We start from the raw sequence: 144,179 nt of genomic DNA on the forward strand, positions 1-144,179 counted from the left end.
CTATTTTCTCACTTTTTTCAACATACTATACTATCATTTTATTATCACTTTTTCGACATGCTATACTATGACTCTTTTATCACTTTGTTGGACATACTATACTATGACTATTTTATCACTTTTTCGACATACTATACTATGACTCTTATCACTTTTTTCGACATGCTATACTTTGAATCTTTATCACTTTTTTCGACATACTATACTATGACTCTTATCACTTTGTTGGACATACTATACTATGACTTTATCACTTTTTTGACATACTATACTATGTCTTTTTTATCACTTTTTCGACATGCTATTCTATGACTCTTTTATCCCTTTTTTCGAAATACTACACTATGACTCTTTTATCACTTTTTTCGACATACTATACTATGACTTTTTAATCACTTTTTTCTACATAGTATACTATGACTCTTTTATCACTTTGTTGGACATGCTATACTATGACTCTTTATCACTTTTTTCAACATGCTATACTATGACTTTATTATCACTTTTTCGACATGCTATACTATGAGTATTTTATCCCTTTTTTCGAAATACTATACTATGACTTTTTAATCACTTTTTCTACATGCCATACTATACCTCTGTCGACATGCTATACTATGACTTTTTTATCAATTTTTTCGACATACTGTACTATGACTCTTTTATCACTTTTTTCGACATACTATACTATGACTCTTTTATCACTTTGTCAGACATACTATACTATGACTTTTTTATCACTTTTTCGACATGCTATACTATGAATATTTTCTCACTTTTTTCAACATACTATACTATGACTTTATTATCACTTTTTCTACATGCTATACTAAGACTTTATCACTTTTTTCAACATGCTATACTATGACTATTTTCTCACTTTTTTCAACATACTATACTATGACTTTATTATCACTTTTTCGACATACTATACTATGACTATTTTTTCACTTTTTTGACATACTATACTATTACTATTTTCTCACTTTTTTCAACATACTATACTATGACTTTATTATCACTTTTTCGATATACTATACTATGACTATTTTTTCACATTTTCGACATACTATACTATGACTATTTTTTCACTTTTTCGACATACTATACTATGACTATTTTCTCACTTTTTTCAACATACTATACTATGACTTTATTATCACTTTTTCGACATACTATACTATGACTCTTAGATCACTTTTTTCGACATGCTATACTATGACTCTTTATCACTTTTTTCAACATGCTATACTGTGACTATTTTCTCACTTTTTTCGACATACTATACTATGACTTTTTAATCACTTTTTTCAGCATACTATATTATGCCTTTTCCGACATGCTATACTATGACTCTTTTATCACTTTGTTGGACATACTATACTATGACTATTTTATCACTTTTTCGACATACTATACTATGACTCTTATCACTTTTTTCGACATGCAATACTTTGAATCTTTATCACTTTTTTCAACATGCTATACTATGACTATTTTCTCACTTTTTTCGACATACTATACTATGACTTTATCACTTTTTCGACATGCTATACTATGACTCTTTTATCACTTTTTTCGACATACTATACTATGACTTTTTAATCACTTTTTTCAAAATACTATATTATGCCTTTTCCGACAAGCTATACTATGACTCATTTATCAATTTGTTGGACATACTTTACTATGACTATTTTTTCACTTTTTCTACATAGTATACTATGACTCTTTTATCACTTTTTTTGACATACTATACTATGACTCTTTTTTCGACATACTATACTATGACTTTTTTATCACTTTTTTCGACATACTATACTATGACTCTTTTATAACTTTGTTGGAGATACAATACTATGACTATTTTATCACTTTTTCGACATACTATACTATGACTTTTTATCACTTTTTCCACATGCTATACTATGACTCTATCACTTTTTCAACATGCTATACTATGACTATTTTCTCACTTTTTTCGACGTACTATACTATGACTCTTTTATCACTTTTTTCAACATTCTATACTGTGACTATTTTCTCACTTTTTTTCGACATACTATACTATGACTTTATTATCACTTTTTCGACATGCTATACTATGACTCTTTATCACTTTTTTCAACATGTTATACTATGACTATTTTCACACTTTTTCCGACATACTATGCTATGACTTTATTATCACTTTTTCGACATGCTATACTATGACTCTTTATCACTTTTTTCGACATACTATACTATGACTTTATTAACACTTTTTCGACATGCTATACTATGACTCTTTTATCCCTTTTTTTGACATACTATACTATGACTTCATTATCACTTTTTCGACATACTATACTATGACTCTTACATCACTTTTTTCTACATGCTATACTATGACTCTTTATCACTTTTTTCAACATGCTATACTGTGACTATTTTCTCACTTTTTTCGACATACTATACTATGACTATTTTCTCACTTTTTTCAACATACTATACTATCATTTTATTATCACTTTTTCGACATGCTATACTATGACTCTTTTATCACTTTGTTGGACATACTATACTATGACTATTTTATCACTTTTTCGACATACTATACTATGACTCTTTTATCACTTTTTTCCACATGCTATACTATGACTCTATCACTTTTTTCAACATGCTATACTATGACTATTTTCTCACTTTTTTCGACGTACTATACTATGACTCTTTATCACTTTTTTCAACATTCTATACTGTGACTATTTTCTCACTTTTTTTCGACATACTATACTATGACTTCATTATCACTTTTTCGACATGCTATACTATGACTCTTTATCACTTTTTTCAACATGTTATACTATGACTATTTTCACACTTTTTCCGACATACTATGCTATGACTTTATTATCACTTTTTCGACATGCTATACTATGACTCTTTATCACTTTTTTCGACATACTATACTATGACTTTATTAACACTTTTTCGACATGCTATACTATGACTCTTACATCACTTTTTTCTACATGCTATACTATGACTCTTTATCACTTTTTTCAACATGCTATACTGTGACTATTTTCTCACTTTTTTCGACATACTATACTATGACTATTTTCTCACTTTTTTCAACATACTATACTATCATTTTATTATCACTTTTTCGACATGCTATACTATGACTCTTTTATCACTTTGTTGGACATACTATACTATGACTATTTTATCACTTTTTCGACATACTATACTATGACTCTTTTATCACTTTTTTCCACATGCTATACTATGACTCTATCACTTTTTTCAACATGCTATACTATGACTATTTTCTCACTTTTTTCGACGTACTATACTATGACTCTTTATAACTTTTTTCAACATTCTATACTGTGACTATTTTCTCACTTTTTTTCGACATACTATACTATGACTTTATTATCACTTTTTCGACATGCTATACTATGACTCTTTTATCCCTTTTTTCGACATACTATACTATGACTATTTTCTCACTTTTTTCAACATACTATACTATCATTTTATAATCACTTTTTCGACATGCTATACTATGACTCTTTTATCACTTTGTTGGACATACTATACTATGACTATTTTATCATTTTTTCGACATACTATACTATGACTTTTTTATCACTTTTTTCGACATACTATACTATGACTCTTTTATAACTAGGTTGGACATACTATACTATGACTATTTTATCACTTTTTCGACATACTATACTATGACTCTTATCACTTTTTTCGACATGCTATACTTTGAATCTTTATCACTTTTTTCAACTTGCTATACTATTACTATTTTCTCACTTTTTTCGACATACTATACTATGACTTTATTATCACTTTTTCGACATGCTATACTATGACTCTTTATCACTTTTTTCAACATGCTATACTATGACTATTTTCTCACTTTTTTCGACATACTATACTATGACTTCATTAGCACTTTTTCGACATACTATACTATGACTCTTACATCACTTTTTTCGACATGCTATACTATGACTCTTTATCACTTTTTTCAACATGCTATACTATGACTATTTTCTCACTTTTTTCGACATGCTATACTATGACTCTTTATCACTTTTTTCAACATGCTATACTATGACTATTTTCTCACTTTTTTCGACGTACTATACTATGACTCTTTATCACTTTTTTCAACATTCTATACTGTGACTATTTTCTCACTTTTTTTCGACATACTATACTATGACTTTATTATCACTTTTTCGACATGCTATACTATGACTCTTTTATCCCTTTTTTCGACATACTATACTATGACTTCATTATCACTTTTTCGACATGCTATACTATGACTCTTTATCACTTTTTTCAACATGTTATACTATGACTATTTTCACACTTTTTCCGACATACTATACTATGACTTTATTATCACTTTTTCGACATGCTATACTATGACTCTTTATCACTTTTTTCGACATACTATACTATGACTTTATTAACACTTTTTCGACATGCTATACTATGACTCTTTTATCCCTTTTTTTGACATACTATACTATGACTTCATTATCACTTTTTTGACATACTATACTATGACTCTTACATCACTTTTTTCTACATGCTATACTATGACTCTTTATCACTTTTTTCAACATGCTATACTGTTACTATTTTCTCACTTTTTTCGACATACTATACTATGACTATTTTCTCACTTTTTTCAACATACTATACTATCATTTTATTATCACTTTTTCGACATGCTATACTATGACTCTTTTATCACTTTGTTGGACATACTATACTATGACTATTTATCATTTTTTCGACATACTATACTATGACTTTTTTATCACTTTTTTCGACATACTGTACTATGACTCTTTTATAACTAGGTTGGACATACTATACTATGACTATTTTATCACTTTTTCGACATACTATACTATGACTCTTATCACTTTTTTCGACATGCTATACTTTGAATCTTTATCACTTTTTTCAACTTGCTATACTATTACTATTTTCTCACTTTTTTCGACATACTATACTATGACTTTATTATCACTTTTTCGACATGCTATACTATGACTCTTTATCACTTTTTTCAACATGCTATACTATGACTATTTTCTCACTTTTTTCGACATACTATACTATGACTTCATTAGCACTTTTTCGACATACTATACTATGACTCTTACATCACTTTTTTCGACATGCTATACTATGACTCTTTATCACTTTTTTCAACATGCTATACTATGACTATTTTCTCACTTTTTTCGACATGCTATACTATGACTCTTTATCACTTTTTTCAACATGCTATACTATGACTATTTTCTCACTTTTTTCGACATAATATACTATGACTTCATTATCACTTATTCGACATGCTATACTATGACTTTATTATCACTTTTTCGACATGCTATACTATGACTCTTTATCACTTTTTTCAACATGCTATACTATGACTATTTTCTCACTTTTTTCGACATACTATACTATGACTTCATTAGCACTTTTTCGACATACTATACTATGACTCTTACATCACTTTTTTCGACATGCTATACTATGACTCTTTATCACTTTTTTCAACATGCTATACTATGACTATTTTCTCACTTTTTCGACATGCTATACTATGACTCTTTATCACTTTTTTCAACATGCTATACTATGACTATTTTCTCACTTTTTTCGACGTACTATACTATGACTCTTTATCACTTTTTTCAACATTCTATACTGTGACTATTTTCTCACTTTTTTTCGACATACTATACTATGACTTTATTATCACTTTTTCGACATGCTATACTATGACTCTTTTATCCCTTTTTTCGACATACTATACTATGACTTCATTATCACTTTTTCGACATGCTATACTATGACTCTTTATCACTTTTTTCAACATGTTATACTATGACTATTTTCACACTTTTTCCGACATACTATACTATGACTTTATTATCACTTTTTCGACATGCTATACTATGACTCTTTATCACTTTTTTCGACATACTATACTATGACTTTATTAACACTTTTTCGACATGCTATACTATGACTCTTTTATCCCTTTTTTTGACATACTATACTATGACTTCATTATCACTTTTTTGACATACTATACTATGACTCTTACATCACTTTTTTCTACATGCTATACTATGACTCTTTATCACTTTTTTCAACATGCTATACTGTGACTATTTTCTCACTTTTTTCGACATACTATACTATGACTATTTTCTCACTTTTTTCAACATACTATACTATCATTTTATTATCACTTTTTCGACATGCTATACTATGACTCTTTTATCACTTTGTTGGACATACTATACTATGACTATTTTATCATTTTTTCGACATACTATACTATGACTTTTTTATCACTTTTTTCGACATACTGTACTATGACTCTTTTATAACTAGGTTGGACATACTATACTATGACTATTTTATCACTTTTTCGACATACTATACTATGACTCTTATCACTTTTTTCGACATGCTATACTTTGAATCTTTATCACTTTTTTCAACTTGCTATACTATTACTATTTTCTCACTTTTTTCGACATACTATACTATGACTTTATTATCACTTTTTCGACATGCTATACTATGACTCTTTATCACTTTTTTCAACATGCTATACTATGACTATTTTCTCACTTTTTTCGACATACTATACTATGACTTCATTAGCACTTTTTCGACATACTATACTATGACTCTTACATCACTTTTTTCGACATGCTATACTATGACTCTTTATCACTTTTTTCAACATGCTATACTATGACTATTTTCTCACTTTTTTCGACATGCTATACTATGACTCTTTATCACTTTTTTCAACATGCTATACTATGACTATTTTCTCACTTTTTTCGACATATTATACTATGACTTCATTATCACTTATTCGACATGCTATACTATGAGTCTTTTATCCCTTTTTCGATATACTATACTATGACTCTTTTATCACTTTTTTCGACATACTATACTATGACTTTTTAATCACTTTTTTCAGCATACTATATTATGCCTTTTACGACAAGCTATACTATGACTCTTTTATCACTTTGTTGGACATACTATACTATGACTATTTTTTCACTTTTTCTACATACTATACTATGACTCTTTTATCACTTTTTTCAACATACTATACTATGACTCGTTTTTCGACATACTATACTATGACTTTCTTATCACTTTTTTCGACATACTATATTATGACTCTTTTTTTGACATACTATACTATGACTTTTTCATCACTTTTTCGACATACTATACTATAGCTCTGTCGACATACTATACTATGACTTTTTGATCACTTTTTTGACATACTATACTATTACTCTTTTATCACTTTTTTCGACATACTATACTATGACTTTATTATCACTTTTTCTACAGCTATACTATACTTTGACTTTTTCTACTTTTTTCAACATACTATACTATGCCTCTTTCGACATGCTATACATTGACTATTTTATCACTTTTTTCGACATACTATACTATGACTTTTTAATCACTTCTTTCTAAATACTATACTATGCCTCTTTCGACATGCTAAACTATGACTTTTTAATCACTTTTTTCGACATACTATATTATGGTTTTTCCGACATGCTATATTATGACTCTTTACCACTTTTTTCGACGTACTATACTATGACTTTTTTATCACTTTTTCGACATACTATACTATGACTCTTTCGACATCCTATACATTGACTATTTTATCACTTTTTTCGACATACTATACTATGACTTTTTAATCACTTCTTTCTACATACTATACTATCCCTCTTTCGACATGCTAAACTATGACTTTTTAATCACTTTTTTCGACATACTATATTATGGCTTTTCCGACATGCTATATTATGACTCTTTTATCACTTTTTTGACATACTATACTATGACTCTTTTATCACTTTTTTCGACATGCTATCCTATGACTCTTTACCACTTTTTTCGACGTACTATACTATGACTTTTTTATCACTTTTTCGACATACTATACTATGACTCTTTCGACATCCTATACTATGATTTTTTTATCACTTTTTCTACATGCTATACTATACTTTGACTTTTTTCTACTTTTTTCTACATACTATATTATGCCTTTTCCGATATGCTATACTATGACTCTTTTATCACTTTTTTCGACATTTTATACTATGACTTTTTTGACGTACTATAGTATGACTTTTTTATCACTTTTTCGACATACTATACTATGACTCTTTCGACATCCTATACTATGATTTTTTTATCACTTTTTCTGCATGCTTTACTATACTTTGACTTTTTTCTACTTTTTTCTACATACTATATTATGCCTTTTCCAATATGCTATACTATGACTCTTTTATCACTTTTTTCGACATTTTATACTATGACTTTTTTGACATACTATACTATGACTCTTTTATCCCTTTTTTTCGACATACTATACTATGACTTTTTTTTATCACTGTTTTGACATACTATACTATGCCTCTTTCGACATGCTATACTGTGACTTTTCTATCACTTTTTTCAACATTTTATTCTATGCCCTTTTCGACATGCTATACCATGACATTTTTATCACTTTTTTCTACATACTATACTATGACTGTTTTGTCAATTTTGCGACATACTATACTATGCCTCTTTCGACATGCTATACAATGACTTTTTTATCACTTTTTTCGACATACTATACTATGACTTTTTTGTCAATTTTTTTTCAACATACTATAAAATACCTTTTTTGACATGCTATACTATGAATTTTCTATCACTTTTTTTCAACTTACTATACTATGAATTTTATCACTTTTTTTGACATACTATACTGTGACTTTTTAATCTCTTTTTTGACATACTATACTAAGACTCTTTTATCACTTTTTTCGACATACTATATTATGACTTTTTTATCACTTTTTCGACATACTATACTATGACTTTTTTATCACTTTTTTCGACATACTTTACTATGCCTTTTTCCACATGCTATATACTATGACTTTTTTTTACTTTTCTCGACATACTATACTATGCCTCTTTCGACATGCTATACTGTGACTTTTCTATCACTTTTTTCAACATTTTATTCTATGCCTTTTTCGACATGCTATAGCATGTCGAAAAAAGTGATGAAAATGTCATGGTATACCATGACATTTTTATCACTTTTTTCGACATACTATACTATGACTTTTTTTATCACCTTTTCTACAGCTATACTATACTTTGACTTTTTCTACTTTTTTCAACATACTATACTATGCCTCTTTCGACATGCTATACATTGACTATTTTATCACTTTTTTCGACATACTATACTATGACTTTTTAATCACTTCTTTCTACATACTATACTATGCCTCTTTCGACATGCTAAACTATGACTTTTTAATCACTTTTTTCGACATACTATATTATGGCTTTTCCGACATGCTATATTATGACTCTTTACCACTTTTTTCGACGTACTATACTATGACTTTTTTATCACTTTTTCGACATACTATACTATGACTCTTTCGACATCCTATACATTGACTATTTTATCACTTTTTTCGACATACTATACTATGACTTTTTAATCACTTCTTTCTACATACTATACTATGCCTCTTTCGACATGCTAAACTATGACTTTTTAATCACTTTTTTCGACATACTATATTATGGCTTTTCCGACATGCTATATTATGACTCTTTTATCACTTTTTTGACATACTATACTATGACTCTTTTATCACTTTTTTCGACATGCTATCCTATGACTCTTTACCACTTTTTTCGACGTACTATACTATGACTTTTTTATCACTTTTTCGACATACTATACTATGACTCTTTCGACATCCTATACTATGATTTTTTTATCACTTTTTCTACATGCTATACTATACTTTGACTTTTTTCTACTTTTTTCTACATACTATATTATGCCTTTTCCGATATGCTATACTATGACTCTTTTATCACTTTTTTCGACATTTTATACTATGACTTTTTTGACATACTATACTATGACTCTTTTATCCCTTTTTTTCGACATACTATACTATGACTTTTTTTTATCACTGTTTTGACATACTATACTATGCCTCTTTCGACATGCTATACTGTGACTTTTCTATCACTTTTTTCAACATTTTATTCTATGCCTTTTTCGACATGCTATACCATGACATTTTTATCACTTTTTTCTACATACTATACTATGCCTCTTTCGCCATGCTATACTGTGACTTTTCTATCACTTTTTTCAACATTTTATTCTATGCCTTTTTCGACATGCTATACCATGACATTTTTATCACTTTTTTCAACATACTATACTATGACTGTTTTGTCAATTTTTCGACCTACTATACTATGACTTTTTTTTATCAATTTTGCGACATACTATACTATGCCTCTTTCGACATGCTATACAATGACTTTTTTATCACTTTTTTCGACATACTATACTATGACTTTTTTGTCAATTTTTTTTCAACATACTATAAAATACCTTTTTTGACATGCTATACTATGAATTTTCTATCACTTTTTTCAACTTACTATACTATGAATTTTATCACTTTTTTTGACATACTATACTGTGACTTTTTAATCTCTTTTTTGACATACTATACTATGACTCTTTTATCACTTTTTTCGACATACTATATTATGACTTTTTTATCACTTTTTCGACATACTATACTATGACTTTTTTATCACTTTTTTCGACATACTTTACTATGCCTTTTTCCACATGCTATATACTGACTTTTTTTTACTTTTCTCGACATACTATACTATGCCTCTTTCGACATGCTATACTGTGACTTTTCTATCACTTTTTTCAACATTTTATTCCATGCCTTTTTTGACATGCTATACCATATTTTTATCACTTTTTTCGACCTACTATACTATGACTTTTTTTTATCAATTTTGCGACATACTATACTATGCCTCTTTCGACATGCTATCCTATGACTTTTTTTTCACTTTTTTCGACATACTATACTAAGACTTTTTTTTATCACTTTTTTGACATACTATACCATGACTTTTCATCACAGCATGTCGAAAAAAGTGACAAAAAAGTCATTGTATAGCATGTCGAAACAAGCAGAAAAAAGTGATAAAAAGTCATATTATAGTTTATTATAAAGTCATAGTAAAGTATGTGAAAAAAAGTCATTAAAGTCATAGTGTAGTATCTCAAAAAATGTCAAAAAAAGGTTGTAAGGTTGTATGTTGAACAAAGTCATAGTATGGAGAAAAAAGTCATACTAGTATGTCAAAGTCATTAAAAAGTCATAGAATGGTATGTTGATTATAGTTATAGTATAGTTTGTCTAAAAACCTACCATGAATAACAGGCTGTGCTCCTGCGAACAGCTGTGAAAGAGGTAATTTGGCATGCAGATTGAAACACTTCCAAAACGTTTTGCCATTGTGCCATTGGTTGAGTTCAGCATGCCAATGATGGCACGCGTGGCTAGGTTTGCTGACTTCTGGTATAGCATATCGATGAAAGTCATAGTATACTATGTCATAGCATAGCATGTCGATAAATTGTCATAAAAAAAAGTCACATCATACTATGTCGAAAAAAAGTCATAGTATGTTATAAAAATCATAAACGGTCCTCCTGCACTGTCATTAGAATGTCATAAAAAAATCATAGTGAAGTATGTCATAATAACGTCATAGTATGAAAAATGTATAATATTTGCATAGTATGCCATAAAAAACATAATTTAATATCTCATCAAAAATGACATTCAAAACGTCATAGTATAGTCCTTAATAAAAATGTCATAAAAAGTAGTGTGTAATAATAAAATAGTCAAATATAAAATATATCCCAACATGACATTATAAAAGTCAAAATAGTCTGTATATTATGTCATACAAAATATAGTACAGTATGTCTAAAATGCATCAAAAACTCATAATATAGAATGTGTTGTGTAAACTTTCTTCTTAACAGATATGAATTCACAAAGAGCAATCTGAGATTTATTGCAATAAATTAACTAGATTTGCAAATGCAGATTCCCCAGCTTGTAAGGCTGGAAAGAGATGACTGTACGAGTATTCCATTTTTATTTGTACATTAAGTTACATGGGTCATAACTCATCCCTTATTCTCATCTTTAGCAGGTATCTTTTAATAAACAGTGTTTCGTCTGTAGATTCACAACCGTATGTCTCGAGAATATCTCTCTGCCTGTCACCTGAGAAAGAATCAGGAGTTGAAGGCTCAATCCAAGAACCTTGCTTCACATAACACTTGCTGGCAAGCAGCAGTTAAACACTTTCACACAGAAGCAGAGGTTGAATAACATCAGTGGGTAAGGTAAAACCTGCCAATACACTACCCACTTACTAGCATTTCATGCTAGTTTTGGGACCTTCAATTTTCTACCCTGTGTCCTGTGGGCTCTGTCCAACCCTACAATTGGTCAGGTTTAAAGGATCCTCGGAAGAAGGGAAGTCTCCTGACAAAGTCCTGACAGACATCACAGGTTCATGGGCCAAACCTTCCTTCTCCCAACTGACAAGAGGGTGAAAGACCACAGAGTCTAACTACTCTATCAGTGCCACAAGAGGAAAAACCCTCAAAGGCTGGAGATGGAAAAAAAATCTCCTGAGATACTCTGACTTCTATTTAAAGCATGAATAAACAAAGCAAGGTGACCAATATTGTATGTTACATACATGGTTACAAATAATAAAATTGATCCATAAAAAAATAGTATTTACAATCCGTGTCAATAAATCACAATATCTGAATTAATTTCCATTCACTTGAAACACAGTAATGTAGAATAGTCTTTAAAAAAAACATCACATCTTATCAAAGAATGTATAGTAAAATGAAAACACCTTTATGCATAGTTCAAACCAAAACATCATCATTTTCATTATGTTCTGTTCTCAAAAGTTATATTGCAAAATGCTGTCTTTGGTGGCATGGAGTCCATGTTTTGATTTTCCAGTGATCGGGGATAATGTCTCTTATGATTGTTGATTGGGATGTGATTGGGATGTGTGCCTTTTGTGAATGCGTGGGCTTTTATGTTCAACCATGGTATGTTCTAAATTAACCCTCTTAGCAGAAATAGTGTGTTGGTAGCACTGCATATTACAGTACGGTAATAAGATGGTAATAGTGGGGTAACATTGTGATAATAAAGAGGTAATATATAGGTAATAACATGTAATTTCCAAAGTAATAACTGGGTAATACATTACAGTAATAAGATGTAATACTGGGGTAATAAGGTGATAAGAAGGTAACAGATGTAATAACATGCAATTACCAATGTAATAAGTAGGAAAGGGTTCAATAAAAAACATATGTATATCTGGTTAATGGTAATATAGTTATATTAATATTGTAATAACATGGTAATAATGGGGTAATATATGTTTTCACAGTATTATAGGCTACTATCAGCATAATACCTTCCAAATTAGATAAAACTTCTTGGAATTTCAAATTGGTAATTACGTAATTCATCCAACCTTTATATTCTAAACGTTTCGCTTTTGTTTCAAGGTAATACTTTACAAATTATATGTTTAATCTTGTGACTTCTTACCTGGAAAAACATCTGGTAGTTTCTGTGTAGTAACCATGAATCAGTGCTGCAAAATGCAAAACTGCCTGTTTCTATTGTATTACATGGTAATATTAGAATAACAGATGTGTAGAGATTACCTGGAAATGCTTATGGTAGTTTCTGTGTAATTTCCATGAATCAGTGCCGCAAAATGCAAAACTGCCTGTTTCTGTTTTATTACATGGTAATATTAGAATAACAGAGGTGTAGACATTACCTGGAAATGATTTTGGTAGTTTCTGTGTATTAACCATGAATCAGTGGTGCATCATGCAAACCTGCCTGTTTCTATTGTATTACATGGTAATATTAGAATAACAGAGGTGTAGAGATTACCTGGAAATGCTTCTGGTAGTTTCTGTGTAATTTCCATGAATCAGTGCCGCAAAATGCAAAACTGCCTGTTTCTGTTGTATTACATGGTAATATTAGAATAACAGAGGTGTAGAGATTACCTGGAAATGATTTTGGTAGTTTCTATGTATTAACCATGAATCAGTGGTGCATCATGCAAACCTGCCTGTTTCTATTGTATTACATGGTAATATTAGAATAACAGAGGTGTAGAGATTACCTGGAAATGCTTTTGGTAGTTTCTGTGTAACAACCATGAATCAGTGGTGCATCATGCAAACCTGCCTGTTTCTATTTTATTACATGGTAATATTAGATTAAACAAATCATCCAAATGTGCAGAGATTACCTGGAAATGCTTCTGGTAGTTTCTGTGTAACAACCATGAATCATGGATGATTTGTTTATTCTAATATTACCATGTAATACAATAGAAACAGGCAGTTTTGCATTTTGCGGCACTGATTCATGGAAATTACACAGAAACTACCAGAAGCATTTCCAGGTAATCTCTACACCTCTTTTATTCTAATATTACCATGTAATACAATAGAAACAAGCAGTTTTGCATTTTGCGGCACTGATTCATGGTTATTATGCAGAAACTACCAGATGTGTTTCCAGGTAAGAAGTCACAAGATTAAACATATCATTTGTAAAGTATTACCTTGAAAGAAAAGTGAAATGTTTGGAAAATGAAGGGTGGATGAATTTCAGCATTATAATATAATATTACCAATTTTAAATTCCAAGAAGTTTTATCTAATTTGGAAGGTAATGCGCAGATAGTAGCTTATAATACTGTGAAAACATCAACATATATTACCCCATTATTACCATGTTATTACAATATTAATATAACTATATTACCATTATCCAGATATACATATGTTTTTTATTGAACCCTTTCCTACTTATTACATTGGTAATTGCATGTTATTACATGTTACCTTCTTATCACCTTATTACCCCAGTATTACATCTTATTACTGTGATGTATTACCCAGTTATTACTTTGGAAATTACATGTTATTACCTATATATTTCCTCTTTATTATCACATTGTTACCCCACTATTACCATCTTATTACCGTACCGTAATATGCAGTGCTATCAGTGTTTTTTATTTTTTAAATACACTCTAAATTTTCCTTGTTCACTGTCACAGAGTTCTCGAATCACCAGTTTCACAAGGAACTTTGCAGAGATTGCATACCGTCTTTTGAGCATGTCACATTCAAGTCTATTCAAAGATAGTCTTCTGAAATCTTTCTCAAATCGTTCCTGTGAAAACTGTCCCAAAAGATTGGATTTCTCCTGTCCTACTTGTCTGAGACAATCAGTTCTAGTAGGAGACAATGCAGGCTCTTTTTTAGAGTTGTCTTTGTCACAAATGACCTGCAGGTGAGAAGTTGTCATTTCTCTGACATTTGGCCTCCGTTGGCTCTGATAGGTGTCCTTAACCTCACACAGCACTGTCTTCGTCTGTGTGCAGTGTGGGACTCTCTCTGGGCCTCCATCTCAAGTGCCGTCGCATTTTTGCAGTGGCTGACGTGCATCCACATGGCTCCCTCTATGACTCTCCCTCTTAATTTTTGGACATTGTGATATGACACCAGTGTTGTCTTTTCCTGGTAATAAAGGCTGATTATGAAATGATGCAACTTTCTGAAATTACCAGACTTAATAGTTGTTCTATTATTTGCCTTTACCGACTTAGTCATTGTATCAACATTATTGGTAATTATTTATCAAAACTCTCATTGTGTTAATTTTTTTGTGAAAGCACCAATACTCAACCTTATGCAATCGCGCAGTATCGACATAGATGTATTTGGTCGAAAATATTGTGATATTTGATTTTCTCCATATCGCCCAGCTCTAGGTCCTTGCAACCTTGTCTGGTTTCAACGCTTTCTCCTGAAGTCCTTTATCACCACTCAGTCCCCTGGTTGGAGGTTGCCTGGCAAGTTGCACAATATCTCAACATTTCATCAGTACATTCCTCTGGGCCAGGGAGCTGTCTTTTAGCTGGTCCAACAACACCTGTGTTCATAGGTCTGCCAAATAGAATTTAAAAAAGCCATTAGATTATTTCTGGATCTGATGTGTGCTCTCTTTTGTGCAAACACTTGGGGGAGAGCCTTTGTCCAGCTCAGTCCTGTATCAGCACATTTGGTCAGTTTGTTTTGTTTTTGATTTTCTCTCTCTACCGCCCTTCCACTCTGTAGGTGTGTGTGGTTGTGTAATATTCAAAAATGAATGCTTTGTTTTAAATCAAATGTATGCTCTTATCACTACCATTTTTTTCTAGAATTCCAATTCTGGAAATGATTATCTTGTCAACACCTTTGCTACAGCAATAGCAACCATTTTGGTGTTGGGAAGGCTTTGACCCATAAAACAGTATTTTATTTCCTCGCTACTGCTAACATTGCAACATGATTTTGCACAGATTACTTTTACAACAATATTTCTTTTGAAAATTGAGAAGCCTTTAGTGTATTCTGGTTTCCTTTTCTCAACATGCCAACAACCCCCCCCCCCCCCCACCTCCCTTTTGACAGGTGTGTCAACATAGAAGGGAAGCAGATCATTTGAGCCTGTGAAATACCATCCTGTTTTTTTCTGGCTTTTCCCACAGATGTTTTATTTTGGTATTGCTTAGTCTCACATTGCCAGACCTTCCTCCACTGCGCTGCGGAGGAGGGTCTGGCTAGTCCACACAGCAAAGTAAAATTCCATCACAAAAAAAGCAGAAGGTAACGGACATCCGGCGGAAAATCCGGCGGCAACGGAGCAATCCCGTAAGTGGAACTTCGTGGATATAGACTAGGTTTGAAATCAGCAGTTGCAAGAGCAGTAGTGTCTGTGCTCAGCATCTGGGAAGAGGAGGTGGTGTACAGCACTGACATCGTCCCTCCCCTTTCTATCTTTTATGCAAGGGCACCATCTCTGCATCCGGGGCTTAGCTCTGCAGCAGGTCAGTTATTAATTTTTTAAAGAAATACAAACAAGTATGCCATAAATGTCATAAAAAAGTCAGTGTTTGCACTTTTGCTGTGCAGCCCGCAATCATATGCTGGCTACCTAAAATAGCACTCAGTCATAAACATTTTTGAGAACCATTGATCTAGGATTTTTGTTTCAAAATGCTTTCAAATGTTCTTACAGTTTAGCTGTTCAGTTTCAAAATATTTCTCCTTGGAGGAATACTCCTCAGACCACCCGTAAGGGTTGGGTCGCAGAAGGCATACATTGAAAATGGTCCACCCCGGAGTCAAATAGGTGACAGCGCTGATAGCAAATGATAAAAGAAACATTGAAAATCTTAGAAAACCGTTTATTTGTGTGTAGTTAAAACAGAAAATAAGAACTTCCAGAAAAAAAGTCTTATTTGTCTACATTTATACATTTTTAAGATTGTTTAAAGACAGTGACATTCACGTTTATCGGTGTTTTAAGCCCCCAACGTCTCCTTCCAGGCAGCGCTGCCTGGAAGGCACTAGGATTAGGCAATGGTTAGGGTTAGGTGCCTTGAAGTCAACGGTCGCAGCACTGCCTGGAAGGAGACGTTGGGGGCTTAAAACACCATCGAGCAACATTCACCTGCATGTTGAATGACATGCTAATGCTACATTATCTTGTTGACTAAGAAGTTATTAACATGAAAAATGTTTTAAAAAATCATCACATGGCACAGCTATGAATTCATTAGACTCTATTCAAGACTCCTGCTGCTCCAGATTTTAAGTTTCAAGTGTCTGATCTGCCCTGAAGCGTCTTTTGAAACATTACAATGAAAGCAAAATCATTCTCAGTTCAGCGCTGCTGTTGATCGTCACACTGCATATCCGTACTTGCTATCATATTCGACTGCTGTGTATTTGGCCGCTGTGTGTCCATGGCTGTTGCTGGAGGGAATGTATGTGCGTCCGTCTTTCAAAAAGCTTATGTCGGTCCTGCCAACCTGGCAGTAAGTAACCTGTGGGTGCTGACTGGCGCTCCGGCTCGTACCGCGACTGACTGGGCGGCTCTCAGGAGGCGGAGCGTCCTCCCTGTTTAATATCAGAGCAGAACAGAGGGAGAGAATAAACAAAGTTGAATGATTTCACTACAGAGGACATTATTTCAGTTCAGTCATTTGAATTCAGAGAATCACTGCTCGACTTGTTTCATGGCAAAATGGCTGAGAAGGAAACTGTAGAAGCAAAGTTTCATAGCATGAAATCTGTGGGAACTGTAAGAACTGTAAAGCTCATTTATGGAGCTTTGGTGTAGAGCTGCATTGACAGTCAAGAACACAGGACTTTCATTGGAATTGGTTCAGTTTATGCTAAATAAAAGGTGCTGTAGGTAGGATTGGGAAGATCCAGGACTTAGCCAAAACGTTTGAACATCAACAACTTCTCAGTCCCTCTCTCCTTCTGCTAAAGCCCAAAACATTATCCTAAGCCCCTCCCCCCACAAGGGAGAATGAATGCGTGTGCATGAGCAGTGATTGACACACAGTTAGACACCCCCCGGCCCTGATTGGTGCATCTGAACAGGGAGTGGTGGATTTTTGCAAATCGCACTACAGGCTGTAGGTAGTGCCAGAGGAGTCAGATTTCTTTTTTTAATTACCTGCTTCATGTAGTTCTACTGGAACACAGGGTCAGTTTCAGCAAATATGACAGGAAGTTAGTTTTATAAGTCTTACCTACTGCACCTTTAATAGGGTGTTATTTTTGTTAAAACTGTAAAATGTCACAAAAGTGAGATTTACAAAAGTGAGATTTACAAGGGGAGAAAGTTTTCTTAGAGAAAGTCTAAGAAAAACGATTAACTGATACATTGACTAATCCTGGTATCACTGCATATTACGGTACGGTAATAAGATGGTAATAGTGGGGTAACAATGTGATAATAAAGAGGTAATATATAGGTAATAACATGTAATTAACAAAGTAATAACTGGGTAATACATCACAGTAATAAGATGTAATACTGGGGTAATAAGGTGATAAGAAGGTAACATGTAATAACATGCAATTACCAATGTAATAAGTAGGAAAGGGTTCGATAATAACCATATGTATATCTGGGTAATGGCAATATAGTTCTATTAATATTGTAATAACATGGTAATAATGCGGTAATATATGTTGATGTTTTCACAGTATTTTAGGCTACTACCAGCGCAATACCTTCCAAATTAGATAAAACTTCTTGGAGTTTAAAATTGGTAATTACCATATTATAATACTGAAATTCATCCACCCTTCATGTTCCAAACATTTCACTTTTGTTTCAAGGTAATACTTTACAAATGATATGTTTAATCTTTTGACTTCTTACCTGGAAACACATCTGGTAGTTTCTGCGTAAAAACTATGAATCAGTGCCGCAAAATGCAAAACTGCTTGTTTCTATTGTATTACATGGTAATATTAGAATAACAGAGGTGCAGAGATTACCTGGAAACTACCAGAAGTATTTCAAGGTAATCTCTGCACCTCTGTTATTCTAATATTACCATGTAATAAAATAGAAAAAGGCAGTTTTAGATTTTGTGGCACTGATTCATGGTTATTACACAGAAACTACCAGAAGCATTTCCAGGTAATCTCTACACCTCTGTTATTCTAATATTACCATGTAATAAAATAGAAAAAGGCAGTTTTGGATTTTGTGGCACTGATTCATGGTTTTTACACAGAAACTACCAGAAGCATTTCCATGTAATCTCTACACCTCTGTTATTCTAATATTACCATGTAATACAACAGAAACAGGCAGTTTTGCATTTTGCGGTACTGATTCATGGTTGTTACACAGAAACTACCAGAAGCATTTCCAGGTAATCGCTACACCTCTGTTATTCTAATATTACCATGTAATACAATAGAAACAGGCAGTTTTGCATTTTGCGGCACTGATTCATGGTTATTACGCAGAAACTACCAGATGTGTTTCCAGGTAAGAAGTCAAAAGATTAAACATATCATTTGTAAAGTATTACCTTGAAACAAAAGTGAAATGTTTGGAACATGAAGGATGGATGAATTTCAGCATTATAATATGGTAATTACCAATTTTAAACTCCAAGAAGTTTTATCTAATTTGGAAGGTATTGCGCTGATAGTAGCCTATAATACTGTGAAAACATCAACATATATTACCGCATTATTACCATGTTATTACAATATTAATAGAACTATATTAACCAGATATACATATGGTTATTATCGAACCCTTTCCTACTTATTACATTGGTAATTGCATGTTATTACATGTTACCTTCTTATCACCTTATTACCCCAGTATTACTAAATACTAAATCTTATTACTGTGATGTATTACCCAGTTATTACTTTGGTAATTACATGTTATTACCTATATATTTCCTCTTTATTATCACATTGTTACCCCACTATTACCATCTTATTACCGTACCGTAATATGCAGTGCTACCCTAATCCTTTTAACACAACTTAATATACACTAATGCTGATGTTATTTCTGATAACCAGATGCCTTCTGGGTGCTTGTGTCCATATCCCACACCACAGTGGATGCACAGTATTTATTAAGTGAAAAAATGCCGCCTTGTAGGCAAAGAGCATACATCTTGTTATAAATCTGTTATCTTTGTCTATTAAGAGGCTATTCTCAAGTGTGGCTTCTCTGACTGAAACTGATTTCACAGATTCTCTTCTACTTAAGGAGAAAATTCACTCTGGTGCTGGTTTCAACCGACAAACACTGACAATATGCATACAGTACAATCTTTCCCCGTCAACAGCGCTGCCAACATTCAAGCTTAGGAGCTACTTTGCATTCAGCATTTATGTAACTTTGCAGTACCAGCTGGGATCTGCTTCTCTGTCAAAGGAAAAAAAAAAAAAAAACACAACTGATGGACTCTGGGATTTTCTGCTCTTGTGGAGGCCAACGACTTAGATTTACATTTGCTTTTGTTAAGTCGAAATGGGAAATAATATTGTTCCAAGTCTTTGGGGCTGTGATTCTTGGGTGTGTATGCGTTGCCATGCAACAAGACAGGGCTGTTGTTAACAAGAATGTGTAAAAACCAAATACAGGAAATGAAATAAAAACACCAATTAGGTATCTCATTTTAGGGTATTTCCACGGTTGTTTTGCTCTGCCAGTGAAATTATTTGTCTTTTCTTTTTACAGAGTTTGTGAAAAGGCTTCCTTTCTCCCTTTTCACTAGGCCCTGTTCCCAAAATGATTGTGATGTTTGGTGTCTGCTTAATCCTTAATTTCAGTGTAATGTTGTAGGTTATTGTTTGTTTGTTACTTTATTATTTGACATAGGCCTGTTCAGCAGGTTTTATGGGTTCATGGTGTTTTGCTATGGTTCTGCCTGTGATGTGGGGGATAGATCAGCTGCTCACCAGCTTCATCAGGGAGAGTGTATACAGGTTTGCCTCATTAGGTCCTTTCTGTAGGGAGGGGCTGGGCAATCCTAAGGTGTAGAACAATAGGTACGATAGTTCTGCAGTAAATTACATTTTTATAATATTTGGGGTGCCTATTGTTTTGGGTGCACATATGTATAAATAGTAGGGCTGTCAGCATTAACGCGTTAATCGCAATGCAATTAAGGGCCGAGCATAATGCGTTAATTTTTTTTTTTATTGTATTAATCGCATGCCGCCATTTATTAATTTATTTTCACTTCACTCGGCTTTGCGCCGTGCCTAACAGGCTATTATTTTGCCGTACTTCCTCGTAACACATCCTGCTGCTGCAGGAATAGCATTGCGGATTTCGATGCCTCATTCTGGTACCACTGATATGCCTGCACTTCTCTCTGATGCTCTGAAACACACGTTACAGGTACAGCTGCACGTGGCGCTAGTTAACACTATACTCAACAGCAGCTAACGTTAGCCTACCGCTAGCTAGTAGCTGGATTAAACACGGTTACAATGCTGACAGCTAACGCTAAACGGTGTAAAGTGTGACTGTATTTCACTGTAGAGGATTCCAACACCGGGACGTAACAATCTGCAGTCAGCAGTAACTGATCTATCTAATTGTAATGATGTTTTGAGAAACTAAGTGTTAATGTTGCCTGCTCAGGTTAGCTCACCCTATAACCACTTATGCAGGTAGGGTCCAATAAGGGGAGGCTGAGTTAAACAAGGCCTCAGGAGAAGAAAGAAGAGATTTGGCAGCTAGCTGTGAGGTTGCCGTTTTGTTTGTTTGCTGTTATTTTGCCTCAGTTTAATATTTTTTTTTTTGTATTTTGGTTTGAGTACGTTTTGGTGTCGTTTTGTTAATAAATACACAAATTGTGCACTTTAAAAGCCTCCTCTCCAGTCTTCAATCGTGACACAGTTGTTCGGAAAACAATTAACATGCAAAGAAATGAATTGGACGTCTTTTACTATGAAATGAGTAACCATTTGCATCCTGACAGGCAGTTTGATATTATTAACCCTTGTGTTGTCTTCCCTTCAACCTTGAAAAAAACACTTTTTTTCTGACATTTGTGACGCCTTTTTTTCACAATTTGTTTTTGCTTTTTCCAACGTTTTAAATTTTTCTTCTACACATTTTCAGCGCTTATTTCTACGTCCAATATTTTCTGATATGAAACAAAAATTTAAAACGCGGGTTTAAAAACACAAGGGTTAAGATGTTGTGGAATAACTACATTTATAACATTTACTCCACTGCACTAGGAACAACTATAAAATCCATCCACTATCGCTGAGGTTTGCACTTACTTGTAGAGAAGTACATCTTTAATGCTGCTATAATTCATATATTAATTATCAAGGCTGCTATATAATGAGTTTTTTATGTTAACAATGGATGAAATTATTATGTGTAATGTGAAAGTTGAAGCACATAGAAACCCACTGATAGAGAGTAGCTCATTTTTTTGGTTTTATGGCCTACAGTTTTACTGTCTTGGTTCAGTCTCACAGCTCTAATGAGCAGAGCATAGGAAGGAAAGAAAAGGGATTTATTCGTCAGGTGGACAGAAACATGACATGATTAAATGCTAATGTTGCTTCATATCTGCTACTGTAGATAAATAAGTAGTTCTTTGTTAACAAGCTCACCATTTTAACTGTTAATATGTAGTGCTGTCAAACAATTAAAATATTTAATCGCAATTAATCGCATTAATGTCATAGTTAACTCGCAATTAATTGCACATTTGTATCTATTCTAAACGTCCCTTGATTTTTTTTTTGTCCCATTATTTTTTCTCATTTTAATGCTCTTATCAACATGGAAAAGTGGATTGGCTTGCTTTGTGCTTTTGTCGCCTGGCTTAGATGAGGGAGCGGAGAATTCGCATCAGCTGTGTGCTTGGCCATCAAGTGGTATTTCAGACTGGACGTGCTGCGATGATAGCTCAGTTCACAACGACAAAACACACAGATCACTTTGGTCTTGTCAATGGAACAATTTGGCAACTTTTTAAAAGTAAACTTTCCATTCAGAATCTTATTGGCATCCATTTCGGCGTCCAGCACTCGCCATCCACTCAAAACGTAACGTTAGCCTGTTGCCACTTGTTTGGCCAGCTTGCAAGCCCAAACAAGTGTGTGCGGCGTGCCTGTTGTTTTGTTTCCGGTCTAGCTAGATCCGGTGTGGTGTTGCAGTTTTTCTAACGTTACTAGTTGTTGCAACAGCATGTGAAAAAAACTACAAAGTTTGCTAGGCCAAAAAGAATATTAATCTTGCGATAAAAAAAATTGATTGATGGGTTTGCGTTAACGCCGTTAATACCGCGTTTAACTTACAGCGCTATTAATATGTTAGTCTGTGGTCAGAGTTAGTGTGGATTGAGACATTTGTATATAATAGACTACTATATAGAAGCGGTTGATAATGATACTGAATTGATCGGGTTGTCCATATGTCTGCCTCGCAGTGTACAGGTTTGTTTTTATTAGGGTTGTCAGCATTAACGCGTTAATCGCGATGCGATAACGCGTACATTTTTTTTTTTTTTTTTTTAAATCGCATTAATCACATGGCGCCATTTATTAATTTAGTTTATTAATAAAGCATCGTAGAAGACTCGGGTCTTACAAACGTACTACGGTTGGCATGTTCTGACCCGTCTCATTGCCGTTGAGGGGGACAGTAGTTTCACGCATACACAGCCTGTACGACACGGAGAAAGCAGCCCAACTGGAACTGCTGCAAAGTGCAAACTCTGTCTCTAACCGGTGATCACTGGACGTCAGTGAGTAATCAAAATAATTTAGAAGTTACTGCACACTATATTCACTCTGGTAAGGATAGGTATTTTTAGTTTTTTAGTTAGGTACTTGGAGGAATTGTACAATAATGACAGATTCATTTGATACTCTTCATGACTCATCTCTGAAGATTTTTCCCCCCACTTAATCAGCAATGTTTTTATTTTTTACCTTGAACACTGACAGATGGAAAAAAGAAACTATTATTGTCATGGCTCAAATGATTACGGCTTTGATGTCTCTCTTCTATGAGCTTTTCACTACAATGCTATGTTTGTGTGAAGAGAGTTGAACTGCAGCTCCGCATTCTGCATACTGCTCACTGATTTATGTCATCAGAGGACAAAAAAGAGCCTGAACCAGGAACTTCTTTTTGAGAGTGTCCCACTCTGCCCTTTTCAACTAGTTACACAGTTTGCATTGTTCTAGCGCAGGAGAGAGATCGCGACCAAAATAATATCAACTCAAAAAACTACATGTAAAAATGTGGAAATTGGATACTTGCACATGAGGATGGTGGAGTTTTGTCCCAAAATTAGATGTCCATTTGAAAACAATGAGAATATTATTACAAAATGATTTGAGGCAATAACAAAAAAATATAATTTACCACTGGTAAAGCAATTGAAATATTTAGCTATGATGCTGCACACAGATGGAACAAGATGGACTGATGATCTCATCTGAGCCAAAACTTTAGCCTCTTTTAAATTTAAAATTACCAAGAGTCTGTGAGGCTGTATATAGGCACAGCAGTGCTTTGAGCTAAATGCTAATGTCAGCTTGCAATGACAATGCTAACTTGCTGATGTTTAGCATGCAATGTTTACAGTGTTCACAGCAAATGTCAGCATATAAACATGCTGAACTGTGGTTTGCATAATAACATTCGCTCAGTTATCTAGGGGACACAGATGTCTGTACTAGATTTCACGACAATCCCTTTGATATTCAAGATATTTCAGTCTGGACCAAAGTGGTAAACCAAATTACTGACATTGCCATCCAGCTGGTCTAAAAAGTAGTTTTTCCTGTTCCTTTGATTGATTAATTTTCTCCTTTCATTTCTTTTAGTTTAGTTTATCTGCCATTATGATGGGGAAGATATTAAATCAAATAAATAAATGTTGCATTTTTTTTTTTAAACCAATTACAATCGTCTTGGGCGGTGCTAAGCGCCGAGCGGAGCCACTGTGCTGCTGCAAAATAGCTTCGAGAAGGAACTTGTTTTGGTGGAACATGTATACGTTCAAAAGTTGTTTTATTTGTGCAACAGAAAACTCAGATTGGATAGATCATTAAAGAAAAGAAATGCCAATAAACCAGAGCACATTTTTCTCCCATCCCGGAATGGTGTGTGGACCAGCCAGACCCTGCAGAGATCTGAGGAGCAGTTAACCATAGTCCTCATAAATCGACCGGAGTTTAAAATTACAACACAAAGAAAGCATAAGTTAACAGGGCATCTGAAAACGGACATCCAAAAAGAGTGACATCCGGCGGAATGTCCGGCAGAACGAGAGCAATCCTGGAAGTGGAACGTCATGGATATAGACTACCCTTACTGTAGCTAAGGGGGGCTGACCTGAAGGTTGTAGGGCCTGCTACTCAAGGCACTGTGATTATTATTATTATGTACCGCACTGAATTGATGTTATATGGCTCCATCCTTCAAGGGCAACCATCTGAGCTGTTGTAATTGCTCTTTGTTGCATGTATCCTACACAACACAAACATAGCTGTAGTTTGTCTTTAAGTGGTTTTGCCAGACCTTCAAACCATAAACCCATTGAGAAGTCTAAGCAGCAACGTATCACTGAATTAAAACTATATTATCCATCTTATTTTGGCTAATGTATTGTATTTCATTATATAAATGTTTTTTTAAATGTTGTCCTAATGCATTGCTTTGCCTTACGTGAAGCACATTGAATAGTCTGCGTGCTTTAAGACTAAACATGCATTAATTTGCCATAAAGGTAAGTTTAACAGAATACTGTTTCTTGACCTTAACCAACCTTTCTTTAAAGCGACAAGAAATTGTGGTCTATATCTAGGCATGAGATGTGTTGATCTCTAATATTTTGTTCTAAGTGTTTTTTTACATTTGGAGCTGGCCCTGGCTGACATTCATATCCATGTTTTTATTAAATAAAAGCCTGTATAAATTCACAGGGCAGAGGGCAAACTGTGTTGCCTGCCTCAAATGAAAATAATAATTACTGTGCTAGATTTTTCTCTTGCCTCATAAATATACTGTATGCATGGTTGCAGAGCAGTGGTGTTTAGCCTATACTGTTTAGGGATGTAAACATTACATTTGAATAGGGAAATTGGGCCAGTAAACAGACACAAAAACAAACAGAATCAAAAACATTACCTCCATGTCGGAGGTGACAACATAACCATAAACAAAATTCTTAAAGATTCTACCGCCGTTATTTTTTCTGTGGTTTAAACTCCAAGGCTTTTTGTTAATGTTAGGCTATTTATTTATGTATACATGTATACAATGCAATTTCATGTGCAGCTGTGTGCATTTGGTAAGTTTCAATGTGTCATTTTCAACACATACACCTACATTCAAAGATGTAGTCAAAGAGTCACCTCCACTGACACTGAAGCCACATGGGTGTCTCTGCAGCCTGTCTCCGTCATTCGTTTTTGGAATTTTTTTTTTTTATATTAGTGTTTCTGGGTGACAATCACTCAACATGTATCAGGAAGATATTGGACTACACTTTAGCATCTAAGGCAAACCCTTCACATTCAGCTAAAGGAAAGAAAGTTTGATATGTTGACATATTTTCCAAGTGTGCAGGATGGGAGAGCAGGCATGGCACAGAGAGGAAACGTATGCAGTCATTGAAGAAAAGTGCATAGTTGTTACTTGTCATGTTTTCTTCTGTTGCAACAAGATCACCTCTCAAAGAAATAGCTCAACATTGATACAATTCTTTCCGGCAAATATAAGGCTATAGCCAGCAGCTTAGCACAAAGACTCGAAACGGGGCGAAACATCTAAAAATGCACCTACCAGCACCTCTTAAGCACACTAATCAACACCTAATATCTCATTTGTTAATTTCGTACAAAAAATGAACCTGTTTCACAGGTATTAAGTGTCAGACTATTACTTTGCCAGGGATAGCAACTTCTGGAGTCTCTGCAGGTTGCCTGGCACCAGCGCAAAGCCAAAAGGTTGTCCAGCACATAACCCCAGTAAAAGCTCAAGTTGTTGTTACACCTGTTTTTTTATGCAGATTATGGTACCAATTTTTTTTATCTAATTCTAATGTGCAGAATGAATATTAAATTAAATAGACATACAGTAGTTGAACCCAGGAAAGTATTTTTAACATCATAAAGAGGAATTCTGAAATGTCACTTTCCATTGTTGTTCCAAGATTTAATAAACCATATATAATGCTGCAAATCTAAGACAAAAAGACCCAAGAGTGTCTGTTGACACTATGAGAGCCTCTCATGTTTCCAACTCTAAAGAAAGATGGGGAAGCGCAACAATAACAAAGAGTTGTTAACTTTTAATGAATCCTACTTAGACTTTCAGATGAAGCATAAAGCTGAACTGATGTTATTTATAATGCCGGCAATTACATATATTTGCATCAATATACCTGAAGAAAAAATGGATTTCATAAAAATGTTCTGCACAATGTGAGGCTTCATATGCATAATCAAGTGTATAGGTGTATAACACGGAGAAATCAAATGCTAACACTGGAACAACTCTGAGTAGCCTAGAGTTTTGCTATCTCAAAGAGACATCTGGATTCTTGTTGTATTTACAGGTTTTTCTTCCTTGGTTTTAATTTTAGTCTGGGATTTTGTTTCTATTCTTATCTGAAAGGCTTTGATGTGTGTTGTCTTCTATCTTGTAATACACATTTCCAATTGCATCTGTCTGTTCTCACTTGCACCATGAAGCCAAAACATCTTATCCTAAAGTTATGCAAATGTAAAAATCTGTGCAAGTGCACACAATAATGTTTTATCCATATGTTCGTACCGTTTAATAGAAACTGGCAAGCTGACAAAACTACTCAACACTAACAGAGGCAGAAGTTTCTTACTCATGGGACTTTTTGGTGATAAATGAACACTAGCACAAACTTGCCAGACTGTGTGTGTGTGTGTGTGTGTGTGTGTGTTCCCTCCTTGCAGCAGCTCAGCTATCTAACCTGCCAACACCTACCTCTACCTTACCTCTGCACTGCTGTCTCTGCAGTGCTGTACTGTACCTGATGTCATTAGAGAACTCCTTCTCAAAGCGATGTCTGATGCTCAACTTCCAGTATAGAAGCCCAGTGAAGACCAGCAGGATGAAGATGAGGAGCAGAGAACCCACAACGGTGCCGACTATCACCCCTGCTCTGTTCGGAGCTGTAAAATCAGCACAAGGAATTATTCTCTCAGCTGCTCTGTGGCAGAAAAGAACAACGTGTGAGTTCAATTTAATTCAATTTTATAGAGTCAAATCAGAACAGACTTTACCTCAAGACACTTTACAGATAGAGTAGGTCTAGACCACACTCTGTAATTCACAGAGAACCCAACAATTCCTCTAAGAGCAATTGCACACAGCGGTGAGGAAACCTCACTTCTCGTGGTGGGCAGCCATCAGCCTCGACCAGTTGGTGAAGAATCCATTAAATTGGTGGTTACTGGCTTTTTTGGCATGTGAGTGACCCTTTAAAGTTAAATAATGTCTTCTCACAACACCTCAATACAGACTATATTGTCACTGTCCAAAGAAAATAATGTATTGCCAAAATGTCTTGTGTTTATGGGTTTATGGGTGTGCTTACTGCTTCTGGCTTTTATTTGTGGTTATGAGTTTTGTCAGTGCTATTGTGCTTATATGCTTTTGTCTGTGTTCATGTGCTTTTTTCTTTCCTTTTCTTTTAATGTCAACCTGCCAGGGACTGCAGATGTAAATTAGCCCATATGGCTAAATCTGACACATTTACATGTTGGACTGTGCCCATGTTAATTAATGTGCATTGTCCCTTTCTGAAATAAATAAACAAACATTCACACACAATGGTTCCCTTACCGTTCAACATTTTAGGAAATATGCTCATTTGTTGTCTTGCCGAGAGTTAGATAAGATGATAAATGCCACTGTCATCTGTATGCTAGTTATGAGGCTACTGTCTGCAACCAGGTAGCTTAGTTTGTTACTAAGACTGGAAACAGGGGAAATACCTCATCAAGTAACAAGGCTAAAACCTCCTAAGCTCTCATTATATCCATGCGAGGGCCCGTTCATCGCTGCCTGCAGCTTTAATAATATCTTGTTTGTTTAATCCGTACAAAGTTGTGGTTTTACATCAGTGTTCTGTGCCAAATTATTTTCTGGCTAGGCACATTAACTCTGAGTCTCTGCTGGTTGCCTGGCAACCTCAAAGTGATGACAGGACTTCAGACACATAACTGGACTATTTCTTGGTCGGGCGCAGTATTGACTCTATTATCAAACTCTTGGTAAGAAAGTCAATGTATTTTCCAAAATGTCACTGTTCCTTTAAGGCTTCATGAAAGTGTATCTTTGTGTCTTCATATAATTCCATAACTATTCTAGGTTTTTCTCATGCCCAAGATATATATATGAATTGTTTGAAAACTCAGCATGTTTATAAGCCTTAAGGGGATTTCACAGCGCCATGGAGTAACTTGCTGCTTCCAGTGATTCCAATGAGGGGAAGGCGGCAGAGAGGAAACAGGTTTGATCACGGCAGTAGAGGTATGAAACAGTTACCGCCCACGTGAATGCGCACAGATTTTTTAAATATAGGAAGCACTTTCAAAAACGCGTAGCTTTTTTTGTCAGGGCGGTTGCTGCGCAGCGGTGTGAAGAACCAGCTTAAGACAAAGAGTGATGTTCTCTTCTCAGATTCAAACTCAGTTTTTCAAACTGTTAACAATGCAAAAGTACTGTGGGATCCTGGTGCTAAACCTAAAGGTCTGCTTGGGGGGCACCTGAATATTCGCAGCATTATCCTAAAAAGTGATCAAATTAAACATCTTCTTGCAGGTTCTAACCTAGTTTGTCGGAGACATGGCTTCATAAAAACTCCTCATCTTCTGCCCTGTCTATCCACGGCTATAATACCTTTAGGAAAGATAGAGTAGGGGGAAGAAGTGGAGGTTTGTTGTTTTATATTAAAGATCAGATATATTGTAAAGAGATTCAATATTTGGTTGAGAATGACGTAGAATGTATTTGTTTAAACGTAACACTGTCACCGCAAATGTGTTTTATTTTCATTGGTGTATATAGACCACCCTCTGCAAAATCTGTATTCTTTGAAAATTAAAGATCTAAAAATCTACGAGAATGCAGCTCAGAGAAGGTAGTAATTCTAATGGGTAATTTTAATATAAACTGGGATGATAAGTCAGGTAAAAAGGCACTGAAACAAATCACAAATAAATTTGATCTCAGGCAGTTAGTGAAGGGACCGACAAGGACAACTCCATCATCCAGAACACAAATTGATTTAATTTTCAGCAACAAACCAGTAGTAGAGTAATTAAAATCCTTCAACATGCTCACAGGTCTGTCAGATCATAATCTAATCCTTTTAGCTAGAAAACCCAACAAAAAAAAACAGGAATACGTGTCATCTAACGCAAAGTGCAGCCAATTTAGATTACCTAGGAGTGAATTATGTAATTATGAAAATGCAATTCAGAATATTAGTTGGAATGAACTACTGTCTGGCACAAATGTGGATGCTGACACCCATGTGTTTTTATCCTCAATACAACAGAACAATTAAAGAAAAGTAAAGTTAAAGGTGACTTTAAAGTAAATATACTCTGCCATGGATAAATACTGATATATGGAAACTAATGAAGAAGAAAGACCTTGCCCTGTGAACCTCTCTTAAGACAAAACTATTGAATGACACATCTTCACCTCACTTAGAAATAAGGTAACATAGGACATCCGAGCGGCTAAAGCTAATTTCTTTGTTAGTCTGATAGGGGAAGCTAAGGGAAATCCCAAACAAATCTGGGACAATTTAAAAAAAGCTAACTGAAAACTGCCTAACGGCATAGCAAAACAACTCTGAACTCTCTTAAAAAAATTGTTTTTGGACAGGACGCCATGCTTTTAAAAAGCCATGCAGATACCTTAATTGAGCCAATAACAAAGTTAATAAATGCTTCAACTAGAGAAGGGAAGTTTCCGAAAGATTGGAAGTCAGCCATAGTTGTTCCAGTCTATAAATCAGGGGAGCAATTACAGGCCTATTAGCATTTTACCTGTGTGTATCAAAAATCGCAGAGAAATGTGTTGTTGAACAAATGACCATTCATTTCAACACTAGCCCTTACAAACTGCATCCAATGCAATTTGGTTTTACAGTAAACCATCCCACTGAGACGGCAAATTGCTTCCTCTTGGAGAACATCAAACTTAAACTGGATAAAGGAGGTGTCGTTCGGGCTATATTCCTGGATTTAAAAAAGGCATTTTATACTGTTAATCATCAAATACTCATTTCTAGATTAGCCAATTTAAATTTTTCCTCTAACATGCTGAATTGGATGAATTCCTATCTTGCAGACAGGGTTCAATGTGTAAGGGTGGGTAGTGAAACATCACCCTTTATGATCAATGAGACAGGTGTGCCCCAAGGTTCCATCATAGGACCTCTCTTGTTTAGCTTATACGTAAATGACTTGCCATCAATTTGTACAGGGTGTGAAGTTCAGATGTATGCAGAATATACTATAATATACGTCAATTCAAAAACCAAAAAAGAAGCAGCTTTTAAACTTAACGCAGCAATGGCAAATGTAACTACATGGCTTAAACATTCTCACCTGTGTCTAAATGTAAAGCAAACTGTCTGCATGTTTTTTTTTTAAAAGACACACTCTGCATCTGACTGTGATCACAAAGTCTATGTGTCTGGTGAGAATATTCAAGTTGTCTCTCATGTAAAATATCTCGGTATCATCCTTGACTCCACCTTGTCTTTCAAAAAACAAGTAATGCAAATAACTAAATACAATCTAACCAATTTTAGGTATATAAGAAGCTGCCTAACAAATTCTGCAGCAAAATTATATTTGGATTCAATGATCACCCCCCATCTACTATATTGTATGACAAGCTGGACGCAAGCAAAAGATACAACCCTTAAGCCTGTTCTCTCTGTGTATAAACAGGCCCTTAGTGTTAGACAGAAAACACACTACTAATGTAAAATTCTTAACAAATATGCCATCCTTAGTTGGGAAAATCTAATCAAATACAATAACACTTGCCTAATGTTCAAGATCCTGAATGGCAAAGCTCCTCCACCACTCAACACTTTTATAAAGCAAAACAATTCTAACAATAGATCCACAAGGTCTGTTCTGAGAGGGGACTGTGTAACTCCTTACAGGTCCAGCTCCTTTAGTCAATCATGTTTTTCTGTTAGAGCCTCTAATAGGTAGAACACTCTACCAAATGAAACAAGAAACTGCACCACCTACCATAACTTCACACAAAGTCTCAAGGCCTGGCTCTTGGAAAGTCAGACTTGTGAACATTTTTAATCTCCTGGTAATTTTATTTCACTTGAAATGGAAATGAATGATTGTCTGCCTGAAGCCAAACATCTGAGCACTAACTGAGCACACAAGATGTAATATGGGGGTCTGCTCCACAGATCACAAGGCACAAAATTCATTTTATGGATCCACATAAACATTATGGATCCCTCCATGCAGAGGACTGCTTGTTTGAGTCTAGACCCAGGGATGATTTATTCCACAAGATGTACTGAATCCCTGACGATACTCCCTCCTGGTGCACTTAGAGTCACCAGATTCATTTCACTGCGAGACAGCTCTGGTATTTCTCTGGTGTCTGTCATGTTCAGAGCTGTTCAGAGTTATTGCGCATGGACTGCCCTCATAAGAGAATTTCTGGATTTCCTTTTAGAACTTTGCCAACTAAACATAGCTGATCAGGTGCTTTTAATGAGTCCACTTGTTTTCTGTTGCTGCCTTTTTTTTGTTTATTTTTTTTCCTGTCTCAAGCTAACGGGAACTGTCAACATACAGGGCTGTGGAGTTATTTTATAATTACTTATGTTTGACTTTGTGACTCAGCAGCAGGAAGTCAGTGATGAAAGCGGGTGGCGAAAAAACGTTTTATCTTCTGTGCATAAAGCAATTTTTTTGCCATTGACTGTGGCCTTATCCTGTCATCATTAGACAACATAATGATAAAGATAACACACTCATGTTACGGAGCACCATGGTTTGAACGCTGTGTGTGAGAAGTGGATGATGGGGAGATTTTGGCGTGCCTACAGAGAGGAAAGACTTAAAAGGGTGAAATCTAGGTCTTTCATGATCGCATGTGTGCATCATGTGGGATGTACGTGAACAGGAACATTCGCTGTTGGGGTGTGTTTCCTTACGTTTGTTCGCTTTCAGGTTGATCCTGCAGTGTTCGGCTCCAACAGCATTTTTCACCTCACAAAGGTAGAATCCTGCGAAGCTCTGCGAGTGGTTGCTGATTTTTAGCTCCCCAGTCATGCTGTCTGAGAAAACACACACACACACACACACACACACACACACACACACACACACACACACACACACACACACACACACACACACACACACACACACACACACTTACATGTGCTGTAAACACAAGGGGATAAAATTAAGATACATCAGATAGGGTTGCAATGTTTCTCTACAAATAGAATAGATAAAGCAATGTGTGGGTGTGTGTATATACTTGTGGTTTATAGTTTAAAAAAAGAATCACTTAAAAATATGACGATTTTTAAAAAGTGAGAAAAATGCAAATGAAGTGCTGACTATGCACCAGAGTGCTTCTAAGTAAGTACATTATAAACTGTTAAACTACTATGAGTGTTGTGCTGCAAATCAGTATCTCTTTATTATTCTTTCACCTGGATTTTCCATTATTTTAACATGATTGAAAATCTGAATGCTGATACATACCTAGATTCCTTCACCTTGAAAAATAAATAAGCACACACTGTACATTCAACAAGAGAAGGGTTTTCATTGAGTTCACCCAGTAAAAAAAAACACACACACACACACACACACACACACACACACACACTTTGATCTGCAGTAGCATCATGACATCAGCAGAGGTCACACTTACTCTGTGTGGCTGCAGCAGGGATGGGGCCGGCACTTTCTCTCTTCCATGTGTATTTCAAGGGAGTGGAGCCTTTTGCAGACTTGCAGTGCAGAGACACAGCCTCGCCGACCAGCTCCCCTCCCTCCACCCAGCACTTAGGCACAGACGGCTTCGCTGAAATCATACAATAAATGGATAATTTTGTGCTGCCATTTCCATTTTCTTGATAAAAACAGTACAGCTTTCTAGCTTTAAGGATGACGTTGGAGGAACCATTTTAATTCTGGCTTTAATAACACAGATTCACACCATATAGATGGGTGATACCTACATGTGATGCATTGTATTACTCAAAAATCCTATAAAATATTACAAACATGTCTCCATTACACATTATAAATATACATTTTATAAATGTATACTGTATTTCAAAATCTATATGGAACGTAGGTTTGATGAGTTAAAAATGACAAGGCGGAAACATGGACTACCGTCCTGGTCCTGTTTTAATAGGTAAAAGAAAACAGAAATTGGTAGCGATTAGGGTGAGATTAATTACACGACACTCGTGGAGAAAAGACCTGAAGGTCTTTCAAATCACAACATTTCACACATTTAAGTGTCTTCTTCCCCATTTACATAATAAAAAACAAGGAATACTACCCTGCCATCTATTTATGCATTCCCTGAACCACTTATCCTGCTCAGGGTCATACAAAAAACCTGATCTAGAAAATGACTTGTGGGCTCTCAGGACTGTCAGTGTTGCTGTTAGAATGAAAACATCTTCAGGCTATCTATCAATATTAGAGGCTTTGCTGGAGATATTCATTCAACAATCTGCCAGTTTTCAATAAGGGAGGAGAGGTGATTTCATCTGATACAGCTTTGATACTGAGCTGAGTGTTAAGAGTAAACAGTCCTGAGAAATACTTTAGGTCGGACACAGCAAAGTCAGTTAAAGCGTAACTCTCGCCAAAATGCAACCTAGTCTTTTTGTGAATGTACCCGAGTCAAACTTTCGTTTAAAAGCATATTTAGGACGGAAGCGCCACTTTTAAGATTTACCGTATTCTCGTTTTTTGGTCAAATGGCCTTTTGAATGGGAGTGCTAGGGGCACTTTTATGCTAGCCTCAAAACAGCTATTTTTAAAACACTAAGAAGGCTCGACACAACATGAAACTTTGCTCAAGTATCACCAGGGGCTCTACACCTTAACAAAAGCGTTGAACATTGTTTGTGTACCCAGAGTTTACTAAAAAAGGTTTTGAACAACTCACCGTAGCTCGTTGTTTCCGGCCGCTACTACCTCGGCAGTCAAAACGAGTCAATATCAAAACAAGTCGCCAGATTTAGTATATCCCTCGTGCACCGGTGTAGTTCATGTGTAGAGCCCCTGGTGATACTTGGAGCAAAGTTTCATGTTGTGTCGAGCCTTCTTAGTGTTTTAAAAATAACTATTTTCTCCAACAGAACAAAGTATGGATGTATCAGATGTAATGGGAAATGTAAAATGTTATTATGCTTTTTGCAATTTTGTTGATCATTTCTTCCTTTTATTTTCCTCTCAGACTGCTCCAGAAAAACTTAGTAAGTGCTCCTTGAGTTAAGATTATATGGTCAAACTGTGCACATGTTGACTATGAAACAGTAAATGGTGGTAAACTGTAAAAAATAAATACAAATAAACAAGTTATAGCTTTGGGTGATGTGTTTTTGTGATGGAGGAGTAAAATCCATGTTCTCAAATAGCAGGGACATTTTCTTTAGTAGGCACTCGAGATAATTGGTGAGAATTTGACCTTAAATTTAGGAAGCAACATCTTTTATATAGTAAAAACCTTCTAAAACAACATAGACTGAGAGAGCCATTATATTACAGTACTTCTCACTGACATCCATGTGGCAAAAAAAACAACTGACCTCCACAAACCACTAATGGATACGCATCATTGTGGTAATGTAGCAGTAGTCTCAAAAGATGAAAGCATACCTGATGGCAGATACCTTGAAATTAGCTTTGTGGCAAATTGCGAGTGTAATGCATACTGGCATCTGACAAGGAAAAATGTAACCTTGAAATGTAACCAAATACACAACCCAAAACATTAAAAGTAAATGTGTGCAGCTGCCTTCTCATTTAAACCCAACAGTACTGTAGTTGTCAAAGGTGATGGACATAAATAATGAAGTCAGGTGACGTGCAAAACCTTGGATGAAACCCAGTGCCGAGTCTTACCCAATACCACCAGTGACACCTTGCGCATGTCCACTCCAGGTGATTTCTTCACTTTACACTGGTAGGTAGCACTGTGAGTAGGTGACAGCAGAGCGATTGAGATTGAAGCGTCACCCAATGAGGGGTCAGGAGCAGCAAAGCTGAGTCCTTTTGCAAGAGCGTGGTTGCCATGGACATATGTAGTGCCGCTGGTATAGGATACGAGCTGATGGAGAACAAAATAAAAAGAAAGATTCAACAGTCAACAAACTACTCTGAATGATACTTTTAATTGATGTTAACCAATTAAATGTGCATTTAACTATTTTTTTTCCCATCAATATTGAATAAAATGGGGGTACCTTGTAAAGACACACCCACCAAAAATCACCACCAAGGTGATTTTTGGTGGGTGTGTCTTTACAAGGTACCCCTTGGAACTCTACAGATGTATTTAGCCTCTTGTAGCTCATTGTTCTGCTTTACTATGGTTCAGTCTTCACACTCTCAACAACCTTGTGTCCAGCAATAGCATGCAGCTGGTTTCAGCAAACAAGCTGTCATTAACAAACTGTACACCACCTGCTTGGCTAGCTGGTGAAAAGGAAAGTAGCAGTTAAAGAACAAGATATTTTTCTTTACTCATGGAGACCAAAGCAGAGAGATAGAGAACAGCGTATACTGGAGTGGAGTGACATTGATCTGTAGGACAGAAACAAAGCCCCAAATGAATGCTAATGTTGCTCTGTGTCTTTTTGGGATGATAATGTTGTTTCCTGTCTGCTGGACGTGTAAACAGGCAATCATTTGCTAAACATTAGCATACAATTTTGTAGTGTGATAATATAGGCACTTTTCGTTTTCCCCCGGAACTAGAAACCTTCCGAGGAACTCGTTGCATTTTGACGCAGGACAAGTGTCCTAATTAAGTTCTGCGGGGTTTAATTCTCCCCCCAAAAAGTCCCTGATCAGAGGATAGTACTTTCTAAATGTACAGGAACCTTGGGGTGGAGTTTGCAGGAAGACCGTATCTGATTAATCAAACACACACAGCACGGCTGCTTTAACTCACCGACCACTTCATGCATAAAACAAGGAGGTAGTCTAGGATCCATTTATGACCATTTGAGGACAAAGGGAGAAAAAAATCTCTTTGCATGATAGCATTAAAAGTAAAGTTAGGCTTGTCGACTTCCCGACTCATTTAAAAAAAGACAAAGTGAAGGAGAGCGAATTTGGGCAAGCCAGCCACGACACTGAACTGCATGTGCTGTGAATGAGATAAATAAAACATTATTTTCCCATTGTTTTACAGGGGTTACGTTCTGAAGCACAGTGAGACAAAATCTACTGTATGTTGCTGGGGGGGGGGGGTTCTTCAAAGTGTGTCACCCCTACAACCACCAGCATCCCTCATCTCATCATGTTGCTTTTTCATGTCAGCGGTCTGATTTGCCCAATCTTCACGGGTCTTTAGGCCACGGTGGAAAGTTAACAATGGGCTAAAGGAACCTTTTAGTTCCTTAAAACTTGTTCCAAGAACTAAAAAGTCCCTGCAATCTGGGGTCCAAACGCAGCTTATGCCAGGGCTTTGTGCTTCTCAGTTTGTTTTTGAGTTTCTCTACCCCCGTATATATATTGATATTGATTGAAATATTGATTAAGGCAGCTTTAAGTTTGCAGTGGAAAACTATTTTGATCAATTTAGAATAAAGAGCTGTACTGTTTTCTGTTAAGTGTTTAACTGCACAAAGCATTCAATTTGCACAAGAACCAATAATCTGCACTGGTCACTTGTCTAAAGCAGCACATACTGGACCTAGTCAATCGTGTATTTACCGTGATAAAATCTCTGATCTACCGGGGTGGCATAGGGTGGCAAATGCCACCCTAAAAGAAAGCCTTGCCACCCCTGCTGCCACCCCAGTTGGCAGCAACGAATTAAAAGTTATGGCCAGTTCGACAATTTATGAGCGCGAATCTCCAATGTCTGACTGCAGTGAATGCAGCCCGAGATGATGCCAGAGCGGCAAGAGCCTGATTTGTTTGGAAAACTGAGCGGCGTGAAGTGAGGGAGCCAGGAGTCGTGAGGAAAGGAGACACAGTAGGAAAGAGGTCAAAACGGATTAACTATCTATCAAGAAATTAAATTATAATGAAAGCACAGTGCTAGCATAGTTGCGATGCTGATTTTGAGATGATAAAAATCAGATTGAAGAACGTTATTTTGCTAACTATACATATAATGTTACTTAGGTCTGACGTTTGTTCTGTGTAAAGTAGGCTACAAAAGCTAATACTGATTCAACGTCTGTCAAGGAAAACATTGTAAAATTACTTTTAATCTTACAGAAATGAAGAGGAAAGGTAGCACATGTAGTTTTTTCTCGCCAAAGAGAAAGGCGAGAGAAATAGAAAATGAACAACTGAGCAAGGTAGACGGAGAAGATGAGGTGGAAGGAGAGAGAAAAGAGGTGGAAGGAGAGAGGGAAGACGAAGACGAGGTGGAGAGAAAAGGGCAACAGAAACGTGACAGAGATAGAATACAAGGCCCAGGCGACCAGGGACAGGAGGTGGGAGAACACCACAGCGGTGAAGATATGGAGGGAGAGCATCACCAAGATGAGGAGGGAGAAAGCGAGAGACAAGATAACATGCAGGGCTCAGACAGTGAAAGGGAAAGGAGAGTGCCTGGGCCATCACCAACGATCTCCAGTCGAGCTGGTCCACATGGTATGGAAAATTGTTGCTGCATATATACTAAGTTACTACATATGAATAAGAACAACAAATGACAAAGATGGACATTTTTATAAAATTTAAGAGACATTGCTTAGACATCAAATAAATATAAAAAGTCATGTTTGCTTAAATATGAATAATTAGGGAAAGTTGTCAGTGTGAAAGTGTGATGAGATGAGTTTTTTTTGTGTAGAATGTATTTTAGATCTATTGCTCAGATTAAATTAAAAAATTAAACAAATTTACCTAAAAATACTCTCCCAGGCTAAAATGTTAGTGTGTGTTAACACAGTCTGATGGTTATAACTAATCAATGACAGTTCCTAATCTTGTACAAATGCTGCCTGCAACGCTGCCTCTCTGACACAGTCTAAAACTGTTTGCTTCCCCTCTCACACATCTGCCACTCATCACCTGTGTCTTACCTTAATGCCTTTCCTGTGATAATGCCCCTTACTTCTATCATACTTCTATCTCCTATTAAGTGAGATCTCATTGTCTGGTCACTTATTCCTAATATGAACTGTTTCACATGAAACCTCAAATGCAGGACATTGATTGCATGAGATTAAGTTTGTCTGTATGAGTTTGTAAATGGCAGCCTGTGCCCTTTTGTAGTATGTACATACTATTTCTCATCAAACTGTGATAAAATCCAGTATATATACATCTGCCATATGTTACCACCCCTCAAAAATTCCCTCTCGCCACCCCATAAATATTGTTCTAGATCCGCCCCTGCTGCCGCCTAAGGGCAAGGATGAGGGGAAAAACATCCTCACCAGTCTCCCACACTAATGACTCCTTTAAATTAAAAAGCAATTGAATAAACTATCAATTCCTGTGGAAATAAAAAGGTGGTAGGATTTCCACCACACTCCTGCCTCCTTGAATGAATTGTGATTTAGACTTAAGACTACAATTTCAAGAATTAGAAATGAAGCGGAAAATTTCAATATATTAGTTTAGTTGTATGGTCATGGTCATTATGGCACTGGTCATGAGATCAGGCTTGTGTACTGGTTTCTAACTTTGTGTTATTCTAACTGTGTTCTGAATCCTAATTAAACATGGTGAAGAAACTTTCAATTTACTGGTCCATAATTTTCGTTTCCTGGAAAGAACTTTGTAATTTGGTACTAATTTTAGGGAAAGATGGAGACAACATTCAATTAGTGCACTTCTAATTAACCAATTCCAATTGCTTGTATAACCTACATAGTCTTTTTAGTCATTGCAGCAGATCAAAACAGGCAAGAATACATGGACCTTTATTTTCCTGGTTTCCCTCCAATTTCTACCAAATAACATGTTCTTGGAAATGGACCCAGAGCATATTGCATCACTGGTGCAATTTTCGTTTTCTTTTACACACACACACACACACACACACACACACAATGCTGCTTTACAACTCCCATATATCAGGCCTAACATATACAGTACATTCGTAGTATGATTTGCACCATTCTCATTCTGCGTCTTACCATCTGATCTTTCTGCGTGGTGTCTGGACTGACCACAGACCATTCGATGTCAAGTTCGCCGGTGTCAAAAGGGCTCAGTGTGTAACTGCAGCCCAAAGTCACGCTCTCTCCCTCAGCCTTGTGGATGGTCTGCGGACCGGCAGACGTCACCTGCATCCCTCGCACGTATTTCAATTCTTAAGAAATTCAAATTAATCACAGACACATACAGTATTAACTGTTACTAAATCCTTTATTGTAATCCTGAAGGATACATATTATCAGGGACATGCACAGCTACGGGCTATTGTTGCCTGGGCAACAGCCCGTTTGCCCTGATTGGCTTAGCTGCTCCTCTGGTGAAAGAGCCTAAATAACTTTTTCTTTTTTAGCTGTTGTGGCTGCATCAATACGATAATATGCCCATCATTACTGAATTAAATCAAATTAAATTGCTATGTCATCCAATCTTTCCCTCAGCGATGCCCTCTGCCCCCAGTCACGTGACTTTGTTTATATTCTCACATGTATATTGTTAATGTAATAAACTTTGCATTTATAAAAAAAAAAGTATAGCGTAATGTTAATTTTGTGTGCTTAAGTATGCCTTCACAACAAATATGACTGAAGAAGAGAGAGAAAGAGCTCAAAGAAGCAGCTCTGCAAGATCTGCCACTTTGCAGAGCTGGATTAAAACTGCCAGCAGGCCAGCTTTGAGAGAAGCATTTGATAATGTCAAGTACCCATCCTGCATTATTGATTTAATGTGAAGTAGGCCTATGTTATCAGAAGCTTTTTCTTTAAGTTGTAGTAGGCAAATAACTCTTCAAAACAAGTCAAGTAAAATACTTTTACTAGCTGCAGTCATGCTGTAATTGTTCTTTATACTATACATATTGTAAATATAAATATTACTTATGGTGCCAAATCATAACATTAGTTAACTCAACCAGAATCATTGAGTGCAGCCACAGACTAAGGTCAACTGGCAGCATTAGTGTTAGTGTGCAGTTTTTAAGCAGTGAAAAGTACAGTATACTGTATAAGTTACTTTATCCAGATTAGAGCAATAGCCCCTCCAAATGTCTGTGCATGTCCCTGCTTATTATGTATTGTCACCAAGCAAGCCTTTTTCCACATTCACTGAGCCACATTTTGGTTTACTGGTACACAGTTTTATGGACAAGTTGTAATATTGATTCAGAGGAGGTCTGGCTAAGAAAGCAACAAAATCACAAACAAATCGTTGCAGCCAGATGCCACACAGGAATATAAAAGGGACTTTTTTTGGAAATACTTTCAGAGCTATTTAGGACAGACTGAATATTGTAGTCACACTAAAAAGAGCTCAACAAGCAGCACACCAGAAAAATAAAATAAGCAGAGGTTAAGAATGAACTGGACATAACTCTTGGCAAAATAAATCCAACTCAGCTTTTTAGTGGTTCTTCCACAAGGTCCTTCACCATTATGTCCCACAAGAGAAGCTAGCTTCTGTCATTTGCAAGCATGTTAAAGTAATTCCATGAGAAGGGAATACAAGGAAATACCTATTTGCCTGACTCAGTTTGGACCACAGAGAAACACTAAAAGCCTTGAGATAATTTTACATTGAGGTTTCTTTTTGTTATCTTAATAAGACACATACTGTAAGTGCACACACAATGAGAAAGCTTGAATTAGACTCAAAATGACTTTTCAAAAGTATGTGGCCTAAGAAGAAAAGTACTTTATATAATAATTATGGTGTCCAGTGATTCAAGATTTTAGTTTCACTCCAGTGGTCTTATTCGGTCTTAACGGTTACAAGTTCGTATTCATGTACAAGTAAGTAATACTCTTTAAACACGTAAAGAAAACATCTCATTTTTTTTTTTTCAAACTAGGTGTTTATTTAAGATCTGGAGCTCAGTGTATTAAGAGCCCCACCCTGGAAAAGAAAATGAGCTCAAATCCCTGGAACATTAGGGAGTCAACAGTCATCTGGAGGCATAATCTCACAGTCTGATTGGACAGACACTGAGTGCCATGGTAACACCTAGGGAAGCTTACACCACTGAGGCCTATGGCTCAGCAGCGTTTAACAGAGACGAGACATGAGGATCTCAATGAGCATTTCGAGAAGGAAGCTTCATTAAATGCCATGTCATGAAATACAGTGGAGTAGATAACACAGGGCTCAGTCAATGGATCTGTACTGTATGTGTGTGCTTGTATTATTGTGCCTTGTGTGTCTGCATTCTTACCCGTGCTCAAGAGACTTGCAGTGCATGCCAAGTAGACAGACAACCAGGGCGGGAAGAAAGCGGATCTCAAGTGACAAGTGCAGCTTTTTCTGAACATAGTGGTCCTGTTTGAGATAAAAAAAATCATTAGGAGCAGGTGGTTAAAATAACGAGATTATGATACACAGACAGTACAGTGTCTTCACGTGTATAAGATATGAAACGGATTTTCAGAGCAGAAGAAATAAAACAAAGCATTGACGTAAACCAGCGAACTGTTGAAGTTTCTATAGATACTACCTGAATGCAGATATTACATCCAAACGCCTGACAATGGAACACAAAGGATCAAGCAGCAGTGTGCTGCCTGCTGCTCTCACTTTACAGAGAGCTCCTCCTTTATTTCCTCCTCATTACCTTAAAGCCTTCTTCTGATTGGATGGCTGCTTTACCTGTTTTACCTGTTCACAAGAAGTTTCCTTGGTATTGCCATTCAGCTGTTAATACTGTCTTTAAAGCAGCCATATTATGCTCATTTTCAGGTTCATAATTGTATTTTAAGGTTGTACCAGAATAGGTTTACATGGTTTAATTTTCAAAAAACACCATATTTGTGTTGTACTGCAGTGCTCTCTCTCACTGCTCCAGATCCTCTTTTCAGCTGGTCTCTGTTTTAGCTACAGAGTGAGACCTCTTTTCTTCTTCTTCTTCTTCTGTACTATCTTTGATTGCACTGCACATGCCCAGTAGCTCAGATGTAGATCATGTCAGCTAGCTAGCTCCATAGACAGTAAAAGAAAGGCTGTTTCTACAACTTCGGTCAGTTACAAGGCAGGATTAGCTGGGAGACTTCTAAATGAGGGCGCACATGTAAGTAGTTCTTTTGTAGATTATGGTGAACTTGTGTGTGTTGTAGCAGTGCTTTGCTATTGAGAACGAGGTAGCATGCTAGCGTTAGCATGCTAGCGTTAGCCATAGCGTTAGCATGCTAACGCTACGAGCTAATGGTTGCGGTTAGCCTGCTCGTTTCGGCTTGTGACGTCACAAGCCGTGCCGATTTTGAACAGCTCACCCAGAGACTGAAGGCAGGACACATTCAGAAACCGTATCTCACTCTAAACAGCATGGGTGGATTTTTTTCAAAGTTTGTATGTGTGTGGAAGCACCAGAGACACAACAGAACACCCCAAATCCCAGAAAAAGTGTTTTTTTCATAATATGGGCACTTTAACACCCTCTAACTTTCCCAAATACTGTATGTGAGAACCGTTTGGAATTTATACTCAACATAACCGCCACAACTGAAAAAAATAAAATAATGTAAAATAGGATTTTAATCAAATGAGATTTAAAAAAAAGAAAACTGCTTAAGGAAATCAGTGCCCTGGCAGCTGAATAACAATACAAAGCAATCCATTGGTAAACAAGTGAAACTGGAGGAGTGACGATACAATTAGATGGGGTTTTATCATGATGGAAACTCAGGGTGCCAATTTGATGAGAACTGAAGCGAAAGCAAAACATCTGCGATACAATGCAGCTTTGTCAGTCAATAATATTTACTTGCATATTTGTTTATTTAGTTGTCTGTCTGTTTGCCTGTTAAGAATATCCCCATCAGCCACTAACTCCATTTCTCATTATTTGGATTAAAACAAAAAATGAAATTAATGAATTACCACATTGGTCTGATTATAAGATGACTGATTATAAGATGACCCACCCCCCCTTTTTCAAATATTGTTTTCATAAAGAAAATAATTTTATTTGAAAATAATTCTAATAAAAACACATTGAATAAAATAAGGTAGGCTGTTGTTTTTAACATCTTTTAAATAAAATAATATTTTCAATATCTTTTTAGATGAAAGTGTCACATTTAAATGAATGGTAAATATTTCCGAGGCCTTCCGCTGAATGACTGCTCTGGTAATGGCCATCCCATCATTCTGTTTTTCTGTCACGTAATCACACACCCTCTTGTCAATCTCCTGCAAGCGGCCGCTTTGAGGACCATGGTAATATTTTCTCTGGCATTTTTTGAGACGGTGTATCATCTCCATGACAACGCCTCATTGTACTTCCATTCTAACTTGCAACTTCCAGGCTTTTTGTAGCTGGATATATCATTTGTTTCGTCTATGTATGAATATGGATAACGTAAGTGACAGTGAGATGCTTGCTACAGTTACACTTCTAGTGATGAATCAGCGAAAACACGTTTTTATTTCTCTGAGTCACGGCTTTGTTCTAACGCCGCTGGGCTCTCTCTCTCTCACTCTCTCTCCACCATTACTGTGCTTTCGGGCGGTAGTTGAGGCTCCGTCTAAAACTCTGCTTTTTCGACCAGCTGTTTTAATGTAACATTAAAATAAAATGGATTATGGATCATGTTATTTCTATAGTTTATAGCCGACTTCTCTATTGGCTGTTGAAACAGGTGACGTCCCTTACGTTCTGTGACTTGAACAGCTGAAAGTCTAGACCCCGATTATTAGACGACCCCACTTTTTCAGACTTTTCTAGGAAAAAAAACCTGTCTTATATTCGGACCAATATGGTACTTTAAATATGAAAATAAAACCATTTGCCTCCACCTGCACAAGAAAACTCACAGCTACTATACACTCCTTTTATTTGTTGCATACACAATACACCACACACCACTTTAGCACCTCTTATTAGATGTCTGTGGTTTTGAATATTAAGGAAGACAAAGAGAGCGCATGAGGTCTCAAGTGACATGAAACTGGTTGTTCAGCCATAAACACGAGCCAGCAAGGTTTGTATACTGTACATTCCTACAGGATGTATGAAGAAAGTACAGCGCTTATCTCTGAGCCAGATCTACAGGGAAACAGCCTTGAATAAATGAAAACGGTGGGGTATCCTTCAGTAGACACATGCAGAAAATGGATTAGTGATAAAAAGGATAAAAAGCTTTATCTGCAGTTGTATAAAACTATCAAACACTTCTTTTAAATCTTCATGTGAATTTTCTCTTGTAGTCGCCGCATTTATTTCACAAGCTTTGGGCAATTGTTTTGAAAAACATCTTTCTTTATAGCCACCCACTGATAAAGTAGAGTTGTCAAAGACAGAGCCGGATCCATCTAAACACCAGCTAAACTCCTCTCTGATCCCACACACCCACTCTTTTCAAATTTTGAGCAACTCAGTTTATTTACACTGTTCTGAGTAACTGCTTTAAAAAAGGTATTACGGAGAGCAAGTCCATCCCATTTCTAGACAAAGGAATGGGATGGACTTGCTCTCCGTAATACCCTTGGCTGGAGGACATTATATGCAAGTGCTTAAAAAAGCATGGAACTGGTACTTCTCCCGTTTTTTCCTAACTGCTTAAATATGAGAAAAAAAAAAAACATGTTAAACTGTTCAGGGCGTTCTTTTGTAGTGTACGCTACCTGCCAAGCACAAAACAGCAGGTAGACAAAGTTAGATTAGATTCAACTTTAGGGTTGATGCACACAGTAGGTGCCAGTACCTGAATCCATCAACATTACTAAATAATAAATACCCGTATACATTGGTTTTCAGCTGAAAGAAATGGTTTACAATTTTAGTTACTCTTAAAGTGGCCATATTATGCTCATTTTCAGGTTCATAATTTTAATTTAAGATTGTATCAGAATAGGTTTACATGGTTTAATTTTCAAAAAACACCATGTTTTTGTTGTACTGCACATTGCTGCATATCCTCTTTTTACACTGTGTTCAGGTCTCTGTTTTAGCTACAGAGTGAGACCTTGCAACTTCTGTAACATTTTTGTTCAGTCGCACATGCGCAGTAGCTAGGTAAGGATTACATGAGCTAGCTAGCCGTTTCTCCAACTTCGGCCTGTACAAGGCAGGATTAGCTGGGAGACTTCTTCTAAACAAGGGCCCACTTTCAACTTTGCGTGGAATACCTGCAGAACAGGGACATGTAAGTAGTTCTATACAATTTATTTTGTAGATTAGGGTGAATTTGTGTGTGTTGTAGCAGTGTTTTGCCATTGAGAACGAGCTAGCATGCTAGCATTAGCATGCTAACGGTTAGCCCCCTAGGCCCCTCATCTCGGCTAGTGACGTAGAAAGCCGTGCAGATTTTGAACAGCTCACCCGGAGACTGAAGGCAGGACACATTCAGAAACCTGTATCTCACTCAAAACAGTATGGATGTTGTTTTTTTTTCAAAGTTTGTATGCGCATGTAAGCACCAGACACACAAAATAACACCCCAAATCCCAGAAAAAGTGATTTTTTCATAATATGGGCACTTTAAACAAAAATAATTTAGCATGGCAAACAATCCTAATCCAAACACGTTTAATGCCACCCTGTACTATGCCTATCAATTGACTTTCACCAGCTAATTATTAAATGCTTATTGGGAAATCAAATATAATTATACAAATATTTAGTTATAATTTCCAAGAAATTGCTTGCTAATTACCTACTTACCAGGAAACTGTGGACCTGGGAATAAAGTGTTTGTAATCATGCCTCTCAATTCACTTCATATTACTTTCTCGTAAATGTATTAAAGAAATTAACATTTTATATGTCCTTTGCCAATTATTACCACTTACCATTACATTTGATGAACTGAAAAATGAAGTTACTGTGCTTTCCTGAGGACACACGGACACACACACGCACACAGACACACACACAAACACACGGACACACACAGACACAGACACACAGACACACACACACACACACACACACACACACAAGCTGCTAAGCCAGCTACAACACAGGTACCCAATGAGTCGCTCAAAGGGCAATACATGTGCTTTTAGTGACTGCCAAAGCTCCAGAGTGGAAAAGGTGTGGTTGTCTAACCTCACAGATTGGGGTCTGTTGGTGCCAAGGTCATCTAATTGGTGAACAGTTTGGAGGGTCTAAAATCAATAGTTATAGTTATAATGTAGGTGTTGCTTTGAAAGTGAGACAGGGCGGTGTGAAGTGTTGTGGATATGGTGTCCTCTGTTGACCCATTTGGTGGTGTCCAATATGGAGGGTAGGCTGGTTTTGAGATGAGCCAACACCAGCTTCTCCAAACTCTTCATGATAGGTAGCAACTTCAACTAGCTGGTGAACACAGCGGAGCATTTTGCAGCCAGATATTTCCCTGCAGAATGTACAAATAAGCAATTGTTCAAGGTATTTTACCAACTTGGATTAAAATCCCAAACAAAACAAGCCAGTGGAACTCCTTCTTCTGACAGCTGAAACAGTTGAACTTAAGTCAAGAACCACTCAGTAAAAATCTTTACATGTGAGATTCAGAGGGTAATGATTAGCTAATGAACTAGCAAGCTCAGTAGCTGCAAATTAAAAATAAAAACACACAAGAGCACACAGTTACACCCTCCACTCAAACCTATGCAATGATCGCCTGGAAACAGTTTTTGCTATTATCATTTAAAAAAGATATAAAAACACAAATATGTGCAACTTTTGTGCAACATGTTTTTGGCCTAGTAGTTGGACACAGTGGCCCTCATTTATCAACCTAACGTAGAAACCAGCGCAGATATGAGCGCAGAAATCATCTTACAACAGGCTACACGTGTGATTCATGAAACATTCGTATCACACCAATCAGAGCGTAAGAATGGTCGTACATTCATAAATGCAGTGGCTGGAAACAATCGTAATTTAAATATCACGCCCCAATATATTCTCAGTTTTGAGGCCTCGCCCCTACAATTTACGACATGGCGAGACGTAATCCGGCTGAGAAGCGACACTTTTCAGAGGTGGAGATTGAAACCCCGATATCTCAGATTCATTTACATTAATGTGTACTATTTGGCAGCCTGAAAACTGTTATTAAAGGCTGTAGAAAGAATGTGGAATGGAAAGAAATCACTGATGCAGTCAACAGTGTTGCCGTGGTAAATCGGACTCCAGCTGAAGTTTTTTTAAATTATACATCCTTGATGTATGCTATAGTCTTACTAGTAATATACAGGCTTATATTGCAATCTCTTAGGCCTACATGGTGTACCTATATTTAAATAAACACACAGTAGCGGAGCTTATGCAGTGTCTTTTATTTTACTCATGTTTTTTCATCGTTCACTTGTGGCCATTAATGACACTTTAAAAGAGAAACGAAAACCTGAAGAATAAATAAAAATGTTGTGCATCGTCATGTTTCCTGTATTGAATATCATTGCCAAACATTACACTATACCTTTTAAAAGCGAATAATAATATCCTGTCTCCTTCGTATAGCCCCCAGTTGGGGCTGTGCTGGACACTGCTCTCTCGGCATCGGGTCATCTGGCTCCATCATTACATTTATGGCACCCTGTCATGTTGTGCAGAACCCCACAAGCTAAAACAATGTTGCAGACTTTTTCTGCTGTGTATAGTAGGGTCCCCCCCGCTGATGCAAGACAGAGCCATCTGTCCTTAATCAATCCGATGGAGCGCTCCACCGTGGCCCGTGCGTGTGCGCGTGCACTGTTGTACCGGCGCATAGAGGTCTTCTAAAAGAGCCAGATCTGCCATTGCTGATAAGTGATCAACTGATGACTTCTCCTTCTCCTGTTAAACTGATTATATGCTGCACCGCAAGTCCACACTGACTCGAAAACTTGCGTACACGATCAGACCAGACGTGAGATTTTATCGCAGCCTACGCTCACATTCAAATTGATAAATGCCGAGCTTTGCATAGGAATCGGCGTACGCCCGTCCTACGCCTGTTTTAGGTCGTATGCACGTTTCATAAATGAGGGCCAGTATATACATACACCAACATGCCAATGTTTCTTGAGCTAGAAAACTAGGATTTTGTAGAGAAAAATAAACAAAGACACAAGAAAACAGGCAAACCAGAGCTGCATTGATTAATACACGAGTCCTAGAAAAAACACAAGTCTAACTTCTTTCACCATTTTTTCAAAGAAATGAATCAGTTCTTTGGATATTGAGCTGTATGTCCTTGACATTTTGTAAGCAAGTGAGAGAAAATGAACCAAAAGAGACGAGGTGTTAATCATAATCATGATTATTGACAATTCTATTGCTAAAGTGCCTGACTTTGCACTGGCTTATTGAATGATTAATAATTAATTCTAGACCACAGAAGATGCTGTTGTGCCACTGACCTGATTGACATTACATTTGACAGCTCTTTTGTCATGTATTGTACTGTACCACCTTGGTTTCAACACAGATGCTTTATGTCAAACTACAATTTGCACTTCACACCATTAATATCGTGTACGCCTACAGGTCTGACATTTTACGGAGATGCTGTGACAAAAAAGGGCTAAAGAAGAACAAAACTAAGGCAAAAAGAAATTAAGAAAAATCGTTAAAAGACCAAAACCAAATAAGAGCAAGTAGATCTTTGCTATAAAAACAAGTTGCATTTTGACACATTAGCATTGCCTTTTGCTGAATGTGTCTAATGCTGCATTCACATGGATTCAGGCAGATGATAGACTGAAAAATGAATGATAAAAATGAAACATGCATAACAATATGTTGCTATGGTGACATCGTGTTTACAAAGAATTAAATAAAATATAATAAAATGATTTCCTGTCTATCTTTTAATGTAATTATTCTAGTAATGCATGGAGCTTTTTGTAATACCCCGGTAGGTTTTCAAGCTCTGATCATATAACTCCAGGTATTGTCGCACCAAAATTGTTAGCTCTTGTTGTCCAGATTGCCCATGTATTCTCTTTGTGTAAGGGAACTAAGTAACATCCAGTTGAAAATTCCATCGCAAAGGGCCGCAAAAAATGTTAATTAATGTTAATGTTAATTAAAATGTTTTCCCTTTGGACGGCAATGCTGTCTACAGTTTTATTTAGTATTCTCTGCCGGCCTCACCTAATTTTACTGTCCTGCTCTCTTCCACAAAAATGATATCCGTTTACCATCTACCTGAATCCATGTGAATGCAGCATAAGACATTATTTTGAATGAGTGGTTGCAATTGATTTTCAAATGGTTTTCTTCGTCATTGCAGTTTTTAGGTATTTAACACAAACACACACACACACACACACACACACACACACACACACACACACACACACACACACAGGTATCTTAGCGTAAAGTCCAAGTGAATGCTGCTTTACAACCCCCATATATCAGGCCCTACATATACATTTGTAGTATGATTTGCACCATTCTCATTCTGCGTCTTACCATCTGATCTTTCTGCATGGTGCCTGGACTGACCACAGACCATTCACCTTCACCACAGACACCATGTTTCACTGCTGTAATAAAAATAACATGTCTACAATCTTCAGGGATTACTCCCACTACTGCAGTCGTAATATTAATTTGCAGGGATTTCTCCAGAACATCATTTATAAAAGATGGCCTAGAAGTTCATCAACTTTGGCCACAAAAAAACATACAAGTAGCTCCTGTAAGTTCTGGATTTATTTTTACCGTTCTTTGTGGGGTAATGAAATGTCTATTAATTCATTTACTATTGGATTAGTTTCATTCCAAATAAATTATGTTCTCCAAGCTCAGACTCCCATTTATTTTTTATTTGTACAGTACTGTCTTGTCAGCTTGATATCATTTTGCTAGTGATTCGTACTATTAATCAATGCAATCTGTGTATCAAATTTAATTGGTCATGGTTGTTTGTTCAGTATGTCTCAATAAAATAAAATGTCTTAATTGTAAATACTGAAAGAAATCTGACTTTTACTCTGTTTCAAAGTTTTTGGCAGATCTTATTTCCTTTAGACTTGTCTTGAAGCTAAATATTTTAAAAAGACAGTGTAGTCCAGGATTACATCAGTTTAGATCGACTCACATTAATGCCATTCAAACCTGTCACAGCATAATAATATGAAATATAAACCCTGTCTAAGAATTACCACTCATACTGGTATTACAAAACATATTGGTTGCAAATGCACAAGACTTTGCATCTGACAAGGCCTGTACTGTTAAAAAATCAAAAGCCTTCTCCTTGCTTTTACTGCTGGAGTTTAGACTGCTGATTCTCTGCCAAGTAGGTCAGAAGCTCCGTTGTTCGCAGTTCCAAAGAGCACTATTATGAAAGCAGCCAACGCTTTGCAAGATAACCTAATTGATACAGAGAAGAGAAGGGAAAACAAGTTGGATTTATGTTTCTGACTTCACGGTTTGAAAGCAAACGTTAAGTTGGCACAACTATGACTGCAGAAATTTGGGACGTTATTATTGTTGGCGCTGGACTATCTGGACTGAGTGCAGCTCATTTGCTCAGAAAAAGGAATGCCAAGTTGAAAATACTGATACTGGAAGGAAAAGGTTTGTAAAAATGAAAGCAATTGGTACACTGAAATGGGAGTCACTTTATACCGGCTTCAGTTATTAAATTGTTGAAAAGAGGTATTGCTCTAACTAAATCATGTGTGATGTGCCATGCAGATCGGGTGGGAGGTCGCACAGTGTCCACTGAAATACCAGCAGCCAGTGGTGTTGATCGCTGGGACATGGGAGGGCAGTGGGTAGGAAGGTAAGGTTGATCAAAAACTACCGGGACAACAAAGAGGAGAAACCAAGACATGTCACGCTAATGTAACCTTTAAAGAGTCACTCCAGTTGAGATCACAAGGACATTTATTATTCAATTGTACCAGGCGCTTAGTTTATGATACTGAAACCATTTATTAGCAATTGAAATGCAGCAGAGTTGCACTAAATATAAGACAAATTAAAATCAGTGATTCTGGATCAAGCTCATATCAACGTGATATCATGACTTTGCGTAAACATACACGCCACTTGGCTTTAGGAAAGTGGCGTGTATGTTATCTGTACGCATTTTGAGCTATCCGCGTGAATGTCTACGCTGTATACAGCGGACGGCATTCTGCAATGTCACAGCGTAAACATACACGCCACTTTCTAAAGCCAGGTGCCGTGCTATCGCGAGGCTACGGTTCGGGTTTAGGAAACGTCACACGCGGGTTGGGTTTAGGAAAAGAAGAACGGAGTTGGGTTTAAGAAACGTGACACGCCACGTGGGTTGGGTTTAGGATAAGAACAAACGTGGAAAGGAAACATCACATGCGGGACACGATCCCCACTCTCCTGGGTGAATGTCCTGTGTTTGACTCATCCTCCATCCCGACCAACTAGAGCTTAGATCGGGCCCAAAAAATCAAGACCATCCCTACCCGTGCACGTTGCGTCCAAGCCACATTAACTGTAATTATGAGCCCGAGCCCGATTTAAACCTGACAATTTTTTGAATACGTGGGCCGTTATAACGGACGTTCTCAACTACAATTCCGAATTGTTTGAACTACAGAAATCTGTTTAGTATTATCTTAATAAATACAGGTAACGCAACAAGGACGAAGCATGTAAACTGCGCTGTTTGTTTATTCAGAATGGAATGGATCGCAAATGGATCTGAATGAAGAAACGTAAAAAAAAACTCAACCCTATCTCCCTCAGCCGAATAGTGTGGGTAATAGATCAAGGCAGCAACGTAATCAAAGCCCTGGAACCATATAGGAGACTTTTTTTGTCTTGATCACCTAATTAATACTGTCCTTCACCACGGTCTGCATGCTGACGCACTGGCCATGAACAGTGCTGCAGATGGGGGAGACACAATGTAGCACAGTTTACCTCACACTCAAGTCAGTGCAGGACATACACCCAAAGCTACAGGAGAAGCTGGAGAGGTATAGCTTTCTCCCCACCGAATAAGGCTAATAAAGTAATTATTAAAAAAAAACACAAATGCTTGATCAAGGGCCCGGCCCGAGGATAGCGGCGAAAAATATCGGCCCGGCCCGAGTCCGAGTCCGGTTCGGGCTCGGGCAGAGAATCTAAACTCTATAACCAACCTCCCTACGAGGATTTTCGCCCTTTCATACTACTCGCTATGTCGTCAATTTACACTTTATTGCAAGGCTAATATAAGTCAATGGAAGCCAAACAGCGTTGATAAACATGCTAAAAAGCGAGTATGCGTCTTGATAACACGCATGGCATTTTTGTTTCTTTTCAGAACTTAAGTGTTGAACACTTATTAAGTTCACACTTCTCATGCTCACTTCTCTTTCAAAGTTTGTCCTTATCACCCCTTGTTATGTGCATTGTCTCCTTGGTGCTCCAACCTTCCAACCTGAAGTAACCTATCTTATGTCCCAAATACCAGCCCATTTCAAAACTGTTACATTTCTCATAGGTTTTGGAGGAATGGTTGTTCAGTAACTCAGCTGAAGTCCTGTTTGAGAAAGGATGTTTATAAGAAATGTCAGTTATGATTCAGACCACTTCATGGCACAGACTGTTCTGACCAAAGTAAAAAGCTCTCATATATTTGTATAGGAGCTGTACAACCTGCAGCCAACTGTTGGCAACTGAACAGCTGAAAAAGGGAACATGTGAAGTGCACTGATCAAGAGCCCTTTGATGACAGTTTAATTGAAAGAGGAGAGAGCATCTCTCAGCTGCTTCAAGTCTATATTTTGGCAGATATTCCAGTTGTTTAAGGACTCACTCAAGCAATGTTGCAGCCCACTTCTCTTAACTCCGAATACATGCATTTTTTATATTTTGTAACAACTGAAAGTGTTATAACATTACAGTAAATCCTGAATCACTGTAAACATAGGCATCATTGCAATGGCTTATTTTCCATTTCAGCACCCAAACACATGTCTTGGAGCTCATAAAGGAGCTGGGCTTAGAGACCTTCCCGCAATTCAATGTTGGCAAGAAGGTGCACCACATGGGAGGGCCAGATGCCAAAGTTCGCACTTACAGAACCAGTATCCCTGCTCTATCCCCAGTGGTACTAATGGACCTCACCCAGCTTCTGTGGAAGGTGAGACAGCAGACTTACACAGCAATATCCTGTACTTCTGACTATGTTCAATCAGCGCTGTCTTCCCAAAAGCTTAGAAATGTCCGATAGGGATCAGCTGAATAACCCCAACTCCCAGTGGTCAAATATGATACAAAGCTTTGGAGCGGTTTAATTAATTTCCTGTTGCATGTGTACAAAGAACAACATGATATACAGCATATACTGTATATCAGCAGATACAGTATGTCTCTACAGGCCAGTTTTTACAACAAAATATTTTCATAGCCTAATCTGCTTTGTTGTCCTTTATCCTTACCATGCTGGGATCAATAAAAAGTTCCAAATGGATGTGGTAATGGTATTTTACATTAATGCAGTGTGCTTTTGAATTGATAGGAGAGTATATTTATTACCCATCAAAGTACCGCAAATATATCTGCCCAGGAGTAGTGCTTAAAGTAGCAATGTGAAGTAGAAATTGAATGGGAAAGCCCTGTCAGAGTCATGTTTGGCAGCCTCTAAACAATCTTTTGTTTTTATCTGTTATCAATGGGATGCTTTTGCTTCACAGTGGTAAAGCATCATGTGTGGGTGTGTTGTGGTGACTGTACTTTGCTCTCAGATTGGCAGATTGTGTGCCACAGTGTGCGTCGAGGATCCTTCGAGGACTCCCAATGCGGTTGAACTGGACAGCATGACCCTGCACTCGTACATGGAGCAACATGCTTGGACTGCAGGTCAGAAATGTGGTGATGTTAAAAAAAAAAAAAAGAAAGATAAATATTAGTTGAGGTCCAAAGTTTGGCTCTGATCCATAACAGTCATGGCAAAGTAAACTGTAGTAGTACACATAACCTAGTAGCAGTTGCCATGCCTACAAGCTCACAATGCAAGCTCACAGTGCAGCAGGTGTAGTGTTGGTCACCATCTTAGCTTATTAGCATTCTAACATTTGCTAGTGTGCAAATTAACTAACTAAAACACAAAGTACAACTGAGGCCGATGAGAATGTCATTACTTTTGCTGGTATTTAGTAATAAACTAAAGTATTGGTTACACTGTTATGGATACAAAGTCATTAGCATTCATTTTCTGAGAATATTTTTACATACATGACACTACATGTCATTTAGCTAACGCTTTTATCCAAAGCGACTTACAATTGCTATATATCAGAGGTCGCACGCCTCTGCAGCAACTAGGGGTTAAGTGTCTTGCTCAGGGACACATTGGTTTATGTATCACAGTGGGAATCAAACCCAGATCTCCCACACCAAAGGCATGCGTCATATCCATTGCGCCATCACCACCACAATCTTGAAAGCATGTACCAAATATCATGACATTACAAATTTCCATCCAATATTTGTTGAGATATTTCAGTGTGGATCAAGGTGGTTTTGCCATTGTTGGAGCAAAGCTAATGGAGTTTGTGGTCAGTTCATCAAATTTCTAAGTATAGATTTTACTCATGCCTAGATTTTTATGCCAAACCAAATACATTGCAGCATCAGATGTATTGACTGCAGACTACAAAAGCATATACCTTTGATGAGATAATTACAGAATAATCATCCTACCAGGTGTCTATGTTAACTATACCCTATCTGTGGTTTATTGACTGATCAATGGTACAATTGTCAACCTTCATGGCAGGATAAATTGCAGTCTTTAGATAATGCACTGTATAGTGGTTGGCTATGTAATGGTATACAACTAGGCAGGACACTATCATTGTACAGGAATGAATATAATTACTGTGTGTGTGAGAGAGAGCGAGAGAGCTAAAGTATATATTCATTAATTCCAGAACTAAAAGAGGAGATGGGACTGTGTAGCAGGTCTGTCTTTGGCATGGAGCCATCCCAGATGTCCTTCCTATTCTTCCTCATGTATGCTGCAGCAGCTGGAGGGGTACTGCAACTGCTGGAGAGTGCTCCAGGTTCAGCACAAGAACTCAAGATAAAGGTACAGAGCTCATCTCCTTCCCCAGACTGCATATTGCTGACTTGAGTGCTTTTTCAAAACCGGAGACCCCATTGGATGTTTTCTCTAGACTTAACAACCTCAACACAGTCTGCACATCTCGTTCAAGCCCTGTCCCAGCAAACACATTGCTTTTTTGTCCTAGACGCTTCATCGATTAGACAGTTTAAACACTTGGAGCTGTGGTCTTGTTTTGGATTTTTTTCTATTTTCTATGAGTTCCCTCAGCACAAAAGTTATGGTTCCATACCTTTCTATTTGAGTTATAGCTTCTGAACCTTCTGTCTCCTTAGAGTGGTGGAGTAAAAGAGCTGAAAAAAGATGAAAACTATCCAATCCAAACCTATGTATTTGCACATTTCCTCCACTTTTTTTCATCTGCCGCTATTTTCTTGTTACAGTATTTCAGCTATATATCCTGAAGGAATTATTACGTGTAGCAATGTGAGCATGGCAACACCATAGAAAAAGCAGCAATTAAATGTGCAGAATCTTATCTGGTACAACTCACCTCTGCAATTTTGTTTTATTTTGTTCTTTCTTAAACACATTTTGAATATATTTCTAAATTTTAGATTAAAGTCAGTACTCTATGTATTTCTCCTTCATGCTATATACACATGCTTACATTCAGCTTTTATTTTGTTTTCATGATTTTTACATATGGTTTCTCACATGAACTGTGAACAAAAAGCCAAACTGTTATCAATTTAAAGTATTTTCTACCATTGGAAGAAACTAGTTTAGACTGAAAACTGCACAGCCAGTTCTGTGGCTTATGCAGAATAACCAGGATATCGTTTCCAGAGTGAGATTCTTTTTTTTTTCATGTAAAGTTCTAATTGCTTGAGCACCACAAAGAAAATGTTGTATTGCATTAGGGTGTCAGCAAAGTCCCAGAGGCAAATGCATTTAAATCCTTGGAAAATATAACGGAATTATCTGCACGGCTGGCTAGACACCTCCAGGAGTTTGTGGTTTTATGAGTTGGGTGAAGAAACCCTTTAATTTCAAGCACTCTGCCCATCCAGGGTAGCAATTGATTTTAAGTGTAGTATCTGTCTCTCCACAGGGAGGCACCCAACAGCTTTCACAGTGTCTGGCAGACCGTGTTGGGTGGAAGAATGTCCGGCTGGGTTCTGCTGTGACGGCCATATGGCAGGTAGAGTACAGTAACAGCTCACTCAGGGATTGATGAGGCGCGACACAGAGATAACAGCTTCCTCAGTGGGGAAACAGGCCGTCTCCTGTGAAGGCACTGTCTGTTCTGCCTGACTGTCTTCGTTATCCACAACTAAGAGACCATGAAGGCTCCATGCATCCCTTATGTGTAGAGCTCTACCTCGATAAATTGTTTATTTCTAAGTATTTTGGTTTTGGACATTTGGTGGGACAAAATAAGCACATTAAAGTTGTCACCCCGGGCTCTGGGGAATTGTGAGGAATATATTTTCATACTTCATATTTTTACATTTTATTAGAGCTAAAACAAGTTTGGTGAACTAGTGAATCAACAGAAAGAGAACAGTCAACTATCTTAATAATCAATCAATTCATTGTTTTGATAGTAACAATGAGGTGATAGTAAGTAAATATCTTTGTGTTTTAGACTGTTGGTTGCTTGGACAAACAAGCTATTTCAAGAGGGCACCTTGTGTTGTGGGAAATTGAATTTTTCATAATGTTTTATAGACCAAACTTTTAAAGTTAGTCAATAATAATGAAAACAATTGTTAGTTGCAGCTCTACATTTTATGCACTAAATAATTGATTAAACAATTTAATTTTTTTTTTTTTTTTAAAACAAATCAAATGAATTCATATTTAAAAGTTAAGTCATTTTACTCCCAAGTACACTGCAGTAATATTAAGAATAGGAAGGAGAAAGGGAAGAAAAAGAAGAGTATTATGTGCAGGGTCACATGAGGCGAGCCTGTCCAAGCATGCATAGGGTGACAGGCAGTCACCCTTGACATTTTGCCAGTCTATCACAGGGCTAACACATGTTGACAGACAAACACACTCACATTCACAGTTTTAGGCAATTTAGAGTTTCCAGTTCGCCTTAGCTGAACTGGAGCACCCAAAAGGAAACCCACACAGGCACAGGGAGCACATGCAAACTTCACACAGCCAGCGCGGTGGGATTCACACCCAGGGCCTTCGTGCAGCAAGGCTATAGTGCCCTGATGCACATACAAATCAAAAAATATAAAACCAGTATTTTAGCTTCTTTGAGACTTTGGGGAAAGCTTGTCCAAATTCAAGAAGCTGGGAAACCTTTTAATTTGAAAAAGCCAACTGTCTCTGCTCCAAATTACAGAGGGACTTCAATGTTTTAAAGGTCCCATGGCATGACAATTTCACTTTGAGTTTTTTTTAACATTAATATGAGTTCCCCCAGCCTGCCTATGGTCCCCCAGTGGCTATAAATGGTGATAGGTGTAAACCAAGCCCTGGGTATCCTGCTCTGCCTTTGAGAAAATGAAAGCTCAGATGGGCCAATCTAGAATCTTCCCTTTATGATGTCATAAGGGGAAAGGTTACCTCCCCTTTCTCTGCTTTGCCCGCCCAGAGAATTTGGCCCGCCCATGAGAAAGAGAGAGACATCATGGCTTGCAAACAAGTGAAGCATGGCAGTTGGTCAAGGCCACACCCCCACCCTCCACCTTGCCCCCCCTGTCTCTCTCCTCCTCAATAGCATTTAAAGCTACAGACACAGAAATGGCACATCCTAAGGAAAGCTCATTGTGGGACTGGCTCTAGTGGCTGTAATTCTGCACCAAGGCTGAATTTTGGGAAAGAGACTTCAGATACAGTATTAGGGGACCACTAAGGTCTATATAAAAACATCCAAAAAGCAGCATGTCATAGGACCTTTAATGCCTTGTGAATAAAGATCTATTTTTTAAACAATCCTAAAGTAACTAGGGATCCAGTTAAGAGAGCTAAAAATACAATAAATTTAATTTCTAATTTTCAGCATCCAAAAATATCTAGCTGTCTTACAGTCTCAGAGGATAGGAGCTTTTGTATGTTGCACAGTGATGTTCTGTGGTGGGTGAGTTTTAATTATTACCAGCGGCTTAAGTTTAGTGCATGTGAGACCAAGGGAGTTGGCAAACAAGAGCTCTGCAGTGATTTAAAAGCCAGTAATATACAGTAGAACATCTTGCCATCACAATGTCATTTAAGCACCTTTTAAAGTTTATTTTACCAAATTATTTGCATTACTACAATATCCCCTTCTGTTATAGCATACCTATTGTCAGAATTGACATCCATGAAAATACAAAACACAATCTAATAGATTAAATTATAAAACTAGGCCTCATGTATAAATATCTCCTAAGAAGCTATGTTTCCTTCACTGTTCAATACATGATTAATGAACACAGCAGCCTGTCTGGATATGTACTGTATGGTATTTAATGACGCTTGTCGTGAATCAATTCATCAAAGGCTCAAGGTTTATGCATAAACATATTACCACACATCTGCATTAATTGTATGTAGAATTGCAGAATTTGGCTCCGAAGAGGTAGTCATTTAGTCAATATAATTTCAAATAGGCACAGTAAGATAGTTATGAAACTATGGGGACAGCTACTGGAAAGAAGTAATATAAAGTAATTAAATTAAATACAGTTTGTGCGTACCGTATTTGAAATAAATTGTGTCCAAAATCAGTCAGCCAATCACACTTATAAATAGCTCAACACCACCAGAGAGGATGTGCTTGCTTATTAAATAAAGCTGTATTTCCGTGTATGTGTTTCAACAGGATGCTGAGTGGGCCAAGGTGACAACCACCACCAACACCTTCTTGTGCAGAGCTGTGATTGTCACCAGCCCCCCTCACTTGGCAGGTCAGTGTGCGTCTTCCACCTCTGTCGACTCGCCAAATGAAATTCTCACTGATGCAGAAGGCAAATATCCTCCTCACTCATTACGTCAGTCAATGACGTAATGAAACTGTGCATCCATGCAGATAAATCTTTGATTTTCCTAAATCTTTTTGGCTCTGGGGTGTGGCAGTCACTTCGGTTGAAGTAAATTCCGTCTGAGGTCGGGCTATGGGCTGAGGAATTGCCAGGATTGGATTTTGAACCAGAGCAAGAGTTAGGGCCAAAACTTTAACGGGGGGCTAATGTGACATTCGTTATGGTTGGCTGTGGGAAGTTGAAAGTGACAAATACGTCATTACCAACTTCTCTGCAATCGAGCTACCGAGGAGGGAAAAATATGGACCCCCTGCAGTAAGTGTTGCTTTTGTCGAGAAGCAGAACGTTTTATATGAACCAACGTAGCATTTAAAGCATGCCATGTTAAAAATCAATACTTCGAAGTAGGGCTACTCGATTATGGAAAATATCATAATCACAATTATTTTGGTCAATATTGAAATCATGATTATTTAACACAATTATTTATTGATTTTTGGAAAGATACTGCAATTTTGAAGTTAAAAAACACTGAACCAGTTAAACAAATCAACAGTGAAAACACCTTAAACTGTGAAATTTCCCTTAAAGCCCCAGTGTGTAACGTTTGTAGTTGTTCATTATCAAACTCTGTATTGCCCTTCACAAACTTGTCCTTTTTCATGAATATTGACCACCACTAGGGTTGGGCGGTAATACGGTAATAGGGTATACCGCGGGGTCTTAAAAATAGCAACCGTATCAATTTCAATAAGTCATTAAAAAAAAACATGCAATGCACTTATATAGGAGACAAGGATTAGATATTAAATATAATTTATTTAATGCCTAAAAATGCTTATGTGTGGTTGTCATCACATGACAGTGTGGAGGAGAAAGAGAGAGAGAGAGAGGGGGAAAGATGGCAAGTCGCGCACTGAGTGACCTGATCTCGAAGAAGAACACCACTTCTGCAGTTTGGCAGTATTTCGGGTTCCGACCTAATGAGAAGAGAGAGGCGGTAAATACTGACGAGGCAATTTGTAAATTGTACAATAAAAAGGTGACCGCGAGAGATGGAAACACCTCTAACCTAAGGTCGCATCTCCGAAACAACCACCCACTCACTGCTGCGAGGATGCATGTGGCCCAGAGTTCACTCAGTGCAACAGTTTCAACGCCTCCTGCTGATACCGATGCAGGACCAACAACAACTAGGTCCACCGCCAGTTATACGCAGCCGACGATAATGGGGGCCGTTGGGAAAACAACAAAGTACAAAAGGGACAGTGTCCGTTGGAAAACCTGTACTGATGCAGTGGCAAAATACTTGGCAAAGGAAATGGTCTCTTTCCATACGGTAGAAAAAAAGTCCTTTAAGGACATGGTAAAGGTCCTAGATGTCCAGTACGAGCTGCCTGGACGGAAGGATTTCTCACAAACAGCCGTCCCACATTTATATAATAAAGTTAGAGACAAGGTTCAAGTGCTGCTGTCAGAGGCAGACAGTTATTCCTTAACAACTGACATGTGGTCGTCCGTTAACATGACACCATATATGTCCCTGACTGTCCACACCATTACACCTGAGTGGAAACTTGAATCCAAATGCCTCCAAACAACGTATTTTCCTGAGAGTCATACGGCGGACAATCTTGCTGCTGTGCTCAGAGCTGCACTTCAGGACTGGCAACTTGACGAGAAAAAACTTTCAGCCATAACCCCTGACAACACTGCCAACATTTCTGCCGCAATCAGGTCCCTGCATTGGCCGTGGCTTAACTGGTTCGGTCACAATCTAAACTTGGCTGTCACAAATGCATTGCATGACCAGAGGCAGAAAACCGAGCGCGCCCTCGGACTATGCCGTAATATTGTCGGGGCCTTTTCACACAGCTGGCAATGTAAGCGTGGACTCCACAAGAAGCAAGTGGAGTTGGGACTCCCAGAACATAGCATGTCATTGGACCTTTAAAAGGTGTAAAAAACGTAATGTACAAAATTATCGTTTTTCTCGATAGGTAGCTGTTTTTGTGATCCTTAGGAGACGAAATCGTAATCGTGATTACAATTTAGATTAATTGCACAGCCCTACTTTGAAGACTTTTTATTTATTTAACAGCATACATTACTGGAAATATGTGTTTACTCTGTTGTGTGGCCAGCAATGTGCATTTGACATCATGTGGTGGCAGTGAGTTTGAGAAAAACATATCCAACCCTCGAGTAGAATCCACTTTTTTCTGGTCAGAAAATAGAAATCCTGCATTCCAACTTACTATCAACTGCAGGGTAAAATAGTGGGCGACTGTTTGGCTGGTGCTTGCCACGTGTAGGAGTCGGACACAAACCAAGACGTGCTATACCGAGGCTGGTGCCGGGGCTAGTTTTTGCCAGGTTGAAGGGGCTGAAGCTGAATCTGAAGCTGGGGGCTTACACTGGATCTGTGCCTGTTTGTACTAAGCTGGCAACAGATCTGTCACTCAAAGCCTCATACTTAGAGCCATGGACCATGGCCAGGATCCTTAATGAGACAAGTTTGGGAGCAGTGTTGAAGTATGGACCATGGATTGCTCTGGCTCGGATGCCACAGTGCCACACTTTGGCCTTAAATCAGTGTGGGGAGATTCACAAAGGACTTTCAAAAGCCAAAGTCAGGCCAGTGATTAAGATGTCACCTCTCCCAAAAAGAGTCAGGAATAAATGAAAGGAAGGATTGCTGCTTCAAGTCATCTGTGTGACATGTTTCATTTTAATTCGGAAGTGGGTGAAGTGGAGCAGCTTTCGAGTTCAGGGGGAGGGGGCTTGAATTTTGATAGTGACTCCTGATGATTCCTCCCTTGGACAGTTGAAGTGTAAAGCATTGTTTACAGTATCCATAACCTCTCATATTTTGTTTCTTATTTTATTTTCATATTAGTTTGTTTCTGACATTCCTGATTCATTCACAAGACAATATTCTCTTTTTAATTAATGAATGAGTAGATGGATGAATTAACAAAGAGATTAATATTCTCTGGGGTCCAAGAGGTGCTTGGCATCAAAAGACACCAAGCACTGCATTGACACACACACAAAAGCAAATGCTGGATATGAGCAGCGTGTTCTCCAATATATCACGTCTGTCCTATTCCTGGCTCCTGGATTTATCTCCCCATTCATCCATCCATCTTTTATAATGAGTTCCGTCAGTTTTTTTCCCACCTTTTTTTGTTACCACTTCTCTCACTCACCTCAATGATTTATGAACTGTTTGGTTTCACTGCATATGAGATTGCTATGCATAAAAAAGGATGAGCTTAGAAATGGGAATTTTGAAGATGTAGTTGAAGTATGTGCATATATTAGTTGTTAAATAGGCCCAGTGTATATTCATTTTGAAAGAGTATAGTAAAAAAAAACAATTAAGTTTGCACAGCATGCAGTTGGAGTATAATGCAATTAGGCGTATCGTCTAACATTCAGCAGTAGTTACAGAGATAGCTCTGCAGTTACTAAATTAACATTTTGTTTCAATGTGTTTTTCTGTCTCTCTGCATCAAGTAGAAAGTTCCTGGCAGAGCATGCTAACCGTGTGGCTGTGTGTGCACATATTTGTCTATGTGGGCATGTGCAAGTATATTTATTGTAAAGTGGGTGAAGTTCTTGACGTCACTTGCAAAAGTCGTACCTGACTAAAGGGGGATTTCATCTGATTGCAAGGGAACCTGACAGACAGCTAAGCAACGCTATAACTGATGTTGCCATTTATCTTCTCATAGAGGAGGAGCTGCTGTAATGACAGCAGGCTTGGGCAGTGGTGAGGAAACTATTACATCTGCCACTCACGTTTTAATGCAGAGGTTTGTTTACAAAAGTAGAAAACAGGTAAGCAGTGCATTAGCATTGATTTGCCAAGTGACACTGTGAGCCAGGATTCTAGGCCAGTATCTGCTGTGCTGTGAATGAAGCTAAAGGAGCCTCATTTAGGGATTAAACATGAAGTGGGAGCTGAAGTGATTGTGAAGATAACTAACCTAATGTGATTTTTATCTTGCTGAACTTAAACTCTGTGGAAATGAATTGAGCTGTGTGTATTATGCGTGTGTTGATGAGCAGGCAAATATAGTAAATGTGCCTTTGCAATGTTTTGTTTCTATTAATGGAAACTGTTAAAATCTTAAAAAGGACATACCATGCTCAATACTCTTATAAACTCTTACAAAGTCATTTCTGTGTGGAGCCTGACAATAATGGAATTTTGAGGCCAATACTGATATTGATATTTGAGAGTTTGAAATTGATAAAGATGTATTGTCAGCTTATTGGTTTTTTAATGTCAACACATAACATTAACAAAAACATGTTGTCTAGGATACTTTAAAATAAAATAATTGTGACCAAAATATGTAGGCTACTCCGTGAGTATATTATATACTCCTGTTAATACTATCTGGTGGCCAGATTTTGAGAATTTAGAAACAGTGTCACCATCACAAGCACATTTTTCAACGGTATTATTAAAGAGGTGTGTCTAAACTGCAACAATTAATAATAATAATAATAATAATAATAAAATAAGCCCATATAATGAATGAATGAATAACAGCAATTAATCTGCTTCCAAGTCCAATTTGACTCTTTGGCAGCATAATAGTGTGCATGTAAGATTCCATCACTTTTAATAAGAAACAGATTTTTTTCAGGGCCTTGAGTAGTCAAAATGAAATGCATCTTTTGTTTGTGGTCCACCAGCTACATTTAATTGGCCATTTATTTATAGGAGATTAAAAGCCATCCAATATTAAAACTCAGTTAAATGAATTCTAAAACTAATGAGGGGGAATTTAGCCAAAAGGGTCATCCTCCTTGAGTCTATTTTCGTCCAGCCCAACAGGAGAAATTATTAAGTAATGGTGGAACTGCAGTGTGGGGAGAGATGGGGGAGGGTTTCTGCTGCTCCTACTGAGCCCTTCAATTCCAATAAGTGTCAAGGGGCTACGTACGTAATTCAATAAAAAGATCTGTGATGTAACGTGCCCATAGATACAGGAATCCATCTTTAACATTTGGATTAAGTGGTTAGTGAATAGTGCTGCCTATTTCTGATGGTCCTACAGATTTATGACAATGAGAGCAATTTCTTTTTTTTCTTTTTTTCTTTGGTATCCGTCTGTCATTACTACCTCATCCTTTTGAAATGACCCTGTGGATACCTGTCCACAGTTATGGTATAAGAGGTTCTTATATCTTTTTTTTTTTTTATTAAAACGTTGACATTAAAGTCTAATGTGAAGGCTTTTTCTCTTTTCACATGACCATTATCTCAGCCGCACACTAATTGCTTCTTCTTCTCCTCCACAACAGGCTGTTACATCATATGCTGTGCACTGCTGTTTTTTTAGCATGAAAGAGACGATCCAATTTCACAGCATATGCAGGCACAGCCACGAACTAAACTTACGCTCTAGCTAGCTTTAGCTTTTTTCATACCTTTTAAAGTTTCTTTGCACCGCTCTTTATAAGTTGCCATTCGCAAGCTGCATCTTTGAATCATTGTCCCTTTGATGTTATGTCTTGATTTGAGTGGTTTTCATGTTTTACTTTTCTCATCCTTCTGACAGTCAAAGGCACTGAAAGTGCCTGTGCGCTATGGTGAAAGTTCAGAGTGAGAAAGTAATGGAAATTTTGAAGCCGAAGGCTGTCACAGATGTAACTCACAGGTCAGTGACAGAGGAAATTGAGAAAGCAAGGTCAACATTGTCCAGGAGAGCATTCACACAATGGAGTGAGAGAGAATTTAAATGCCACAGTATTCTGAAAGGAGAAAGTAAAAAGAGATTAAGAGAGACGGAAAGGCGTTAAAAAGACTGAAAAGAAACCACTCAGGGGGAAGCCATGTTCGTAGTCAGAGTGTTAAGGGTCAGGAACCAGCACTTGTGCAGATTGCTCCGGAGCCATAAGACACCCTTGAACTTGCAGCTGTTTTCCAAAGATGACAGAATGCAAAAAGCAGTCTGATGAACTGTCAAATGAGAGTACTTCAGTTCAGAGAATGGCACAGATGGGGATAGTGTCAGCAGTGTCCTTAAGGGGGAACTTTTTACTCCTCCATGTCTGATCCAAGGATAAACCCTGTCCTTTTTTGACTTGTACATTTCATCCCCTCTGGGCAAATTATAAAGCAGAGATTCCTTGACTCTAATAATTCAGGATACTGATTGCCATCGTAGAGATTGTTCATATAATAAAAAATAAATTAAAAAAAAGCTGGCTATGAAAATACATAAATTAATGAATAGGTTGTAACTGAGTCAAAGGTTGTGTAGCTCTGCATATTAAAAGATCCAAATGGTAGGACCATATAAATAATGTAAACATACATAATTGAGGAGTTGCTGCAGCATTAGTCTGCATATCAAAAGATTTGTCAATCAGAATTATGGTACTGGGGGATTCTATTGTTTACATTTTGATAGATTAAGGCAAATATACAAAAAGTTGTCAAACCCTTTAGAAATAACCATGCCATGCTAAGTGGTCCTTTGAGCTGTTGAACATTGGCATGCTCCCGAGGAAAATGCTAACAGGCTGATGTTGAGTATGTATACTATTTACCATGTTCCCAATCTTAGTTTAGCATATTAGCGTGCTAACATTTGCTTGTTATCAAGTACAGATGAGGATGATGGGAATGTTAGTAGTTTTACACGTATTTGGTAAAATACCATTGATAGGCCTATATAAAGTATTAAGAATTGGACAAAATCTAATTTTGAGCTGATGATGGCATTGGAGGAAAAGTCAGCGGAACACCAAATTCATTACAATTCATCCTGAGGTGGGGCATGATTGTGCGTCCAACAATCCATCCAGCAGTTTGTTGAGACATTTCACATAAATGTCCACGTCATGGTGGCACTTGTGGGAAAGTCATCTTGGCACCATTGATATCTGTACCAAATTCCATAACAATCCATACAATATTTGTCAAGCTAGTTCACCAAATGTCAAAAATGTCAATCTGCTGGTAGCACTAGATGAACGGTCAGGGGGTACCAAAGTCAAGAGGAATCCATATTTCGTCCAACTGACACTGCCTTCCAAGCCACTAGCATGGCTAAAATTGTAAATATGCTACTCTCTAAATCATGAAATGGCCTAGCTCCTAATTGGATCTCTGACCTGCTCACTGCTAACAAACCCTCCAGAACTCTTAGATCAGACGCTGGTCTCCTAACTGTACCCATGATCAGTAGTAAGTCTGGAGAAGGTGCATTCAGTCATTATGGGCCCACTCTCTGGGACAAACTGCCTCATGATATACAATGTACCACAACTGTGTTGTCTTTTAAAAGCAAGCTTAAGACCTGCCTGTTCTCTCAGGCCTATAGCTAGCTTGCCTCTATATCGCTGTCTGTCTCTTTCCCACAATCCATTCCTCTCTCTCTCACTCTCTTTGGGTATGTGTGGGTGGTTATGTTTATGTTGGTGGGTGGGCAGGGGATGACACATTTGTACAGATATACTTAAATATGTTCTATTTTACTTTGTTCAGAAGTGTTTTGTGTGAAACACATTGAGCTTACATTGTATAAAATGTGCTATATAAATAAGTTGTCTTGACTTTCGGAGAAGTTTGCTATTTTCTTTAATAACAGGCGTCAGAAAAAGTCACGTGTGCCTCTTTTTTTGTATGTTTGTGTGTGCAGATTGAAGGTATGCCAACTCAACAGCAATTGTATTGAAGCTGAGGACATTTTGTCATTTTTTAAGCGCCTCTCTCTGTCTATTGACAGAAAAGAAATCCTCAGTAATTAACCTGTGGTGCCTTCAAAAGTAAAGTAAGAGCCTTTAACAAGTCTGGAAATTGCTGGATGACAGAAAAAATGCATGACAATATTCTTATTTTGTCACTGATGTCTGTTTATAAGCAGTACTCTGTCCCTATTCATCAACTAGCCACGTTTTGGGCACAGTATCAGATTGGTGTGCTTAATCTTATTTACATAGTTTATATGAACTGCCATCCTGTTGAACCTGTTTATTCACATCATCTTGATTTAACTGTGATGCTGAGTTGTGATGAAGTTTCACGAAAGAGTCACAGCAGATTTGTGCATGTTAGAGTGGATGACTGTGTTGTCACTATAGAGCACTTTAGTGTTTAAAAGAATAAGATGCCAGAATACGTCTAATTTAGCCATCAAGAATTTAACAAATAATGAGGTAGAAGGCATTTCCTGCCATCAACGTAGGTGGCTTTGGTTTCAAAACAAGCAGCTTTATAGATATGACACCACTTGACAGATCTTATGTTATGTGTACAGTGCTGTCATTTGAACGTCTAAGTGACCATGTCAAATTAGTTTGGAGCCACTTATCATGTCACTGTTTTTCAATTTTACTGCTTCGGCCTCATCAATTTTGTTTAGCATTAAGGGCATTATTTTGAGGTTGCTGACAGGCTCTTGACAGCTTCTAAATGATGTCTCACATCTTCCACTGGTTCATTCGTTAAAAGCCTGGCTTTAGGCCAGATGTCACTTCACTTGCCAGAGCAGGCACAGAAACAGTCTGGCTTCTCTGCATGCGTGGCATACAGTACCTCTAACAGTACTGATGAAGTTACTTGACTGCTCTCATATCAGTGAGATGGAGCTTTTACAGATGTAAGTGCTGCGATTAGTACTCTGCAGCACAGCAAAAGCCAGAGTACTATTCATGTCATGGGTATTTCTTTGCAAGGCCATTAATGTCAATGATTCAAGATAAATTCATCCTGATCAATAGAGGGTTTAGCTCAAGTGTGTTATCAGTCTTTCCTTTTTTACTCTGTCTTTAATTAAAGCATAGATTTTTTTCAACATTTATACGTAAAGTACACCAGGTAAGACCAGGGGAGGTGGATTAAATGGAACTAAAAAAAGAGCAAGTCATTTTTGGGATTCATGTTGAACTCTTGTTTCCCCCACAGCAAAGATCCACTACCATCCAGCCCTGCCCAGCCAGAGAGAATTTCTTACCCAGAACATGCCTGTGGGCCACATGATAAAATTCATTATTACCTACCAGACGGTGAGTAACGGAAGATAAATCACAATTGAACCCACGTTTGCTTGAATGTTAAAGATACAAATTTAGAAACATTTGTTTTAAACAATCATTCGTTGTCTTCTAAACAGTTGTTGCAGCATTTACATATTTTTCTTCCCTAAAGGGTTTATCTCTAAATAATTTGGTAGATGTCAACTCCATAAAGTATAAAAGTGATTTAGTTTATGAAGAAGGTTGACTATAGTGGTTTATTAAATTAGCCATACTTATGTGGTGTGTTATGTGAAGTTATTTCAATTCATGGGAGATAGTAAACAGCATTTGTAAGGGGCTGAATTGCAAACTAAATACAATCGATTACAATTAATTACATTAAATGCTGGTCAGATTTGATATTTTACAGTTGCAGCATTGGGGCACTGCTCACTTTACAAAAGCACATCGCAAGCATTGCTTACACGCAATGGCTGCTGCGTCACATTGCACAATTGATTGTTGCATGCAAATTGCAGTTACATTTATAAGTCCTATGGGGTTATTGTATGCTCATGCATGGATTGCAACTGCTCCGTTATGCCGTTTTGATTAGTGAAAAGTGTTAAAATAAATGATCTCATGTTGCAAATTTGGTGAAATGGGCCACTACATTTGAATAATCCCCACACTATCAAGTTGTAGTTTTCAGCCATTTAGGACCAGAAATACATTTAAAATCATATTGTCTGCGTGCAACTGTTTCTTTCATGTAAAATTCAAGACTGCGTCCCAGCAGTGTCATCAGCAGAAGTGAGGAAAAATTGTTTTCAAATAGCTATTTGTTTACCTATCAAAAAGAAAGCCAGCAGCAGACAGCAGTCAACTCATTTGGAACAAGGTCTTTATAGATCTCAACACTTTGTGTGAAAAAGCTCCTAGCACATGAAATTTGATTTGTTTAATATCTTCCATTTTGCACTTTACACCCACACAATTAATTAACAAAATGCTTGTGCACCTTGTTAGTAGATTAAATGTGTCTACTGTAATAAACACAAAGTCATTAGTGCTTGGGTCTATGCCTTGGTGTCTTGCCAAGATGCATTTAGATTCTGATAAACAAGAAAAATATTGGTCACTGATTTATCATATAGTTTATTTGATATTCCATTTCTTAGTATGTTACATGATTTGAAAGCTTACTTAGAGTTATGAATATGACATGTTTATGCAAAGTGTAAAACAGGAAGTAGGGCTTATGTGACTGAAACATGCAGTACCTTCACATTAAAATAGCAAAGTGAAGGTTTAGCGGTGTGGATGAGTGTAAACATTCCCGTCATATGGGAGGCAATGATGGAACGAAAAGCAAAAAAATATAGACAAAGCAAGGTCAGAAACACAAAGATACTACAGACCAGTGCACTAAAGTAGGGATTCACTGAGCCTACTTTTGATGCCTGGTCTTTGGATATCGGCTGACCGAACTCCGATTCCATACCTGAATTAATAAGCGCTATGCCTCACTGTGTGGAAGTGATCAGGCTTGACCTAAACATTGCTTTCCAAATTTTGTAAAACAAAATGTAACAAGTAAATAGATAGATATGTACTACATTGTTATTTATTATTAATAAATCATACACTAGCAACTTGGTAAACAAGTGTATACCTTTTATATGCAGGGACAAATTGTTCAAAACTTGAACAGGAATTCAAATTCCAGTATATAATGTACCGTATAAAGTAAACTCAGCAAAAAAAGAAACGCCCCTTTTTCAAGACACTGTATTTTAAAGATACTTCTGTAAAAATAAAAATAACTTTAGAGATCTTCATTGTAGAGGGTTTAAACAATGTTTTCCATGCTTGTTCAATGAACCATAAACAATTAATGAACATGCACCTGTTGAACGGTCGAAAAGACAATAACAGCTTGCAGGCGGTAGGCAATTAAGGTCACAGTTGGTGCAAGGAGGCATGAGGACAGCAGATGTGGCCAGGGCAATACATTGCAATGTCCTTAGACGCCTAAGACAGCACTCCAGGGAGACAGGAAGCACAGCTGATCGTCCTCACAGTGGCAGACCACGTGTAACAACACCTGCATAGGATCGGTACATCCAAATATCACACCTGTGGGACAGGTACAGGATGGCAACAACAACCGCAAGAACTAGCCAGTCTGGTGCAGTACATGAGGAGAAGATGCACTGCAGTACTTAATGCAGCTGGTGGCCACACCAGATACTGAGGGCTACTTTTGATTTTGACCCCCCCTTTGTTCAGGGACACATTATTCCATTTCTGTTAGTCACATGTCTGTGAAAATTGTTCAGTTTATGTGTTAGTTGTTAACTCTTTTAATGTTCATACAAATATTTGCACATGTTAAGTTTGCTTAAAATATAAAAGCAATTGAAAGTGACAGGATGTTTCTTTTTTGCTGAGTGTATATATAAACATAGAATTAAATTGAATAGATCAGCCCCATTGTCACTAGGCCTGTAAAAATTCCAAATTTTGCTGGACAATTAATTGTCTCAGAAATAATTGCGATAACAATATTATTGTCTCTTTTAGTGACATAATTCATTTATTTTTGTATTACTTTTTCAAACAAATTAAAGTTTAAATAAATCTCAGGATACATCTTTTGTTATATATCACTGTTATATGACCCAGATACACAGGTTCACAGCCAACAAAGTAAACCACGCCTCTTTATTATCATAAAACATTGTATTTTTTTTTAAATTAACAAAAAATTAAAAACAGAGCTTTATTCCCGTCAATAAAAAACAAAGCATTAATCATGAACAAAAAACAGAGCATGTTTAATTTCTCTGGCTTTATACGGCTATAGCATGGATGTATTAAGAGAACTGGATACAGCATTCGGCGGGAAGCCCCATTCATTCCAATGAGAGTGCTCAAAAGCGCATAAAGCAAACATGGAGCTCGGATCTTCCGCGTTGACTGGCCCATGACGTCATGATGGACATGCGCACTAGCAACAGTTTGTGTTGTCGTAGCAACATGCTCATTCATGAGCTTCTCTCTCGAGTCTCTTACAAGTGGCGAACTCATGAACTCGCCGTTTCATTGTATAAAATATTCACTAACGCTAAATGTGTTTTCGTTGTGCCCGATCGTTTACATGCTTATCTAAATAAATGATGGATGTATTTAGACAACCAAGGAGATGTAATTATTATGTCGTGCTACTAGCTAGCTAGCTAGCTACTAGCTAGTGCTAACTCCTACGGTTAGCCTGCAGCTTCGTGAACAGAGCTTCTCTTAATAACATCCATGGCTTCAACTCTCATCCACGTTACAGGCTTTACAGCATACATACCATGAATGTATTAATAGAACACATGGTGAATTACAACCATTAGTGTTAGCATTATCCATTATCACAGCTACAGGACCTCGGGAGAACCGCCATATGAGCATGCGCAGTGCAGTCTGCTTGCGTCCATTATGCGCCGTTCATCATGCCTAGTTTAATAACTCTGGATTCGGCTACTAGTAAATGTTAAAAATGTTAAAAACATGACGTTTTAAACAAGGACCTTTTAAGTGTTCGGGCTGGTAAGTTGATGCACCCCAAAAAAAATGATGCGCTGAAATATAGAAGTTTCTTTCGCCATGCAAAGTCTATGTGAAAACTCTTTCTGGGCCATGGGGTACAGTTCCACCCTTATCCGCTAAGCCCATGGTGGCTTTAAGACATGACGCTCTTCCTGGGGGCTTGGGCTACAGCCCAAGACGTTTGGAGTTGCTATGGCAACAAGTGACAGCTGCCGCTAGCATAGCATTAGCTAAACAGTCCGACCAATAATCACTTAATTTGGCACATCTAAGTAAAATCAACAATTGCCATCAACAGTCATACCCCTTAGGACCTTAGCAAAAGTTAGCAAATAAGTTGTTCTGTACAGATCAGAAAAATAAAAGCACAAATCACCGTGGAACTACGTTAGCATAATGTTAACGCTTATGAATCACGTCCATTTCCTGCTACAGCATCGTCTTTTACGGTAACGTTACTAAATAAACAAAGCACCATAGTAGAGTAAACACCACAGACGGACTAACTACATTACTTAAACACATGTAAAAGGTGCTTCATGGATTTTTAATGTTCGAAAGCCAGGCCTAATTGTCACCAATACCAGATCCAGCTATTTGAGTCAGTATCTGCCCGATATCCAATATCAGTATCAGATCGGTGCATCCTGACACTAAACACTGATAAAGGTGAAGTGAAATTAAGCCTAAGCCAAGACTGACAACAAAGAGCTGAAATACTAATCAAAACAGGTACAGACTATCAGATGTAATTATGCACACGGGAAACAGACTGAAGGCAAAGTCACACAGGCTGTCTGAAATCTCTCCATATTTACTATATGAGTTACATTTACTCTCCATTTTATTTTAGTGTCCAAATTCTGAATGTGTAAATGTATGCAATATATTTTCCTCAAAGATTTCCACAAATAAAGAAAAGATGTAGTGTCTATGGCAGGGACACGCTGTACGCTTAAGTGTCCAACATTGACTTAGGCTGAATTCAAATATCTGGACTTTTCCAAAGTTGTAGACTCACACTTGACTGACTGCTATCTTACTTATATACTTATATTGCACCCCTACGACTTAAAGATAAAGGCTGTTTAGGGCTGTTTGAATACATTGACTAACAATCAGATCTGATTACAGCCAGTCCTTCCTAACATATCTTACAAACCTCAGCAATTGCCTTCAAAAGTGTCAAGTGTCAGCAACTGGGTAAAGAAGCACATTGGCCATGGTCAAAAGCAACTTGTAAAAAGGTTATTGAGCAGAACAAAGTCCACCGATCCGGAGGCCCTTTCACCAGGGCCAAGGTCCCTTGTGGTGTACTATCAGGACTTGAGAAAAGCTCATGCTTGAAAACCCACAAATGTCATTGACTGGAAGCAGGTCTCGCATGAAAAGAGTGGGCCAAATACCTCCACAGTGTGGTGAGAGACTGATCAGTTTCTACAGGAAACATCCCGTTGTACTTATTTACATTTATTAAGCCTAAGGGGCAATAATGTTTTATCACAATGGCATTGAATGTTAAATTATTGTGATGTGTTGCTTTAAGTAATCATTTTATTTATTTAAAAAACTATTCACACAGGGTCTTTCACCTTAAAATAATCCAAAGGGAAAAATATCAAAATACTCAAGTCCATATTTCCCAACGTTATGTTCTGAGAGAAATTAGGTAATTTGTTTGCACCTCATTTACCTGCAAAAGCTTTGAGATGAAGACGCATCCAAGACTAAGCCACTATATGAAGACAGCTGAGTTAGCAATCAGAATCTGAGTGGTGGCAGGGTGACGTCACTGCCCCTGTTAAAACTGCAACCCCCTTGTTTAATAATGCAGTTGGTGATCTAGTGTGAATGGTTGAACAAATTTGTTCAACCATCACTCTAGTATGAATTACACAAGGTGACGTGAGATGTCCTCTAACAAAACGACATCCAGTGGCCATCTAGGGCTATAAGATCTAAGATTCTAGAATCTATTTTTCGCAGAAACAATATCACCTTACCCTTATAGGACAGATCTTTGCATCACTTTTCAAAAGTACTTCAGTTCATAACAATATTCTGAGGTAGTTGGTGTTTTAAAATGCCACTGAATCGGGTCAATCTAGATTTAAATGACCTCATCTATAAAAACAACAATGACATCATGTAAAAGGTAACTGTGCGATAAAGCTCTGAGTGTAACATCACTCAGGCCCACTGAGTTTAGATGAATGGAAATTATTCCTGTATAGAATAAAAACGGCAGTGCATAGCACAGCTTTATTTAAAGTACATCAAGAACTGACAGCTATGCCAAATGCAGGGAGAGCTAAAGTGAGTTATTACTGGACACTGATGAAAATCACTGAGACACTTTGATAGCAGATGGCAGCAGACACCTCTCTAGTAGAATATATAATGAAAGAGAATACTGAGCTGACTGAGCAGTTCACTGGAACACTCCTGTCACATCACTTGTGCAAGCCCATGGACTCTGCATTTTCAGCATGAATAGTTGAGTCTGCTTTGCTGCCTTGGATTATCTTCTCCACATTGGGGGGGACAATCCTAGAAGTACCAGCTTGTCCCTCTCATGATCCAAGTCATAAGAGGCAGCCTCAGGCTGGGCATCACATCTGTCCCTTCACTTACCTCTGGCAACACTCACCAATGCTGGGTAATTTGTCAGGGCATATCTACAGCAGTTGAATCTGGAAGTAAGTCTGAAGACTGGATGTAAAAGACTGAACATCAGCAAATCCTAAAGCCTGAAGGAACCTGTTTTTATGTGGTGACAGGTCAGGTTAAAGACAGCAGCAGGTGTCCTGGCATGAGGTATAAAGATCCATTTATGACTATCTGAACAAGGTCAAACAATATCCAAATTATGACCAGCTGGGACAGCTGAGACTAGAACACTGTGTGTTTGCAGAACTGCAACCTTGTCCAGCATGCTGTGTATTGCCTGGAAGTGCCTCTTCTCATCAGAGTGGCTCCTAAGGTCTAGAGTAGGACGAAGGTATGCCATAATACTTCCTGCTTGTTGATTACTCAAATTAGCCTCCATTAACTTCAGTTATCTTAGGACAGATGTCATGTACATAAAATGGATGGGTCTGGCCTGGAAGAAAATATTTGAATAAAACAAAAAGGATGGTGCGTCACCATAGCAAAGATGTGTTACAGATGTGTTTATGAGGGATGGCCAAGTTAACCCGGCAGCCCTCATCAATATAGTGGCATGTGTCATCTGTCCAGCAGAGAGCCAAGAACTTAGCAGAAAAAACAAGTTGAGAAATAGTTAAGCAGCTAAGTGTACATTGTAAAACTATTTTTCTTTTATCAAAATTTTTTTTTAATTACGTTTTTATTCGTTTTAATGATATTGATTTTGATTGATAGTATTAATCAGTCAAAATTGTCGGTTGACGGTTAATCATTACCATCCATAGCTGCAGCCCTAAAGCACAGTGCAACATAAATTAATTTACTTTTTTACCCTACTAATTGTTTACTGTAAGTTCAGTTGTTCTTTTGCGTTCTCTCCTAAATTTCTTCAAACTAATAACTAGGCAAGACTAATGCAAGACAACTGGGATATTTAATTATTTTCCTCAATACTTATTTATCAAATCAAGTATTTATTTAGGATAAAAAAGAAGCAAAATGAAAGTAACATGCAGAAATAAATGTAACAATCAGACTCACAAATACCCCAACCTTAACGTTATAGAGATACAGAGTAAATTTGCATGGGTGGATAAATGAGCACATTATTCAAATACATATGCAGCCTGCGTACACACACACACACACACACACACACACACACACACACACACACACACACACACAGTAGTGATACAAAGATTGCTGACATTATTTTAAGTCACAAAATGAGTATATGCATGAATAAAAAATGTCACAGTATAGTGTCATTTGATGCTCTCTTAAAACAGTTTGTATTGACCAAAAGCCTTGGTTGCAGGTTCATCAAATTATTACATGAAGCAGCAAGGTAGGCAGCAAGGTTGCCAGCAGGCTACATATAGAGTGTGAACTGAAAGGAGACGACTTACCACACACGCACGCATTTATTTAAAGAATATCAGCTTTTGTCATCACAAAAAGGATCCAGATTCCCAAAGGCTCGATTACACAGTTTGAGGAACTCTTTTGTTCCTCAAAAGTTTAGGCTCTAAGTAGGCATCAGTGTACCTGAGTTGAACACTGAATGTAAAACGGAGAGATTAAATTGTTTGCACTGCATCCACTTTTCATAATGTCTGATGTGATATATGTTTGTAATATGGTTTTGTTGTTTGGATAAATTAAGTGTATTGTTTTTTTTTTTTGTATTTATGTAAAACAGTGTACATCTTGCAATGAAAGACAAATTTGGGAAATATTTTCTGATAATAAAGTGAAAACAAATCAAATATGATGAAGCTGTGAACTGTCTGTTTCTCTTCAGGCTTTTTGGAAGGAGAAGGGCTTCTCTGGAGAAATAGTGGCAGGATCCTCCAGTGAGTGTCCATTCTGTGTTACATTTGATGCCACCAGCCCCAGCGGTAATGCTGCTTTGGTAGGCTTCATTGCCGGCCAGCAGGCTTCTCGATGGAGCTCCGAGGAGGTAATGGGTCATCAATGTAAATACAATGAAAGAATTTATCTATTATTTAAACATGTTATAATCTATGCTTGTAACACAGCAATGTCTCGTGCCATCAGTTAGTATTTTAATTGTGATTCATTATAATCTCATTTTAATTCATAATGCGTAGAAATGGTAAATGGAAAAGGTAATTGAAGCATATTTTGTCCATCATCAGTATGATATACAACACATACACATATGTATGTATGTATGTATGTAGGTAGGTAGGTAGGTAGGTAGGTATGTGTGTATATATTAGGGCTGTCAAAATAACGCGTTAATTTCGATTAATTAATCTGAGAAAAAATAACGCGTTAAAAAAAATAACGTCGATTAATCCATTCCATATTGACGTTTGACCCGGAGCCGTTCTAGCCACCATTCCACTGTAAAATGAAGGAGGGAGACAAGAATGCGTCTGCCTGGATCATGAACTAGAAAATTTACTTAAAAAAAAATCTTCTTCCTGCCAACCCTGGCTACCGAAATCTGGTGCCACTGATATGTCTGCACTTCTCTCTGGTGCTCTGAAGACGATACAGGCAACACAAACACCGCTGCATGTGACGCTAGTTAACACTATACTTGACAGCAGCTAACGTTAGCCTACCGCTAGCTAGTTAACACTATACTCGACAGCAGCTAACGTTAGCCTACCGCTAGCTAGTAGCTGGATTAAACACGGTTACAATGCTGACAGCTAACGCTGAACGGTGTAAAGTTTGACTGTGTTTTACTGTAGAGGACTGTGACTCAACACCGGTATGTAACAATCTGGAGCTGCCGAGCTGCCGTCAGAAAAACAACACAGACGGTGCGTTCAATGAAACTGGTAAACTACAGCTTCGTGGTGCATTTGAAGTTATTGTAAATGTCCTTGGTGGTTGTTTTTGTCGTTCAACAGCAATTTACTAGTGAAATAAGTTATTGTTATACATTATTATTAAATCATTTAATTTTGACCATATGGCCTTAGCAATAAACAAGCCGTTCTTTAATGTCACCAACTGTTGTTTAGTACCCTTTTGTTTTCTTTTCTTTTTTTACTTTCTTAAAAAGTATCAGTTCAGGCACCGTTAATTATGTATGCGATTCATTTCGCTTAATTAATCACAGAGTCTGTAATTAATTAGATAAATTTTATTAATCGATTGACAGCCCTAGTATAATATATATATATATATATATATATATATATGGATGGCTGGCTGGATGGATGGGTGGCTGGGTGGATGGATGGATGGATTCAGCTGGGATATGCCAAATTGTGGACGGGTATGACATATTCTATTATCAAGTGAGATGTCATAGTTTTCAATAGCTTAACTCTGAAGTCTGGTAGTTTCATTAGACATAGGTCTTATTATCTGTTCAAATTCCAATATATAGTACGTGTACATTATATACAAACTATGTCTCCTCCTGGATATACAGTACTACTGTACTGGATTTTAACTTTAACCCTTTATCATGCATGTTTAGGGTTACGCCTGGTTAACAATTTGTATGGACACAAATGCAAAATAGTGTGCATTGTCATTGGCAGCATGATGAATATTGTATGCGAGAACAGCACAGCACATAGACTGAGGAGAACAGTGGTTGCTCCTGCCAGCTTTTAATAACTATTACTTTGGTTAATATAGAAAATGGGTTTTTCAACTCAATGCTGCAGTCTTTCAATTACATTTTTTGCAGTACTATTTGCTGAGGCACTGAGGTACTCAAATTGACTAAGTTATTGTATTATCGCATAATACAATATCAAGTGTTGATAAAAAAAAAATCTGCAACTTATTAAGGATTCATACAAGCCTAATATCCCTTAATGCCCAGGTTGCCAATTGATAAGGTCACATTTCTACACTTCAGTAGTCTATACACTTCTGGGATTGCTCTGGTGACGAAGGAAAAACTTTATCCAAGCACACGGAAATATGGATAATACTCTTAGATACAACCCAGTTAAAAGAGCATGTGAGTGAGGCTGAACAAACTGTCTCACAGTGTGTGGAAACAATGCACAAATATCAAGCAAAACTCACAGAAATGGAGGATCGCGCACGACGAGATAATCTTCTTATATTTAATCTAAAAGAAGGAGTTGAAGGTGCAAATGCTCTGGATTACCTGTGAGAGCACCTTCCCAAGTGGTTTCCTGCTCTCGCCGACGCCTGCCCGGAGCTGATGCGATGTCACCGGCTTGGACGCCTGCCTGAGCGAGGCACGGGGAGTGAGCTGCAGAGACCACGGCCGCTGATTGTTAGATGTCTCCGGTAAATCGACAGGGATCGTATTCTCAAAGAATCCAGGAAAAATCGCTCTGAAGTGGCTAATATTCAACTTCAGTTTGCAGCGGACTACAGCGAGGCCACCTTGAAGCGTCGTAAATTATGCTACAAGATGATGCATGAAGCCCGTATAAAGGGGTTTCAGGCTTACCTTCTGTACCCAGCGACAATAAAACTCACCAAAGGGAATGCCAAGCATTTATTTCAAGACGCAAGTAAGGCTGAGCTTTTCATTTAAACTATAGAGGATTAAAGTAACTCCAGCGCAGTGACCCCCCTTTTTTTTGTTGTTGTTGTTTTGGTTTGTCATAACGACTGTCATTTTGATAAAATTCCTGGGAGAGTGGATCTATTATGAGCGCTGACTTATTTTATGTATGGGGGGGTGGTGGGAGCTGGGAGGGGGGTGGGATGAGTGGGGGAAGAGTGGGAAGGGAATGTTCAATCACCAATATTTTGTTTTCTACCTATCTTTTGAATATATTTTTGGATATATGGAGATTTTTTATTGTTATTATTTAAAACTAGATAAGTATAACACTGACAAGATTTGATACTAGAGAGTAAAGCATGCATGATTTTGATAAGGACCTGGACCCTGATAGCCATGGGTTGAATGAAACAGGTGACACTTCTAAATATTATACTGACTATGAATTTAATTTAAATGTTAATTCAAGGGACAGTCTGTCGCTTGTTCATTTCAACATCAGAAGTCTTTATGCAAATTTTAATAAAATGAAGGATTATATCACTACATTTACAAGGCGATTTAATATAATAGCACTTTCTGAAACATGGATTAGTAATGAAAAGGGTGTAGACTTTGAACTAGAAGGATATAAGTTATACCATGTAAATAGATCAGAAAAAAAGAGGAGGAGGTGTGGCATTGTATGTTGACAGTTATTTGAAATGTAATCTTGTTGAAAAAATGTCTATTGCAATCGAGGGAATCTTTGAATGTGTAGCTGTTGAAATTGATATGGGGAAAAACAGGAATGTGATTGCTGCTTGCATTTATAGAGCTCAAGGATCCAAAATAGATGTTTTTCAGGACAAATTTGAACAATTACTTGATACACAGAATAACCAGAAAACACTTTTAATAAGTGATGATTTCCATATTGATTTTCTCAATCAATCTAAATGTAAGTTTACTTCAGATTTCTTAGATGCATTGCATACAAGATCTCTTTTTTCTTTAATTACACAGCCTAGCAGAATTACTAGCTCGTGTGCCACATTAATTGATAATATTGTCACAAATAATGTTCAAAAAATTGTTCAAAGTGGATTATTGATAAATGACTTAAGCTATCATTTGCCTGTTTTCACCATATGTGACATGCAACCTGAGAGATACAAGAGCTCACATCACAGGGTTTCCCGCAGCACTTTGCAGGTCGGGTGGCCCGCCTAAGCTGGGGAACCCCACCGCCTTAACTAGGTCGTCAAAAAAAAATAAAAAATCTCGGACAATAGTGCGGACGCGCTTGACACCGCAAGCGGGCACGCACGCCACACGGCCGAAATGAGAGAAAGAAAAAGAGACGTGGTCCGTCGCTGTCTGGAGGATAAGTAGCCAGTTGATATCGCGCGTGTGTCCGTGAGAACAATCGCCAATTCACCGTCGCGTGTGCGTCGGAGTTTGTCAACAAATGTGCGGCAGCCGGGGCACGACCGGGCAGAGACGGGGTGAGTGGACTTACCGGAGTGTTGGCATACGGCAGGCAGAGAGCATTTATATATGTTTCTCTGTCCTATTCTTCACATCAGTGAGGCTTTCTTCTCTTGTTTCCACGAAGTGAATACATGACGAAGTGACTGGAACTATCCATCACCTCTCGCGCGTGGATTCTCAACGTCCCGGCTGTTGCTGCCCGGTCTTTGAGACACAGCTGTTGTCTGGTTTTTTTTTTTTAATCACTACACGCGGTTCACAACACACGGTTAGTTAGCGTAGTTACACACAGTGAAATTACGTGTCCTGTTTTTATTTCACGCATACTATCTGCTGGAGTGTGTGAAGCTATGGGCTGAGCTCTGTTATCTCACAGCTGTTTTGGAGAAGAGTTGTCGGGCAAAGTGGAAGAGTGCGTGTCACGGAGGATAATGGGAGCAATGCCAGTAAAACTGTTATAGCACTTTTTTTGCAAATAGATTAATGAGCTTAAAATTGCACATTTCAACTGTTATTTTGAAAAGCTGGTTATTTATTAATAATTTATTATTATTTAAATTAAATATTTAGTGTAGTGTAGTGTAGAGATGTATTAATTATATATTAAAATGTGATATTTAGTGTAGTGTGTACTACACTAACACTGATGTACTGACCCCCGGTCAGATGGCAATCCTACCACCTTAACTAACACATTTTCTGCGGGAAACCCTGCATCAGCCTTCATATTTTAGAGTGAGAACTGAAAAAAACAATAAATGACTTCAGGAGTGAGCTTTCACAACAGAACTGGTCAGGTGTTTATGTGACTGATGTGAATACAGCATATGAAACCTTTTTAAACATGTATATTATCTAGTTATGATAAATGTTGCCCACTAAAGCTGTCAAAGAAACCCCTTAAAAGTGATAAACCTTGGATATTAGGATTAATCAAAGCATGTAAAAAGAAAAATAGATTGTATAAAGACTTTGTAAAAAATGGGACACCTAATTGTGAGGCCAAATATAAAGCATACAAAAATAAATTGATGACAATTATAAGAGAAACTAAAAGGGATTATTACAATAAACAATTGAAAGATAAAAACGGCAATATGAAAACATGGAAAATATTAAAAAGTATAATAAAACAAAGTTCACAACATATTAAGATACCTGAATACTTTGTGAACGATGAAAATGTTATGAGCAACAGCATAGATGTGGCCAATGAATTTAACTCATTTTTTATTAATATAGGGGAAAACACTGCAAAATCAATTGATACATCTAACCAAAGTCAAAATGCCACCTGTAAAATGGAAAGTAGAATAATGCAGTCCATGTTCCTGGGTGAGGTTACGGAAAATGAAATTGTGTCATTAGCAGATCTACATCTACTGATAGTGACGGACTGGACATGATCATTGTAAAAAGGACCATTGACTGCATTATTAATCCTCTGACTTTTATTTTTAATTTGTCTATACATTCGGGTGTTTTTCCTGAGAAGATGAAGGTTGCCAAGGTCGTTCCACTTTTCAAAAACGGAGATGTACATCACTTTAATAACTATAGACCAGTGTCATTGCTCTCTCAGTTTTCTGAAATCCTTGAAAAGTGGTTTGCTCAAAAACTAAATTTTTTTTAGAAAAACAAACTACTTACTGAAAAACAATATGGCTTTAGAGCAAAAAGATCAACAGCTTTGGCATTAATTGAACTCATAGAAAAAATTGCATCTGCAACTAAGAATAAGCAACACACAGTGGGGGTATTCATCGACTTAAGCGAAGCATTCGACACCATAAATCATAGTCTGCTATTGATAAAATCATACAACTATGGCATTAGGGGTCTAGCTCATCAATGGCTCAAAAGTTATCTCAATAACCGACAGCAGTTTTTTCTAATTAATGGCCAAAGATCTGAGTTAAAGGATATAATATGTGGAGTTCCACAAGGGTCCGTTTTAGGCCCATTACTTTTTATTTTGTTCATTAATGACCTCTGTGAAGTGTCAACGGTAGTACAGTTTTTGATGTTTGCTGATGATACCAAAAATTTTTATTCTGGAGAAAATCTGTCAGAAATTACAGAAAATATAAGTTCAGAAATGGGAAAAATTAAAAAATGGTTTGACAAAAATAAATTATGTCTAAATTGGGAAAAAACTAAATACATGATTTTTGGTAATTGTAAAAAGAATGAAAATGTAAGAATAGCAATTGAAGGAACTGATATTGAAAGAGTTAATGAGATAAAAATTTTATTTTGGATGATAAATTGAATTGGAAAGATCACATAGTTTATATTAAGAGTAAAGTTTGCAAAAGTATTGGGGTCTTGTATAAAGTTAAAGATGTTTTAGATTATTCTACGTTGCTTATGTTTTACAATTCCTTAATACTCCCATATTTTGGATATTGCATAGAAATCTGGGGTAATACATACCCTACTAATACAAAACCTCTGTTTTTGTTACAGAAAAAAGCATTTCACAAAGGATTATCAATAAGACTACAGAGAACACACTAATAGTTTATTTATAAAATCTGGACTTTTAAAATTCAAAGATTTGGTTGATTGGAAGATTTAGATTTTTATGTGGAGAGCTAAACAGAGAGGTTTGCCTATGGTTATACAAAATTTATTTACTCCTGTATCAGAGGAAGATGGCCATAGAAGGCAATATCGTTTTAAAACTCTTTTCGCACGTACTACACAAAAACAGAAGTGTCTGTCCATTTATGGAGTTAAATTGTGGAATACCTTGGACTATGAACTGAAGTGCTGCAACAGTGTTTGTAAATTTAAGAATTTGTATAAGAAAAAAATACAGGAATGTTATAAGAAAAATGATGACTAACACGCTTAAAATTATGATAATTAAATGTAAAGATAGGTAGTACTGATAACTTTTGGTGTTTGGGGTGAGGATTGGAGTTGATTCACTCATGAAGCAGCTGTTTCTTTTTTGTTGTGTTTTATTTAAGTGACAGGTACCATAAGATATTTCTTCTTCCTGTTCCTTTTTTTCTTTAGATGAATTGTAGATGAGTTCTGGTTGAAATAAATAAACACATAAAAAAAAAAAAACTCTGGTGGATTTATGAGGACTATGGTTAACTGCTCTCAGATCTCTGCAGGGTAAATTGAGACAGCTAGCTAGACTATCTGTCCAATCTCAGTTTTCTCTCGCATGACTAAAACAACTTTTGAAAGTACACATTCGACCAAAACAAGTTCCTTCTTAAAGGAACACGCCGACTTATTGGGAATTTAGCTTATTCACCGTAACCCCAAGAGTTAGACAAGTCCATACATACCCTTCTCATCTCCATGGGTGCTGTAACGCTGTCTGACGGCCCCAGAGGCAGCAGCCCGTCACAGTACATGCAGGTGAATGGTTCCAGCTAGCCTACTGCTCCCAATAAGTGACAAAATAACGCCAACATGTTCCTATTTACATGTTGTGATTTGTAGAGTCACAGCGTGTACAAAAAACAACGTAACATGAGACACAGCCATCTTATAACCGTAAACAAACCGGGAACTATATTCTCAGGCGGAAGAATATAGTACTTGGGCGGAATGATTTGCTTTGCAGCAAACCTGTCTGAGAATATAGTTCCTGGTTTGTTTACGGTTAGAAGATGGCTGTGTCTCATGTTACGTTGTTTTTTGTACACGCTGTGACTCTACAAATCACAACATGTAAATAGGAACATGTTGGTGTTATTTTGTGACTTATTGGGAGCAGTAGGCTAGCTGGAACCATTCACTTGCATGTACTGTGACGGGCTGCTGCCTCTGGGGCCGCCAGACAGCGTTACAGCACCCACGGAGATGAGAAGGGTATGTATGGACTTGTCTAACTCTTGGGTTACGGTGAATAAGCTAAATTCCCAATAAGTCGGCGTGTTCCTTTAAAGCGTAACTCTCGCCAAAATGCAATCTAGGGTCTTTTTGTGAATTTACCCGAGTAAAACTTTCGTTTTTAAAAGCATATTTACCATCTCAGCAGTCAAAACAAGTCGATATCCGAATGCGAATGAATGGACTCCATATGAGGCTCCTTTTTCAACTACAAGGTCAATATTGTTTTTCAATAATGACAAAACAAGAAATAAGCCGTGCATTTATATGGAATTAAGCTTTAGGAGCTTTCCATCTTTACTCTCCTCCCTGTTATGTTGCATTCGGAAATTGATTGTTTTTGACTGATAAAATGGCTGCGGCCAGAAACAACAAGACCTACAGTGAGTTGTTCAAAACCTTTTTAGTAAACTCTGGGTACACAAACAATGTTGTCAATGCTTTCTTTTAGGTGTAGAGCCCCTGGTGATACTTCGAGCAAAGTTTCATGTTGTGTCGAGCCTTCTTAGTGTTTTAAAAATAACTATTGTAGGGTTGCATAAAAGTGCCCCTAGCACTCCCATTCAAAAGGCCATTTGACGGAAAAACGAGAATACGGTAAATCTTAAAAGTGGCGCTTCTGTCCTAAATATGCTTTTAAACGAAAGTTTGACTCAGGTGCATTCACAAAAAGACCCTAGGTTGCATTTTGGCGAGAGTTGCGCTTTAAGGCTATTTTGCAGTGGCTCAGTGTGGAGCTTAGTGCCCATGATGATTGTGATTGGTTTAAAGAAATGCCAATAAGCCAGAGTACGTTTTTCTCCCATCCCGGAATGCTGTGTGGAGTAGCCAGACCCTCCGCTGAGGAGGAAGGTCTGGCAAAGCGAGACTTAACACTTCAGTAACTGAATGTTGCCAATGACAGCTATGATCCTCTTACGCTCCCATACACTCTCCGCACACTAAGCCTACATCCTCTTTCCTTTTCTCGCTTTCCTTCTGTGTCGACATTTTTATTTAGTTCCAGTGCTTTCCCTTTACTACCTGAAAAAGTAAATAAAATTAAGCCTTGTGTCTAGTGTTGTTTTGGCATTTTAGTCATTACCCTGACTTTCTACAGAGCTCAAGCATAGCTGTCTCCCTGCTGTACAATGCTGCACAAAGTGCTAAATAATTAACCTCCACTTGCTACTTCACTGCTAAAGAGAGGAAAATAGCGTTGCTGTGTGTGAGGCAAGTTACATCAAGGTTACAATTAAACACTCTTTTGTGCTGTGTAAGTACGAATTAGTTGTAAATATATATCTGTTTCTTAGGAATGTTTTAATTTTTATATTTGGCTCTTATATAGTGTACTTGGTTGGATTTACATTTACTGCGTTTGACTTTTAGCTTGTTGATTGTTTTGGTGTGCACCGGTGGGATTTTTTTCCAATGTCATTTCATAGAATTTTAATCTATTAGCAGTCCTGCAGCAAATTAACAGGTTTTTGTTTTGTTTTTACAAATTCGTCATTGAAAGCAATTTGGCACCACGCTTTAATTCACACTTTGTTATTCTGTAAGGAGTGTATTAAATGACTGAGTTTCAGCTTCAAATTATTGCACAAGGGTGTGCTAAGAGCAAAGGTAAAGTGACATGCACATAAGGAATCTTAGACAGTTTTGCAACATCTGTCAGCATGTTTTATGGTGATATGTCCTTTTGGTCCTTAGGCCTCAGCTGCTCTGTGCATAACTCACCATGTGAACTATTCCAACCAGGAGCATGTGCTGACCACGCTCGAGTTATTCAAATTGACTGCTGTTTCTTTTGTCCAGCTTGGATTGGTTTCTTGAATATGCATTCATATTTTTGCAGCCTGCTGTTATATTTCTGAGTGATGAGCGAGTGTAAAGTAACATGTTGGCACAGGCATTTTCTTTTGTTTGCAGGGTGGGGAGAGAAGAACAGCTGTGTTTTCCAGTCTGGTCAAATACCTAGGTCCTGAAGCTGCATCTTTCCTCCACTACGAAGAGAAAGTAAGTAGCTCAGTGGCAGATGTCTAATGTAATAAAACAATAATTTGGTTTCAGGGCAGAATTTTTTAGTGCCAAAATTCATAGTCTCTTTTTTTACCCTGGATTCCAGAGAGGAAAGCTATTTTGTGTTGCAAAAGCTTTCATATCTGAACCCAATTGATTTATTCATAGAGTTATAGTGTAGGCAACAAGTCTTCCAACCATACAATCAAATAGGTCATTTATTCCTACCCTCTAATACAACCCACAGGAGCATTTCCTAAGTGAGCGTCCCTTACCAGTGGCAGGAGATTAACACGTCCTCATACCTAAATTAAAAGTTTAAATACACGATTAACATTGTGAAACGGTCACAGTTTGGTTAGGTTTTACCCAACAAAACTACTTTGTTAGGTTTAGGAAAACATCATGGTTTGGATTAAAATAAGTAAAATAAGTTTGTTACGTAACTTCAGTTACATATGTAACTTTAGGTACTTACATAACTGAACTTACAAGTTAACTTACATACGTTCAAAGACGCTAACGTTAACTTTTGGTTTCACACGGGACACACGAACAGCGGTCTCCTGTGTCAAAGTTCTGTGTTTGTTGGATCCAACCATCCACCCTGACCTCCTCCCTTCGTGGATTTTCCTGCTCTTTATACTATGTCACCTGACTTTCTCTTTTGCTCCCGTCATAATTAATATGGCCACTAGAGGTTTCCGCCTTTCGATTAACATAAGTATAGGCTGTGATAGGCTGCTTGTACAAACGACCTATGCAGGGTCGTTTTTTGGGGAAGGACAGTCTCGGTGTAGTGTACCAGGTGCTAAAGCACTTGCTAGTTAGCTTTAGCTCGATAATAGTTAACACAAAACAATAATACAAATGGGGTGGGGGACGCCTGGGTAGCTCACCTGGTAGAGCGTGCACCCATATACAGAGGTTTACTCCTCGACGCAGCGGTCGCGGGTTCAACTCCAACCTGTGGCCCTTTGCTGCATGTCATTGCCCCTCTCTCTCACTCCTTTCATGTCTTCAGCTGTCCTATAAATAAAGGCCTAAAATGCCCAAAAAAAAAATCACCTTTAAAAAATAATACAAACAGGGGGCCCAACATGGGTTGAGGAAAGACCTGCGATTATCACATTATTACCTCGAATTTGTATTCCAGCAATGCAATTGTTGATCCACATTAACCGTGCTGTGTGGACCACATATGTTTATAACATGATCCATACCAAAAAAATAACCACCATGAAAACATAGGCCTATCTACTGTACTGTATATGAGAGGCAAATTGTAAAGGTCTTTGTCCAGTAAGATAAAAAAAAAAGGTGTTGTATAAATGCAGTCCATTTATCATTTACATGCCTAATGCATCACACATGTACAAAATAGCTACTTAGCTCTATTAAATGATGCACAGCATACACAGGACGACTGTGAAACAGCACATTAGTCATGCAGAGAGTCCCCGGACTACTCACTTCACTGGTGAAAGGCAAGATTAAAAAGAAAAACTGCCCTGAGGAAACTGGAGGTAGGGATGTTAAGGGAGACATCACAATTTCACTTTGTTAAGACTCAATGGGAACATCATTTTATAGAATACAATAACAACAACTCAGAGCTGAGACAAAAAAAGCTGATAAACTGATGTTAAAGTGAGACAAAAAAAGACAAAAAAAGCTGATAAACTGATGTTAAAGTGATATATCATATTTGGCCTCATTATGGTAGGCAAATGGGTATCATTAAGTTCCTTGATATGTTATACTAATTATTTCTGTACTTGTTTTTTTTATAAACAGGAAATATTAATGAGCCAATTACCAATTCATTTGGATTAAATTCCAAACATTTTCATTTCTGTTGTGTGATCCTATTATTGTTCTTTCCACATGACGAGCTAAAGGGTGTCATTCCACTCATCTACATAGGGCTGCACGATTATGGCCAATATGATAATCACGATTATTTTGATCAATATATTGATCACGATTAATTATCACGATTAATTGTTGATTTTAACCAAAACAAATTTTACTGTCACATAGGCTAATTATAACTGCTTTCACATCCATATTGTGCTACATTCCTCCTTTGTTGAGGGATACTATGAAGGAGTATGCCATTTTAGCTGTTGTGCGACCGCTTTCCAAACATGCGCGTTTGCCGTGAAAAGATACAGGCAACGCAATTTTCTGTTCACGTTAACGGCGCATGTTAAAATCCGGTGCCAATAGGGCATCTACCGGACGAAATAGCAATGCGGATTACGGTGCCACTTAAACGTCTGCGTTGCGCTCTGATGCTCCAAAACAGACGTTCCAGGCAACAGAAACATCGCTGCATGTCCCACTAGTAAACACTAATAACACGTTACACAGCAGGTAACGTTAGCCTACCGTTAGCTACAGTAGTAACTGGATTAAACACGGCTAAAATGCTGACAGCTAAACGGTGTAGTGTGACTGTATTTCACTGTAGAGGATTCCAACAGCGGGACGTACAACAGTCTGCTGCTAAAGCTATGAGCTTTAAAGCTATAAGACTCAAACTAGCACTGGTCACTGCTGTTGTCTGAAAAACAACACAGACGGGACAAAATGTTGCGTTTACTGGTAAACTGGTAAACCTCGTGACGACTTATGACCGACTGCTATCTGTTGTGGAATTTTCCCCACGTCACTCTGTCCTCTCTGACTGTCTACATCTAAACTAAGCTGTGCGGTGCAGGGAACAACTCTGATTGGCTCATGGAGGCACGTGATCAGAGAGTGGTTTACGGAGCTTTGAAAAAAAAAAAAAAAAAAACTTTGATACAGAGCGTTCTTTGAACGGAATGAAGCATTTTAAATATCGCTCGATCACGTGAATTTGATCGTGGGAAGCCAAAATCGTGATCGTGATTAAAATTCGATTAATTGTGCAGCCCTACATCTGCATCTCCATTTTAGGAGAAATGTTGGCGAGTCAACATTAACTTTTACTTGCATTTACTTTTACTTTTAAGTAGATTTTAGAATAAAGCCATGTGATAAATGCATACAATTTATAATGGGTATATTATGTGATAATATTAGATTTTGTTTGCCATGCTTTTGGCCTATGCCATGAAATACTAGAATGTTGATGTCATTTAACTTTTCTGCTTTACAGGACTGGGCTAAGGAGGACTACAGCGGGGGCTGCCCTGTTAATGTCATGGCACCAGGTCTGCTAACATATTATCACCCCAGCCTGAGGAACCCCTTTGGCAGGTAATCACCCCACTGATGACAAATACACCACAGCGTCACACCTTTCCTTCTCCCTAGACTTAGAGGAGTCACCTTTCCTCCGGGTTCTCACCAGAACAAATGGTGGTGTACAGGAATGTTGTTCAGCCAACCGGCGGGACAGTTTCTAAATCTTTGATATAAATCTTTTTAAGAGCTCAAGTTTTGAGTTTATAGTTCAGTAAATTCTATCATTGTACACTAGATGACAGTATGAGATATATTGACTGTGGTTGCTGGATGATCTTGCTATTTTTATACCACAGAAAAAAAACCTCACCAACCAGGTATTACTCAATGACAACCAATGCCTACAGATCATTGACATGAGTCGTAGGAGTGATTATGCCTTCGCTGACACACATTAGTCCAGTTCTAAAGAAATGGCAGGAGGTCAGCAGCAGTGGTGTTCTCATAGGAAAACGTCCTATAATCCACTTCTTATGGCCTGTTCAGGGATGCACACAGCTGAACAAATGAGAGCGGGAGGTGGGGAGGAGGATGCAGGTAATGCATTTTCATAATGACATTAAGTCCGTGGGGAGCGGAGAAAGCTCATTACATAACGTGACTCAAACAGCGGCATGGGGCGGTAGCCCTTATTCGCATTCCTACCCCATATAGAAAATGGATCCTCAAGGACATGTTGTGACCGTGACACAAATCCAGCACGTGTAATGAAGACAAGCCCATGCTTGGTGGACAAAAATGCTGCCGGTGCTTCAAACATATTGTATTCACCAGCACGGTGGATTCCAGGGTGATGGAGTGTCGTGGATCATGAGATTTTGTTTGGGTTAGTATGTATCTTAATACTGACCACAGTGTTGTTTTTCTAACACCAGTAGTTAAAATTGATTCCTTTACCAGAATAGATATCTTATTTATTTTTTTACCAATGATTCACCTAAATATTTAATGTTTATACGGTACCGTCGGTGACGACTACATCATATCCGTTTCCAGCTAAACAGAAAGCAGAAAATCCATGTTATGTACTTCTAAAAGACATGAAATAAATGTCAGACTGACTGACTGACATGTGATGTGATGTGCATTATTTTTTAGAAAACAATTAGTTTTTAGAAATGTCTCATGATATATTGTCTTTAGAAGGGTATAATTCAACTTTTGTTTTTGTTAAAGGAAAAGAAAATTGCAATACTCAATACTATCGATTCGCAATACTTCTAGATGAGCAATAAATGAAATACAATACAAACTGAATCGGCACCCATGTATCGTGAAAGAATCGAATCGGGACAAAAGCATATGGTCCCAGCCCTAGTGGATATACTATAACCTGACTCCGCCAGATGGATTGCTTCCAATTTGCTCGGCATATCCATCTGGGAACTTTCCGTTGGAGAACTTTTGGGAAGGGGCGAAAATACTGGTTAGCTGATTGGATAAACCATCTGTCAATCACCACCTATGTTGGTGACAGATGGGCCAAATCAACCAATCAGATCAACGATATATCAAACTCTTGCCGAAACCAGTCAGGAGAAGAGCAAAAACATCTTTTCCTCCGAGAAAAGCCTCCAGTGCCATTTTTTGCTCTTCTTTCAATGAAGGAATACTTTCTAATTTGGATAAAACTTGCGCGATAGCTACGCTCATCTCATCCATGGAAGCCGCCATGTTATTTAGACTGAAGAGTCGCTTCTCGTTGCGTCACACCTAAACCTGCCTCAAAACCAACGCTGATTGGTCGGTCGTTTGGCGAACGGCTCCAAATTTTCTCTTTCTCAAGATGCCAGACTGATCTGCGAGTGAAAAACTGGAGCTCGCGAGATCAGGACGGTCTTACGAGGCTAGATATACTATGCCTGAGCGCTCAGTATGTGAGATTTGTTTTTACATAGAGGCCATTGACTACTGGTGTGGTTACAGAGAGTAGAGACAAGAATGAGTAAAAAGAAAGAAAAGCTGCCAAGAACTCTAAATACTTTACTAAGTTAACAGCTCCCAAATGCATGCTGAATAAACTGCAATGACTCAAGAGTTGCTTTGTAGGATACTGAAACTTTTCAAAACTAAAAAATGGTTGTTTGTGCCGCTCCCCACATTGTTTGGATTATTACTACCAACAGAAAAGGATTAGTTCATTCAACCCATGATACAGAGTGAAACAGAAAACATTTACAATGTTTTAAAACTGGGGTGTTAGTTTTATATGAAGGGCACTTTGTTTTGTGTAACAGTATCAGGCTTCTTTATTTTACTATTTCAGAAATCAGTGTAGAGAATAAAAATGATGTGCCATAAGTCTAGTTATGGCACCTAACTCTGATAATTATAAGTGGAGCTCTCCATAAGAGGTCTACAGGATTAGCAGATCATCTCTGTGTGTCCACACCGTGAAGTTTGCATCCATTCAGCTATGTCAGAATTAGTCCTTCTCTGAAGGGCAGCAGCAAATCTGCTCCTCATCCTGAAACACCAGAATGATTCCTCAGGAAGCCCCACTTGTGATAAAAAAAAAAATGTGTTAGCACAATATGTCCATATTCTTTTTCACAGCTTTTAAAAAAAGGGCAATGTTTGATGTTTACACCCCAATATGTACATTGAAAGCCTGAGCTTGTAAGCTAACATACAACAGCTCAGCAAGAAATGATCGTCACAAATACATATGCTAAGCATAACGTCACAGCACAATACTCAAAAAACTCTCTATACTCAATACTCTAAAAACATAATAAATAAATATATATATATATATAGGCAAACATATTACGTTTTTTTCAGGCAGCATCACGATCTTATCACGGTATTTAAGACTATTTAGCAAGTTACTAAAAGAAAAAACAAACTAATTTACCAATTTTTTTTTAAATATAGCCCTACAAGGTAACAAAACACCACACTAAATTCCATTATTAAATTTAACACTTTTCAAAATCCTTGGAAACTGGTTCGCCTGTTACTCCCATAATTTCCTTCTTCCAAAAACAGTGACCACCACCAGAAGCAAATGCCAGGAGTTAAGTTTTCATTCAAACAAAATTATGTCTGGTGTGTTCACTGCATGAAAAATTAATTAGAGAACAAAAGGCCACGTTGCCTCTTGAGTTACCATAAGACCAGTTGCTGACAATGTAGCATTTAAAAGGCTATTTTTATAAATGGAGCCTGCCGCATTGCTCCTCACATAGACTGTATAAAATATGGAGTAATCTCTGTGACGTCACACATAGGTTTCTTTCTCTCCTTCCCAATAAAAGAGATGATGAGACATCATCAGATCTGAGCAGAGGGAGAAGGACAGAGGACAGGATGAATGACCTTCATGATACTGATGCCTATGACAAATAAATCTCTTTAATCTTTATTCTTTCTAAACTTAACTCAGTATTTAGAATGTCAGGAATATTATTTATTTTATTGACATTTTAGATAGTTACTTTGTTGTTGTAAACATTACAGTTGCTACTCTACAAACATTTAGCCTAGTTATATTTAATTATTTAGTTTAGGGCTGTAAAAATAACACGTTAATTTCGATTAATTAATCTGAGAAAAACCTATATAAAACCTATTATAACCTTGATCGTTACTTTACATTATTTATATTTCTGAAAACTTTTACTTTTACTCCACTACATTTCCCCTAAGCCTCTTCGTTACTCGTTACTTGCAAGAAATGTTTTCGTACGTTGGAGTGAAATTAAAATTGTGTTTCTGTTTTTCTCTTTGTTGATGTCAGACTTTGAATTAGATGTTTAAGAGGGTTTGGGGAACACTGAATATTATGCTTTACTATGAGGAAGACAATAGTTCACAATCAAAAGTTTTTCTTTACTTTTACTTTTTGCTTCTTATAATTAGGTACATGTAATATCATAAAATTACTTTTGATACTTAAATACAGTAAATTCCAGATACTGTAAGACCTTCACTCAAGTAATATTCTAAAAGGTGACTTTAACTTCTACCAAAGTCATTTTCTGGTAAGATACTTGTACTTTTTTTTTTTTTTTTTTAAACATATTTTTATTGTTTTTTGTTTTAGTACAACACCATCCAACACTTAGAACATCATGAACATATGGCAGAAGCGAAAATAATAATTAAAACATTAATAATACTGAAAGGACCAAAATAAGTGAACAAATAAATAAATATAGATCGCAAAAAAAATTATATTTTATATTTATATAAATAAATAAAATAATAATAATATAATAATAAAATAAATAAGTAAATAAATAAATCTTGATGTAGGTTACAGCGTACATTCCCAAACACAAATCAGACATTTTTCATTATCTTATTCTCCCACTGCCTCCTCCATATCTCCACTCCTTAACAGTTCCAGAAATATCTTCCAAATGTTGTAAAATTCAGAAGCCCTCTTTCTAACAATGTAGGTCAGTTTCTCAAGAGTCAAACTCAATGTTAAGTTATTTAATAAGACGGACACCCAACATTCTTCCAACATAAGGCTATACAGCGTTTGGCCTGTAGTAAACAAAGGTCAACCATTTTTCTTTCCTTACAAGATAAAGTACAGTCATCTGGATAAATGCCTAAAATACATAACTTAGTTATTGACGATTTTGCACAAAACCATTCTGCTCTCCATGTATAATGGCTGGTAGAACCCTCTCCAGTCTCAGCTTTAGCTATAATCTTTGAATCAGAATTTAAAAGTGATATGGGTCTGTAAGAACCGCTTTCGGTAGATGCTTTGCCTGGTTTTAGAATAAGAGTGATCAGAGCACTATGTAATGAAGCAGGAAGGCAACCTGTTTTAAAGGATTCCACATAAACATCTAATAATGGGGCTATTCATTTTGCTTTAAATAGTTTGTAAATATCTATCGGAAGCCCGTCTGGACCCAAAGCTTTACCTCCTCTCATGTTTGTAATGGCGTTAGAGATGTCATTCAAATGTAAGTCCCTCTCCAATTCAGTTTTTGTACCCTCAGAAATACAGGAAAAGACCAATCTAGTGTCCTTCTTTAATACACTAAAAAAAATAACGCAGATTAATCCATTCCATATTGACATTTGACCCGGAGCCGTTCTAGCCACCATTCGACTGTAAAATGAAGGAGGGAGACGAGAATGTACTGCCTGGATCATTGATTGGAACATTTACTTGTAAAAATCTTCTTCCTGAATAGGGTTGGCTACCGAAATCTGGTGCCACTGATATGTCTGCACTTCTCTCGGATGCTCTGAAACAGACGTTACAGGCAACACAAACACCGCTGCATGTGACGCTAGTTAACACTATACTCAACAGCAGCTAACGTTAGCCTACCGCTAGCTAGTTAACACTATACTCGACAGCAGCTAACGTTAGCCTACCGCTAGCTAGTAGCTGGTTTTAAAAACGGTTAAAATGCTGACAGCTAACGCTAAACGGTGTAAAGTTTGACTGTGTTTTACTGTAGAGGATTCAACACCGGTATGTAACAATCTGCAACTGCCGTTGTCGGAAAAACAACACAGACGGTGCGTTCAATGAAACTGGTAAACTACAGCCTCGTGGTGCATTCAAAGTTATTGTTAAATGTCCTTTTCCCATCTGGTGGTTGTTTTTGTCGTTCAACAGCAATTTATTAGTGAAATAAGTTATTGTTATACATTATTAAATCATTTCACTTTGACCATATGGCCTAGCAATAAACAAGCCTTCTTTAATGTCACCGACTGTTGTTTAGTACCCTTCTTGTTTTTTCTTGTTTTTTTTTACTTTCTTAAAAAGTATCGGTCCAGGCACCATTAATCATGTATGCAATTAATTTCGATTAATTAATCACAGAGTATGTAATTAATTAGATTACATTTTTTAATTGATTGACAACCCTAATTTAGTTACATTTAACTACTAATCCGGTTCGGAATTTAAAGCTTTAGTGCGTAACTTTTTGATATTAACAAATGTCCGTTGCATTCAAGCCATTGCTAAATGAGTTGATACAAAGCCAATTAACACTATCAGCTCCACACAACTCTCTCTGTATTTCTCACTATTGCTAGGTTTAGAAGACCGGTGACTTTCCCATCCAGAAACACAAATGAAGATAATTACCTTTTCTGAAGAGTCCATCTTTTTTTTTTTTAATCCTCTATGTCCTCCTTGGCTACTAGCAACTGTGTGGAGGAGGGGTGGGGGCACGTGCGCGATCACGTAAGGCTTGTATCATGTAGACGCACCAACACTGTTGTTGTCATTACTTAGAATTCCTCATGGGGGCAACAGAAACTACACACTATAGCTTTAAAGACAGCCAGGCTGATATAGGAAATGTATAGCTAATATGCACACGTCAATATTGAACGGTATCGCACATCTAGAGCTGCAAAGAATTATTGATTAAATCGCTTAGTTGTCAACTAATAAATAATTTGCCAAAGTAGATAATCGATTAATCGGTTTAAGTCATTTTTTATAAAAATAAAAGTAAAAAATGTTCTGATACCAGCTTTTTAAAAGGTGAATATATTCTAGTTTCTTCACTTCTCTATGACAGTAAACTGAATATCTTCACATTGAACATCAAAACTGATCTCAATTCCAAACGTGTTAAATGTATGTTTAAAAGGCTATGTAATCAAACACAGAGGTGCTTTCTGTTGGCAAAAAACAGGCTGCACCACAAGTTAAATAGTGTCCACCATTGTTGTTGATTAGGTCACCATAAGAACGGCTATACACACCTTTAGTTTTTTGGGCATTAATTACAGACACTTCTTTACTGAATGTAAAAGCATAGAAGTGAGAGGAATAAAATGAAGCCTTGTATCTCTCAAGTATCAACTACAATTTAGTCTGTCAGACAGTTTATGCAACACTTCATATTTCTATATACAGGCATATCATTAGTGGGAATGCTGTTCAGCAGCATTCCAACTATTGTTATTCTGTTCTTTCTTTATTAGTGGGAATGCTGTTCAGCAGCATTCCAACTATTGTTATTCTGTTCTTTCTTTATTCTTATTCCCTCTTCCGTACGTTTTTTGGCTCTCTGTAACTTCTGCATACATTCAGCTATTAAAACCATTCAACTTTTAAAATGTTCAGCTCTTTCAGCTAATGATGGGACTTCTTCAACTTTTTTTCTACTATTTATACTTTTTAAAATATTCAGCTTTTTATGACTTTTTTTAACATTGAAGTCAATGAGAACATGCTTCAAATCCTTAAAATCTTCTTCCGCTCCCAAAATTTTCAGCTCCTTCATACTTTCACCTACAGACGCCAAACAAACTTTAAAATGTTCACAAAATATTCAGTTATCCGGCTCTATCTTTTCAGTTTGATATCTTTTACAGTTTTTGTAAAAAAGCTGTTTAAGTTTAGTGATCATTTCAGGATTTTTCTGTGTTTCTAGTGAGTGTGTATTGCGTCTGGCAGAGTGGATGATGTCATCGTTAGAGTGTAGCAGCTTAGGAAAAATATCTTTGTCCCCTCTCTATAAATTGCTCTCACGCCCACAATATCTACTTGTCATACACAATTTATACATCAAAACGTAGGTATTTTTGTCTAGTTTCAGTGTGCTCAGTTTTGCAATATGCCTTATACTGTTGGCTCGATGAGCTTCCAAATGACAAGAGTTCCACATCTCTGTCCATCCACTGCCCTGTTTAACATTCTTCACATTTCTGAGCAAAACGCAGAGCGAACCACTTTTTTAAATCGCTGATATGCCCACATTTTTAAGTTTATCAACATAAATTTTACATGAATACGTTCACAAAGGTCTTGTGGTGGTCACGATTACATCATTTCACCGATAGCCCTTATCATTTTAGCAGTCTGAGGCTTTATTTGAGAGCTTGCTCTGTGTCTTTGAATAGCTCCAGTGGGGCACAGCTGACAGTTTCAGCAGGTGACACGGTCGTTAACCTGATTAAAGATCAAAGAGATCTCATCACAGACTTCAAAGGGTGTTTATCAACATGGTCACAGGTCATTAGTAGCCATGACAACCCTTTCACAGACAGTCAACTTGAATACTACAGGCAGTAATATGAACATTAGTCTATATTTTGTGCGTTCCACTTCTGTCTGACTGTCTCTGTCTCTCTCTCTCTTTTTTTAATTTTATTCCCTCTTCCATACGTTTTTTGGCTCTCTGTAACTTCTGCATACGTTGAGCTATTAAAACCATTCAACTTTTAAAATGTTCAGCTCTTTCAGCTAATGATGGGACTTCTTCAACTTTTTTTCTATTATTTATACTTTTTAAAATATTAAGCTTTTTAACACTTTTTTAAACATTGAAGTCAATGAGATCATGCTTCAAATCCTTCAAATTTTCTTCCGCTCCCAACATTTTCAGCCCCTCCATACTTTCACCTACAGTTCTAAATAAAGAAACTACTGTTCTCTCACACTGTCTCTCACTCATTAGCATTAGCTGGTGTGGTGATCAATGATCAAAGACAGGCTTTATAAGTGCTAAAGGAACATTTTCAACTATACAGATGATAGTGTAGTGGATATTGTGTATGTCTTTGGTGTGGGAGATCAAGGTTTGAATCCAGCTGTGATACATCAGTCAATATGTCCCTGATTGAGATGTTATTTCAGTTTTTTTCAATTATTCTCACTACTTCAACTTATTCTTACGGATTTAAGCTATTCAACCAGTTTAGCTTTAGCAATTCAGCTATTCATGTTTTATTTTGGCTCTCTCTTTTTCCTCTCTTTCTCTCCTCTCTTCTCTCTGTCCTCTCTTTCCTTTTGTTCAGCCCCATTCTTTTTACCTAATATATTTCACATCTCATATCAGCTAGATTGATGCTTTTTCGTTCTATGCAGTGTCTGATAATAATACAAAGTATTTCTTCTTTCAGCCGTTTTAGGTAATTCATTTCAACTTTCATCTTTGACAGTATTACAGTTCAGCTTCCAGCTTTTTTAACAATGTATTTTAGCTCTTCACTTGGGTAATGCAGTTCAGCTTCCAACTCTAACAATTTTCCTGATTTTTTAGCAGTGTAGTGCATTTGAGCTTTAAGATTTTTCGTACTATTGTTTCATATTTCTGCATTTGTGAGTGATTATCGGTTAGAAAATATACTCAAACCTCACAATGTTCTACGTCTTTTGTCATTATTCAACTTTTGAAGCCAACAGTTCAGTTTAGCATAAGCTTTTAACTTTTTAATGAAATTCATACGTATTAAAACGATTTCCACTTTTTCAACTATTCTCACTACTTCAACTTCTTCTTACTGATTTAAGCTATTCAACCAGTTTAGCTTTAGCAATTCAGCTATTCAGCATTCCCACGCATTTTCCGCAGGAAATGCATTTTCTAGTTATATTTAAGAACCAGTAATAACAGTTTATTTCAGAGAATGCTTTTAATCACTGTGATCAAATGCGTGAGAAAGGTTCATGACGGAATAGAAAGTAAGCTTTAATCTTCCTACAGGCTGTATTTGTGCTTAAGGTGACAATGTGGACTGGTTCCTTTCTAAATCCATTTTGTTCATCTGCTGTTATAGTACCTGACTCAGCCCACTGGGAAATGTGATTACATTAAACACAGCAGAACAGTTTGTATACAGTGGAGGTCAAAATGATATCCCACTAGCTCAGAGGGATTCTTTTATCTTTATTCCCAGTTTTATAGATGGGATTAATCCTATACATGTGCATTTCAGAAAATCCTCCATGTTTGAGACTTTAAATGGTAGTCCACCATGTTCACATGCTTTACCTTTCTCGACAATTTTATAAAAACAAAGCATTGCATAACTTTCATGGGTGCCTTTAAAGCTTTAGTGTGTAACTCTCTCTGGATTTGTCAGCATGGCTATGTTCACTAGATTTTGTCGTCCGGTGACTTTCCCAAGCAGAAATTTGAGTGAAGATAATTACCTCTTCTGAAGAGTCCATGTTTGTTTAATCCTCCGTGTCCTCCTTAGCTGCTAGCAACTGTGTGGAGGAGGGGTGGGGGCGCGTGCGTGATCACGGAAGGCTGGTATCATGTGGATGCGCCAACAGTGTTGTTGTCATTACTTAGAATTCCTCATGGGGGAGACAAAAACTATGCACTAAAGCTTTAACTCATCTTATAACCACCTATTTAAACAAGACACCAATAAAGTTCAATCAAGACCACGAAGCGGTCTTTTTAATCTGACAAGCTCTTCTCAGTATAATGCTGCTGATCATTATACCATTTACTGCCACCTGCTATGCATGTCGCTGTAATGGTTGTGTTGATTGATTTCTCCCTACAACCCTGTTTTATTTTTTTTTATTACCATACTTGGTGAATACATTGCTTTCCTTTTTCATTATCATTTGTATATTGTTTATCTCAGTGATCATTGGCTTTGTCACACTCCTAGTTGAGTCACTGCTGTATGACTATATTAGAGAGCCCCTCAAACAAAAGTGTATAACCATGTGTTGCAGTAAAAGGTCTTACACTTGGGGTGACATCAGGCAACTTCAACAAACATTTTTCAGGATCAGTTTGAGGAGACCCAGCAGGCCCCATGACCTCTCAGTGGCAGGTGGTGTGCATTACCAACTCCAAGCTTGTTGACATGTTGCCAAAAGGCCTTTTAGTCTGAGGGCTTCTTTCTGGATATTCTGCTAAAGTAGCATCTCTTAGGCTGGACTGAACACTCAAAATGTTCCTGAACATTTCTCACTGCAGCTTTGGCACACACTGATCCTCTGTTCACTCCTGACTCTCATCCAATTTCTTATTAGCACCCTTACTGAATAGTAACATCCCTTTGTGAAGTCCATTGTCATGGTGAGCTTTACAGCACCAGAGAAGGGTGTATATCGAGTCCAGACAAAGCTTGTTTGTTGCTGAGGCCTCCAAGGCCCAGCAGACGGAGTATAGATTTCAAAACAGGAAGCATACTTCTTGCTAGGCAACCACCGAATCACCCGTCCTCATTCAACTGTTATTTTGCTGTGAAGTTAAATGACATCAGCTGGTTTTCCACTCTGAAGTTTTTTCAACTTGAGGCGTTTAGGGCGCTCCTGCAAAAGCTTAGCAAGGCAAAAGATCAGCAACTCAAAAGCAGCGAGTAAAATGCTTCATTCTCATTGAAAATAATTACAAAAAGCCACCCCAGGCTTATAAACACGCTCTGCCTCATCGGGGCCTAACTCTGCTGTTCAGATAACCTAAATTAATCATCAAGGATACTGGCCAGATTAAAGGTGCTAAAAGGGAGCCCTTCTCCATTCCTCTGATTGATGTACAGGGTTTGGGGCTGGTATAGTAGAGGAGCCTTGAAGCCAGTATGATGGGCTGGTAAATAAAATAGCAGAAATCTGCCATAAGTGAACACTATCCGTCGAATGGTGAATTAGTGGAACATCTTGTGTCTTAGCGCTTTCAGAGTGTTTAGGCCCGTTCACAGCTATAACGTTGATGCTAACTTTATACTCCCCTACACACCTCTTTTTTCTCTCTCTCTCCATATGCTCTCCACATTGTTAGCATGCTCCTGCTTTAAGGCAAACAGAAACAGAAGCATTCAAAGAGCACAAATCATTCTACTCTTCCGTTTTTGTTGGTCCCAGAATACAATAGCACTAGTTACTGAATAACTGACTTGAAGAAATTGGTACTTTCTGTACAGTTAACATCACCCAATTAAAGTGTCCATCCACTCTGTTAGAACATGCCATCACATTTGATCATATCTACTGGAGGCACCAGGGTAGCCAGATGTGGACAGAAGCTAGGAATCTTTCATATTCTACTTTTGTTATGACCTCCGCTTCTCTGTCCTCAACAGGAAGAGTAGCCTATGGAGGGCTAAAATTAAAAGGGCGCATCATTCATGTTGGGCTTTAGTTCAGCCCCACCTCACTAATCAGTGGGGCCATAGAAACTAGCCAAAAGACCAGCCCCTCCATCTGTATCCCAGAACAGCGGCCTTTACTTTTTGCTGAACTAGCAGTAGAGTTTTCTCCTTTCTTCACCACATTGTTTATAGTGCTGTGAAGTGGTTTCTGGGACCAAGGAATGATCTCTTTACCACTCCCCTTACTCTTGGCCTCATGGTCAATGGACTGGAGCGCTGAGAAAAGTAGCTAAGCTCCCCTCTGGAGGTGGGTGGGTTGTGATTAGGGATAGACCGATTATCGGCCCTGGCCAATTATTGGGCCGTTTTTTTGCAGTTTGCAGATTATCTGTATTGGCGTTTTATTTGCCTGATTACCGAAAAAAATTATATATATATAAATAAAACAAAAAAAACAAATATATATATATATATATATATATATATATATATAATTTCCCCTCTCTCTCCCTCTAATGTCTTCATCTGCCCTGTGAAAATAAAAAGGCCTAAAAATGCCCAAAAAATAATAATTGGCTCCGTTACAGCTCTGTGTCTGTCCATCTGCTTTGGTTTCACTCACCACTGAGTCTGACTTAATGTCCCGCCCACAACACTATCTGACTTTTTTTACTGTGTATTATGTTGAAAGTTAAAGATACGTTAAAAGTTAAAGGTAAAAAGATACTGTAATGCATCATCTTCAGTTCTGCAGCCATTGTCTTCAACCTCTTGGGGTGCTGGCAGTTGGCAGCAGCAACATCCACTGCCACATTTCCCCTCCCAAGCGTCGACTCCAATCCATCTTATATGTCATGTCGCACTAGACTGCTAATTTTACAGCGTTTTGAGAATGTCTGTTGTCACAATCAATCCCAGACCATCTTGCCAATAACAAAGCCGACTCAAGTTTAACTGTATGTTCAACTCCAAGGCACATGATATAGACTGATGTTGACAACAAACGTGGGCACCATGGGCAGAAATGTAACAGGTTTATAAGAAATCCTTGACGTTGTGTTTATTACATGGAGCAGAAGTAGCATTGTTATTGTGCTTTTCTAGAAAGCAAGCCCTACAGGGTTGAACAGGCTCAACCTCATTTGCTGAGTATGTACTTGCAAATTTCAGTGAACAGAGACATGGAGCGTCAATGCCAACAGAGGGCAAAACTATATCAGTTTGTCAAAATAAAAATCCTATCAGTCAACAGCTTCACATGTGTAAACTGATAACTGAGTGTTATTGGCTTAAGACACTATATAAATGTGCTAAAAGTAGGGCTGGGCGATATGGAGAAAATCAAATATCACAATATTTTTGACCAAATACCTCGATATCGATACTGACTATTGGTGCTTTCACAAAATATTTACACAATGAGATTTTTGATAAATAATCATCAGTAATGTGGATATAATGACTAAATGGGTAAAGGCAAATAATACAACAGTTACAACAGTCTGGTAAGTTCAGAAAATGGCATAATTTTACTGTAATGCAGCCTTTAAAACCAGGAAAAGACAACACTTATGCCATAATACGATATCATGATATCCAAAATCTAAGACAATACCTAGATTTTTTTATATCGATAGCAGATAGATAGAGACAGCTCTAGCTAAAAGGCATGTAATTACTCCAATAAGAGGATAAAATGAATATATTTTCAAACAGCAACATGAGACTTAGTGTTTACTAGGGGTGGAACGGCACACAGAAGCCACGGTTCGGTTCATACCTCGGTTCAGACATCACGGTTCGGTACAATGGAAGGAAAAACAAAACAAAAATGCAGAAGGCAATTTTTTTTTTTTTTTTATTGTGCATGTCTCAGGCTGTACCACCTAGTGTCATACAGTCTCTCCCCTGAGCTAGCTGCAGCAGCCTGAAGTATGTGAAGTAGATGTAAACAGTGAACAATAAGTACCCCACATCATCTCCAGACTCCATCTCTAACTTGTAAACAAAATAAGACAATCGGCTATAGATTAGGTGTCCCTAAAGAAACGCGTATCTTACAGTAGTTCCGCATTACATTAATTAATTTGCACACAAGTTTTATTTATTTTTATACCGTGTATTCTCTGTGGAAATTCATGTACCGAACCGAGACGCCCGTACCGTTTCGGTTCAAAACTAATACATGTACCGTTCCACCGCTAGTGTTTAGTATATAGCTAACTGATTTTCTTTGATTTACAGGATCCACTGGGCAGGCACAGAGACAGCCACCCTGTGGTGTGGGTACATGAGTGGTGCTGTACAAGCTGGTCAGCGAGCAGCTCTGGAAGTACTGGCTGAACTCTGCCCCATGACCCTGACCCAGGAGGAGCAGGAAGCAATGCAGCACAGTCAAACTATCAAGGGTGCTGCAAAGCAAACACCATCATCTAAACGTGTGTACCAGTTCACAAAAAAGACTATGGTCATAGCAACACTGGCAATAGGTGCAGCTCTCCTGCTGGCTCAGAATCAAATTGCATTGCTAAAGGTCAAAACTGCCTTGACGAAGGTATTTCAAACAACCAGGCACAATATTTTCCTATTGTAACAGACCTGTAAAGCAGGTGTGCAATTCGACTGACTACTGACTGTTTTGGTTTTGGTTTTCACATACTGCCTATTTCACAGCAAAGTTTGAAAGTTAAAGTCAATTACAATATTGTCATTAGGCCTATATTGTACCATATGAAATTATATTATACTATTGGTAAATTGTGGCATTGCTCAATAGGTTATATCAAAATTACTCTATATTGACTTAGAGTGTGCAGATAAATGACAAAGTGCTTTTTAAGCATTTGAGGCATGTTCTCTGCCATGTTGTTTCTTACAGTACAATTATATTGCGGTATAACAATTTACATTATGAGTTGTTGATTTTCATTTACATTAACATTTATTTTTCGTTTTTAATACAATTATTTTTATTAGGGACCCTCACTTTCATTTTTCTTTTATCATTTGCTCATAAAAGATTATAAGAATTCTTTTCTGTAGCAATACCTACAGAAATCCACTGGAGATATTTGCACCTCATGTCATTTGCCTTTTCAACATTGACAATTGTGTCCATAAAATTTAGGATGTGCTTTTAAGCTTAGGGCTTCACAGCAACCATGTTGAAACCACTTTGCAGTGGGAAAATGGAGCTTTTCATAAAGCATGCCTTACATTGAGCCATAAAACCTGCCTGAGTGGCTTGGAGCACAGCCACACATGCGTTTGTGCGCCCACAAAACCACCAACAGACATACGAATGAGCATAAGATGGATGAATCAGTCACACAATGACAACGTCCCACAGAAAGTGATTTAATCGCTATCACTTGATTGCACAGTCGATTGAAAGGATTTTCTAAACGCCCATTGATCATTGGATGGTAGTCTGTGACTCCATTGGTGCCATGGCTTGCTATTTGTCTTTGTTGCACTGGATATACTGCCTGTTCTCCCCAGCTTCATTTAAGCCAATACAGGCTGAGTCTAGAGTCTAGTCTAACCGTGATCTGTGACCGATGGAGGAGCATCTTGGCGGCAGGGATTTAAATCTTTAACTGAAAATGTCTGGGAAAAGAAAATCTTAAGTGTGGGTGCACTTTGAAATAGTAAAAGATGATGCAAAGTAAGATGCAAGTTGTGTGCCACTGCCCGATACAGGAGCACAGAAGTAAAAGAAGTCGAGAGCCTGCAGCAGGACAGACTTTTGCTCTGTGCGCTCCGCTTCTCGTCACCGAGGGTGCATGCCAGCTGCTGACTGCTTGAGTGACACGCAAGCGCGTGCTCCAAACAACTTTCAATTCATCTTCTCCAGCCCTGCACCACTTATGCAATAAGAAGCTACTCTTTACGGTTGCATGTTTTCATACAAAAGGTGCTATACACACAACCTGAAGAAGTCTGAATGCTTACTATGTTTACCAATTTTATTGTTAAAAAAAAAAAAAAAAAAAAGCCAGCAGCCTTTCATATATCACAGAGGAAATGTGTTTCATAACGAATCAAGAAGGAAGACAGTATGCTCGGTATTTTGATGCTCTCAAGATAAGGGTGAAATGCAATAATGAATTTCAGCCCGACATTTTTAAAGCCTGAAATCCATAAATTAAAAACGACCATCTACCCTGCATAGTGGACTGTGTGTTTTTGTGTGCATGTGTCTTACATAAGTAATTACTATATTACTGTAGCCTCTGTAAACACCTGTCGTAGCACTTGCCTTAGTGTTTGCCTTCGGGCAATAGCACCAACTTTAAAAATTCATACATTGCAGTGCAGTGTAATCAATTTTTGTAACCATAAACAACTCTTTCGTCAGTTAGAACCAGACCCTATGAGTTTAAGTTGATGTGGTTGATCATACTAGGTTATGCTGACTTATAGCTTACAAGTGCAAGAGTACCATAATGCATTTCAGCAACCCTGGAATAAATACTGCCTTTGTGAAGCTTATAATGTTCATGTATTCTAAATTATGTCAGCAAGGGGATGATTCAACTCTGGCAATTGTGTTGAGATTGCTTTTCGTAGCATTTGTATGCAAATATCTGATCAAGTGCCTTTCAGTTTATGTTGGCAATGGTTTTCATTATGGTCTCTGCTCCTCTTGGCCAAAGCAGTGTTCCTGTATACATCATGATCTTTAAAGCCGTTTTGCAAATTTAATGAGTCATTTGTGCAGCAGCTTTTGCAGCTCTTACATAGTTACTTGACGGTTTAAAAAGGAAAGTTGTTGTTGTCCATACTGCATGATTCTGCTTACCTTGCACGGCAGCTAGATTCTCGCCATATCACAAGATCACGCAAGAATCGCAAGATGGTTAAGAGCTGTAACAATTCCAAATGTTACTGTACAATTAGGCGTCTCAAAAATAACTGCAATTAACAATGTAAACGTCTCTTTCAGTCAAGTTTAAAAATATTTATTTATGTATTACTTTTGCAAACAAATTAAAAGTTTTGAATGAACCCCAGAATACAGCTGTTGGTTATATATCATGTCATGTGATCCAGATAATGTAATAACACAGGTACACAGCCAATGAAGTAAACCACACCTCTTTATTATCATAAAAACATTGTATTTTTTTTTTTTTTTGCTTAAATGAACATAAAATTGGCAACAGTACTGTGTAGTTTTCCAGACCTTAGCTAATGTTAGCAATTAATTGCGGTTAAACAACGAACCCGCAATAATGTGAAAAAATAAAATTGCGACTAGACAATTATATTACAATTGTTACAGGCCTACAGATGGTTCATCCAATCACCTGACAAGTATTTTTTGAAAGTGCCCGCCCTTTTTCCAAACAGTTTTCAATGACGGCTTCTCAGATGGTTCTATGTAACAAACCATCTGGCGCATCAGTTTATGATTCTGCAGCACCAATTTGCTTCAAATGCCAACATTCAACAGTGTTCTTTATCTAGTGAGGCAACAAAGTAACAGTTTAATTTAGCATTGTATCCTTGTAACATTGTTGGACTCATTTTACGTATCCTGGGGTTTTTTAAAAGTACAGATGCGCAATTCATTTTTTTAGATCATATTGTTTTGAAGGGGATATTAAAGCGTAACTCTCACCAAAATGCAACCTAGGGTCTTTTTGTGAATGTACAGGAGTCAAACTTTCGTTTTAAAAGCATATTTAGGACGGAATCGCCACTTTTAAGATTTACCATATTTTCGTTTTTCGGTCAAATGGCCTTTTGAATGGGAGTCCTAGGGGCACTTTTATGCTAGCCTCAAAATAGCTATTTTTAAAACACTAAGAAGGCTCGACACAACATGAAACTTTGCTCGAAGTATCACCAGGGGCTCTACACCTTAACTAAAGCATTGAAAACATTGTTTGTGTACCCAGAGTTTACTAAAAAGAAAGGTTTTGAGCAACTCACTGTAGCTGTTGTTGTTTACACTATCCGCCATTTTCCTAGTCCAAAAGTGTTGATTTCCGAATGCAAATGAACGGACTCCATAGGAGGAAATGTCATTCTTATAGGAGGCTCCTTTTCAACTACAAGGTCAATATTGTGTTTCACTAATGACAAAACAACGAATTATCCGTGCATTTATATGGAACTAAGCTTTTGGAGCTTTCAATCTTTACTCTCCTCCCTCAACTATTTTTGACTGGCTCGATAGACGGCGACCGGAAGAACAACAGCTACAGTGAGTTGCTCAAAACCTTTTTTAGTAAACTCTGGGTACACAAACAATGTTGTCAATGCTTTTGTTAAGGTGTAGAGCCCCTGGTGATACTTGGAGCAAAGTTTCATGTTGTGTCGAGCCTTCTTAGGACTCCCATTCAAAAGGCCATTTGACTGAAAAACGAAAATACGGTAAATCTTAAAAGTGGCGATTCCGTCCTAATTATGCTTTTAAACTAAAGTTTGACTCCTGTACATTCACAAAAAGACCCTAGGTTGCATGTTGGCGTTACGCTTTAAGACAACTCACAGGGGAACAACAAGATAAAGTAGTCTGGATTGTAGCCTGATAACTGCATGAACCACTCATACAATAAAACACGCAAGAAAAAGTGATTTAATCGTTATCACTTGATTGAAAGGATTTTTGTCAGCCCACATTTCTCTCCTAGAGAGCATCTCCAACACCCACTGATCATTGAACAGTAGTGTGGCGCCATGGCTTACTATTTGTCTTTGTTATCACTTGGACTAGATCAACTGCCTGTTCTCCCTGGTTTCATTTAAGCCAGTCCAGGCTGAATCAAAGCCAACAACCCAACATCTCTATATATACAGTGCAGTGTCGGCACCAGAACAAATCTGATTTCCACTCAGATTTCCACATTGGGGGGGGGGGTCACGCATAAAACAACTGCATGAGCAAGAAGATGTACAGATAGATAGTCTCAGAGGCTGTTAAACAAGAAGAAATGACCATGCCTCCAGGCGTTCAATGGCATTCAGAACCAAACCAGAACTAACGTTCATGAATACAAAACACCAACACACCACGGAAAGAAAAGAAAAAAACACACTGCCTGTGCATTTACAACACACAACTATTTTATAACATCCACGATTCAGAACCAAGGACAGCGACAACTTTACTAAACACAGAAGACAGATGCGGACGTGGGCGAAGTACAGATTAATCTACAGCACAACAAAAACACAGTGATGCAAAGGATTAAAAATAAGCTTCACTCACCTTTAAAATAGCTGAAGGCGGCGAGTGTCTGCGCTGAGATGTGTGACGATGACATTTTTTTTTTCATTCATTTATAGTGCTCTTCTTGAAGTTCTCTCTCTCTCTCTCTCTCGAAGGCCAGCTGCACTAGCTGGGCCTTCCGTGAGGTAAACATGGCCCCATAGTGTTCAGCGAGGGTATACGTGCAGTTTAGTGTCACAAATTCCCCATACAATGTCTTACGTGCAGTTTAGTGTCCCAAATTCCCCATACAATGTCCTTCATTAATTTATGAACCTGCTAAACCAACTGTGCTACCCTAACTCTACCCCTACCCTTAACCCTAACCATAACCTGTCTCAAATAAGACCCTCATCATTTGGGACACTCAGTTTCTGGAAAAGAATTTGTGACACTAAACTGCACGTAAGCCAGAATCCCCTGCCCCCCGGTAGCATTGCTACGTTCACTAAAGCTGTTATTATCTTGGTTTGGCTTGTAAATCCTAAATGGAGCAGTGGCAACAGTCGAGGTAAAAGCAGCCGGGGGAAGTGGAGGAGGAATATTAATGAGCTGCACCTGTCCACCGCTACTGTAATGTTAGCCGCTGAGGTGTTAGCCCCGCTTGAACTTTTGTGTAGCAGTTATTATCGCTAAAATAGTCACGTTTTGCACTAGCTTGCGTCCCAACTGTCCCGTCAAACGAAGCAGCGTCTGGCCTTTTAGCTGGTCAATACTTTGGGAAGAAAACCATTTAAAGAAAGTCCACTTTCAGCGCCACCTAGCTAGCAACCTCTATTTAGGCGAGTGATACACTTCCTGTCACATTAATTATCACCTGGACAAAAAAATCGTTGGAGTCCCGCCCCCGCCCAGCTGCATAAACAGGATGCTCTTCTTCTTCTTCTTGTAAATGATGGCAGTGTAGACGCTCAAACCGGATGTTTTAGCATTTTATCATATTTATGCATCTAAAATGTGTATTACATTGTATACTTATTTTGGGAGGGCTCAGTTAATCACAGATACTATTCACTGATTTGATCATTGAGGGTGGCAAGTCACAAAAACAATGATTGTTTTATGGATCTGATGGTGTCATTGCACTTCGTCTAAGCTATTATCCTTTTTTGTCTGCCCCTTGTAAATACAGAAAAATAGCCTACAAAGGCAGTTATATTATAGTTAATCCCAATTAGCAGGATGTGTCGGCTGTAATAGAGGCCTGGTCATCTTTTTCATGATATGACACAATGTAGAGGTTCCAACAAGAGCAGATAGTTGCTGAGGATTTTTTGGTGCTTCATTCAATAATCCTAAAATTGCAATTTGTAGTGTGGCAGGAGGAACACTCTCAGAAAAAATATAACAACACATTCCAAACACAATCAAACTGAATTGGCGCAGAGGAGCAGTGATCACAAGTGCAAACTTATAAAACAACCTGAAGGAGACAAAAAGGGATTCTTTTTTTCTTAAAAAACACAAAAATCGGCAACCTCAAAAGGCCTTGACCTTCGTCTCAAAAATGAAAATCATAGGATTTCTTTAGCTCTACGGTACAATCTGTACAGCTGTAGGATATTTATATTACTGGAGAAACATAACAAATGCTTCAGTTGCAATTAACATCCCATCTGTGACATACAGCACGGAGCAGGTCCAGTGGAACTCCAAAAACATGAGTGATTTTGAAAAAGGGTTCAAAAAGCAAGGAGTCACTGAATGAGTATGAAAATGAACTAAATTGTCACCCATCTGTATGCTATAGGAGGTGCTGGAAGCTCAGTGGGGAGATGACCTCAAGCTGCTCTGCCAATGTGTCATCGGCATCGGTGGTCACTCGAACAAGCATGACTGTCCTCCAGCTCCAGCAGGGAACCCCAAACTTCCCTCTCCCGAGCCACATTAACCATTATTTATCAACTTTTTTATAATGAAAAAACGGTGAAGGGAAAAAACAGAATGCAATAACCAAACCAGATCATTTATTTATATATTTATTTTCAGTATAACTAATTTCAACATTTATAATATACATAATATTTAAAGGCAACAGTAACAATTGGTTCAATAACAACTCATTTGGATCGAGGATGGATTTTTAAAGCAGAATTGCAAAGAATATGAGCCCAAGAGAGAGGCAGAGAGAAAAAGTTAAGCATTTAATATTTGTTCTAAAATGCACAACCTGTTCTGGAGATGACAAGAGTGAATAAATTTAATTACGTTTACAATATTTAGTGCATTTAGTGTGTGTTTTTTTCAAATCAGTGCAATTTAAAAGTAATTTTGCGAAACTACAGTGTTTAAAACACAGTTAATTCCCACTAAAAAAAGCCAAATTGAAGCTTATACGTAACCTACAATTACATCTAATTGCTGAAAACCCTTTGTACTTTTGAGCTTTGAAGTTCAGCAGTATGATTGACAAAATAATCTCAACTTTAAGGTCCACTTAGCTTTGTCAGAGCTGTCAACCACGTCAAACAATCTTCATCAGGAAATGGAGTTGGTTCTTATGACCTATCAGTCACAAACTAAGTGGTCATATATAGGGATGAAATGGAGATCGTAACCCCTGTCAGGAATGTTCTTTGTTATTGGATGGAGTCCTTGACCTTTCTCCAGCCGTCCGTTGACGCTCAGTCGATGACTTTGACCCCTTCCCAGTCGATGCTGTGGCCTTTTTTGGTCTGGTGGTCACAGACAGCTGATGTTGTCTACTTTCAGTGTTCATTCAGTTGTTTGCCTATAGGGTCCTTAATAGCTAAATACAACTATATGTAAACTGTCATAACATTTGTGTCACACACGTCAGACTCTCAGTTTCATATAGGATTACATTTCCTCATTATTATTCATTACCCTGAATCTACAGTTGTGTTCAAATTAATAGCAGTCCAATATCACTAACCTCATAAATCAATTTTTTTGGTAGAAGTGATATTTCTACATGGCAAATAATTTACTAGTAAGTAAACCAACAGACCCAACAGTCATGACATTCTGTTAAGTGTTTGTTTCGGCCCAGAACGCAGAGATTACACACAGACACAGTAGAGCAGTTTAAAAAGGTTTAATGGAGCTACTGGTACTCAGAGAAACACTGACGATGGTTTCCAAAGCCGGGAAGCTCCTGACTGATCCCAGGTGGAGGCGAGCTGATGTGGAGGGGGTCCAGGCAGTTTTCAGGACACGAGAGGAGACAGGCTGAGGCGAGATCACTGGTGGGTTCCTGAAGTGGAGACGGAGGCTGGCAGGTGAGATTGGGAGCATGCAGACGCCGTGGAGATTGCAGCGGGGCTGAGCGAAGACTAGGAGAGAGACACAGGGTAAGTTTCAGCAGGGAATCAAAAAGGCAAAACTAGAATACTACAGGCTTAGGGCCAAGTTACCACAAGGGTTGTAGTTAACGAACTGGGGCCGACAGGAAGATCAGCCCGGGTTAAATATTGCTGGTGATTGTGGATGATGAGCTGCAGCTGCGGAGATCGGCTGGGCAGAGTTGAAGCGGCCACGCCCCTTGACCTACATCTCGGACCACGCCTCCAGCACTCCACACAGAAACAAACACAGACAAAACACAAACACAAACAGACACACAGGGAAAAGACATCCCAGACAGGACAGAGAGAGAGCTGCCCGTAACACATTCATGCTGCTCATTCTGTGTAATTGAATCTGTAATTGAAAGGGGCATGTTCAAAATAATAGCAGTGTTGTGTTCAATTAGTGAGGTGATTGATTCTGTGAAGAAACAGGTGTCAATGATGGCCCATATTTAAGGAAAGAAGGAAGCAAATGTTGTGCATGCTGGTTATAGTGCATTTCACACTGAAATACTCAGCAAAATGGGTCGTTCCAGACATTACTCTGAGGAACAGCGGACTTTGATTAAAAAGTTGATTGGAGAGGGGAAAACATATAAAGAAGTGCAGAAAAGTATAGGCTGCTCATCCAAGATGATTTCAAATGCCTTGAAATGGCATCCAAAGCTTGGAGCATGGTGGTGCAAAAATCATGTTATGGGGATGTTTCTCATACTGTGGTGGTGGGCCTATTTATCGCATACCAGGGATCATGGATCAGTTTCAATACATCAAAATCATTGAAGAGGTCATGTTGCCTTATGCTGAAGAGGAAAGGCCTTTGAAATGGGTCTTTCAACAAGACAATGACCCAAAACACACCAGTAAGCGAACAAAGTCTTGGTTCCAGATGAACAAGATTGATGTTATGGAGTGGCCAGCCCAATCCCCAGACCTCAATCCCATAGAAAACTTGTGGGGTGACATCAAAAATGCTGTTTCTGAGGCAAAACCCAGTAATGCAGAGGAATTGTGGAATGTAGTTCAATCGTCCTGGGCTGGAATACCTGTTCACAGGTGCCAGAAGTTGGTCGACTCCATGTAACACAGATGTGAAGCAGTTCTCAGAAATAATGGTTATGCAACTAAATATTAGTGCAGTGATTCAAAGTAAAGCAAACCCTTGAAACATTTTCAGTTTATACAGTAAATGTTTGAGATTGTAAAGAAAAACAGCCTAATATTCCTTTTTCTTCACTTATTGTAAAGGTATAACACAAACTTGATCAACTTTGGTCATGTTTTGATTTGGAATTGAATGTGCAGTGTTCCCAATGTATTGGTATTATGGAATTAAAAGCTATTCTAAGGATTTTGAGCATTATTCATTTTTTTTAAACACACTGCTATTATTCTGAACACAACTGTACTGTAGTAGACTATTACAGGCTATAATCATTCACAGGATTCAATTCTAGGTCTAATTTATCTGTAATGTAACTCCTTTAGGAGACACAATCCATTGATTCCAATGTGTTTGTTAAGTTATCATTGCTATGTGGAAAATGCCTAGCTCTGTCTCCTTAAAACCTTCATATTATAGCAGGTAATCAATTTTATAAAATCCCCTGGTTAACATTACACAGTGGATGGCACAATATATCATGCAGTGAAGGTCAGATAAAATAGATTCTCACTGTGGAATATGACTGGTGTCATGTAGGTATTTACATTTCATTTAATGTATTATTATGCAGGAAAAGATTAAAAGAAACGGAAACAAGACAAACATGAACAGTTATACACAGACATTACCCTAACCCTAACCCTAACCCAAGTGGACTTAGGTGGACTGAGCAAGATGGTATATGAGATATGAATCACTGGTTGCAGGTATGTCCCTCCATGAAATACTGTTTATATGTATGTTTGAATGTGTAATAGAAGTTATTGCTCTAATATGTGAAAAAATTATCCCTGACCATAATTGTTACTGTAATAAGTGCACGCGAAATTGATCTAGTGATATGTTCCTGTCTTGTGTTGTGTCGTTGAAGTAGGTCAGTAAGTGTTGCAGAGGAGTTATTGTTCTGGATCTGAAAGTAAAATTTAATGGCTAGATTATTTGTGTAGTTCTGAAAATCAGGGCGTTGTGTGAAAGTGCAGTGCAGTGTTAAAGTGTAACTCTCGCCAAAATGCAACGTAGGGTCTTTTTGTGAATGTACCCGAGTCAAACTTTCGTTTAAAAGCATAATTATAATACCACGGAAGCCCCACTTTTAAGATTTACCGTATTTTCGTTTTCAGTCAAATGGCCGTTTGAATGGGAGTGCTAGGGGCACTACTATGATAGCATCAAAATCACTATTTTTAAAACACTAAGAAGGCTCGACACAACATGAAACTTTGCTCGAAGTATCACCAGGGGCTGAATGAACTTGAGCATTGAGAACATTGTTTGTGTACACAGAGTTTACAAAAAAGAAATGTTTTTAACAACTCACTTTAGCAGTTGGTTTTTCCATTGCCATTTTCTAGCCAGTCAAAAAGTGTCAATCTCCGAATGCAACGTAACAGGGAGGAGAGTAAAGATGGAAAGCTCCTAAAGCTTAGTTCCATATAAATGCACGAATAATTTGTTGTTTTGCCATTAGTGAAAAACAATATTGGCCTTGTAGTTGAAAAAGGAACCTCATATAAGAATGACATTTCCTCCTATGGAGTCTGTTCATTCGCATTCGGAGATCGACACTTTTTGACTGGCAAGATGACGGCGAGCAGAAAAACCAACTGCTAAAGTGAGTTGTTCAAAACCTTTTTTTAGTAAACTCTGGGTACACAATCAATGCTCGAGTTGATGTGTAGAGCCCCTGGTGATACTTCGAGCAAAGTTTCATGTTGTGTCGAGCCTTGTTAGTGTTAGCGATTTTGATGCGATCACAGTTGTGCCCCTAGCACTCCCATTCAAAAGGCCATTTGACCGAAAACGAAAATACGTTCAATCTTAAAAGTGGCGCTTCTGTTCGAATTATGCTTATAAACGAAAGTTTGACCCGGGTACATTCACAAAAAGACCCTAGGTTGCATTTTGGTGAGAGTTACGCTTTAAGTCCAAGGGGGAAGGTTGCCATGGATCCTGTAAGCTCTATTGTAGAGCTCTGCTATTGGTTGATTGGAAGACAGTAGGGTATTGTTTAAATAGTGATTGCATATAGGTATGTGTCTGAGCCAGTATGGGTGAGATATGGTCTGACCTTGTATGAATGTGGTTTCCATAAGTGAGATGTGAATCCAGGGACACTCCAAGATGGACACTCCAGAGGTTTCTGCGATGGTTAGTTGATGATTTGTTTGATGGTTAGTTGATGATTTGTTTGATGGTTAGTTGATGATTTGCTAAATGGGGTCAGACATGATATACATTCATTAGGGGATTGAAAATACATGCATTCAGTTTTCATGGCATTGATAGTTAAGATAATTAGATTTCATCCAGTCATGTAAATACTGTGATCGGAGGAGAGTTTTGAATTTATTACATTAGGTTTTGAGTGAGAGAGAAACATTGCAGTGTCATCAGCATAGGGTAGACAATGTGAGTATTTACACATATGGAAGGTCATTGATATACAGGAGAAAGAATAAAGGACCCTAAGTGCTGCCTTGTGGAACTCCCATAAGGTATAGGGGTAGATATTATATGACCGATTTTAATCACCTGAGACCTGTTAGATAGATATGAGGAGAGCCTCATTATCACAGAAGAGGAAAGTTAAAAATAGGTTTGTTCAGCAGAATCTGATTGAAAGCTTTGCAAAATCAATAGAAATTGCTCCAGTTATAATGCAGACATAGTTGGTATTGGTTGGAAACCATATTGAAAGTCACCAAGGGTTATTGCTTTAAAGATGAATGTTTAATTGGTTAGAAAGGATTTTATGCAAAAACATATGGATATTGGCCTTTAGTTAGAATAAGGAGTTGGATCCTCAGATTTAAAAATGAGGGTGTTTTGAGCAGTTTTCCAGCCGGTGGGAAATGGAATGCCTGATACAGAGATTGATCAGATAGTGGAGAAGAGGAATACGGCTGTCAGCATGAGACATAAGAAAATTTAAACCGTACTTATCACAAGCATGAGAATTTCAAAATAACATACAGTTCATTCTGTCTGATCTCAGAGCAACAGAACTGGTGGGATGTAGAAGAGAAAACAGGTGGGGATTATGAGGTATATAGATGCAAGTTACAGATGTAACAACATAATCATTTAAAGTGCTTGCAATGTTTATGGGCTTGTCTTGTAAGGAAATTTGAATATTTTTTTCTCATATTGACCAGTGATGACTTGTGTCTGATAATGTTTTAGGTTTAGAAGCAGTTTAAATAATTTGCTTCTGGAAATAGACAGCCTTAGCTTTGCGTAGTTCATGAGTACATTTGTTTCTGATTTCTATGAAATGAGTTTTACTCTTCAATGTCTTTGAGGATATATATATATATATATTTGAGAGAGTGTCTTCTGTTTTAGTAATTGCAGAATTACAGAATTTAACAATGGTAATTTATACTGCCGAGATTGTACCTTGTAGGCAGTAGTATATTTTATGCATGTTGTTTCCACCCTGTTATAGAACTGAGCCACAGTTTGTTCTGGGTTTTCAGTCATTGCTTCACTCAATGTCTCTAATTTCAGCATTATACTGATGCAGTTTTGAATTTGGTATTTTTGAGATAAAAAACATTTTGGGGGCAAACATGTTTACATGGCAAATTGTAAAACCTTGAAGAAGAGCTAGGATGAATGTGTGATGTAAATAGTCAAATCACATGGGGAAAATAGTACAGCTTGCTGCAAGTTAGCCACACGTAGTCTTTGTGTCCTAAATACAATTTTCTTTCATAAATGTTAAGAGTGACGGAAAAGTCAAATACATAGGGATGGACATTATTTTACTTGCTATATTTTTCTTATTTAACACCTGGATAATAGTACCAACACCAAAATCTTCTCCCATCTGTAAGTAACTAACCCTTTCAATATTATTGGTTTCCTGTCTGTGTCTTGCCTACAGCTGCCATAGAACACTGTCTCTCAGCTCTTGCTACTCAGAGAGATGACATGACCTCATCATGGTACATTATTCCTCTCACTGGCTCCCAGTTAGACCCTGTATTGACTGAAGGGTTTCTGACGCTTGTTTTGAAGTTTTTAAATGTGCTGGATGGCCTAGACCTTTTTACATTAGCCCATGGAAATGTCAAAGTGATTCCACAGAGAACTCAGGCTTTTGAGGTCAAAAGCCCTAGACTGTGGAAGAGTCCTCTTTGAATTAAATTTGCAGAAACCAAATTTAATTCTTAAGTATTCTTATTCAAGTTGGCATGGCTGTGAATGTATTAATGTTTCTGTTGTGCATGTGTGATCTGTTGTATTGCAACTCTGGAGAATCATTTGTATTTGGTGTATTGTTTTTACAGCATTTTGATTGCCTATGGTTGTTTTCAACCTTGGTTAACTTGACTTCATTTGAACTGAACTACTGGAGCTTTTCTTTTGTTTTCATCTATGTGGAATATGCAAAGCTTTTTTTATGAAAAGTTTCTGTGTGTTTTTCATGCATATTTTAATAATTCTATTCCCATTTCAAACATCCCAGTCTCCCTTAAGATTCAGTCCTGAGGTTAATTGAGTCAACATTTAAAATCACTTTGTTATGGAGAAAAATCCTCAAGACAGCCATTACTCTGGAGAACAGTAAGAATGTCACAGGACACATACAACACACACACTCTCACACTCTTACACTCTCTCACCCACACACACACACACACACACACACACACACACACACACACACATTAACAACATGTACTTCCATTGTACATGCTAATCTCAAGAGCACATGTTCAAAGTAACTCAGCAAACATTCCAGGCATCTGCTTATAACAGAAAGGTGATGGATACTGGGTTAATTTTGTTGTACTAGTCATTACAGGATCAATATATTTGGCTCACAAAAGCTCTACTACTATTGCCATTAAAAATCATGCCAAGGTAACATCATGAGGTGATGTTACTCTGTGTATCAGTTAAAAGGAGTTAAGTATATTCAGTATTTCAACAATGAATTAAATAATTTTCCGGGCCAAAGACAACAAATATTTGTCAGTCAAGTTTCAAATGAATTTCATTATTTCTTTGAACTAGCTTGAACAAATTCGGGCTTTAATGATTCACTTAAACTGTAAGGCGATAGATTGATATGCAAAAAAATACACTTTGACAAAATCTTTACAAAGTGAGGTAAAGATTTATACCCAATACAAAAAGAAATTGGATGATTAATTTCTTTAAGAACTATGGTGTTGGAGAACAGCAGGGCTGCCAACTCTCATGCATTGACCGTGAAACTCATGCATGCACGAAACAGCTCTACTCGACTCGCTCTTTTTTGGTTTTCCATTTGCAAAAGTTGTTGATGGTACCTGGTAGGCCTACCTGGCCCTTTTTTTGGTACCACCGCGGTCAAGGTTCTAAGCGAGCTGAGCCGATACTAAAAGGTGGAGTTAAAACACTGCAGACTACTTATTGGTCAGAGAGAACTATCATTAGCATGACACGGGACATCCTGCACAAACCCACCATTTTTTAACACGCGAGTCGAGCTGAACTATGCACCGTTTTGCTTCAGAACATTTTTGTGAAGTTAAAAATCAAGCATCTGGTAGGGGACTCTTCGGAGGACCATTGGTCATATCAGCTGTGTTGCCTCACAAGCCAGAAGCTGAGTTTTCTTAGCCCCTTCTAGAGAGGGTGTTGTGATCATGCCAGAGATCACAGTTTCACTTCAACAAGGCAAGTGGTGCTTCTGCTAACATGTATTATCAGATGCATTGGCTGTGTTTCGTCAGTGTGTGTTCACTGCTTAGCGTTGATGTCTTGTGTATGTGCTGCCTAATTAACTAATTTCTACTCTCATGGTTTGCTATAGGACGCAAAGTCCCTCCCATTACGGTATATTATTTCATAAGAAATATGTACGGTAGTGGACGGGGAGAGACATTTTTTTTGATCCTGTTTAAACTGACCCAAGATGTTTATTTAAAAAGATAATTTTGCAAGTTAGTTTTGTGTGAAACCTCTGAGTGAACTACATATCTCGTCTTGCACAATATACCTTGCTTGCTGCTCGGCTTGCTTGCTAGCTAGCTAGCTTAGCCATGTTTCACAACACGTGTAACATTATCTTACCTGATGCGTTTTATCTAGCGTCTTTTTATCATCCGGGAAGTGGACAACGAGCAAGACCCATTTACTAACGTTAACGGGATGTAACGTTACACACTGGCATTGAAGCTTCAGCAAGAGTGTGGCGTGAGTAGTCTTTCTAATTAAGTATTTTCACAGTCTTATACTTCAACAGTTTTACGACAAACTGAGACTGTCTTCCATCCATTCGTCATCTTCTTATCCCGGGTCGAGTTGCAGGGGCAGCAGCTCCAGCAGGGGACCCCAAACTTCCCTTTTCCAAGCCACATTAACCAGCTCTGACTGGGTGATCCCAAGGCGTTCCCAGGCCAGGATGGAGATAAATCTCTCCACCTAGTCCTGGGTCTTCCCCGAGGCCTCCTCCCAGCTGGACGTGCCTGGAACACCTCCATAGGGGGGCTTCCCCCAGGGGGCGTCCTTACCAGATACCCGGACCACCTCAACTGGCTCCTTTTAGCGCAAAGGAGCAGCGGCTCTACTCGGGATCTAGTTCTTTCGGTCATGAGCCAGCCTTCATGACCACAAGTGAGGGTAGGATCAAAAATTGACCGGTAGATCGAGAGCTTTGCCTTCAGGCTCAGCTCTCTTTTCACCACAACGATGCGGTAAAGTGAATGCAATGCCGCCCCCGCTGCTCTGATTCTCTGGCCAATCTCCCGCTCCATTGTCCCCTCACTCGCGAACAAGACCCTGAGGTACTTCAAATCCTTCACTTGGGGTAAGGACTTCCCTACCCGGAATAAACACTTGATTTCCTGAGAACAATGGCCTCAGATTTAGAGGTGCTAATCCTTATCCCAGCCGCTTTACACTCGGCTGCAAACTGATCCAGTGAGTCATCAGCACTACATCATCTGCAAAAAGCAGCGATGAGACTGTAACAACTGAGACTGTCTTGACTTTCAAAATGATCTGTTACAATTTGGTTTGAGCTTTGTTTAGACCCCAGGGCAGCTATACACAGGATTAAGTATTGAAAGTTCTTTATTTGGCCTAATGCCGACCTTACACCAAACGACAAGTGATTCCACTGTCACAGACTAATTTCCAATATCGGAATAAAGTCGTGAGAGTCTTGCTAGAGTTGGGGCATGCTCCCGTAGTCCCAATCGTTTGGTGTAAGGTTGTCATAAACCTGAGTCCAAGTCTGTCTTTTTCCCGTTTTGACATTCCAACAAAATCAAACATGTTTGATATTATCGTAAGTTTTAAGTCTTTGTAGTTAAGTTAAATCATGTGAACATTGTCAACAACCAATGGATGCCCTCCCTTCAGCACCAAACAGGAAGCATAGTGTGTACTTCTACTGTAGTGTATAGTAGGCATAAACTGAACTTGGTACTTGCAAAGCACTTGCAGGCTACGTATGGTGGCAGACTCAGCTCAGGTTCTGGCAAACACTCTGGAGGTGGAGGAGACACAGGTGAGATTTTTTCTTGTTGTGACTGCTGAACCATGCCAGGAGTGCGCACACACACACACACACACACACACACACACACACAAAGAGGCGCAGACATATGGCGTTTCTCAATCTGTGTTCTTCTATTGACTTGTGTTCTTGAGTCCCTGTGAAACGTCATCTCGTGTTGCCAAATTAGTGTCCCAATACATAAGTTCGCATTTCACCAAAAACAGTTAAGATTCCTGAAAATGTTCTTGACACGCCCATTTTACCGAGGATGCATTGGTTGGTAACTTGAATGAACTTGGCAGCACCCGTATCCCAACATTCATTTCAGCATTCAACGAGGGTCCGGTTTCCGGTACATAGACAGACCAACAACAGGATAATTTTAACAATTTTCGCCATCTTAGTCATCACTAAATTCACTTCTGAGAATGTTTTAGGCAAGAAATGAACAGTTTAGATTTCGAATATAGGCAGTCTTCAAAATCGTTGCCAAATTGACAATTTGCTTCAAAGTTTTCGGAGTTGAGAAGCTCCATAAAGTGATGTTTGTCTGTTATTTTGGAGCACTGCAGGTAGCCTCTGTGCTGGGGGGTTTATTTACTTCTCTGTAATCTCAGATGCTGCTTTTGTATTGGTATTGATTGTGAGTTCACTCCTTGTTAAGACCGAACTCATATTAATCTTGGTTAATGATTGTCAGGAGCATTGTGATGTCTGTATGCTGGTTTATTTACATTTTTAAGTACTCATGTTTGAGTGTTATGGGCCGGTTGTTGTTTTCTATTGGCTCAATGCAAACTCTGATCCGTAGTAGAGAACATGTATGTTGGCTGTGTAACATGACAGCTGTCTTGCTCACACTCCATTTACATAATTATTTCCCATTATTGGCTCAATGGGAAAATCCAGCTGTCTCATATCAGAGACGTATACACATATTCACATTTTCTTCACACACTTTATATTCAGCCAAACATTACACACATATTTCAACTTCAATTTGATGGTTTACTTGGCTGTTCTACTCAGCTGCATTCAGGCCTATCTTAAGTTCGTACCAATCTGCTGCATGGCATGAATTTATGATTTTAATATCCTCAAATTGATAATCATCTGCTCGCTGACATGTCTTTGCCTGCTGCTGCATATCAAGTGGATTATTATCATGATGGTGTAGATCTTCCCTGCAATGGCTGGAGATGCTTTGTTGGGAAATGGCCACTTGGCAACAGGTGCCGCTGTCCAACAGATAGTAGATTCCATAGCATAGCTTTATATAGATGTATGTTATGTAGTTTTAGGAATACAGTTTAATGTCACGTTGTTGCACTGAGTTTGGTGTGTTTTTTGCAGGGAGTGACATGCTCAAAGTCACCAAAAATGAATCTCTGTACACTCACTGTTGTGAATATGTTACATTCCATTCTGTAAAAACTCCTAACAAAGCCTCTCTCATATGTTTTAATTGATATCATAAAACACTTACTGTATCTCCTTTCTAAAGATTTATCAGGGTGAACCTAGCTTGAACTAGTCTCCCATTGCCAGACCTTCCACCACAGTGCTTCGGAGTAAGGTCGGGCTCCTCCACACGTACTGTACATTCCAGGATAGGAGAAAAAAAACGCACAATCGTCTTGGGCGGCGCTAAACTCCGGATGCATCAACAAGTCTCGGGAAGGAACTTGTTTTGGTGGAACATTTGCACCCCGCAAAAGGAAACGCCACATACAATATAAAATGAAGTTAACTATTTACATAATACAGTAACGTGAGCTATTGAAATTAGCTAGATAAATGGCTAAAAGTAATTTGCTCTGTGTAATGTTACTTCGTCCACAGCAATCCTGCCACAATTGGTCCCAAAACGTCCCAGTTAGATAGTAAATGCCGTAAAGTTAAACATATTTTTTGTAAACCTTTACAATCATTCCCCAAAAGAACCAAGCAGGCCTGCCTGATTGCACGATCCAAATTTTCTTCAAAACATGCCATTTTCAGCGGTTAGCTTGATAGCTCGAAGTTTGTTGAAATTTTGCAAGGTGAGAGACATCCGATTATCCGGTAAATTAACTGTCATTGATCCAGACTAACCTTGAACCAACCCTCCTTTTCTTCTGGAGCCTCTTTCTTATCAATCTACTCTCATGTCATAGAAATTGTGTATATCCTTGTGCGTCTCATTAAACCTTTAGAACGTTGTAAACTGAACCCTGCTTTGTGTCACTTTGTTGTCTGAGATCTCGTAACTGCTTTCAGAATCAACTCAGAGGTCCAGCCAGTAGACGATAGGACACAAACCACAAAACAATCATGATCAGATTTTTGCATAGCACTCGCTTAAACAAATCCAGTCCTTTTGAGTTAGCTGATTGAAAAACTGCTCTTTTTGACTGCCTTTGTTTGTTTTCCTCACAGATTCCTAGCATATTGATTTTGGAATAGCTCTTAAAAACATTGTGGAAGGAGGTAAACTCAGAAGGCTAACAGTTGTCGGGATCTGGGGGAGGTTGCGTGAGTGTACTTTAATGAATGCTGAGAATTTGGGACATGCTTTTACAGGCTGCATTCACAGAATCAATGATACATGGGCAAAAAGCAAACATTTCCTTGGTTTCCATGGCACTGTTTGCTCGATCTGATTGAAGTAAGAAGGCAGAAACAGGAGAAAGCAGCAGACCAGCAGTTGGCTGATGATGGTATCAGAGATGATCTCAATGAGAACCCTGCGGTCCCCCAGTCAGGAGCAGATGGCTGAAGAACATGATTTGTTGAACGCCACTCCTGGTGGTGTGGGTTGCGAAAGCAGTGATGTGACTGTTTTTTTGAAATAACTAACTGGTGCTTATATAAAGGGTTGCCATCGGTTCGATGATGAAGTTTGGCATTTTAGTTTCTAACCCATTTCTCTCATGCAGTCGCTGACTAATTGCGCCGACAGTCATAATTACAGTCAAGTGAAAGCCACCCAGTGAGCTGCACTCCAAGTTGGAGATTATATGAGGTTATGAGTGATTGGGAAGCATTCCTAGAGAGGCATGTGTATTGCTGTTGAAAAAAAAAAAACTGCTCCTGAATAAAACACATTGAAGTGTCAAATCAAATGAGCATGACTCACATGAAAAATGTGAAACATGATTTGTTGGTGACTCAGCCGTCATGAGGTTAGGCAAAGATATTAGTGGCACATTTGTTTGAAGCGAAGAACGGGAAGAGGAGGAGGAGGAGGAGGAACATGGGAATCAAAGGGGTTGTTTTTCTGTTTTCTTACACGCCTTTGCCAATCCAAAAAAATCAAGGCTCACAAGGGTCGTTGAAATCTTTGCTAGTTTTTGGATACCCTTTCAACCAGAAGCTGGCTATTTTCAATTTTGATACATGTTGCATTTGTTGTCATCTTCAATATAGTGTGCCATAAACTCAAACCAAGTTACATCTGATTTAAACTTTTCTCAAGTCTCTATATTGTAATCCATTGCCTTGCTTGGCCTGTTTGTGCATGTCTTTGCTTCAAAGGTTTTCATACACTTTAAACTATCATCTAATCTGAGATGGTGGATAGAGACAATGTCTGCAATGTCATGGCAGTGGCTTGAGACATCAGTGTGTCGGCTTATAGTTTAACAGCTTCATCCTGGGGCCTTTCTGTGGAAGTGTTATAGACAGCCAACTGTTTGGACTCGGGTCAACAGGGAGCCCAAGCCACATGAATAATGCATGGTGTCTGCTCTCAGGCATACAGCCCTGTCTGTGCTGCCACAGCACATGCAGCGCTAGGGACGGAGACTGCGTTACAGAGATCATAGAGAGCAGCAGCGGATAAGACAGACACACAGAAAAAGACGGGGGGAACAGAGAAATACAGAAGATTCTACCAAGGACAGAGATATACAATATTTGTGACAAGAAAGAGATATGTAAAGCTCAGTTCACTCAAATTTAAAACAAAAACCAAAAACATTTCTCATGCACCACTGCAACTAATGATTATTGTCATTATGGATTGATTTGTCACCATTGAAAAAAAAAAGTTTATTTATTTTATAAAATGGACTCACACAGTTACCCAGAGTCCAATGTGAAGTCCTCAAATGTATATTTCTTTCCCAAACAACAGTCCAAAACCCAAAAGATATTCAGTTTACAAGAACATACTTGGAATTGTTGCTTGATAAATTACTTCTGCCTCTCAAATATGAATATGTTCTGCTTTTCTCTGTTTTATATCATTTAAAATGAAATATCTTTGGGTTTTGGACTGTTGGTCAGGCAAAACAAAGAGTTTGAAAATGTGCTTTGTGTGTGCAAAAAAATGTGCAAAAGTCCCAGTTGACAAATTCTACAGCAACGTATTTTTTTACAGAAACAATGTCACAGTTAATCTAGATAACCCACAGACTTCACTCTCAGCATTCCCGCTGGAACTAAATGCTTTGAGCAACACAAACTAATTTCTATTCAGCCCCGTTTTTATTGGGCTGGGAGCAGCATCTTCATGAAGGGTACAATGTTCAGTTTTTGGTGAAACTGTCTATTGTTTTGTTGTGAGTGTGAAACTGAAACAATCTGCATGGCTATATAAGACCAGGGATGAGGACAATTGTCTTTCTGTAATTTGGGTGAACTGACTCTTTTAGACAGAGGAAGGAAGCAGAAAAAAAGAAGAAAAAAAAATGACAGAGATGCAGCAAACTGACCAAAAACGTCAATGAAGAAACCGAAAGCGAGGGAGATGTGGGCACTCGACAGAGAGGAAGACAAGATGGGAGAGGGAGTAGTGTGGTAGTAAGGGGGAGATAGGTAGAGATGTGAAAATACCACAGGGAGTGCCAGGCAGATTGGCCATCTGGACCTCTGAGCTGACAGTTTGACGTGTTCCAAGAGCAGCGAACGTAGAGCAAATTCACTAAGCACGACCCCCTCTTGAGATATGCAACACATTACACGAGAAGCGTAATTAGAGGGCCCGCAGTGAGCGTCACCGTGAACAGAACGGTCGAACAGAGATCAATGCTCTGCTCTCTAAATTAATGAGGCTAATGTTGATGTGACAGCCTCGTCACCGGAGATCTGTGGGGAATAGGACAGATTCCAACAGGCGTGAATGGAGACATGGAACAGTGTACAAGCCTATGAAATTACAGTGGGCAGCGAGCGTGCACACACAAAATTAGAAAATTCTTCATTAACACATAGAACTGGAACACAAAAAAGTCATTATTTTCATTAAAAAAAACAATCACAATCGTCTTGGGTGGCGCTAAGCTCCGGACGCAGCGACGCTGGCTCTGCAAACAGGTTTCGGGATTTTTTTGGGGGGCTTTTCCCTTTATTAAATAGTGACAGTGGATAGACAGGAAAGGGGGAAAGAGATGGGGGATGACACGTAGCAAAGGGCAGCAGGTCAGATTCGAACCCGCGCCGCTGCAAAGGACTCTTACTGGGTGAGCTAAAGGCCGCCCCGGGAAGGAACTTGTTTAGGTGGAACATTTGCACCCCGATAAAAGAAAAACACCACATACAATATTAGATGAAGTTAACTTTTCACACAATACAGTAACGTGAGCTATATAAATTAGCTGGATACATGGTTAAATGCAATTTGCTCTTACCAGTGTATCGCCGTGTATAACGTTACTTCGTCTACAGCAATCCTACCACAATCGGTCCCGAAACGTCCCAGTTAGATAGTAAATGCCCTAACGTCAAACCTATTCTTTGCTAATCTTTACAATAATTCCCCGAATGAATCAAGCAGGCCTGCCTTGTGGCACAATCCAAATTTTCTTCAAAACTTGCCATTTTCAGCGTGTAGCTCGCTAGCTCGAAGTTTGTTGTTTTCCGAAACGAACAGAGTTTTGCAAAGCGAGGGGCATCCAATTATCCAGTCAATTAAGTTGTTATTGATCCAGACTAACCCTGCACCATTTTTAATGAGGCTAATATTGATGTGACAGCCTCGTCACCTGAGAACTGTGGGGAAAAAGACAGATTCCAACAGGCGTGAATGGAGACATGGAACAGTGTACACGCCTTTTTAAATTACAGTGTGCACACACACACAAGAAAATGCTTCATACACACACAGAGCTTGAACACCAAAAAATGATTAATGAATATTTTAATTTGACGAATTCATATTGCTCACCAATAAAGTCGTTATTTTCATTAAAAAACATACTGTTGAAAGTGAACAAAGAATACAGCTGCTTATACTAAATATCAACAAATGGGGGAACAGAAATTTACAATAGAAAATTATCATTTTCCGGTGTAGAAAGATTACGTCTGAAGGTTGAAACAAACAATTCACAACTCAGTGCATCTCAAATATAATTCAGAACTCATAACGTATGAAACACAAGCACACGCGGAGTGCACACAGCAACATCTGCAGTCTCTTCGAGGGGAGAATGTGAAGCATGTATTCAACAGAAGTCATAAACTGTAAGCAGTGCTCGAAGTTGTCTTTCAGACAAGATCTTACCAATGAAGACTGTCGTTGCAAGATCATTTGTTCACAAAGACGTACACATTACACACATTTAAAAAAAATAAAAAAAAATAAAAGAAGCCAATTGGGCAACGCAGCACTGCTGGACGTGAGGGGAAGTTGAGGCTTCTTTTGATTTTTCCTGGATTTATTTTTAGGGGAGCAAATCCTGGATCTGTTACAACCCATGGTTGGGAGAGAGCCAAAAAAATGCTCCATTTGGCTCTTTGGTATTTGGTGTTGAAAATGGCAGAAACACATATTCATAAAGTACAACATTAACAACATCATAATTTCAGAAAATTACATTTCCCCCCTGATAGGAGCTTTTTCTTTTTTTTTTCCCCTCTTTTTGCTTCTGATTGCCCTTACTGTCCTTCAAATCAAACTAGACAGTCGATGTTTGATTGCAATTAGAAACAACTTAGAAAAAGTGTTCTTAAAAAAAAAAAAAGCAAACAAACAAAAAAACATCATGATCAAGGTCATTGGCTGGGGGAGTTTGCTTTTCACGGCGTTCAAACAATGTTCCAGCTGCTGCCTTGATTTCCACCTGACGGAGCAGACGCCTCCTTACTGACAGGTGCACACAAACCCCTTTCGTAATGTTTCTGCTCCAATGAGGCACATTAACACCATCCTAGCCTTTGATAAGTCTTTCTTAAAAAAATAAAAAAAGTATTGAAATGTGATAACATGATGTTTCACATGGCATCAAAACATGGAAACTCACTTTAAATTATACACAGCTGTGTTAGCAAAGCGGCCAGAGCCACCTGTTGAGTGCATTTTCATTATAAATGATTCATTGCTCAGTTTACACTTTTTTTTTTAAAGCCTCTTGAATGTGTACAGTCTCTCGCCCTGTGTTTAAAACAATGCCACGCTGTCCTCATGGAGACAATAAGCTCCCATGTTGGTGTTAACCATCCATTGGTGCACTTCCAAGGCTCTGCTATTCAACATGGGACTGCAATTCCACAACCATCCGTGTCAGTATGATGAACGTGTCGTGATGAAGCATGACGGAATGCAGCAAAGCCGATGACCAAAGACCACAGGCCAAAAAAAAGATATTATAAAATCTTAAGAAGAAATAATAAAAAAAAACAAAAAAAAAACTATTATCTCCTCTTTGTCGTGGTCAGTAGTTGCCCTTGTTAGCGTGGAGGACAATTTGAAATGTATCCTAGAATGTGAAATGTGGGAGTAGGATCCTGATGGGTTCACTGTATATGTCTCTCTCTCTCTCTCTCTCTCTCTCTCTCTCTTCTGTATGCTCGTGGTTTGCTGCACCATCCAAAGCAGTTCCTTTTAGGGGTTAATGGATGGTAGGCACATCTCCCAGCCAGGCACCGGGTAGGGGGCGTGGGCACGTGTACTCGTTCTGCAAGGGAAGGAAAAAAGAAGAAAAGACAATAAAGTGAGAAAGCATTTAACAGCTAGTCTGTGCCAGTTACAGAGGTGGTGGTTACAATGTAAAGTTAATTACAGTGTCCAGTGATTTGATAACAGTACAATGGGGCTGTGACAGTGCCAGCAAAGCAAATTAGGGTAAGCAATTAAGCAGATGATGAAATCCCGTGTACTTAGATAGCTGGGGAAGGCTGAGGTGGAGAGACTTCCCTAATGTCTCTCGGAGATAAAATGAAAGCTCAACACAGAGGACTCGCACAAGTGTTCATGTTGGAAATTTCAATTTAAGCGGAAGTAATTAAATTTGAAATAGCGGTTCAATTGAAGCTGCCCACCTAAACATTTTGTCACTTTGTGCCACTCTGTGTGCAACAATAGATATTCCAATTAGCCTCTAGTCAAGCATTGATTGGCATCACAACAATAGCTGGAATATAACTATACACAACAGCGTATGGAAGTTAATAACATGACACGGGCCAGCAACAGAGTGTACTTTTTTTCCCCAGAATTTTGTTTCCCGATGGATTGTTATTAAAGGTGCAAACACTAATGGTTTAATCAATTAGTTGTCAAGTATTAAATTAGTTTGAGTAATTTAAAAAAGAAAATAAGTCAAAGTTCTCTGATTCCAGCTTCTTAAATGAGAATATTCTCTAGTTTCTTCACTCCCTTTATGACAGTAAACTGAATCTGATCTTTGATCTGTGGACAAAACATTTTAGGACATCGTCTTTGGCTTTGTGAAACACTGATCGACATGTTTCACAATTTTCTAACAGTTTATAGACCAAATTAATCGATTAATTCAGAAAATATTCAACAGATTAATCGACAATGAAAATAATTTATAGTAGCAGCTCTACGTTTTACATAATGTGTTTACAAAAGAAAGGTAATCTACATATAGTAGGATACTTTGTGATTACAACAATTGAATAAAGAGCATTTTCCTTATTCACTCACTAGCTAAAAGGATGCAAAAAAAATCATGGGAGCAACCCCATTTTCAATAATGCAAAAATAGATTGCCTGAACATGTCCTCATATTCCCAATACAACGTGTGGTCACATCTCTACAGTCAGTATATGTCCACTTGAAATAAATAGACCCGTTCCTATCACATAGCATATTCGTATCACTAGAAATAGTAAATTTAAATCCTGACAAGTGAATAATTCGGGACCTTTAAATGTCAACGCTTTCCCGCAGGTCAACTCAAGCTTGTTGAGATGTTGAAATTTGTGAGAGATTTTTACATTTTACTCTCATTTAAGAGCCACAAGCTTTGAATTGATCTTCACACTGAAAGAGGCAGAGGCAGGCACACACACACACACACACACACACACACACACACACACACACACACACACACAGCGCCTACATATCTAAGTTTGCCACTGAGCATCTGTGCTCTAAAAAAAACCTCCACTTTACAACTTAACCTTTAAAGTAGCCTTTTTTGCAAAACAGGTAAAGTTGCCTTAAGAACACAACTGCTGCATGCAATTTTGCCAGGCTAAGCAATTTCTAAAGCTTTGAGAATCTGCTCGCAAAATTATCCCAGCTCAACTTTTTCCTACTCGAGCTGAGACTGTTGTCAGTGTGAAGCAGATCTCTGTAACACAGGGCTCAGACGAGAATGCCCTGAGCACAACTCTTATTTAAACGTTATCAAACGGGCTGATGAGCCTTCACTCAACTCTTTATCAACCTCTCAGGTGGATATGAGTGAAAGGAAGACAGCTGCACAAATTGTCATCCCTTAGACAATTTCGCCAGAGAACACAAACAGAAACAACTTGCAGCAGATGCTCAGGCTGCTTCTGTGAACACATGTGCCTTAATGTGAACTCTGAAGCAAGCAGCACACACACAAAAGCTGAGGCACACGCACCCCTCTGAACAGGCGTGCATGCGCACGCAAGCACACACACACACACACACACACACACACACACACACACACACGCACACACACACACACACACACACACACACACAGGTTTGTGGCACTATCTTTGTGGGGACCTGTCATTGATTTAATGCATCAAACAGCTCAAACAGCCCTTTAAAGTTGTGGGGTCCAGCATTTTGGCCCCACAAAGCTGTCGGGACCCCACAAGTATACTGGACTCCCGGTTTTTGGACCCCACGAATATAGTTAAAACACACACACACACACACACACACACACACACACACACACACACACACACACACACACACACCACCCTATCAGGGGGTGGAAAAAGACTAGCCAAATGATGAAATTAGTTGATTATCTACCCATTTAAATGTTATCATTACACAGTATTTAATATAACAGTTTTGCCTAATTGCAACTGTAACTGTTATAATGGAGCATGCGCTGGAATTGACAGCCTTGTTTACCTGGTATAAGTGTGGAAATTAGAGAAGATACAGTAACTCCATGATTATGTAAGTAGCACAAATCACAAATCACGATACAGTAGTGCATTTCTTGTAAGACAGTGTTCACAGCGCCAACTGTTATGTGGCTCATTATGCATTATCTGACAACAAAAGCCCACCATTTTCACAACAAGAGCAAAACGTTCCTTGTCTTGTTTTTCTGTAGCTTTGTTACTGTCATAATGTATTCAGCAAAGCTAAAATGTTTTGCGTCACGGAAGCAGCTGAGTTTATTTGCGAAAACTCATTATGTTCCTTTAACATGATTTTCTTCAAGTGCTTAGTTAATGAGGAGTATTGTAATTCACTCTGCCTCTCACACCACTTTAAACACTTGCATTGCCAACAGCCAATCATCATCTGATGGCCTTCAGCCATAAGTTGAAGACGGTGCTTCTTTACATCACTTTGCATGAAAGGACAGGATGCCTGTGCATATTTTTGTCCTAAGACTACAACAATCCTCATCACTTCTGCTGCCGGTATTCAAGACTGGCCGCTCGCTTCCTTCATGACGGCAAGGAATAAGTGTCGCTGCCAGGGGCCTAAATATAGACTGTGCAGGCAGTGCAGGCCCTTCAACCATCAGTGCGTTTACATGCACAGCACTAACCGGGGTATCTTACCCTGGTTAACTGAATAACCAGGTTATGCCAGTTCTCGCGTATACATGAGGTGGGAAGAATGGGAAGAATAACAGGGGTAACTCTACCTCTGGTACAGTAGGTGGCGCTCTGCAACGCACAACTGGCTTTCTCTTCAAATGTCAAAATGATACTGACCGCCACTAAATTATTAAAATTTAACAACGTAATGTTTAATTTACACACGATTGTCACAGCGTAGGAACGCACAGTGTTCTCGCCAAATGACTGACAACCTTTGGGCTCATTATATCAGTAACGTTAACCAGTGTCAGGTGGAGACAGACAATCTGTTTAGCCATCTCCCGGTGTCCGCTTCTGCCTCGGCGGGGAGTAAAACAGATGGACCGTAGGCTCTTTGCTGCCGCTGGCCCGCTTATTCATGAATAGCTGTTTTGTTGTACCCACAGCACCGACCGATTATTTACGGTTTAAAAAACCACTCCAGGGGAGTGGGGAGGGGCAGTTGAAGCACGCGCAGACGCTTAACCCGATCATACCCCATTTAAGGTGTATGCACATGGAGGAATCCCCTGGTTACTGAAGGGGAGTTGCTATACAGTACATGCCCTCGAAAAGGCAACCCAGCGCCGTCATAGTTTTAATTCATTTTAGTTAAGTAGTCAGTAGCAATCTGTAAAGGCTTTGTGTGGACTCGAATTTAGCATGAAGATAGGGGGAAGCTAACCCTAGAATTAATGTTGGCCTAATTATTATTATATTATTATAATTATAATGTTATTGTAAGGGGGGACATCGGTTTAGAGCACTTAAAAAAATAAACTCATTGGATCGACACAAATCACACAAACAACCGATTTTGGATTCAAAACAGGGATTTTCACTGAAAGGTGACAACTTTGCACCCTTGAAATGAATAATTCCTTTGGTACAGTATATCTGATATATAAAGATATGCAGTGATGATTGCTGGGTAATATGTATGGTGATGTTGTCCAAAGTCAAGTCTCTATTTGATCATGTGACGAGACGATAAGACTTACGGTAGTCTCGCATTGCCAGACCTTCCTCCACAGCGCTGCAGAGGAGGGCTAGTCCACACAGCATTACGGGATGGGAGAAAAACGTGCTCTGGTTTTTTGGCATTTCTTTAAACCAATCACAATTGTCTTGGGCCGCGCTAAGTGCCAGACAAAGCAACGGTGCCGCTGCAAAATAGCCTCAGGAAGGAACTTGTTTTGGTGGAACGTGTACGTTCAAAGGTTGTTTTAGTCGTGCAACAGAAAACTCAGATTGGACAGATAGTCTAGCTAGCTGTCTGGATTTACCCTGCAGAATACTGGACCAATTTCAAAGATTGTTGTTCCTATCAGTCACTTAGGGCATTTTCACACCTGTAGTTCATTTGCTTTGGTCCGAATCAGTTGGTGAGTTAGTAAACTTGGAGCGATTTGCCCTCGGTCAGTTTGGTTTGGTTTGGTTTCACACCTGGAAAAATCCAAGCGTGCCAAAATGCGTCATTACAGGCAAGAACGTCCAGCCCTCTTATTGGTCGGATATGTCTGGGGGTAGGAGCAAGAAAGTAAATACAGGAAGAAGGTCCTGTGTTCTGGTCTAGTGGTCAATCCAGCTCATTTCATTAAAATTATCAGACATTGTTTCGCAAGAGACGTGACTACGTCTGCTCTGGTCACCGAGACTTCGCACTGCTCTGCCGGTGTCTGTCTCCAATTTTAGCGGTAGCTGGTTTGACCATGGAGATACGAGTGACGGACGGGAAGCTTGACTGCAGTCTATTTCTGTGATAGAAACACTGCAAGCTGCTACAGTTTGATGACCTTCTGCATCGCAGATTGCTAAACACACCTGACTACAGGAGACATTAGCTCAGACTTGCGGAGTACATATAGTTGGTGCGGTTCGAGTACGGATCATGTTCTCATCACAAACAAAAAGCTCCAGAGTTCGAATGAAAGCGTACCAAGACCACCTCTTCAAGCAGGTCTCGGTACGCTTGTTTGGTCCGCTTTTGATGCGCACCAGAGTTCGATTGCCGTGTTCTCACCTGCCCTGACGAACCGCACCAGCAGGGCAAACGAACTCTAGTTCGATTGTGCATTAATGCATTTTTCTGTTTTAGAATAAGTGAAGCCAACCAACAGATAAAAGAAAAAGTAAAAATTGACTCAATAAAAGATCTATAAAACAAAGTCATCAGGGATCTGTCAACTTCAAACTTTGCTAGCTTCCTCAGACAGAAAAGGCGCTGCTGGCTTTTTTATTACGCAACGTATTAGTGTTACATTCAAAGCTCAGCTTATTATCAATTATATTGCCTAAATACTTGCATGATTCAACAATTTCTACATCCCGACCATTAACTGTAGTGTTGACAGGGTTGGAGTGATGACGTCTAAAGTCCATACACATATCCATAGTCTACTGACTATGGAAAAGATGCTTTTTTGGAGGGTTTTCCCTTTATTTTGTAGTGACAGTGGATAGACATGAAAGGGGGAGAGAGATGGGGGATGACACGCAGCAAAGGGCAGCAGGTCGGATTCGAACCCGTGCCGCTGCAGGACTCAGCCAACACGGGGCGAACGCTCTTACTGGGTGAGCTAGAGGCCGCCCCATCCTTGGTCTTTTTAACATTTAATCAGTGACCTTTCACAACAGAGCTACATTCTTAATGTATCTGATGGAGCATTGTCTTCCTCCACGTGCGTGTGGCAGCCTTTGAAAATGCTGCTTCTACTCTCATGAACACAACATAAAATGAAAATGATGGGAGTTTCTTCATCTCTAAAAGCAAGGCCAAGGTAGCTTCCTTGGTTCAAGCCAAAGTGGGAGCTAAGACGAGCTGGCAAGGGTCCAGGATAAACTTGGCAAACACTATGGTCATGGGTCCTTCCTTCCCACCAATGCAGCACAGCAGCGCGTGGTAGAAGCATACAGTCAGTGATGTAGTGATAGACAGGTATACGCCATATACCCACTAGGAAAAGTCAAGGATTTCCGTATACCCACTTACAAAAGCGCAAGGATAACGATATGTAACGATTGTTTTTTGTGACAGAACTTTCACACTTGCGTTCATAAATTCACCCCGCCTGTGTTGCGAGTCGCATAGGAACAACAACACAGTTGCTTGGCAGTCATTCTCTGTGCAAATTTGAAATGAATTAATGTGAATCACTTGAATCACACTTGAAACGAAAGCTAATTTAAACTACACAGTATTTGGGTAAGCCTGCCCATTAAACTATACTTCTGCTTCGAGTGACACTGCAGCAGACGTTAACGGTACAGAAACTACAGAAAATGAGCCAGATAAGGCTGATGCTATACGCGATAACGTTCTAAAATACTTATGGGGTTGTCGCTCTGGGACGCGTCACTCTGGGACTGGCGATTATGAAGCTGGGAGGGAAAGATCACAGTACACTCACTACAAAAAAACTAGACTACACCACTGCGTACAGTAGCTGTTGGCTTTATCTCACAGAACCTGCCACTGGGACATAAGAAATCTCATCTGCCACAGAGGACATTTCAGGCATATGAAATGCCGAGGCTCATGTGATTTCCAGAAACAAGCCAATATAGCTGACAAGATACATCCTGAAAATTTTAGTCTGACTGGAGAGAGACAGAGCATTTGTTTGCCTCACGGACAAACACCCACTGTCCTTTGTGGATCTTTGACCACCCCTTAACAATCTACCCTGGGGAGTGTTGTGTTTGCACACACACTATAACAAAAAAAGGCCCCTTTATGCCTTTCTTCCCCCGCATGAGCTTCTAGTTGTTGGAAAAGTAAGACATGAGAAGCTGGCAGGAATTCTAGCGGTTTCAGGCTGGAAACTTCCCCTTGTTAAGCAAAGATTACTTGGCTGATGTAGCCACCATGCTGGTCAGTCCCCAAAGACATTGTCACAAGGGATAAACGTCCAACAGCGTCCAACCTGCGGTGTGAAATCCATGTGTTGGAGGGACTGGACAATTTTAGAACTGTCCCCCGGACTAGTGTGCATTGATATGGAAACACGCAGTACCCCTTTCATGATTGCTAAAAGGATTTAATTAATGTACATAGAAGGCCCTCTTACATCCTATGAACAGTCCTGGACGATATTATTGGTAAAAACTCCCACTAATCTTAGCCAGGCTCTCCCACACATTAAAGCAGTGAGGGAGAGTTCTGTAAAAACACATATGCAAAAACTGAAAACTGACTCATATTGGGGATCCTAACTAGAAGTTCTGTTTGTGTGAATATTCAATATATCGTACTTTGGAGGATGTTTCGGATCAAAAGATGTTAAAACTAAATAAAGCAAAGTGAAAGAATAAAGAAAGGTTGGTAGGTTGATTGATGAGCTTGACAGCATTTTACTCTTTGCTTTAGAGAGTTTCACAAGGACAGTTGTGTTTCGAAGGGCTTCCAACCTTTCACTATAGTTTGGAGTGAGATATGAAATTACTATTGTCTTAGTCAAGGTCATCCTAAAAACCTCTGAAATGATTTTAGGAGAGTTTCAACGTGAGGACATTTTATATGTTATACATATTTTTAGGTGACTTTCCCTTTTAATTAAAAAACAACAACCTGTACAGTAAAATAACTTGAAATTTGAATTGAAATGGTCATAGTCTGGGAACATTCTGAGGAGTTTCAATGTGTTACAATATCATTTGAGCTGACTTTCCCTGTACAGTAACATGCAGTAAAACTATACGTACAGTCATAGTCGGGGACATTTAGATGTTGCTGCTTCTCCAAAAAATGAATATCTGTGAAAACAATGAGTCTTACACATATAACTGAGTCGCGTTGGTCTGTCCACATTGCTTTGAAATGATCGCATGTACAACAAACGCTTATAACATCATTAAAAAGTGCATGATTATAAATGTTGTTTCTCCCCTGCCTATCTAGGCATTCCAGAGGGGAAACACTTCTTAGACTTCACTTCTGGTCTTTTCAAGAATGCAGGTTACATGTCTAGAGCTGTCCCTACATTCTTCCACCCCCTCTGACGCCTTTATGTGTTTTTAATTAGGATGCTAATTAGCAGGCTAAAAACATGATGTAATTAGTTTGCTCTCAGTTAGGACATCTGGATGAAACAGACACATGCCAGCCACTCTCAAAGGGATCACATACCTCTTACTCCACTCAGGGCTCCAATTACCCTGTTCTATCTCCCCACCCCATTGCCTGTGTGCTTGAGTGATGTTTCATGCTCTTTTCTTTTTCCATAAAGACCATAAAAAGAGAGGCAGGCAATGACATATGGACCAAATGCGTCAATTCTTTGTCTAAAGTTAATGGGACAATTAAAATACGTGTGCACTGCAACTTTGGTCTGGAGAACATTTCCAGTATCTATGCATGTACTGTATGTATGAACAAAGCTGCTCATTTGTAATCATGTACTGTATGTGCATATGTGTCGTGGGTATTGTCATGTCTGTTTTAGATTCACACACTCCTGTCAAATGAGATCATGGCAGACATGGATGAGCTATAATCTCCACATACGATACAGACAAAGGACTGAGAATCAAAGCATCACAACCAAGCTTATTCCTGCTTAGAGAAAAACAACAATTGATAAGGACGCTCTTCCTGGGGAGCTGATGCCTGTATAAGCTCTTGATCTCAGCAACACAGATCCTTACACTTTTTCTTAAGCTCTCACTCTCTCAGACACACAAACACATATTCAGTCCTCTGATTTAACCAAGATCAAGTGATATTTCTGTCTTAATAAGTTGCAGTATGGGTACGTTGTTGTTTGATGTTTCGGTAGCTGGTAAAAGAACGTATCGGTCGATAGACCACCGTGAACAAAGATGTCGGTAAATGTCTGGAGAAGTTGGTTTGGAGTAATTGGGATGCTCTCTTTGATAACGAGACAGAGTCCAGTGGAAATTAAAGGTAAATGAATGGATTTCCTGTTAATGGTTTGACACAATTCTAATTGTGTTCTAAGCATTCAGGCCAGACTATTAACACAGCACATTAAAGGCAGGGTTGGTAATGTTGAAAAGCTGGCAAGATATGAAAGTAGCATCTCCTCGGGGCTCCGACGCACACACAGATGTGCATGAGCACTGCTGCGTCGCTGTTTCAGAGCAGAGCGGAGAATAGGCCGCAATTTTACTTCATGTCTCATTCACCGGTAAGCAAACACCTAATATTATCATACCGAACGTATAAAGGTCCAGTGTGTAACGTGTTTATCAAAATCTGTGTTGCCCGTTCACAAACTTGTCCTTTTTCATTAATATTTACCACCACCATCAATTCCAAGTATTCATTTCGGCTTTAAATTTTACATTTGCATTTGCATGAATTGGGGTACACGCTCCATATTCATGCAGCATCTTGAAATATGTTAGCCGGTAAGGGACATACAGGACATACTGCTCCGCCTTTCGCGTTTTCACTGTCACATGATAAACTCACAGGTGCTGCTAATGCTGCTAATGGGTATCGTAGCTTCCCGGCCCAGGCAAGTTTGAAGAAGGAAACATGGAGGACCACACGTATTTAAAATCCAAATTTCAGGAACAGGAGTCTTCTTCTTCTCCCAGAAAAAGGATATTGAAAAGAGCAAGAGACCGGCTTTTTGAAGCGTGAAGGCTACCGTAGCTTAACTGCATGGTGGGAGAGAGTTGATTGTGATATATGATCTCAACGCTAGATGGGAGAAATTCCTACACATTGGACCTTTAAAAAAAAACATGACTACTGTTAGCGATGCGGCGACAACACGCTTTGAGCTCAGGCTCGTACACGGGAGGGGTAGAGTACGCACAGCGGACCAAGGAGGAATTCCATTGGTTCTTTCCAAGCGAACCGCTAGGCAGTGATTGGTGGGCGTTTTTACAGAATTACAGCAGCTACAGATGACGGATCATTTTCGCTTTTTCAGAGCCCATCATTTATTTATTGCTGTTTGGGTGGAAAGACCATTTCAAACAATATATAAAAGAAGTGTATATTGGAAATAGTTACCAATCCTGCCTTTAATAGAGGGCATAAAATATGTGTAGCTCGTTTTGAAATACATCCCCATCTATTTTTGAATATGTACCATGATTTAATATTGGTGGTAAGAGCATCATTGTATGAATATATACATCTTGTCAGCAAGTGCAATATTTTGCCTCCAGCCATACCTTTTTATTAGACTGAAAATGCAAACTTTGCAATGACAGCAATCAGACATTTACAGGATACCAATAAAGGAAAACATGCAAAACTGTATGGATATAATACCACAAACGCATCACTACAACCTGCATGTAATCACTAGATGTACAGATAACTGAAGTTAAACACCTTATTTGAATGACCTCATCACCTAATTCAAACTAAGAACATCTACAGTTGTACCAGCCATGATGGACTTCTAGCAAATGCTGTTTCAAAAATGAGTCTATTTTTGTGTAACTCAAATGTATAATGCTATTATGCCTGAGTCTCTATTATGTGTTGAGTAACTACTGTATCTAAAAGAAAAGAAACAAGCTCAAAAACAAGCTTAACTCAGCTTATGTGTGTTCACCCTCTACACTATCCCTATGTCGAACAACACACACAATATTTCATTAGAAGCCCCGCTGTAGTGACCCATATGTAAGTGGGCTAGCGAGAGTAAGCTGTTCTAAAAGAGGATCATTGGAAGTTAAACAGAGAGTGATTTTGTGTGTGTACGCATTAAGCAAGAGATGCAAACTGTAGTGTAAAGGTAGAGCTCAAAGATCTCCCTGAGGAAATCTGACCCAGTGAGTTGTGGCTGGGAGCAAACTGAGCACGTTCCTGCCGAAAGGTCTCAGTGTGCAGATATTTATGTAAGTGCATGCACATGCATGTTTATCTGTGCCTGAGCGTTATGATTTATGAAGGTGATGGCTGGCCGCATTAGGAGCAGCCCCTTCAAGTCTCTCTCTGTATATGTAGCATGTGGTGCACAATAAATTCAAAAAACACATAAAAAATAAAGCAAGAAATCATTTCTTACCCTTGTTAGGATACATGTATTATCTAAGGCATCAAACCCATAGAGGTACGTTCTGCAGGTTTAATGGAAGACGTGGCCACAGTGTCATCCATTATATGTGTTGTCTAATACCATACACAGTTCCTGAAATAATAATCTTTTTATGTTTTTGTTGTTGTTGGTTGTCTAACTTATTTTTGATCTAACTCTTTTGTTATAAATATCACAAATAGTTCCTGTGCTATAGAATTCCTGCTGCTTGTGTTGCTAGGCAACATGTAGCCTAGCCAAACATGAACGGGCTGATATCAGCTTGCCAACTACATGACTGTGCTGGGATTACAGGTTTTTTTTTAAGTCTTTTGAACGACTTTTGAAAAAGGTTTCATCACACAAAGCTTCAGTAATTATCTGCTCTGAAATCATGAATTCACGACGAGAATACAGAATAGTGTTGCATAATGGACAACAGGATGTTAAAGAGTGTCTTTCCAACTTTTCCCTTGTTCTCCAACTCTTCCATTATTACACACAAGGACATACGCTTTAGCTCTCCCGCTCCAACTTTCTCTCTCTCACTCGAACTTATGAACTCTCCCCATCTCTTAATTATTAAGACATGTCAGCCTCAGCGTTTTCCTTTGCTGTTCCCCTATAGCTCTCCTGCAGGTTTGAAGGACATGCAAATAAGTTACTTGGTTAAGATCAGCAACGGCCCTTGTATTGCTTATCAGTTTAATTTAAATGTGTTGGCAGATCCGTTTGAAGTTAAAAACTTTTTTGTTCATTCTCTACCTTTTTGGATCAAAGTAATTTTTATTTCTTCTCATGCCGCTTAAAAAAAAAAAAAGATATGTGGCCAGGAACAGATTCAATTAATCAATAAGTTATCGGGGAAAGAAAAAGTCACTCTACATTGCAAGTCAAAATGTGCAGCAACTTCTGATTTTGTGTTCAGTGATACAAAATAATTGCATTGCCAATGATGTGAGGAAATTTCACTTATGGCATTGTGGCATACCACCTCCCTGTATGCTATGTAAAAAAAAAAAGTAGGCTAAAATGTTATTTTGCTTTCACATTGGGGTTGTTTATGGGAATCATAAACTTTGGTTTAAGTTAAAGCAACACTTTTCACGCTTTGGTCCCCATACAGGTTGGAAGCGGAATTGTCCATTACATCATATTATGCAAGTTTGCCAGAATGGGTAGCGGATCTGTAGTTCAAATGAGACATAATGAGACATTATTACAGCAGTAATGGACAATTCCGCTTCCAACCTGTAGGGGGACCGAAGCGGGAAAAGTTCTCCAGTGTTGCTTTAAGGGTTAAACTGATCAAACTTTTGTTTCACTCGTAGTTCATGAATACGATTTATTCATGTATTAGTCTATAAATAGCTGCTAACACCAGCTCAACTCAAAAATGTCAAATTTGTACCGATTCAACCTGTATTTACTCATCTCATACATGTGATCCTTTTACTCCAGATTGTTGTTGTTGTACACAGGGCATTTGCATTTAATCACAATGGTGCAGATGCTATGAAATGACAGGGGACCAGATTCAGAGTGAATACTCCCTCATTCAGTGGTGTTTGTGGTAATTGTAAAAAGAGGAGGAGAGCATTACAATTACCTACCCTTGTATCTGAAACAGCCCTGACCTTGATTAAAAGACTGCTCGTCAAAAGATTTCTATTGGACAGATAGGGCTCAGGGTTGAAATGTATCATTTATTTCATGAAACTGTCTCTCTCTTTGATGATGTATAATTTGAATCTCAGTATTGCAGAAATAAATGTCACTTTTAATGTGTTGTGTAATGTGAGGGCTAAATGTTCATGATAGGAAGGGATAAAACATGACTCATATCATACAAAATTACATGTCGCTAAGGGTTGGTGGAGGCATGATGTGGGCCAAAGGGAACTGCCAAAGGGACAAGCATGTTTAGTTAAAGTTCCTATGACATGCTGCTTTTTGGATGCTTTTATATAGGCCTTAGTGGTCCCCTAATACTGTATCTGAAGTCTCTTTTATATAGACCTTAGTGGTCCCCTAATACTGTATCTGAAGTCTCTTTCCCGAAATTCAGCCTTGGTGCAGAATTACAGCCACTAGAGCCAGTCCCACAATGAGCTTTACTTAGGATGTGCCATTTCTGTGTCTGTAGCTTCAAATGCTACTGAGGTGGAGAGAGGGGGGGGCAAGGTGGAGGGTGGGGGTGTGGCCTTGACCAACTGCCATGCTTCACTTGTTTTCAAGCCATGACGTCTCTCTCTTTCTCATGGGCGGGCCAAATTCTCTGGGCGGGCAAAGCAGAGAAAGGGGAGGTAACCTCCAATCTGGAGATTCCAGATTGGCCCATCTGAGCTTTAATTTTCTCAAAGGCAGAGCAGGATACCCAGAGCTTGGTTTACATCTATCGCCATTTCTAGCCACTGGGGGACCATAGGCAGGGGAACTCACAGTAATGCTAAAAAACCTCATCAAGTGAAATTGTCATGCCATGGGACCTTTAACTTTTATAGTTTTAGCTTGAATAATTAATCCAACTAAACTAAGCACAAAAAGTAAGGGAATTTGTGTTTGGCAGATTATTTCTCTGTGGTAACAATGCTTTTTGGCAATAAATCTTATACCGTTGGAAAGCCTGTTTAGTTCCCTTTCAAATGGTGCCCTATTTGTAAGGAACATGCATTTGTGGGATGAGTAGCAGCGCTTATTTTGCTGTTGCTATTGACACTTGTTTTGACCTTCTGGTACCCCCAGGTGCTGCCAATCAGGTGCCTGAATGGCAGCACCTGTGAGCATGGGCCCTACTAAGTACAGCTACAGTCAGTAAGTTTCTGCTCCAAGAATCGGCATGCCGCGTTTGACTGATCTGGATAGGGCCCTTGCGATAGGGCAACTTCAAGCTAGTGGTCCGCAAAAACAAGTTGTGGTATTATTTGGAGTGAGCCCTAGTACCATCTCCAAACTGAAGGCCAAGTTCCATATAATTGGGGATGTCAAAGACATGCCGCGAAGTGGGCGTCCCAAGAAGACAACACCCCAAGAAGACCATTT

General features: G+C 38.2%; 3 protein-coding genes across 6 annotated transcripts in view; 1 reads left to right on the forward strand and 2 right to left on the reverse strand.

Annotated features, from left to right (window-relative positions):
- Nucleotides 1–17,593: 17,593 nt before the first annotated feature.
- LOC116034804 (coxsackievirus and adenovirus receptor homolog) lies at nt 17,594–110,327 on the reverse strand. Of its 2 annotated transcripts, none has more exons than XM_031277543.2 (8): nt 110,159–110,327; nt 43,107–43,210; nt 40,882–41,057; nt 36,674–36,878; nt 34,455–34,607; nt 33,721–33,843; nt 28,528–28,669; nt 17,594–18,082 (listed from the first exon to the last, which is right to left on the reverse strand). In XM_031277543.2, exons 2-8 carry the CDS (start codon nt 43,201–43,203, stop codon nt 17,866–17,868), a joined length of 1,113 nt encoding a protein of 370 aa, XP_031133403.1. In that variant the 5' UTR covers nt 43,204–43,210; nt 110,159–110,327; the 3' UTR covers nt 17,594–17,865. The 2 variants fall into 2 exon arrangements, with proteins under 2 accessions (XP_031133403.1, XP_031133402.1); XM_031277542.2 differs by lacking the exon at nt 110,159–110,327 and adding an exon at nt 43,386–43,470.
- Nucleotides 52,128–106,970, forward strand: si:ch211-127i16.2 (probable flavin-containing monoamine oxidase A). Its single transcript, XM_031277540.2, has 12 exons — nt 52,128–52,391; nt 52,512–52,599; nt 54,750–54,930; nt 55,535–55,649; nt 56,723–56,880; nt 57,971–58,060; nt 60,683–60,767; nt 69,778–69,878; nt 77,887–78,045; nt 87,820–87,906; nt 91,058–91,158; nt 105,181–106,970. The coding sequence occupies exons 1-12, from the start codon at nt 52,274–52,276 to the stop codon at nt 105,527–105,529; spliced, it is 1,632 nt and encodes a 543-aa protein (XP_031133400.1). The 5' UTR covers nt 52,128–52,273; the 3' UTR covers nt 105,530–106,970.
- A 17,912-nt stretch (nt 110,328–128,239) lies between the features above and the next one.
- Nucleotides 128,240–144,179, reverse strand: part of lrrtm4l1 (leucine rich repeat transmembrane neuronal 4 like 1) — a 55,598-nt gene continuing 39,658 nt past the window's right edge. For all 3 annotated transcript variants that reach the window (XR_004895054.1, XM_031277579.2, XM_035991666.1), the window contains one exon: nt 128,240–130,015. Coding sequence is in view for 2 of the 3 variants with exons in the window: in XM_031277579.2 (XP_031133439.1) it covers nt 129,950–130,015 (66 nt within the window). In the remaining variant the exon portion in view is untranslated. The remainder of the gene's footprint in view (nt 130,016–144,179) is intronic.

This window comes from Sander lucioperca, chromosome 14 (assembly GCF_008315115.2).
Source record: "Sander lucioperca isolate FBNREF2018 chromosome 14, SLUC_FBN_1.2, whole genome shotgun sequence".
Classification (NCBI taxonomy): domain Eukaryota; kingdom Metazoa; phylum Chordata; class Actinopteri; order Perciformes; family Percidae; genus Sander; species Sander lucioperca.

Coding starts and splice junctions, on each gene's coding strand:
- si:ch211-127i16.2 (XM_031277540.2), top strand. CDS start 52,274: ATGACTGCAGAAATTTGGGACGTTATTATTGTTGGCGCTGGACTATCT. Junction 52,392..52,511: donor ACTGATACTGGAAGGAAAAG/GTTTGTAAAAAT, acceptor TGTGCCATGCAG/ATCGGGTGGGAGGTCGCACA. Junction 54,931..55,534: donor TCACCCAGCTTCTGTGGAAG/GTGAGACAGCAG, acceptor CTTTGCTCTCAG/ATTGGCAGATTGTGTGCCAC.
- LOC116034804 (XM_031277543.2), bottom strand. CDS start 43,203: ATGTTCAGAAAAAGCTGCACTTGTCACTTGAGATCCGCTTTCTTCCCG. Junction 34,608..36,673: donor GGTGTCACTGGTGGTATTGG/GTAAGACTCGGC, acceptor GTATGATTTCAG/CGAAGCCGTCTGTGCCTAAG. Junction 33,844..34,454: donor CCCTGCTGCAGCCACACAGA/GTAAGTGTGACC, acceptor GTGTTTTCTCAG/ACAGCATGACTGGGGAGCTA.